This window comes from Schistocerca piceifrons, chromosome 3 (genome assembly GCF_021461385.2).
Source record: "Schistocerca piceifrons isolate TAMUIC-IGC-003096 chromosome 3, iqSchPice1.1, whole genome shotgun sequence".
Taxonomy (NCBI): domain Eukaryota; kingdom Metazoa; phylum Arthropoda; class Insecta; order Orthoptera; family Acrididae; genus Schistocerca; species Schistocerca piceifrons.
This window is the reverse complement of record NC_060140.1, coordinates 350378722-350522900: the sequence shown is the minus strand read 5'-3', so window position 1 is coordinate 350522900 and position 144179 is coordinate 350378722. Positions and strand designations below refer to the sequence as shown.

At 42.5% G+C, this 144179-nt stretch overlaps 1 protein-coding gene and 1 long non-coding RNA gene across 3 annotated transcripts; both read left to right on the top strand.

Moving 5' to 3' along the window:
- The first annotated feature begins 3949 nt into the window (after positions 1-3949).
- On the top strand, positions 3950-17328 carry LOC124790152. 2 transcript variants are annotated; one of them, XR_007016233.1, is made up of 3 exons: positions 3950-4035; positions 10792-11011; positions 17090-17328. It is a non-coding gene; the product is annotated as an uncharacterized LOC124790152 (long non-coding RNA). The 2 variants fall into 2 exon arrangements; XR_007016234.1 differs by having other exon boundaries at positions 4003-4118.
- A 29941-nt stretch (positions 17329-47269) lies between these two features.
- Positions 47270-141704, top strand: LOC124788655 (aminopeptidase N-like). Its single transcript, XM_047255932.1, has 13 exons — positions 47270-47465; positions 61555-61741; positions 70277-70472; positions 76786-76892; positions 86957-87106; positions 91990-92301; positions 104018-104201; positions 110170-110302; positions 118393-118411; positions 118454-118661; positions 119561-119750; positions 137204-137466; positions 141465-141704. The coding sequence occupies exons 1-13, from the start codon at positions 47270-47272 to the stop codon at positions 141702-141704; spliced, it is 2385 nt and encodes a 794-aa protein (XP_047111888.1).
- Positions 141705-144179: the final 2475 nt, after the last annotated feature.

The following is a 144179-nucleotide window of genomic DNA, read 5'->3' as shown; positions in this document are numbered from 1 at the left end:
CTATGATTTACTGAGGATATTGTTGTTGCTCAGGTGGCATACTATTCCAGAATACATCAGCTTTTCAATAATTTCGGAGAATGATACCAGAACTGAAGCTGGTTGTTAGTATTTGATATTTTTCCTAACACCCTTCTGATAAAAGGGTTTAAATATGGCATATTTCAATCTTACTGGAAAATGCATCGAGTTAGCAACATGTTACGTATTTCAAATAAGACAGAACTTATTATACAGGAATAAAATCTTTATAATTCTGTTGCAAACACCATAAAATCTAGATGAATTTTCATTTTTGAGAGAAATAACTTTTTTAAATTTCTGTAGGAGAAGCTGGTGATGCATACATGTGACTGAATTTTATGACAGCTAAATTTTCAAGATCCTACTGTGATTTTTCTCTTGAACTCTTTTTACCTATATTTATTATTGCTTTTAAGAAATGATTATTAAACATGTTTGCTACACATGACTCATCAAACATCATTTATAGTCCTTCAGTTTAATTCCACAGTGATATTATGTTCTGTAGCTGTTTTTCCTGTTCCTCGTTTCACTGAAATCCATATAGCCATACATACACTTTCGGAATTATTGATTTCTGACTTAAACTCTTCAGTGGACTATTTACAACAATCATTTGAATTATTTGTTTGAATGGTTTGATTAAGATATGAAGTGTTCCATACCAGTACTAATGAATCCAGATGTGTTAACACAAAAGTATATGGACATACTTAGGAAATACACACCACACAAGCACCTAGCCTAAAATGCTCATATGAAATATTACCTATTTCAACGAATATCATGAAACGAAGAAATATAGTAAAACTTACAATTATTATAATTTTAGAAATATTTCCACTGGAGACCACTGAACATGACTAAAAAAATTAATTGAAAGATATTTGGTTTAGAAACCAAAATTCAATTCTGTTGCAAAAGACAAGTAAATTGTTTGTCTTACATGCTAGATAAATTGGCTTGCTTTAGTGTGTAATGCACCTAATATAACACAGTGAAAGAGTTCATGCTTTTCAGAATGGTGTTAACACTACTTGAAGCCTATGCAGACACACATTTATTTCTATGGAAAGTATTAAATTCTAACTTGATTAAATGGCAATTGGATGCAAGCTAGAGCAAATACATGTGTGTGTGTGGAGGGGGGGGGAGGGGCGGCAGAGAAGTGATCAAGGCCAAAAATTATAATTCTTATACCTCAACATCAGAGCATGATTAAGAAAAATCCTGTTAAACACAGTTGGGGTATGGTGCACTTAACAGGGCACAGTGCATTTCATTGCCGGGAAGCATCCCTGACTGTATCATTATAGAGGACAATGATAAACAAATGTCAGATATAGTGAGCTGACAGTTTCCATACAAGATTGGTCAGCCTGGACAGAAATCGATAACACTGTGCAAGTATGGCATCTAACACGCTACCTAGAGAATACTGGGACACTCGTCGCAGATGATTTGTTGTAAGGTTACAAGTGATATGTCCACTGTGGAAGTTATTCTAAATGGTATGTACAGTGGAGCATGTGACTGAAATGTTGCCATGAGGCTCTGAAGAGCATTTCCAGTTTCTGCAGTGAGCTGTGAGAGGAGTTGAGGTGGGGTTAGCTGTGCCATCACATGCTTATGGCTTATGGCTGCCAATCACTGTGGTCAGGCTCTGACTGTGCTGCAAACTAAAGCTTCAAACATTCACTAAAAACACAAAAATCACTTCCAGACATGACACAAAAGATCTAATGACAGCATTGAAATAGCAATAAAGAGAAGAATTCACTAAAATTATTACCACATTTATAAATATTAACGAAGTTATTAACATTTATATGTAGAATTGTTTACAAAATCAATAGCAAATCTTGACACCACACTGCATAAATATACAACACACAGTTCGATATGTCTTAATGCCAAGTATAAAATAACCATATTTATCTTATTATTAACCAGATATATAAACTGTTATATATAAATTATTTCTTATCTCAGAAAAAAGAGTCAAAACAAAGAGTTCTCCACATATACACTATAGATTAGCATCCACATCAATGATTTATCACATTATCCCAATTTGTTTATGTTTATTTAACGACAATTTTGTAAGTTAATATTTGTAAGACGGCTGTTTGAGTAGCTTAATACTGCAGAGGAAATCTGAATAAAGATGTGTACTTAGGTTTGTGCCATTCTGTTTGTGATGTGTAAAATATAATTTGATCAGTTGGCAATGTTTAGCATGTAATACTATAATATGAGACTGTAAATTAGCTTTGTAACTTTTGTTTGAAACATGTAAAAGTTGTAAAACTCACAATCATAAGAATGGTGATCTAGTTGTACTGGTTGGTCATGTGACAGAATTTTTTACTAGGTGGGTAGAGTGTGTTTCTTGGTCTTGCGTATTCGTATTTGGTGGGTAATGTGGTTTGTTAAGGACTGTGCCGCCGGTGAACTACATGAATTTAAATTTTGGTTAGGACATAGAACTATTTCAATGTGCACTTATCAGGACTCTGCAAGATTTCAGTGGAGCAGTTTGGGGCTAAGAAAATATTTGAACAGTGCATGCTAGCCTACCTAGCAGTTTCCGAACTTTTGCCATGTTGGAGTGGTTAATTTGTATAGCCTTGAATGAACTTATTGAACTTTAGGCACATAACTGAATTTGGATAATTTTGTTCACTGCACAAAGTCTTTGGTTTACATTCGTTATTACCTGCCAATGCCCTGCTTGCTCAGCTAAGTCAATAAAATTATCTCTTATCGCTTTATTGTGTTGAATATCAACTTGTATAAGACCACCTTATGCAATATCGACGCTGCAATTCTCGCTGTTTATTCCGTGGTTGACACCTGAAGTTTCTGTAACTGCTAAAAGTTAAATTAACTCGTCATCACAATTTACCGAGTTCCAAAGTCAATGTTGTATCAGCAGATTCTGATCTGAAATGCAGTAGTAAATAAATGAGCAGATAACATTACCAAAATGACGTTAGCAGCCCCAGCAGTCTGAAAATATGTCAGTTAACTGTACGCCTTTCCGTGAGCAAAGGACAATTCATATCACAGATTCTTCTAGATCACGAACTACGCTTTCTGGCTTTGCAAGACACGATCATTAGATACGAAAACCAACTATGGTGAACAATCTGTGACTACTCTCCAGTAGCTAGCATCAACTGTTCTCATCATGGAATAGACAACCATGTCAGAATAAGACGTCAGAATGTCTATTGCCCTGTTAAAATCCCGTACCAAATGTGGTGGAAACATATCCGAATAACACATCCCTGACTGGACTTTGTATAGCAATTTTGTAACGCTCTCGCGCTGACTAGACAAACCCATTACGAAGCGCGCCTTTTTTCCTCTTCCAGCGATCCTGTTTGGTTGATCCCAGGTCGATGAATGTTAGTCATGAATTTATCGAAGTAGGCTTCCATAACTGGCATCATGCGTAAGTAAGTTACGTTTCCTTAGAATTCTTACGATAAATGCCAGTTTGCCTTCTGCCTTCCCCCCGATTAGATTTATGTGGTCGTTTCACCTTCAACGGAGAAATGGTAAATGTCGCTGATTACAATGATTTGTCACCAATCGTGTACATAAGCGATATCGGATCTTTCCACCTATTAACGTGCGTTACATAACACTTGTTTATGGTGAGGGTCAGCAGCTAGTCTTTGTAACAAACACTGATCGATTCCAAGTCTCTCTAAATTACGTACTTGACCAACCAGATCTGCGCGACATTTATATGCCCTGTGTCGGTTTCTGTGGCGGTTGAAACTGCTTACATCTCTGATACGAAAGCAGCAACCTTCAGAAGTGCTGGCTGCACCTTGACACATGACCTTCAGTGCCTGATAGCTGTATCGGACCGTGACCGAGTACCGCCTCAGCGATACAACATCTGCCAGTAGTTCGCGTCCAATGACCGGAAAAACAAAAAGACCATCACGTTACGTCGCGTGTGCCAAGTGCTCTCTTCGGCTACGATTTTGTACGGTACGGAGCTTCCTTCCTACTTTTGTAATGAGTTGATGCATTCAGTGAAAGCTAAAGATGGAATTAGAGAATGCTTACCACAGGTAATTTTATAGTGCGATGATGTATGTAAGTGCTACCTTAACAGAACGACGCTAAGATACAGGGTACTTCCGCTACTTGAGAGAGCCCCACGCAAAATTGTGATCGTAGGACAATAAAATTTTGTGGAAAAGTTTGTAAGGAGAGGCGAAAGAAGAATAACGGATAAACCATTGAAAGAATCACATTTGATTTCCACATAAGAGATAACATTTGTTAATTGCGTACCATGTTTACGTTCCAAGTTACAAAGTTGTTCAGTGTAACGACCATCTGCATCCATGACAGACTAGAACCGCACTATTGCTGCCCGAAACATTTCATGTACAACCTCCAACGTGTGTTAGTGTTGTCCTTCAGGTAACCCCACAGCCAGAAATCACACGGGTTCAAATTTGGTGATCGTGGTGACCACGCAGTTTAGAGCGATCAGCCAATGAATCGGTTTTCTACAAGTGTGTTAGGGAGTAACCGAGAGACCGCACGAGCAATGTGGGGTGGGTTCCTTCTTGCATCAACACAGTTGAGTGCAAATCTTCTGTCTCTTGTAGAGCAGGAATCACATATTGGTGAGGCAGATTACAGTAACGTGTGCCGTTCACGCTGCATGTCCTTGGTTCTTGAAGTCCGAGTTCCTCAAAGAGAAACGGCTCAATAACGAGCTCTTCCGTGATGCCACACCGCAGTGTCGCGTTTACTGTGCAGGAGAACTTCATGAACGTCGACTGGCGGTGACGATCCCCAAATGCGATATTCGTGATCCCCTGTGGGCGTAATGTGTGTCTCATCACTCCACAAAATACTCCAAGGCAACATGTCCCCAACTTCAACCATTACAGTAAATGTAAGAGCAAAGTCTACTCCAATGTCTGTGTCACGTGGCAAACGTTGGTGAGTAATGGAAGTTTGTAGGGATACTATTTCGCAGCTGTTCGCAACATTTTTCGAAAGATGAACAATGAAATGTTCAGCTGTCGTAACACAGCTGCGTTCAGTGTTCTCAGCCATGGTAACGGTAACTTTTTTCAACAGTTTATGGCTCAATTGGCCGTCGGTCTCTCGCAGCAGCGATTCCCAAATCGCCTGTTAATTGGCACTTCCGACTCAATCTCGGTGCGGAGAGAAGACTTCCCCATATTCTTTTAACACGTCGATAATCGCGAAGATCAATAGCATCACTGTTGTTATAAATACAAAATCAAACAGGGGTAATGCAGGAGTAGGTTTAATAATGAATAAAAGAATAGGAGTACGGATAAGCTACTACAAACAGCATAGTGAACGTATTATTGTGGCCAAGATAGACACGAAGCCCACGCCTACTACAGTAGTACAAGTTTATATGCCAACTAGCTCTGCAGATAACGAAGAAATTGATGAAATGTATGATGAGATAAAAGAAATTATTTAGGTGGTGAAGGGACGAAAATTTAATAGTCATGGGTGACTGGAATTCGAGAGTGGGAAAAGGGAGAGAAGGAAACATAGTAGGCGAATACGGATTGGGTCTAAGAAATGAAAGAGGAAGCCGCCTGGTAGAATTTTGTGCAGAGTATAACTTAATCATAGCTAACACTTGGTTCAAGAATCATGAAAGAAGGTTGTATACATGGATGAATCCTGGAGATACTAAAAGGTACCAGATAGATTACATAATGGTAAGACAGAGATTTAGGAAACAGGTTTTAAATTGTAAGACATTTCCAGGAGCAGATGCGGACTCTGACCACAATCTATTGGTTATAAACTGTAGATAAAAACTGCAAAAAGGTGGGAATTTAAGGGGATGGGACCTGGATAAACTGACTAAACCAGAGGTTGTACAGAGTTTCAGGGAGAGCATAAGGGAACAATTGACAGGAATGGGGAAAGGAAATACAGTAGAAGAAGAATGGGTAGCTTTGAGGGATGAAATAGTGAAGGCACCAGAGGATCAAAAAAGTACAAAGACGAGGGCTAATAGAAACCCTAGGGTAACAGAAGAAATATTGAATTTAATTGATGAAAGGAGAAAATATAAAAATGCAGTAAATGAAGCAGACAAAAAGGAATACAAACGTCTCAAAAATGAGATCGACAGGAAGTGCAAAATGGCTAAGAAGGGATGGCTAGAGGACAAATGTAAGGATGTAGAGCCTTATCTCATTTGGGGTAAGATAGATACTGCCTACAGGAAAATTAAAGAGACCTTTGGAGAGAAGAGAACCACTTGTATGAATATCAAGAGCTCAGATGGAAACCCAGTTCTAAGCAAAGAAGGGAAAGCAGAAAGGTGGAAGGAGTATATAGAGGGTCTATACAGGGGCGATGTACTTGAGGACAATATTATGGAAACGGAAGAGGATGTAGATGATGATGAAATGGGAGATACGATACTGCGTGAAGAGTTTGACAGAGCACTGAAAGACCTGAGTCAAAAAAGGCCCCGGGAGTAGACAACATTCCATCAGAACTACTGACGGCCTTGGGAGAGCCAGTCCTGACAAAACTCTACCATCTGGTGAGCAAGATGTATGAGACAGGCGAAATTCTCTCAGACTTCAAGAAGAATATAATAATTCCAATCCCAAAGAAAGCAGGTGTTGACAGATGTGAAAATTACCGAACTATCGTTTAATAAGTCACAGCTGCAAAATACTAACGCGAATTCTTTACAGACGAATGGAAAAATTGGTAGAAGCCGACCTCGGGGAAGATCAGTTTGGATTCCGTAGAAATGTTGGAACACGTGAGACAATACTGACCTTACGACTTATCTTAGAAGAAAGATTAAGGAAAGGCAAACCTACGTTTCTAGAGTTTGTAGACTTAGAGAAAGCTTTTGACAATGTTGACTGGAATACTCTCTTTCAAATTCTGAAGGTGGCAGGGGAAAAACACAGGGAGCGAAAGGCTATTTACAATTTGCACAGAAACCAGATGGCAGTTATAAGAGTCGAGGGGTATGAAAGGGAAGCAGCGGTTGGGAAGGGAGTGAGACAGGGTTGTAACCTATCCCCAATGTTATTCAATCTGTATATTGAGCAAGCAGTAAAGGAAACAAAAGAAAAAATTGGAGTAGGAATTAAAATCCATGGAGAAGAAATAAAAACTTTGAGGTTCGCCGATGACATTGTAATTCTGTCAGAGACAGCAAAGGACCTGGTAGAGCAGTTGAACGGAATGGACAGTGTCTTGAAAGTAGGGTATAAGATGAACATCAACAAAAGCAAAACGAGGATAATGGAATGTAGTCGAATTAAGTCGGGTGATTCTGAGGGAATTAGATTAGGAAATGAGACAGTTAAAGTAGTGAAGGAGTTTTGCTATTTGGGGAGCAAAATAACTGTTGATGGTCGAAGTACAGAGGATATAAAATGTACACTCCTGGAAATTGAAATAAGAACACCGTGAATTCATTGTCCCAGGAAGGGGAAACTTTATTGACACATTCCTGGGGTCAGATACATCACATGATCACACTGACAGAACCACAGGCACATAGACACAGGCAACAGAGCATGCACAATGTCGGCACTAGTACAGTGTATATCCACCTTTCGCAGCAATACAGGCTGCTATTCTCCCATGGAGACGATCGTAGAGATGCTGGATGTAATCCTGTGGAACGGCTTGCCATGCCATTTCCACCTGGCGCCTCAGTTGGACCAGCGTTCGTGCTGGACGTGCAGACCGCGTGAGACGACGCTTCATCCAGTCCCAAACATGCTCAATGGGGGACAGATCCAGAGATCTTGCTGGCCAGGGTAGTTGACTTACACCTTCTAGAGCACGTTGGGTGGCACGGGATACATGCGGACGTGCATTGTCCTGTTGGAACAGCAAGTTCCCTTGCCGGTCTAGGAATGGTAGAACGATGGGTTCGATGACGGTTTGGATGTACCGTGCACTATTCAGTGTCCCCTCGACGATCACCAGTGGTGTACGGCCAGTGTAGGAGATCGCTCCCCACACCATGATGCCAGGTGTTGGCCCTGTGTGCCTCGGTCGTATGCAGTCCTGATTGTGGCGCTCACCTGCACGGCGCCAAACACGCATACGACCGTCATTGGCACCAAGGCAGAAGCGACTCTCATCACTGAAGACGACACGTCTCCATTCGTCCCTCCATTCACGCCTGTCGCGACACCACTGGAGGCGGGCTGCACGATGTTGGGGCGTGAGCGGAAGATGGCCTAACGGTGTGCGGGACCATAGCCCAGCTTCATGGAGATGGTTGCGAATGGTCCTCGCCGATACCCCAGGAGCAACAGTGTCCATAATTTGCTGGGAAGTGGCGGTGCGGTCCCCTATGGCACTGCGTAGGATCCTATGGTCTTGGCGTGCATCCGTGCGTCGCTGCGGTCCGGTCCCAGGTCGACGGGCACGTGCACCTTCCGCCGACCACTGGCGACAACATCGATGTACTGTGGAGACCTCACGCCCCACGTGTTGAGCAATTCGGCGGTACGTCCACCCGGCCTCCCGCATGCCCACTATACGCCCTCGCTCAAAGTCCGTCAACTGCACATACGGTTCACGTCCACGCTGTCACGGCATGCTACCAGTGTTAAAGACTGCGATGGAGCTCCGTATGCCACGGCAAACTGGCTGACACTGACGGCGGCGGTGCACAAATGTTGCGCAGCTAGCGCCATTCGACGGCCAACACCGCGGTTCCTGGTGTATCCGCTGTGCCGTGCGTATGATCATTGCTTGTACAGCCCTCTCGCAGTGTCCGGAGCAAGTATGGTGGGTCTGACACACCGGTGTCAATGTGTTCTTTTTTCCATTTCCAGGAGTGTAGATTGGCAATGGCAAGGAAAGCGTTTCTGAAGAAGAGAAATTTGTTAACATCGAGTATAGATTTAAATGTCAGGAAGTCGTTTCTGAAAGTATTTGTATGGAGTGTAGCCATGTATGGAAGTGAAACGTGGACGATAAATAGTTTAGACAAGAAGAGAATAGAAGCTTTCGAAATGTGGTGCTACAAAAGAATGCTGAAGATTAGATGTGTGGATCACATAACTAATGAGGAGGTATTGAATAGAATTGAGGAGAAGAGGAGCTTGTGGCGTAACTTGAGTAGAAGAAGTGATCGGTTGGTAGGACATGTTCTGAGGCATCGAGGGATCACCAATTTAGTACTGGAGGGCAGCGTGGAGGGTAAAAATCACACAGGGAGACCAAGAGGTGAATACACTAAGCAGATTCAGAAGGATGTAGGCTGCAGTAGGTACTGGTAGATGAAGAACTTGCACAGGATAGAGTGGCATGGAGAGCTGCATCAAACCAGTCTCAGGACTGAAGACCACAACAAGAACAACAACTGGTGTTACTTTGATAAAATGGCTTTGCGAGAGGCCCTCCTCTCCGTGTTCAGTTCCACGTTGACTGTCTTCAACTGCAATGCACATTGGCTCTTTTGCTTCAGTGCTACGTCGCCGTACCAGTGCCAGCCTCTTACGGCAGTCATGACACTTAACACTACTGGCAACGAAAGTGCTGCGGTAGTTTTTCGTCCTGTTGGCTCAAGTATCGAAAGTTTAATTATAACTACCCCGTAGTTTTAGCATTTGCTTTCATCCATTTTCCAGTTAAAGTGCTACAAATACGACTTTAATATCGGAGATTTGGTAAAAAGATGTAGTGACAAGTGGTATAACTGTCTAGTTGCATACCTGTTTAATGTTCTCTAAAATATTAACTTCAAATCATGATAATGAATATTAAGCTGCTGCTGAGTGTCATGAGAAAGGCGACAAGTGGAGAATAATTTTTTACTAAAAATTTTGTAAGAAATTTGTTTCATGTGCTCTGCTAATTGCGCGAGAACCGCGAACATAGCATCGGTTCCGGGGAATGCTGTACCCGTGAGGCTGATGTGATTACTGTATATCGACTACCATTGTCTCGTTGCCTCTGGATCACGGGTCAAGGGTTCGATTCCCGGCCGGATTGGGGATTTTCTCTGCCCGGGGACTGGGTGTTTGTGTTGTCCTCATCACTTCATCGTTATCATCATCATCATCATTCGTGACAGTGGCTCGATTGAACTGTGTAGAGAACTGGACTATGAAAAAATTGGGACTTTGTACGGGCGCTGATGACAGTGCAGTTGAGCGCCCCACGAACTAACCATCATCATCATCACCAATGTCTCGCAAGAAATAAGAAAATTATGCGATTGACGCAGATAATCTTTGTATTACATGCACTCTGAACTGACCGGTATATAATTGCAGCAGGACTACTACAGTTATTATTAAGCTATTAGAAAGTGAAATTTAGCAAGATATATATTTTATTTCCCACAATCCGACCGCATTATCATTATGTAAACATACAAGCAGTAGCAGAAACTTCGGAACAGCTATAGGATATGAGTGGTGAATGATTCAATTTACAGAAAACTTCGTAAACAGCTGAAGTTGTTCTCAGAATTTGTGACATTTTCTAGATGGTGTGAAAAATAACTAGTGCAGCGTTTCAGATGAGACTGTCCGATGTGTTAGAAACTAGCGGCCGAAGAACAGTCCAAGCATCCATTCTTCCATTTCTTGTATGAAAGATTCCGCCTTCGCCTATATTGAACGAGACAGAGCCCCATTCCAAACCATTTTGTTTTATGTAAGACAATCCGATCATTGTAAGAAGTCTGATAGTGTTCAACAATGAAAGAAAACTATGTTACAGGTGTCGTATGGGAACCAAGTTCCAAATGAACGAGTTCCGCAGCTACCAAGAGCCCGTACTGCTAGCCCCGTCAACGACGGCTTCGAATGTTGGCCGTTGTCAGTTGCTCGAGGGTCGCCGACTCTTTAGAAGATTTTTTCTTCGCTTCAGAAAAGTGCAGGAGAGATATTTAAAAAGTACCGAGAGCATCCCAGTTATGACAACAAGTAGCTGACAACAGGTATGAGCCATTGTGAGAACTGACATTCGAGCGGCTGAGCAGATACCTATGTAAAAAGAAGCTGAGCTAACTTAAGAACCGGCACTTCCCAACTCACGCCGTCTCAGCTGTGGAAGAGATATTTTTTTAGTTAAGGGTACTGGCTACTTTTTCAGCTGCATATTGTGTGATAATTAGCACTTATTTCTTTCATACACTACTTCTTTTATATTTATTTGCGGTTTTTTTAGTTTATTACACTTAATAAGGAATACTTTCTAAAAAGTTGTAATTATTTGGAACAATTCAGAACATATAGTTTTGAATAAAAAAAACAACAGCAAAGAAACTGGCGTACAAGATTTTCTGAAACTCTTACTCAATTTCAGATAACCATGACACAAATGTTAAGGAAACCACATTTTCACCGGGTATGTATGACTTGATGTCTGAGATATTTAGGTCTCTGTTCTCGTTTTAAAATACGAGAGACGTACTACCGACCCTGCTGTAAGCAGTGTTCAATGGTTCAATGGCTCTGAGCACTATGGGACATCTGAGGTCATCAGTCCCCTATAATTTAGAACTACTTAAACCTAAGTAACCTAAGGACATCACACACATCCACGCCCGAGGCAGGATTCGAACCTACGACCGTAGCGGTCGCGCGGCTCCAGACTGTAACGCCTAGAACCACTCGGCCATTCCGGCCGGCTGTAAGCAGTGTCCCAGCAGTTATAATATGCAGAGTGTAATGATATCAAAAGGTGTTTTACTTTTAACTTTGTTGGTTTTGCTATTACATGTATTTGAAAATGGGCAAAGGCCGAAACTCGCAGGTAATGTAATGTAACACATGATAAAATAAAGGTCACCTTGTATAAAGAATTTGTGGTGGATATTTAAAATGGTTTTACCGTTCAGAAGACGCACACATGAAGAAACTAAGTTTGTACTTAATTCATTATCGTCATTAAAGTCTAAATCTCGGCACTGTGAAACATCCCCTGCTACTAGTTGTTGCAGCAACACTTTGAACTGAAACTTCCTGCAGATTAAAACTGTGTGCCGGACTGAGACTCGAACTCAGGATCCTTGCCTTTCGTGGGCAAGTGCTCTACCATCTCAGCTACCCAAGCACGACCCACGCCACGCCCTCATAGCTCCACCTCTTCCAGTACCTCGTCTCCTACCTTCCAAACTTTACAGAAGCTCTCCTGCGAACCTGCGACAGAGGTGGAACTCTCATTCAGAACACTCTGAACTGTTCATGAATACTGTCACGTCCATAACTTTCGCATCGTCCTGTGAGCCATTTATTTACTTTCTGCATCGTCTCTGCAATCCGTAGTTGATTAACCAGAATGTCTACAGCTGTCAGATCCACTGCTGCATTCAGGAAACGAATCACTTACCGCGGTTGCTTCTTTTCAGATTAAATTTAGTTGGGTTGGTAAGCACAAACCTGAGTCATCAAATGGGCGTTAATTTGGTAATGGACGTGCATGTGGGTATAAATTCTGAAGAAAGGCTAAGCAACTTCACATGGTTATACGAGGTAGGTCGTAGGTCGTAGCGGCTACATGTAATGGGTGACACAATTGAAGGATCACTTTTTCCCAACCCTGAAATTTCCTTCCATTTCTAAGCAGGTTTGAAACTTAGCTCAAAACTGCCTACGACCTTCCACTGTAGTGGTGCAAAAGCATGGCGCCCAGTGATGTCACTGTCGGGCTCTGCAACGCTTCAAACAGCAAAATGTCGATACGTGCGACAAAAGGCCCAGAGCTCAGAAGTTCATTTGAGGTTTAATGTGGCTTAATGGTGTAATATTGGTTCCATATTTCATCACAGTTCTGCACAGCACCATTGTGGACATGTCACCTGATTGGAAGATTGTCACACTCCCTCATAGCCACATTTCAACCTTCTTTTGAGGCCTCCACGAAGGAGGTCAGAACCGCGACGCCTAGTGTTGAGATCACACGGTTTCCTGATACGTGATCCAGAAAAACATTTCAGGCTACCGCCCCTCAATATCGACACGAAACAGCCACAGCGGGTGGGGGGTGGGGGGAGGGGTGGGGGGGGGGGGCACAAAAACCTTTAATGAAACCGCCTCTTCCTTCGAGACGTGAATTTCCAATAATTTTGCAGCCGAAAACGACAGTCCGCAGTGCGATGTGCAACAGCACGACGTTCTTGACAAGCTTCATCACTGCTGACATCCTCCCCTCCCTTCAGCCCCCCTCACCACGGACGATTCAAGTCTTCTCTAAGTTATCCTGACTTAGGTTTATTTATTCTGGTTTGGAAACACAGTGGAAACCTAGGAGTTTTCATTTGTTCCTTCTGATCTTGTTCTACACACTTCACGGAGAGTGTTGGAAATCTGTTCTGTGACATGGCACGGGTGGAGTTATAGGTTGGGGACCATTGTGCTCGAGGGTAACAAAGTAGATCTCCATCCGCTAGATTCCAGAGGTTACGGGTTCCGCACGCACTAGCACAATACGGCAACAGCACCTCAAACTCCAAATGCCACAGATAACTAAATACTTTGCAATGATTAATGTTGAACCGACATATGTGAACGTGAATATTAGATCTAACGCTAAAATACCCTAATGTTCAGAAAAAGCGGAACACCTTGAACGACTAAAGATAGGAATTCACAGGACATGTACATTTGTATGTTCTCCAGAAATGATTAGCATTTCGTCCACGCCGACCCTCGGGTTCAAGGTCAACGTTGATATCGCTGGTCAACACCACCTACCGGTAAAATGGGCCTGCTGCTCTCGTTGTCGCTATAAACAGAAGGCAATGGATCAGAGCGACTTAAGCAGACGTGCACGATGCCTCGAAGACGTATGTGCGAACCGTACCGTCAAATCAATGAGTTTGAAAGAAAATGGCTCTGAGCACTATGGGACTTAACTTCTGAGGTCATCAGTACCCTAGAACTTAGAACTACTTAAACCTAACCTAACCTAGAGACATCACACACATCTATGCCCGAGACAGGATTCGAACCTGCGACCGTAGCGGTCGCGCGATTCCAGACTTTAGCGCCTAGAACCGCTCGGCCACTTCGGCCGGCAGTTTGAAAGAGGGCGCGTTATTGGCATGAGAGAATGTGATGCATCCGTCCAGGAAATTGTTGCTCTTGTGGGACGAAGTGTTCCGGCAGTGCAACGAGTGTGTGGAGAATGTTCACGGAAGGCCATAGAACACGACGAGATGGATAAGGTCGCACTATCCAGACCACCCCCCGAGAAGATCGACACCTCATCCGAATGACTTTGCAGGACGGATCTACGTCCTCCTCCGCGCAACAATGAAACAGTGTAAAACGTCGTACACTATCTGGGGTGATGGTCCGTCGCCGTTTATTACGGCATGGGTTACGTGCGCGTTATCCACTTCTCTGCCTAAGTTTGGCGAATGTGCAGAAACATGCTAGACAGCAATGGTGTATGGAACGACATCACTAGGGACAGGAATGGCATCAGATAGTATTTTCGGACGAATCCAGATTCTATTTGTGTGAAAATGATGGCCGGATTTTGGTTCGCCCCAGAGAGGGGGAGTGGCGTCACACTGACAGCAATGACACAAGACATACAGTCCCAACTGAAGGCCATATGGTGTAGGCTGCCGTTGGGCACAACCACAAATCACAGTTAACGCGTGTTCAGGGCACTGTGATCAGTGTGACCTACGTGGACGACATCCTGTGACCAATAGCCATACCCTTTCTGCACAACATCTCAGACGCCATTTTTCAGCTAGACAATTGATGAGCATATGTTGCTGTACGAACACTTGCCTTCTTGGTGTCACATCATGCCAGCCCTTTTCCCTGGACCGACAGATCAATAGATTTGACGGCTGTCGAAAATGTGTGGGAAACGATGGGTGCAGCGCTGTGACTCAACACCAACAGGTGAACTTTGGAACTAGATGAATGTAGCATGGACGGCTGTGCCACAGGTCGCCATTCGCGCACTATACGCGTAGATATCATCGTGAATGGAACAAGTAATCAGGGCCCATGACGGACCCTATACCTACAAGACAACAGGACACATGCTGAACCAAGGTGATTCAGATGCTCGTCATTTTTGCAGAACTTACTAATGTACATGTTCTGTAAATATGGAAGTCCAAACTCTAGTCGTTCAAGATGTTCTGTTTTTTTTCTGAACAAGAGTATACTAAAACACATCTAAAGGAATGGCGAACGAATGTGAATTAAGAATGAGATAAGCGAAGAATACGAACATAAAAAGATGGCTTAACCAGCAATTTTACTTAGCATATGCCTATTGTCAGCTAAAGCGTTGTCACCCCTGACGTTTGAAAATATTATTAAATAGTAGATGGTTACGTACGTGTGATTAACGGAGACGTTCGATTGCACCATAAAAAGGTGTTAGCTAAGCTTCTAGAGAATAAACAACTCAATTACTGTCAGCAAAAGAAGAGTGCTGTTGAATATGAAGATCTTTAAATTTTGTCAGAGAGTGTCAGATCTAATGAACATTCAGCTTACCGAGGTAGAAAAGGCGTTATGGAACAAAGCACTTAAGCACAACCTCATTCCTAAATTTCAAAATAATTCGATCAAAGATTCAATAGTTACCGTAAAACTGGGTATCTCTGTGACACTTTAAACACTTTCTGTAGCACAACCTTATACAAATATGTACAGCAACATTTAACTCCCATATAAACCGAACGTTGTAACATTTGTCTTTTGACGACAATAAATTTTTTGTGTACAATAAGGTATTCGGAATAAGAAAATATTAACTGACACCAAGTTACCTTCCCGATCAGGACAAGATTGTGCCATGAAGTCTAAGATAGGGAAAGTAGAGTTAAAATCATCGTAAGAAAGATGTCCAGCGTTTCAGTGGCACACAATTAAAACTTTGTTAAAATTTGCCCAGTCTTATGATTTTTGTTTTATCCATACACAGAAAAACTTTTGTCACAAAGTTTGCCAGTTTTGTGAGGTTTATTTGTCTAATTTTCTTAAAATGCAAATACTTATGGGCCTGTCCTCACTGGGGAAAAAAAAAGAATGAAAACATACCGAAATTGCCATTCAATTAAACAAAACTTTTACACATACATTTACACGTCTGTTCAGTGGAACCGTTTGAGAAAAAAACAGCTCACAATTCTTTGTAGTGTGACGGTATGGAAAATGTGGGGATATGGCCCACTAGAGTGGCTAGCATCTCCGAATTCAGGCGCGAATGTGCGGTCGCGATCGGCCGGTGCGCTTGTATTGTCGGCCAATCAAGAGGGTGCGTCCGGTGCTGCGGCTCGAGAGACGGGTAAGCGGACGAGATCACACATCTGCACACGGATGGCGCTGGCTTTGACGTATGACCGACAGAAGAGGCTCAAAATGGCCGCCAGGTGCCACCAATGTAATGTGCAAAAACAAGACTAAAATTCATAAATATTAAACCATTTGAGGTACTGAAGAGCTAGTAGGCTCATTTTAATGATAAAAGTAAGACGACTGTGCCAGTAAAAGCTTACCATAGATATCTGAAATACTTTGTAAGTTACAGGTATTGCAAGTTCAGTATTTGGTATATTGTTCTAGCTACAAAAAATTTTTATTTCGGCAACGCATTATACATTTACAAGTGTGGTGTCAATGGACAGATCTCGTTGAGCTCTATCAGGCAGTCAAAGACATCTTAAAATATACATAGTTTTTAATTATGGCACGGAATAAGCCTTCTGTTCCACAAAATCTTGTTTTTAACTAAATAATAGTTATAATCGTAAAAGTACCGGCTGTTCTCAAAATTAGATGTAAGTAGGGAACATCCACATGGTAAACTGTATTTATTGATATTTATTTACTCTATAAAACCTAGAGAAAACAAAATCGTCTGTACAGAATCATTATTTATAAATAAACTACTGCAGACAGAAAAAAAACAAAGGTCATGTACAAAAAGATATGAAAATTTACTATCATTTAATGTTTAATACGTATATAAAATGCTAAAATTGTGGTATTTTGTATTTTAAGGTAATACAAGTATTTCTTGTTACTCACTCCAGTACGACGGTTTACAAGCGTAGCAGCCATTTTGAAGAAGACAGCCGTGGCAAGTAAAGCACATTGGACGGCAGTCTTTGCCCGTCGCGGCGTTACCGCAGTACTGGGGTCACCGGCAACTTTTGCCAAGCAGTCGAAGGCCGATGTTGCAAGAAGATACCGAAAACTGTACTTTCCTTGCTGAGCCAGTGAATTTTTGATAAAACAAAGAGTATATGTGTGTGAATAAAATATGATGTACTGTATTGTACGTTGTAAAAACGAAAGTTCAGGTCATGTTGTTGGTCTGGTTATGTAAAGATCGACGTATTGTACTATTAAAGTTATTGTAGATGAATGTTATAAATAATCAGATACCTGCAAATGATTTGTAAAAGATTGGAAGATTTATATTGTCTGAATATTTAAATTGTTAAAATGTGTTGCAATTAACGTGTTTGTCGTAATAGTCAAAAGAGTGAAATCTTTTTTCCAGCTGTGGCTTTTAAGTGACTGGATTGTGGGTGGAGGAAAAACAAATCTATTTAGAGATAAATTTCGGAAAGGTTGCCTAAATTAAATGTAATCTCTGGTTGCTTCAAACCAAATACGAAATGAGATAAACTAATACAAACTATTACCCGATAGTAGATACGAACGGACATAGTTCAAAGTACAGGGTGAGTCTATCTATCAACTAAAGTGCTGTTTAGAGTTGATTTTCCCTCTTATTCAAGAGCTGGGTAGTTTAACATGGAAGCAAAAGTTTTATTCAGAGAAGATAAAAGTTAAACGCTCGGCACCACTGATTACTAGCTGACAACCCGGCATTGTCGGGTATTCATTTTTCCAGTTTTCTATTAGAAATGAAAACAAAGAATGAATTATGTTTGTGGTGTAATATCTAAAACAAAATTCATTTACATGTATTGGTGAAAACACCTCTGAAGTAATGAAACAGTCGTTCAAAGAAATATGCGTAATGTACAAATGTATAAGTACAGTATCCAAATTAAGAAACATAGTTTGTGTACACTGGACGTGTCTGCTTTTCGCGTCTATAACGCGATATTGTAAGCGCCCCTCTGGCAACCCCTCTTCATAGCTCAACAAGCAGCTAATGTTTTCGCTTACAGCCGTTTGCGCTTCCCAGTTGAAAGCTGTCAAAAGTCCTACCTGGTGTCAGGGATTTCCTTAAGCTGACTCGCGTGCAGGAATGTCTTAGTAGTAAAGAATAAATGTATGCGATTGCAGTCTTTCTCGGCCTATTCCACTGATGAATTCTTCTCGGATTATCAGCCACCACTCGGCTGATAACCCGAGAAGAATTCATCAGTGGAATACGCCGAAAAGACGACGCCACCACTCGGCTGATAACCCGAGAAGAATTCATCACAAGAATAAATGCATTAAAACTTCATGCACGATGCGAAATTTTTTTCGCTTATCTTAGTGTTTATGACGTCATATCTCATGAACCATGTGTCGTACAATGATGTACTGCTGTAGACACATTCAGAGGATTATGTGGATACTGTATGCGAAATATGTTGCGAACAGAGTTACTAGTAAAGAGGTAATAAATTTAAGCGACATGTGTGATGCGGCAGTTTTTTCACAAATCTCATTGATCGAATCATATCTCCTGATATATGTGTCATACAATGATATGATTTTGTAGGTACATTCGGCAGCATATGTAGATACTGACTGAAAAGTGTTGCGAATGAAATTAGCAGCAAATAATTAATACATTTAAATGTCGTACACAATATAAGAATTTTTCACGCATCTCGTTGTTTACGATGTCATATCTCCTGAACTGTGTTACGTAGGTGGTTTTTACCCCCACAGCGATTGTTGCCTGACAATAAGGGATACGTGTAACAAGTTTGGTTGAAATAGACCTAGCGATTTAGGAAGAGATGTGGAACATTCACAGTTACATACAACGATTTTTATACAATATGTATCGAACTTTGGTCGAGAAACACGCAGCTACTTGCAGATCGATGTTGTAAAAAAAGTGAGTAGCATAAAAAGTTTACTCATTTATCGTATGTTGAATACACTTTGTTCAGTCATTCTTCGAGGCGCTTGTAAAATGTTAGAGCAGTGATTTTGAACACGCATTCTGAACGAATTGGTTTGTTCCACATCCCTGAGCTACACAGAGGCGAAGTTTGTCTGTAGTCGGCATAGCGAGCAGGGTTAAGAATCCCGCTAAAAGGTGGGGATAATCTAACGTTAATACATTGGATCATTAACGTCAACATAAAACGTACTTCTCCAATTTTCCGCCCGCAGTAAAAAACGACAAGAACTTACGCGAACCAGTTATCTTCGGACTTTGTGCTGCAAACAGCCTTAAACAATTTCGTGGTCGTCCGATCTGGATGTTAATAAATTACTTTTACTCACTGCCAGCGCTTTACGTCGATTGACTACAACAAACGTATAAGGTCGTATCACTGCACACACTGTAAACTACATTTAGCACTGAAGGGTCTCTATGTGAGCCTCATTTTTTTTTTAAAAAAGAGAAGCGTCATCTCATTATCTGTGGCAACTCAATTTACGGTGCAGTTAGTAAATTCCCTCCAGTATAAAAAGAGTGAGCGGCTGAGAGCGCTCATATCAGCCACAGTTTACATATTTTTCAAATCTTATACTAAACGTTTCTGCTAATCGCCTAATTCAGATGCACTTGTTCAAAGTCCACTAATGTTTGCTGTTTTTCTGAGTTCCACACACATGTGCGATATTCAACGGTACCTGTCCTTTTTATTCCTTTAAGAAATAATAAAACGAATAAATGTGTGTGTGTGTGTGTGTGTGTGTTTGCATGTGTGCTGTTAAGATTTCTACGTTTGTAACCGGGGTAGTTAGAATAGGTTGCTGTTATGATAGATGGCCAACTTTAGTACATGCTTGGTGGGTAACAAAGAGGTTTCTTGAAAGACAACAGTTTACGCCAGTGACTGTTAAACTTTTTATTTCCACTACTGCAATTTCGGCCTTAGGCCATTATCAAGTGCATATGTTTTGGCTTTAAGCCATGTCAACTTTATACACGCTGACCTAATAACCTCTTATTTGACCTGATACAGTTCCAAAATATTACTGAATTGGCCATGGAACATAAGAAAAAATTAGCATGAGCAAATATCAGAAAAAAAGGCTCTGGAGAGGAAAAGGAGACATGATGCGAGGGCAAGTCCAACTAGTTTTCAAATCGGTGACCTAGTGCTTCTGAAAACCAAAGAGAAATCAAAAAAGCTTACGGCTGAGAAGAAAACGTTTACTGATGAATATGTGGGCCCTTTTAGGATTGTAGCCAATCATTATGCCAATGCTTACAGACTAGAGTATGTAACGTAACACAATTAACTGGGTTTAAGGAACATTATTGATTTAAAAAGATACCTACTGAAGAATCAATTGAATAACAGTAACTAAGAAGCCACAGAGGGCGTTGCACTCTATGCAATGCTAAGTGTTTGACGAACACTAGGTGCTCGAGTTATTGACAAATACTATTTCCTTTTATTTTCAGATTATCAGTCTACCTCTTCTTCATTCAGAACTTTGACTATCGTCTTTCCTTCTTCCCTATGAGTAAATAGTGTGCTAAAGTGGTACACAGTATACAGAGAGCGAGTGTCCCAGTAGAAAGTAAGAAGTGACTAATCAGATGAGAGAGAATTGCCTATTAATGACAGAAAAGATTACTTTAAGGTCACTATGCTGTAATATGAAAGGTAATTCAAAAGTTTTCGTAACGTGTAAAAACGATGCCGTGTAAGAAATGTGTTTCAGGCAAGAGAGGGCCTGTTCAAGGAAGTAAAGTCTAAAATGTGATGTGTTTTGAAAGCCACAGAGGCGAGCTTAAGATGTCTGACTTTCCCGAAGTTTTATGTAACTGGTAGAAATGTTGTTGTGTCTTTCAACAGTAACTTTACATGTTCATTCCGCACATGAACATCGAGGGAACAGTTTTTGTTGCTTTCATTTCTCCTCTGTGTAAACTGTGTCAACTGCGTGTGTATGCTAGGTGCCTGTATGGTTAACTCATCCTTTGATTACTATGAATTTCGTTGCGGACTCAGAACCAGTGCTTAAGATTGATCAAGAGTGCAACTTAATAGATATCAGGCACCAGCACTCGTCACATTTTATTATGTTCACAAGTGTTTTAATTAATATTTCGAAGGCAATAAACGTTCATTTTACCTGTCATTATTTTCAGGCTTTCCATAAATGAATTTCGTCCCACGCCCCTTGCACCTCTGATCCAGGGTACATCCTATAACATTTCATTGTGCAATAATTAAACACTAGTCACTGTTTCTAATTAATTATGAATTATTTAAATTAGCCCTAAGTTAGACAGGTTGCCGGACCTTAACTACCAAACCAGAGCCAGAACGATTCAAGCTACAGTCTTTAAGTGAGCAAATTCCCGCGAAGTAAGTGAGCTAGCGGTAGTAGCAGCGATCAGTATTTCACTGTTTAATATTACAAATCTTTAAAACTAACGTAGAAACCTTTTAACACAATAGCCTCTAGTCAAGGTACTTAGCTCAAACTGTTAAATACTGGCTTATGAGTTTAATGGTACCAGAAAAAATAGTCATGACACATTTTATACAACACTGTGGACGACTTTGTTATATTTAGAAATGAAGTTATAATGGGAAATAAAAATTTGCCTGATTCACTAAACAATTCTCAAATGTCCTCAATTTCATTAATAAGGCGCTTTTTCTACAATTACAGTCGTTACTCTTGCCTCTACTGGTATGTGTGCTGTCAGACGCTTACCCCTGTAATCTACAGAAATGACTTCTTTTCGCTTTGCAATGACAGACGAAAATGTTCGTAAAATTGAACTCTTATACAGAAAATGGTTTGCATGTATCAACTCACCTTGAAAGTTATTGGCAGTAGCAGATATTTCCAAGAAGTCTGCAAACACATTTCTCCACACTATAGAAGAACACACTGCAGCAGAGCTATATATTGAATATTGACCTGAGTTACAATATTTAAAAATAAAACTTGGAGTTAGCTTTTGTCACAATGTAATATCTCAGTCGCAAAGTTACCTAGTTTTATGATACTACTAAGGTTGCGCTGACATGGCACAATTGTCATTTTACGAACAGAATGAGCTCACTAGTGAAGTCTCGAAACTAATATCTGAACAGATATTGCGCGAGAAAAAATCGTTGGTTATGAACAGGAAAGACTGCGATACGGTACGAGATATTAATAACCGTCTCAAAGTGAACGATGCCTACGCTATTATAGGTGACAAAGACAGTACATTGATCGTCATCCACAACGAAAGATAAGAAAAAGAAGTGCATCATTTTTTCTTAAAGGTTAACACTACTGAACTCGATAACGTTCCAACCAATAAATTTAATGCATTAATCAAGAAGAAACTTAAAAAATGCGGTTCCATTATCACAGAAAAGGAAACTAAAGATTGCGTAGTAATGAATCCCTATCCCCGGCATATATGTAATCTTAATAGAGTCGAAATCATGATTCATAAGTAGGAAACACCGATTCGTCCAATTACTAATTGGATAGGAAGCCATGCAAGTATGTTAAGCACGAAAAACAATCGTGTAATTACCAAACGGCTTGTATGAATGTATGAAACTAAATTCATGGTTTGAACCATCCAAACATTAAAAACATTAAAATTTCAATAATCAGGTAATTTGTTTCATATGACATTATGAGCCTCCATACGACCATTCCAGACACAGAGACGATAAACATTCTTAAGAACAACTTATTAAAATACACTATAACCAGCACGATCGAGACATATGAGTTGACTAAAATACTGCATCTGGTGATACTGTATAACTATATTTCATTTCACCGAGTGAGGTGACGCAGTGGTTGGCCCACTCGAGTTGCATTCGAGGACAATGATTCAAATCCGCGTCCGGTCATCCAGGTTTAGGTTTTCCGCGATTGCCCTGAATCACTGAAGGCAAATGTCTGGCTGATTTCTTCGAAAGAGGCATGGTCGATTTCCTCCACTACCCGAGCATGTGCTTCGTCTCTAATGACTGCGCTGTCAACGGCACGTTAAAGTCTAACCTTCTTTTTTTCTCTTTACGTTTCAAAGAGAGAGTACTCACAAAAGACGTTCTAGCAGTAGGAGGAGAAACTCAGTGAATGACACCGTTGATATTATAGTTGATGAAGACATGCGCTGGTCGTGATTCACAAAGAGGAATACGAAAAAAAGTGCATCAATTTTTATTAAAGATTAGGAGTACTGGAAATGATAGGGTTCAGGTTGATAAACCTGTAGGTTAGGTAAAAACTGTAGGGGAAGACCCAGATTGGAATAGGAGATCCAAGAAGTAATAGAGAACGTTGGCTCTACGTGCAACGTTGAGATGAAAGGTTGCTACAGGAGAGGAGTTCTTGGCGTATCGCATTAACCCAGTCGGAAGATTGATGAACAGTAAGACGTGCGTTTGGTAGTGGCGCTGCACATTCAAAGTGCGACTCTCCGAAATACTAGTAAGGTCTGTTGGAACTTTAAGCTTATTACCAAAAAACAGAAACAATGTTACAAAGAAGATGCGTGACTACATATCGACATGCAGAGTCTTACCATCTCCAAAAACCATACAGTTTACTTCATGACAAAAGACTGGATAAAAACCAGTTTATTCATATTCTAAATCACCACAGTTTTTTATAATTTATCTCGACGTCATGAAGTTTGAATCCGTGAACTCTGTACCAGAAAAACTCAACGAATATTTTCTGCACTTGTATATCAAACTCTTTAACTGTGTTCTTCGGAATAAGCACTTTATGCAGAGGCAAATCTAGGGAGAGGGGCGGAGAGTGAGATGCGGCCCCCCCTCGGGTCTTCTTCGTTTAACCTAGAGAATGATACAAAATTTTTATGATAAATTGGACTCAGACCCTCCCTCCTCCTCAAAGATCACAATCCTGGATTCGACTCCGACTCTATGACTTGTTTCGTGTCTCAGTTCACCATCTTCAGACACATTCGCAAATCAGGTACACCTGCAGCAACTCAAAGTGGCTTCCAGCTGGTGTAATAATAGTATAGCAATGGATTGTAAGGCGGGTATCTGCAAGAACTGGTCACAAGAAGGAGTTATCGTGGAAAGTCTGACTTGTTTTGTATACATGTTAGACATCGTCAGAACGTTGTTTAACTACGGAATGGTTTTAGCATCCAGTTAGAAATGTACGAGGATGTGCAGAAAAGTAATGCCTCCGAATTTCTAATGTAAAAACTCTTGAAACTTTTTTAATAAAATGAGCGCTATTAACATTCCTTATTCTTCTTCTTCATGTCTATGTATTTGCAGCCGGCCGAAGTGGCCGTGCGGTTCTAGGCGCTGCAGTCTGGAACCGCGAGACCGCTACGGTCGCAGGTTCGAATCCTGCCTCGGGCATGGATGTGTGTGGTGTCCTTAGGTTAGTTAGGTTTAACTAGTTCTAAGTTCCAGGGGACTAATGACCTCAGAAGTTGAGTCCCATAGTGCTCAGAGCCATTTGAACCATTTTTTTCTATGTATTTGCAGCTCCGAATTGTAGCGTGTAACTTGGCGATGAGTAACGTAACTATGTTGGTGCATGAGAAACAGGGAGCTATAATCGATTTTCGCTTTGGAAGAGTTCGCCCACACATAGAACACTCTCTCGTTCAGCATGGGAATGCTATACCACACACGAGCGTTGTGACATCTGCAACAATCTAGCGCCTTGGGTTCACTGTCACCCATCGTCCTCCATACAGACCCGACTTGGCTTCACTCGATTTTCATCTATTTCCAAAACTTAATGAACACCTTCAAGGACTTCACTTTGATGGTGATAAAGCGGTTAAAGCAGGGGTGAGGTTGCTGCTCCGTCAACAAACACTCTACAGTGGCGGTATCAATAAATTAATGACGTTAGTTTTATTTAAATTGCATTAATAGTGATTATTTATTATATTTTTAGCCAGTTTAATTCTATTTAATCAAATAAACGTTTTCTCCTTTTTTTCTCATACAAAAGTCGGAGCATTACTTTTCTCGAAGGCCTCGTATAAACTGGCGTAATAGACGCAACAGCTAATCTGCGCTTACGGCGACTATCAAGCTCTCGAGAGATAAGCATGAGCTTCTAAAGCAGCCTTCATTCAGGAAGATAACCCAAGATGAGCGTCACACAACACAAGCTTTTCCCGCATTTACCTTACACTCTCGCACCGACCAGCCTGATAATCATTACACGTGCATATTTGGTAGTTTCGGAAAGCAATTAAAAGATATGTATCTGCTTGTAAAGGAAGTCCCTTATCTGTTATTAATTTCTATTGAAACCATGTTTGCGCCAAAATATGGGTCCTTGAACCGAGAAAGTAAAAGTGAAGGTCGCAGTACATCGCAAGTTTAAAAATGTTGTCAGCTAAAACTCAAGAAAAACTGAGGAACGAAAGATCTGATGGTTCGTTTAAGCTATGATAACTCACTTGAGTCGTATCACACATGATAGGTTAGATCAGCTTACCCCAAGTCAGGTCATATTACGTCAGAGACGGAATCAGCCAGAGTATTAGGAATTTATTAGTTTCTGTTTATTATTAATGCCTAAAAAAGGATCTCTTTATAAGTCACAGGTAGAGTTAGTCGAAAAACGTAAAAGAGGTAACAGAAATAAATTACATAGCTATTCATTCTACCCCCATCCCCTCTCTCCCCTCAGGGGGCTAACAATTCTTTGGCAGGTTCATGCTTGGGTACCAAGGGGCCTCTGCCTTTGCAGCATCTTTTCCCTTGTGTGCTACATATCTATCATCTTGCTATTCTTTTCTACTCCCTTGGGGAACATGTCTGGGGTGCTATTGGGAATGTTCTGCATTGTTCGTCGTTGACGTAAGAACAGTCTCACCACTGTTTTTTGTTCGCTTTTCCTTTCTTTATTTCCCTTCTCCTCTCGTTCCTCCGTTTCGGTGTTTGAGATTCCTCTTTTCCTTCTTCCTCCCTGTGCGCTCCTGACGGCTGGCCCACGCGGCTGACGGGTAGCAGGTGACTGCATAACGCGTAATTTCCAGCCCCAGGTCGATAGGTAGGGTTAACACCTATCCCCTGGTACAGCTGTCTGAGCTGCTACCTTCCCAAATTGCCGATTGGTCCCTCTGCCATGTGTTCGGGAGGTGTGACCTGAGGTGTGAACAATCACCTAAGGTGGGTGCATCCCCCATGTAAATGGGGCCCCCAGCTAGAAGGAGCGCGTCATCGGAGCTGCTGCAATAATGGGGGATTTTCTCACAGTGAGCGAATCATCTTCACAATCTACGTCTACGAAACGTAAACGGAATGAGGCTAACGATCCAAAGACCCTTCCAGGTGTACCACAGTTCCTCGTTGTTTTACGTGCTGGATAAGGTTAGTCATTCGCAATGGTAAATCCGCTTATTATTCAGAAAGGAGTAGACGCTATTGTCGGCCCTGTAAAATCCTGCTCTCGTTTACGGAAAGGAACTTCGGTTTTGGAGAGTACTTCTCATTCTCAAGCACAACAACTACTCACCACCTCGCTTCTTCGCGGCTATCCTGTTCGTGTCGAGGCCCATAGAACTCTGAATTCTTCCCGTGGTGTTATTTACACTAGGCTGCTCGACAGTCTGACTGAGGCTGAAATTTAATCATACCTCTCTGATCAGGGTGTCATTGCCATCCATCAGATGATGAAAAAGGTAGAGTCGTCCTTAGTGCCCCCCACACTCTTTTTCATACCTTTGATAGAGTGGTGCTTCCATTCAAGATTAAAGCAGGCTATGAATTTATCACAGTCCAACTGTACATTCCTAACCTGATGCGCTGCTACCAGTGTCATAGCTTCAACCACACTAGAACGTCTTGTCGACACCCGGACAAATGTGTATCCTGTGGTAGGGAAGTGAATAGGGGTGATTGTCCACCTCCTTCTCCTTGCTGTATCGACTGCAATGGCGGCCATGCTGCCTCCTCTTGGGATTGTCCCATGTATCTTGATGAGCAGGCTGTCCAGGAGATCCAAGTAAAGGAAGAAGTGCTTTACCCAGTCGCTTGCAAGTTATTGGCTAGTCGAAAACACTGCTTTTTCCCGTCTGGCACTTACAGTTTTGTTCTTGCTACCTCTCGCTCCATGAAGGATATGGCCATACAGAAATGTCACCTCAAATCCAGCTCCGAGGTTGTGGAATCGCTCAGTGTCAATGTAGCATCGCCATCCCCTCGTTCAGCAGGGCAACAAGCCATCGAACTCTCGCCTCAAGGAACGAAGCGACCAGATACGCAACCGATAGGCCGGAAAGGACAGAAGTACTCCTGTGAAGACTTCCTACGTCCCTCGAGCCAACTAACATCTGAGTCTTCCTCTGCTAACGGGAAAGGCTCGAAGAAGTCCAACAAAGGCAAAAGGTCTTCTCATTTGCTGACTCAAAGATCCACTTCGAGAGTGTTTCCACATGATACCATAACCAAGCCGGCCGCCATGTCGCCGGTGTGCAGCACCAATTGTTTTTCTGCGTTGGACTCCACAGACCAACAGCATGAGCAACCCGATGCTTCCGTGGACTTCATGCATCATGCAGCAGGATCCTCCTGCTTCTACGGCCTGTAGCAGCGAGTCTTCGCGGGCTGTCACTCATCAGCCGCCAAGGTGACATCCCTTCGTCTCTTCCTCATCATGACTCTCCTCCACTGAAACATTCGGTTCTTTCGGTCCCACAAAGAGGATTTACACTGTTTTTAGTATCGCAGCATCGCCTTGCACTCTGCCTACAAGAAACAAAATTGCGTCCTAATGACCGCTTTGAGCTTTCACATTCCTTCCTAGTTCGTTTTGACCTTTCCCCTGAGGTCGGCATTCCATCTCGTGGGGGCGTCATGCTGCTCATGTGGGATTGATGTTCATAGTCAACCCATCTCCCTGACTACCCATCTTCAAGCAGTTGCAGTTCGCCTTTCTTTCCTCACCTGACCTTTCCCCCCCCCCCCCCCCCCCCCCCCCCCCGGTATCATGATACCCGTGGTCTAGGGGTAGCGTCTTTGATTGATAATCAGAACGTCTTCGGTCCCGGGTTCGATCCCCGCCACTGCCTAAATTTTGATAAATAATCACCATTGGTGGCCGAAGACTTCCGGCATAAGAAGTCAGCCTCATTCTGCCAACGGCCTTGTCAAAGAGGGCGGAGGAGCGGATAGAAGTTCAGGGCACTCTCTTGTCCTAGGGGTGGGAAATTGCCCCTAAAGGTGGAAGAATCAGCAATGATCAACGACATGAGGATTCAGAAGGCAATGGAAACCACTGCATTAAAGACACGTAACGTGTATCCACAGGACATGTGGCCTGTAGTTGAAGAAGTGTCATGACGATCTCTCCATTGGCAAAAGATTCCGGAATAGTTCCCCATTCGGATCTCCGGGAGGGGACTGCCAAGGGGGAGGTTACCATGAGAAAAAGATTGTAATCAACGAAAGGATAACGTTCTACGAGTCGGGGCGTGGAATGTCAGAAGCTTGAACGTGGTAGGGAAACTAGAAAATCTGAAAAGGGAAATGCAAAGGCTCAATCTAGATATAGTAGGAGTCAGTGAAGTGAAGTGGAAGGAAGACAAGGATCTCTGGTCAGATGAGTATCGGGTAAAATCAACAGCAGCAGAAAATGGTATAACAGGTGTAGGATTCGTTATGAATAGGAAGGTAGGGCAGAGGGTGTGTTACTGTGAACAGTTCAGTGACCGGGTTGTTCTAATCAGAATCGACAGCAGACCAACACCGACAACGATAGTTCAGGTATACATGCCGACGTCGCAAGCTGAAGATGAACAGATAGAGAAAGTGTATGAGGATATTGAAAGGGTAATGCAGTATGTAAAGGGGGACGAAAATCTAATAGTCATGGGCGACTGGAATGCAGTTGTAGGGGAAGGAGTAGAAGAAAAGGTTACAGGAGAATATGGGCTTGGGACAAGGAATGAAAGAGGAGAAAGACTAATTGAATTCTGTAACAAGTTTCCGCTAGTAATAGCGAATACCCTGTTCAAGAATCACAAGAGGAGGAGGTATACTTGGAAAAGGCCGGGAGATACGGGAAGATTTCAATTAGATTACATCATGGTCAGACAGAGATTCCGAAATCAGATACTGGATTGTAAGGCATACCCAGGAGCAGATATAGACTCAGATCACAATACAGTAGTGATGAAGAGTAGGCTGAAGTTCAAGACATTAGTCAGGAAGAATCAATACGCAAAGAAGTGGGATACGGAAGTACTAAGGAATGACGAGATACGTTTGAAGTTCTCCAACGCTATAGATACAGCAATAAGGAATAGCGCAGTAGGCAGTACAGTTGAAGAGGGATGGACATCTCTAAAAGGGGCCATCACAGAAGTTGGGAAGGAAAACATAGGTACAAAGAAGGTAGCTGCGAAGAAACCATGGGTAACAGAAGAAATACTTCAGTTGATTGATGAAAGGAGGAAGTACAAACATGTTCCGGGAAAATCAGGAATACAGAAATACAAGTCGCTGAGGAATGAAATAAATAAGACGAAATGGCTGCTGGAAAAATGTGAAGACATCGAAAAAGATATGATTGTCGGAAGGACAGACTCAGCATACAGGAAAGTCAAAACAACCTTTGGTGACATTAGAGGCAACGGTGGCAACATTAAGAGTGCAACGGGAATTCCACTGTTAAATGCAGAGGAGAGAGCAGATAGGTGGAAAGAATACATTGAAAGCCTCTATGAGGGTGAAGATTTGTCTGATGTGATAGAAGAAGAAACTGGAGTCGATTTAGAAGAGATAGGGGATGCAGCATTAGAATCGGAATTTAAAAGAGCTTTGGAGAACTTACGGTCAAATAAGGCAGAAGGGATAGATAACATTCCATCAGAATTTCTAAAATCAGTGGGGAAGTGGCAACAAAACGACTATTCACGTTGGTGTGTAGAACATATGAGTCTGGCGACATCCACACAATTCCGAAGACGGCAAGAGCTGACAAGTGCGAGAATTATCGCACAATCAGCTTAACAGCTCATGCATCGAATCTGCTTACAAGAATAATATACAGAAGAATGGTAAAGAAAATTGAGAATGCGCTAGGTGACGATCAGTTTGGCTTTAGAAAAAGTAAAGGGACGAGAGAGGCAATTCTGACGTTACGGCTAATAATGGAAGCAAGGCTAAAGAAAAATCAAGACACTTTCATAGGATTTGTCGACCTGGAAAAAGCGTTCGACAATATAAAATGGTGCAAGCTGTTCGAGATTCTGAAAAAGTAGGGGTAAGCTATAGGGAGAGACGGGTCATATACAATATGTACAACAACCAAGAGGGAATAATAAGAGTGGACGATCAACAACGAAGTGCTCGTGTTAAGAAGGGTGTAAGACTAGGCTGTAGCCTTTCGCCCCTACTCTTCAATCTGTACATCGAGGAAGCAATGATGGAAATAAAAGAAAGGTTCAGGAGTGGAATTAAAATACAAGGTGAAATGATATCAATGATACGATTCGCTGATGACATTGCTATCCTGAGTGAAAGTGAAGAGGAATTAAATGATCTGCTGAACGGAATGAACAGTATAATGAGTATACAGTATGGTTTGAGAGTAAATCGGAGAAAGACGAAGGTAATGAGAAGTAGTAGAAATGAGAACAGCGAGAAACTTAACATCAGGATTGATGGTCACGAAGTCAATGTAGTTAAGGAATTCTGCTACCTAGGCAGTAAAATAACCAATGACGGACGGGGCAAGGAGGACATCAAAAGCAGACTCGCTATGGCAAAAAAGGCATTTCTGGCCAAGAGAAGTCTACTAATATCAAATACCGGCCTTAATTTGAGGAAGAAATTTCTGAGGACATACGTCTGGAGTACAGCGTTGTATGGTAGTGAAACATGGACTGTGGGAAAACCGGAACAGAAGAGAATCGAAGCATTTGAGATGTGGTGCTATAGACGAATGTTGAAAATTAGGTGGACTGATAAGGTAAGGAATGAGGAGGTTCTATGCAGAATCGGAGAGGAAAGGAATATGTGGAAAACACTGATAAGGAGAAGGGACTGGATGATAGGACATCTGCTAAGACATGAGGGAATGACTTCCATGATATTAGAAGGAGCTGTAGAGGGCAAAAACTGTAGAGGAAGACAGAGACTGGAATACGTCAAGCAAATAATTGAGGACGTAGGTTGCAAGTGCTACTCTGAGGTGAAGAGGTTAGCACAGGAAAGGAATTCGTGGCGGGCCGCATCAAACCAGTCAGTAGACTGATGACCAAAAAAAAAGCCGTGAAGAGAAATGTATAGACACTTTGTCAAGTATCAGAGATATGTGAGAATAAGATTAACGTACCAAGACCAAAGGAACTTCAGATTGTCAATTGTAAATAGCATCCAGAATCAAGTTAAGTAAGGTTTATGATTGTTATTATTTTAATAAATGTGTGTGCAAATTAATCAAGTTCTGTTTAAAGTTGGTCACCGTCAATCTGCTACTCTAAGCGTGCAAGTGGCATTTCTATCGTCTGACCTAACGGCAGAAGATAAACACGCCACGATAAGACCAAGAGACATATTGCTGACACTCGCCTACTTCGCTAGAGCGACAATTCAAATAATCTGATGGTGTGTGTACCGAAGGTCTTACAGTACGCACACCACAGTGCCTCAATGGCCAACGAGTCCTCAATGGTACTTCCTGGGGAGCAGATCGAATCACCTTCCTCCATTTGTACCAGTCCCTTATTCGTTCTAAACTAGACTATGGATGTTTTGTTTATACGTCTGCACATCCATCCCTCTTACGCCATCGCAACACTATCCACCCTCGTGGGATCCGTTTGGCCATTGGCGCCTTTCACACTATCCTGGTTGAGAGTCTGTATGCTGAAGCTGCTTAACTACCACTATCCCGTCGCCGTTACTTTCTCCTCACCATGCCGTTTGTGTGCCATGTGTGGCCGCCCGTCCTATGCTTCCTCTTCAGTGATTCCTTTGATTGCCAGTATGGGGGACGTCCCTCTTCTATGTTATTTCCTGGAACTCGCTTTCAGCACTTGCTCCGGCGGCTTAACTTGACACAACCTGCAACTTTCCTGGGGGTGTGAACCCTTGACCACCTTGGCTTCGTGAAGTGGCCTGTGTTAACCTTTTCCTTCATTCACTTCCTAAGGACGCTACTCTAGCTTCGAGATATCGCCTTCAGTTTCACAACCTCTGCATGGAACTTCGCGAATCTGGCTTCGTGTACACTGATGGCTGTCGGACTGACAGTGGTGCCAGTATGCCTTCGTCATTGGCGCCAACGTTTTTCGATATCGGCTTCTGGCACACTGCTCAGTTCACTTGCTCACTCTTGTTGGAGCTACTGTGTTGTTTATGTGGGTTCCTGGCCATGTCGGTCTGCCAGGAAATGAGGCTGCTTATGCTGCTGCCAAGGCTGCAGTCCTCGTATCTTAGCCCATTAGTTCCTATAATCCCTCCAGTGATCTTTGTGTTGCCGTCCATCAGGAGATAGTGTCACTTTGGCATCGCCATTAGTCCTCCCTTCATGAGAATGAGCTCCGGATTATTAAACCTCTTCCATCGACTTGGACGACCTCCTCTCGGCTTCCTGCGTATTGGGCCATCGTCATTTGTAAAGTGGCGCTGCCCCACCACTTGGTACTCATTGCGCCAAAGTTTTAACTGTCCACCACTTCCTGACGGAATGCTCATTTTTCAACCGTTTATGTTACCGCTTGTGTTTGCTGTCTGAGTTATCGGCCGTTTTAGCAGATGACGCGCTGGCTGTCGACCGCGTTTTGCTTTTTATCTGTCGTAGCAGTATGGCGAAGGCCATTTAATTTTTAGTTCTGGGCCTCCGTTTCTGTATGGTGTCCTCTGTATCCCTTTTCCCACGTCCATGTTTTTGGCTGTCTTCTTTTACGTCAATTGAGATTGGCGTATAGTCGTTTTTAAATTTTTCTCTGTCTTCGTGCTCTATAGTTTGACATGGGCGCGTATGACACCAGTTGTTTTTGAGTCCTAAAACAAAACAAAACAAACAAACAAATACTCATTCTACACTTAATATAACGCCCCATTCGTAGACCAGAAGAGACTTATACCAATAGGGTAATATTAACATAGTACGAATCCTGTGCGGGAAAATAAAAAATGCGACAGTATTAAGGAAACTTTTAGTGGATAAAGCTGATGCGACTTCAGATATGATGACGTTTGGTTTGTGGGGCGCTCGACTGCGTTGTCATCAGCGTCCCGTACAAAGTCCCAATTTTTGACACAGTCCAATTTTTTACACAGCCTAATCTAGCCACTATAATGAATGATGATGATGATGATGCAATGATGAGGACAATAGAAACACCCAGTCTCCGGGCAGAGAAAAATCCCCAACCTGGCCGGGAATGGAATGTAACCTCCCCACAATAAAATAATATAAATAATATTCACATTTAGCGTAACTACCCAACAGTGAAAATATGTATAGCAATGACATTTAGTGTAACCTAGCTGTAACCTAGCAACAGTTTATTGTTCCGTAACCTACCAATAATAGCGTGACTAACTTCTCAATAAAAATGTGGCTCACTTATAACCTTTCAATAATTGACTGTGAATTTGATCTGGTAAATTTTGGACGTCAGCAGTACTGCGTCATGGCCCTGAAAGATCATTCTGAATAAATTGAAAATTCTTACCTCAATAAGGTCGCCAGATAACGCGTTTATATCTGCTCCTATAAGAAATTTTTCTGGCACAGCTCAGTGCAATGCTGGCCGATAGATTTGTCATGTATAAAATAATCGGGATGACCATGGATTGGAGAAATTAGTAAATTCTTTAAATTGAGATGAATGATTGTTAAAACTTAATTTTTATAAGAAAGATTATTATTATTAAGAGATTTAAAAAAAACATTTACATGGGACTTGATATAACAATACTACATATGCACGAGGCAGCTTTTACCTTATACTACATCGCTCAGGCTCCGCCATCGCTCCCCACGACCGACCCAGCCAACTCGACACACACGACTCTAGCTACTACTTACTCCTACTGCTACACAGTTCCTACTGCATGCAACACTAGTCTGAGATTCTCTTATAACTTACATATCGCAGGCAGCGCGTGAGCAATCCATCGAAATTACATCTGCTCGAGTGCGCTAGCAACAAATTCCTTAATCATGGACCTCTTACAGGAACCTGTGTCCCAGTGATCCAGAGGCAGCAACACTAGCCACTAGACCACGAGCTGTGGACGACTTCAGATGTATGAGTTACTAACAAACCCGACAATGCTTGGCAATTGGTAAATGTGCCTGGCAATTGATAATCTCCTTCACCCCCTCTCTCTACCCCTCTCCTCCTCCTCTGCCGTCCCTTTGTTCATCTCCTCCCCCTCCCCACCCCCCATCTCTGTCCGCCACCCCCCCCCCCCACACTCCCTGTATCATATTACACACTCTATCGATCTCCTCCTCCCTATTCTTTCTGTCCATATCCCACTCCTTCTTTATATCCATTTCCTTTACTCTTCTCGTATCCATTTCTTTCCCCTTCTCTGTTCATCTTTTCCTCCCCCTGTCTCTGACCTTGTTTATTGTTATTGCAAGCAGTGCATTTATTGGGAATAGAAGTCGAAAGGAATGGGTAAATCAGTTGAAATCATTAGTACAAAATGTAGCGCTGTAAATTGTTGACTTGGGAATGAAATTAAACAAATACTGAACACTCAGAAACTCACAATTTTATTATTCTCATATTGGACAGTAATGGAAGTTTCTAATTAATTGGTTTAAATAGCATATGTGGCAAATGTCTACATTCAAAATTCACACACTTCCGCAGTCGTTTTCTAAAATTCTCACGCACTCTTTCAAGCATGTCTGCTGGTATTCTTGCAATTCCAGCCTTAAAATTGTTCCGTAGGTCTTCCAGAGTGTTGGGACGGTTGCAATACACCTTTGACTTCAGGTAATCCTAAAGAAAACAATCGCATGGGATTAAGTCTCGTGACCTTGCGGGCCAGTAGAGATCCCCCATCCGAGAGATAAGCCTTCCAGGAAATGTTTGCATCAAAATATTGATGGTAATGCCCGCTGTGTGTGCAATGGCACTGTCTTGTTGAAACCAGGTATGCTTCAGTTGCATTGCCTCGAAAGTTGGCTGGAAAAACTCTTGTAGCATAGTTAAGTAACGATCCGAATTCACAGTTATAGCACAACGATTTTCCTGGAAAAAGCCTTCCCTTCGTAAGGCGCACCACACAGTGACGCGGTCTGAATGTAGGGCCTGTGGCGAATTTGTCTGCGGTTCGTGTCACTCCAGTACCGCATATTCTGTTTATTTACACACTCACTGAGGTGAAACTGTGCCTCATCAGTAAACAATCCATTTGCGTCACGGGGCATGGTTGCAAGCGTGTCTTCACTAGATGTTCTTCGTGTTACATAATCCTGTATTGATAAATGCTGGACGACGCACGTTTTATACGGATTTAAATTCAGTTCATTATGAAGAACCCGGTGGAGAGAACGTCTTGAAATGAGAAGAGCAAGTGCGTGTTTCCGAGCTGAGCGTTTCGTGAACTGCAGTACTACAACTCGTTCGACAGATGACACATCCCCTTTTGTTCTGATTGCATTTACCCGATTTAAAATTGTTTGCCGTCCAGGAACACGTCCGCGTGGGGGCACTGCAAATAGCAAACGGAAAGAGTGCTGTGTTGCAATGATCGATTGGGAATTCGAGATATAAACTGAACAACAACTGAACACACTGAACCACGCCTCCTCTCCCCTCTATTCGACCAACAGTGTCGCCACAACGTGAATTCTCAAAAGGCAATTTACTGCTCTCAACCCTGGTGCATGAGAGAGATCTTCCCAACTGCTGGAGCTTTAATGACAGTATTTCGAACGGTTTTAATATGCGAACAGGTAGGGTGATAATTTTAGCCATAAGCACAACATTCCTGTTTTCTGTTAAAAATGACTGCGGAAAGGAAAACAGCACAGCTTAACGTGTTCTTTCTCGCAGCCAGTTTAACAGGAAGTGTTTATTGTATAATTCTTATTCTATTTGCATCCAAACGCTCTCGACGCTCTTACATCAATCTCACTGAATAGACGATCACGTTGGGCTACAATGCGCGTATGTCGATCGATATTTCGACGCTTCATTGGTGACAGTTTTTACAAAGAAATAAACCACGAACTGAAATCAACTGAATGTTTGCTTCACACCACATTACCACTAAGTCACATCAGTACAATTTTCACAGCACACCAAATATGTGATCACCGCCGATAACACTTTTAGTTGTATTCAGTGCGAAATTCGTTGTTATTATGAAGACATACGACAGCAGAACTGTCAAACCGACTGTCACATTTCCGACTTTTCCGGTGCATTTTCCCATATTTTTCTTTCATGCAAGTTTGGTCCTTACAATTACGTGCACAGCCAAAAGTAACCAGCCAGATTGGTCGAACCGTTCACAAGTGATGATCTTTCATACATGCGGTAAGTGATTTTTATTTACACACATCAAAAAATGTTTTGCATCACCCCAGTTCCCAGAACTCCTGAAGATAGACGTTGACTCTGGTTATTGTATCACAGACACAGTCCCTTTGACTGTTCAGAGATGTCACTAAATCCGCCCAAAGATGTAAACAACCATGCATGAACAGCGCCTATTAGACGGAGGAGGTCCGACAGTCGATCAGTTTGTCAATTCACCAGGGAGGAGGTACACAGCTCCTGTTGTCTGTAGTTCAACCATGCCTAGAGGGTCAATACTGAGGTTCGATCGCGTCCGCATTGTTACTTTGTGCCAGGAAGGGTTCTCAAAAAGGGAAGTGTCCAGGCGTCTCGGAGTGAACCAAAGCGATGTTGTTCGGACATGGAGGAGATACATAGATACAGAAACTGTCGATGAAATGCCTCGCTCAGGCCGCCCAAGGGCTACTACCGCAGTGGATGACCACTACCTATGGATTATGGCTCAGAGGAACCATGACAGCAACGCCACAATGTTGAATAATGCTTTTCGTGCAGCCAAAGGACGTCGTGTTACGACTGAAACTGCGCGAAATAGGCTGCAAGATGCACGACTTCACTCCCGACGTCCGTGGCGAGGTCCATCTTTGCAACCACGACAGCATGCAGCCCAGTACAGATGGGCTCAACAACATACCGAATGGACCGCTCAGAAATGGCATCACGCTCTCTTCATCGATGAGTGTCGCATATGCCTTCAGCCAGACAATCGTCAGAGACGTGTTTGGAGGCAATCCCGTCAGGCTGAACGCCTTACACACATTGTACAGGGAGTGCAGCAAAGTGGAGGTTCCTTGATGTTTTGGGGGTGGCATTATGTGGGGCCGACGTACACCACTGGTGGCCCTGGAAGGCACCGTAACGGCTGTACGATACGTGAATGACATCCTCCGACCGATAGTGCAACCATATCGGCAGCATATTGGGCGAGGTATTCGTCTTCATGGACGACAATCCACGCCCACATCGTGCATATCTTGAGAATGACTTCCTTAAGAATAATGACATCGCTCGACTAGAGTGGCCAGCATTTTCTCCAGACATGAATCGTATCGTACATGCCTGGGATAGATTGAAAAGGGCTGTTTATGGACGACGTGACCCACCAAACACTCTGAGGGATCTACGCAGAATCGCCGTTTAGGAGTGGTACAATATGGATCAACAGTGCCTTGATGAACTTGTGGATAGTATGCCACGACGAATACAGGCATGTATCAATGCAAGAGGACGTGCTATTGGGTATTAGAGGTACCGGTGTGTACAGCAATCGGGACCTCCTATATGGTGGTTCAACATGCAATGTGTGGTTTCCATGAGGAATGAAAAGGGCGTAAATTGTGTTTATGTTTATCTCTATTCCAATTTTCTGTACAGGTTCAGGAACTCTCTGAACCGAGATGATGCAAAACTTTTTTTAATGTGTCTAGAAATACGGAACTGAGTTACATCACCCTAAATCTAATTCTATTATCGACTTCCGTCTTTTTCTGCAGTTTTTTGTATGATATCTTTCACAATGTTCATTGCATTATTCACACACGCAGTCTTCTTTCGGCTGATGGAATCTCTTGTTTTAGCAGAACTTGGTGTGAATCCAAAAAGATGTTAACAATCTATCGAAAGTGGTCATTTTCAGTATAGTCTACAATGACAAGAGGTTTAGACATTACTGCGGAAAAATTACGGTAATTTGAAAATAGAGTTAATTTGTAGGCCTACCCATTTTCAAATTGTTTTTACTATCTATTTGGTTTTTCGTCCCCTATGGCAACGGTACGGTGGGATTAAGGTCGTAGTGTACACTGCAACTGCAACTTTTTGTATTGACTACTTGATTCTGAGTATTACTTACGTCGACATGGCTGACGACCTGCAACTATTAATTACGTCAAAGCGTTGACCTCTTACCGCAGGGAGAATCCCCATAAATGTTTCAGCTCTTATGGGCCCCTTGCTTCTCATTGGCCTCCAGAAAGAAGCAGTGAGGGAAGATTAGGGTTTAACTTCCCTTTGACGAAGACAAGTTCACTGGATGAAAAAAATAGTCACCCCAGTGTGCATGCATAGATGAATCGTTCATTCTTTACAAATGGCGCAGCGATCGAGTCACAAGATCAACCGCGCGCGATCTGCCATTCATTTAGCATATCCTCATAAAGCAGTAGCTAACAGTGACATTGTACAGAGTGGCACAGAGGGGAAACCGTGTTGGGCGATGCCCGTGACCATACCGTACGTTGAGTTGATGGATTTGTCGGTGTTTTGCGACGTACTGTTCAACGTGTGGACAAGCAGTGGTGTAACACACACGACCACAAACATAATGTCATAATTGTGTTTGGAAGAAAAAAAAAACCCTGACTGAGTGCGACTTGAAACGCGTTTAACGGCTTGTGAATCGAAACCACTTCTAGACCTGACAGGAACAGCTGCAGGCAGTGAATGACGGTCCATGTCAACCTATTAGCGTGAGAACATGTGACAGGCAGTGCATGTAATGAACATTTGGAGTCAGTCGCCTCGCAAGAAGCCATTATTCACACTGGCACATAAACACGACAGCAGCAAAGTTCATCGGGCTGGAAGAATATGTGACTGGTTTTCTGAATACAACATATAGGCCTGCACTTACAAGTAAAATGAACAGAGTATCTCTTCGGGATTTCGAGGAAAATGTTTTCTAATCTTTCACTGATAAAATTTCACTTTTTATACATCAGTAATAATAAATCAGTTTATGTTGTGTTGGTTGTTCTTAATTTACTTTTAATAACTTATTGTCGCCCTGAGAATAAATTGACCAAATTTTTTAATTCGAAGCTGTTTACTTCAGAAAATAATGGTACCTGAAAAACCATAAAACATAGTTTTTAGATAAATCAATTTAAAGTTTAATATTGCAATTTTAGTATAGTTAATTATGTTAATTACTTAATATTAATGTTTTCTTGCATCACACTGAGCTTCATCCGAATCACACTGAACTTTTCTTCTCTTGGTCCCTCTTCTTTTTTGTCTTGCTTCTTTTGTGCATTATGTTATCAATTTGCTTTTGCAGATTCTCTCTTTATCTTTGTGTACCAATGATTTTTCAGTATTTCCACTAGATTTTATGCCTAATGCTTCAAAAACATCCAGTTTTCGTGTAACACTGTAACCGAAGCACAAATTTGCATCTAAACAGCAGATTTGGGGGTTATAGTATGAACAAACACTGTTTTTGGTAACTGGGTCCAAATGACAGAATTTACATATTCACTTAAACTTCGTGTTTTCCCATGGAGGCATTTCTTCAATAAAGTATCTTTACAAAGCTCTTTAAATATAAGTTTAATTTCACTCATTACTGCAATAGGTGAAGAATGTTTGTGGTCATATTTGCACTTCTCCTGTACTTGCACCGAGTGTCAGGATCATTTGAGCAAAGAAAATGCTGAGTATTTTCATTGTGGAAAGCTTACGTAAAAAGATAGCTCATATAGATTTCGTAATGTTTTCAAAATTCTCAACTTTTCTTCTTATGGCCAAGTCGTAATAATTGTGTCAAGAGACCTTTACCACCCATCGTCTTACCACCTTCCAGTACTATTTTTTACTTTTCTTTCAATGATCTTCTCAACCTGGACTCCATTCTTTTCTGCACATTTCGCATGCATTTTAATTTGGAACTCGTGACACTAGGACCATAGAGTTCGTCTGTACATAGCCGGTCATAACATTGCTGTTACCGTCCTCTAAATACTGTGTGTATCTAACACCTCTATTTGCCTCTGAACGATTAAAAACCCTGAGAACTGCTGCTACTTCCATCCAACTCTTGGACCAGCATAATTTTTCTAACAGTTGTGTTCATCCTCTTTCTCAGTTTTACTGTCACAAGTGATACAGTAATTCTTTAGAATCTCTACATCAATTTTCTGCCAGTATGAAATGATGTAGCCGTCACAACATCATATAGATGAAGTGTGGCCACGTTTCCGCCAGCTGCACAAATATCACTATTTTCACTGTCATCATTTTCCTTGAGTGCTTCTTCAGCTGCTTCCTTTACTAAGAGGTTACAGACTGGCGCAACAGCGATTTCAAAAATTTCATTATAAGCCATAAATTTTGCAGGTGGATTTGGAATGTCAAGCATTGCACAAAAGTGTTTGTCTCCGTCCCTTTACCAAATGATTTGAGACATAAACTAACCTTATGTTATTCTCATACACATTATTATTTGCCATTTGTGATGGCATTGTTGTAGCGACTACTTCACACTTGCACAGTTCAATGTCAGTTTTAATACAATCCCTTTGCGAAGACATTGATTCTCTCCCAAATATATGTCACCATGACACATTCTGCACACAGCATTTTTGGCAGTCAGAGAGCATGCTGAAGTTCACCACAATATTTTCAAACGAATGTTGATTCCACAAGCTGACTACGAGGAAACGCCTTGAATATACTGCAGTTTCTTTCTTAAGACACTGATTTTCTTTGCATCTGACGTTCTTGGTTCCTTTGACCCTCTAATCTCATTCCCTCTGAATTTTACTTTGGGCGAGAATTTCTTTATTTGCCACATTTTTTAGAAAAGCACATGAGAAACCAGAGAAAATATTATTCAACACTTACTTCGCTCGCAACAAACTTCACTAAGTACAAACAATGGCGCTCTAAAACAATAACAAACACGGTAGAAACGAAGGGAATCGCTAGTAGATACGGAGAAGGAAACCTTGACTCGATAAAACAATAGAAGCAGCAAGTGGCAAGGAATATCCAAATTGGTTCCATTTTTTTTTTTTTTGTATCCTACGAAAAACAAGATATAGCATTCAAATGCTAGACTTTCAGACCAACAGGAAAACGATCATAACTTACAAACGATCTGTAGTAGTTATATGTAACAAAAATTATTTTGCTCAGGGTATAGCAGGCCTTTTAAATATGGAGTCATTAAAAGGATCTTCGTTTTGAGCCCACCTTGTGGACTCATTGCCTAACGGAATCCAGGGGGTTATCAACTCTAGAGACAGAATTACACGGTATGAAAAGAGGTTTGTAATGATTTTTCTAGGGTTAACTAATTTTTTGTCCGGTGGGCTTAGCATTAGGGACGAAACTGTAACATCCCCACATTTGCCTTAAACGATTTAGAAAACTACTGTAAACCTGATGTGAATGGAAAAACGGATTTCTGACCACTGCGCCAACTCGCTCTGGTTGACTACCTGAGAGATGATTTTCAATTTTTTAATTTTTTTTTTATTTGTCCTTGTGGGATTAGGCCCTCCATCAGGCCATTCCTTATATATAACCAGGTATTCTACACACATATGTACGTAATGATACGTGTTTCATATAAAAAAGGCTACTTAATACGAGATAGAAAACTTAGAAATTACTATAATATAAATAGTGCAAAACAGTAGTAGCTATAGTAGTAAAAGGCAGATTTTACACTAGTATATGAAAAGTAAATCAACAGATGATGATGATGATCGTATGGCACTGATGGCCGAGAGCCCCACCTTGGGAGCTCGGGTCTTTTCTGTTGACGTCACAGTGGGAGTGTCGATGATGATGTAACGATGATGAGAACAACGTAACATGCTGTTCCCGAATGGAAAAAAAAAATGCCCAGGTCTGTCGGGAGTCGAACCCAGACCCGCTACATGGCAATCAGTCACTCTGACAGCTTTATTATTTTTTTCTTTGTCTCCTTTTGTTCGTTGCATTTGTTCGGGGCGGACGTCCCTGACACCCTTTGAAGTTCATTGTTGCTCCACTCACCCCGTTGTTTTATTACAGAGGGTAGCTAAACCTCTGACCGAATACCCTGAGCTACCGTGCCGGCAGCACGCAGGTAAATTTGGAGACGCTAAATCAACAAAGGCAAGTAGATAAAATCTGAGGGCACTGCCAGCAATGGACCTGAGGGACAGAATGGGAGAGGGAGAGAAAGAGAAATGTGATTGAATGAAGAGAAATGGGAAACAAAGTGGTGTTAACACAAGAAACGAAAGCGGAAAGAAGCCTCACTGGAAGTAGATAGAAGCATTTGCTTTACTGTTTGACAGAGAGAAACTGGCCATATACACAGTTTGACAAAAAAGGAGACGCACTTAAAAGACGTGGTCGGATGTCAATGTTACTTCGTATACGCACGCAAAATCGGCGGGTATGTAGACGATTAGAGTTGCAGTTCTCTGTGACATATAGAATAGGTAGAACATGTTCACAGGATTTGTCGACCTGGAAAAAGCGTTCGACGATATAAAATGATGTTCAACGGGGTAAAATCGTCGGTTACCAGCGGTTTGGATGCAGCAACAAACCTCAGAAGAAGTGACGATGGGTGACATGGTAACTAATGAGTAAGAAGCGATTCGGCGTTATTAACAGGTCACTTATTTCAGTCCGTATCATCATTCAGTCGAGGGCAGAGTAAACAGCCTGTTAAAGAAACGATGTTACTCTATATAATAACATACAGATTCCACTTAAACGTACAACTCTTTCAATATTTACTTAAAGAATGGAAGTGCACACTATACTTAATTTGAATATCATTAATTCTTCATCACAAAACCCATGATGAAATATGATTGCTGACAAGAGTTACTGCACTTGTTGCATGAGTGATAGTACACGCAACTTCTATTAAACCACAAAGAGGATTATTTGAATTCTAGATCACTGAAAGATGGTACAAAAATTTATGTCTCTTACAGCAGAAAGGGGACGTAAGATAATTTGGTTTCTTTGTGTATCACACATTCTGGCCACTACCATTGTCGAACGGCGTGATTTCTGTTATTGCATCTGGTAAATTAATTCACACAATAAACTTTATTAAATTTAACTGGAGCACAAAACCATGATTACTTGCTTCAATAGTATCAAGCAGGATCGGTTAGAACAGCTTACCTTTCTTTTTAGTCATGTCTTCTGTCTGGTTTGACACGGTCACTCACGAATTCGTCTCTTGTTTCCACCTCTTTATCTCGGAGTAGCATCTTGTTTCTTCAATTATTTGTCGGATATATTTCAGTCTCTAACTTCCTCTACAGTTCTTATCCTCCACATCTCCTTCTGCTACCGTGAAAGGCATTCCCTGATTTAACACATGTCCAATCATCCTGTCCTGTCTCCTTGTCAATGTTTTCCATATGTTCCTTTCTTCGCTGATTTTTCGGAGAACCTTCTCATCTCTTATCTTACCACTCCATCTAATTTTGAACATTCTTCTGTAGCACGACTTCTTCAACCCTCAGAATCTGTTATTTTCCGGTTTTCCCACTGTCCATAACTCAGTACCATACATTCGTGAACTCCAAACATACATTATCAGAAACTTCTTCCTCAAATGAAGGCCAGCGTTCAAAAATAGTAGACTTCTCTCGGCCAGGAATGCCCTTTCTGCCTATGCTAGTCTGCTTCGTCCCGTATTTGCTATTTTGCTTCCAACGTACTAGAATTCTTTCTCTTCATTTACTTTGGGTCCAGTTTGGAGCTTAAGCGTCTTATTAGTCTCATTGCTGCTATTCCTCAGTTTTTCTTCACTGTACTCCCAATCCATATTCTGCACTCATTAGACTGTTCGTTCCATTCAACATGCCCTATAATCCTCTTTAACTTTCACTCAAGATAGCAAATGTCATCAGCGACCATTACCATTGAATTTTAATGCCTTTATTGAACCTTACTTTTATTTCCGTCATTGTTTCTTAAATGTACAGTTTGAACAGAACGGCGGAAGAGACGAACCCTGTTTTACATCATTTTTAATCTGCGAATTTCGTTCTTGGTTTTCCATTCCATAACTGAGACAGCAGTGGGAATGTTACCATTCTGTGAGTCAAATACAAGCAACTTGTTTAGCTAGATAATCACCATGGATGAATGTTGGATGTATCACTGTAACAAGGCATAATACTGGTCTTTTCCTACAGCTTACTTCTATTTTTCTCAGAATTTCGAACTACTTGCATCATTTTACATTGTCGAACGCATTTTCTAGCTCGACAGTCTACATTAAAATCCCTGCGTCACAAAACCGGAGCACGCCACTAGATGAGCCAAAACAAAGTGGCACAGTATCGAGTGGTAATTCGTTTTCTGTATTTCAAGAAGAAAATGTTGCAACGACCCATGCTGAGTTGATGGAAGTGATTGCAATAATGTACCGTCGTACGACACAGTGGTACGTTGCACAGGCATTTCCAGTGCGGTCACAAGAGAGAAACAGGAATAAATGACTAACAACAAAGTGCAGACCACATCTCTATAACCAAAATGGATGAATGTTGGATGTATGACTGTAACAAAGGGGCAACTCTAGCAATGGAAACCTGGGGATTCACCACCGCCGAAAACGGCGAAGACCAACTACCATCAGGGAACGTGATACTAAAAGTTTTCTGGGTCCGCCATGATGTAGCGTCGCTACCCACGCTTTTAGCAAAAGTAATCTAAAATAATGAGAAAGCTACTGTGAAATACTGCATTAGCAGCAGGATGATAACCACAATGTAGCAACATGTGCATAAGGAGATTGCGAGATGAGGCTAGCTGCATTCAGTGGAAAACTTCACAGCACTGCGGTGATAACAATAGCAGAAAATTCAGCGTCACTACACCTGGGCATGTATCTTGTTACGGGCTATGTGATTAGGTGCGAGGTTTTAGAGAAACAAATGCGCGTTGTAGCGATATAAATATGACTGAATTTTGAGGCATAAGTATTCTTGTCCTCAGTGTCCAGCAGCATCACCACAACGCCAGGGCCACGTCGGACATTGAGGCTGGGCATGGCCAGCAGCAGCCATGGGTTAGAGTCCGCACTGCGGCTGTCATCACCAGCACTAAGTTCCTCATGGGATTAATGCCACAACACCGTCAACCTGGCATCTGCGCCAGCTATCGAAAGCGCTGAGTTGCCCCCCCCCCCCCCCCGCCCATCCCTACCCTCGCCCCCTCTCCCCACCATGACTTCGTGCCATAGTGCCATCAGCCATGTGACCTGTGTAAGAGGACAGCCAGCCGAATCCTGTGCACAGCAGTCTCTGCCCCGCCGCAGTGAATGCATGCAGAGCTGAGGGGCTGTTCCAGGCACCATCACCAACAGAGGAGTAGTACGTCACTGATGTTGCGACCAGGGCCTTTAGAGGCTACCCCCAGGCCTACTGTCAGCAATGCAGTGTGCCTATGCATCATCCTCTCAAAGGGACGACAGCCACAGCATATACGTCAGCACCAGCCAGGGTCAACAGAGTGGTTTGTCCTGCCTCGTCGAGCCACGATGAAGCGTGTACTGAGATTTAATAAACTCTTGTTTATTGTCAGCAATTTTTGCGCTGGTCCCTGTGGCCCATCACCAGCACCACTTTGCCCCTCCCCCCAGTGCACTGCATTCTAGCAAACAGTCACAGAAGCACACTACTAAAGTATCCTGACAAGTTTATAGGAAGCTGTAGAGACGCTAATATCACAGGTTGCTATCAATGAGATATTTTGGCCCTATGACAATGCCCAAGCTTATTCTGCACGCTAGTTTTTAGGATGATCATATTTTGCCTTAAACCCCTCTCCTACCACCCCTTATCATCCTGTCATCACATCCACTAGCTTTCTCTCCAATGGACAAACCATTGCATAACGGCAAAAACAACGACAAGGAGAGTGTAGAGGTGGAATATTTCCTGAACATCCAAACACAGGCTTTTAAAATATCATCTTCACCATGTCCTCCATCGTTGAGAGAAATATGTCGCACTGGAAGGTGAATATTCTGAGGAGGACTAACACCAAGTCTCATGGTTGCACTTGATGTTTTGAGAAAATGACCAAAACTTTACCTCGTAATAACTGTTGGTGTATAATACTGTTCTCGCCATGATGGCGGTGACAAGCAACTGGAGGCTCAGAGGAATCACCCTTACTCATGACTACAAAACCGCTGCCAACAACAGTTTCGTTTGATGGTGTCATTGGTGTACGCAGTAGGACTGGAATCAGGTGCTGTTGCCAGCTGCACAAGGGCCCTCCTATTCACTGGTCTGCGAAGCATTCCAATACTATTTTGGAGTGATGGATTGTCTTGCAGGTTGCATAGTTGTTTTCAGATGTATGTATCTTTTGGCAAATGGGATGTTTCTCACATAGATCTATTCGTACCCTACAGTTGATATGCACTAACGTGTGTTGCGGCCTCTTTTTTTGGTCTATACTATGAGCATCCAGTGGCAGTGTTTTTACACCATATTGACTGTCACCAGCAGATTCCAGCTCTCGCTGGCACCAACTCAACGCTCTCTGAACAGTGTGCACAGCTGTAACTCCCTGAGCTAGCCATGCCAAAGCAAAAAAAAGTTTAGCGAGTGTTCTATTCGAGGTCCCAGAGCCGCACAAAGAGTTGTCAGCCGCTACTCTCATCGGCCTGGCGCTAGCTTTCAGTCCAAGCTGCCAATCCGATTCCATACTTCGAGCTCTTGCTGTCATCTGCATACAGTGCATCCACACTGCAGCTCTACCCCGCTCCATGATGACCACACCCGCCCATATGCCGAGGGCAGCTGCTACCCACTGCTCGCTGCCAACCGCCAGCCACGTGCCCACGCGCCCCCGCTTGGCGGCCGACTGTCAGAGCCAGCGACTCGGAAAGTTAGACAGGCCCAGGCGGCACGGCACGCATGGCCCGGTGCTGCACTCAAGGACTTGTCCGTCGCTGCTGCCCACGACATCTGTGCTGGCCACAAGTAGTGTCTTTTTGCCGGTCGTACCACAGAGTGCCTTCCACTCTGTGGCGCCACCGCAGCTAACATCGGCGTGGCGCTGCTTCACCAGATAACGCTCTCTGGCGTGACTGGAGCGTCTGACATCGCTCTGCTGCTAACTTCTGGGTGAGGTGGGAACACGAGCATGCAGTGTATAAGCTTATTCGTGGCACACTAACCATCCTTCTTTACGGTCGTAGTTTGAAAAGAACAATGAAGGACAACGTGAATTGTACTGGAAACCTATTAACAATAGCATTTCAGCATGATACATACCCTTTGAAACATTTTAAATATTTTCTTCCATTACTGACATCTAGACAATATTCGTCAGCGCCACAGAAATTGATTTAAATGTGTGTTTGCTTTTGCCAATGGTATATTAGCACTGAAAAGTTTAAGCATAGTGAAGACACTAACAGATGAGATAAGAGAAGTCTGGTTGGTATTCTACCAACACAGGCCTGAAATACATCCAAATACGAAGGTAAGAAGGTGAGAAAGTGACCCATTGACAGTGCAGGATATAACATTACCAACACAGGCCTAAAGTACATCTAAATACGAGGGCAAGAAGGTGAGAAAGGTGACCCACTGACAGTGCAGGATATAACATTTTAAATGTCGAGTTCATTCAAGTGCCTAGTTACTGCAGTAATTTGGAATAACAGTGAGGATGAAAGTTCTGGTATTGAGGAAGTCTGCAAGGAATTATCTTTACGCTATGCAGAGAATGTACTTTAATAATCTGCTAGCGGGAAAAAGAAGAACAAGAATGTATAAAACAGTGATCCGGCTCATACTGTTTCTAGACAACATATAAGAAAATGGATGACATTCGAAAACACATTCAGGGGAGGAGTTGGGCCAAAATAGAAAGATCGACAGTACATGAAGAGGAAGGACAAAAGAATATACAGTAGTTATGGAGTGAAGTAGATCTGCTAGCAGTTAATAAGGGCAGGGGGGATACAGTGACTGGGGCACATATTTAGACAGCAAGAAGGAATCGGCAAACGTGCTCACAGAATAGTACCAAAGACCCAAACTTCGCTGGAAAGATGGAATGCAAACTGCCTTATGCTGGGAAAAGAGAAAGATATTTTACGAGACAGAGGAAAATGGAGGACAACTGAAGGACGATGTTATACACCATCTTCGCACTGATGGTTGATGAGACAGGCGTGGAAAATCTTTTTCAGATGTTTTTACTGTCAGTGTGAGGGGTTACCTTTTCCACATGCCCTTGCTACGATGGTGACAGCGAGGGAGCCCTCAGACACTCTCGAAGCAGGTTGTGCATGACACAGGAGAGCTGACGATCCCTCACCATCTCACCATCTCACCATCCACCCCCCCCCCCCTCCCTCCCCAAAACTATCACCATCACCGGCCCCCTCTAACGTAGGATTTAATGCTTTTGCTGCTGATTTTGATGATGATAATTCTACATATATGACCATCGACGGCATGGAAAAAATAAGATACGATTTCTGAAGTTCAGAAACGGCTCACAAACTAAAACTGAGAGACTGGAATGTGTGGGATATGTTCAAAAGCGAATGGTAGCCAGACTTCTCAGATTGAAGAAAGAAATGAAAGATAAGAAATTAGAAGATGGAAAGGCACTGACATTCTGACATATCACACTGCAAAGATCTTGTAGCAGAAGGCAGTTGAAAGCCGTACACCCACAAATATGATTTGCCACTTGCTATTTTAGATGTTATAAAACCAACTCTCAGGTACCCAACCAATCCTGAAATGCTGAAAAAATATGTACATGGGAAAAAAACAGAATAAAAGTGAGAGATGCAATCAACTTATATGGGCTCGTTGTCCTAAAAATTATTTGTCTCCTCAGTTGTTGTGAAGATAGCTGCCTGATGACTGTCTAATGTTCAAAATAGTGGAAATGTAGATAGGATTAAGCACCTGTAGAGACTAGGATTCCATCCAGCTGCATTCCCACTGGAGATACTCAGAAGCATCGATGAAGTGCGACTGGACAAAGCTCAGCCAGCAGAAAAAAAAAAAATTACAAAAGCTGGCTAGGCAAAGAGTACAGGGGAAGAGATCACTCCTGGAAGACGAGGAAGAGAATAAAGATTATGGATACGGAAAGCATTAGTCACTAGAGGCACAGCAAATACTGTCAAATATTGAAATAAAAACTTTAAATGCCAATTGATATAAACAGAGTTTTGTAGCTGTAATGTATCTTTTCTCAAGAACTGTAAGAGATAGCAACTTGAAACTTGGCATAGTTCTTAAGAATTACTTACTAGATAATCTTGTGCAGCACTTTACCATTATCTTTTATCTGAGAAAAGTCTCCTTCAAAATCTTATAAAAATAGAGCAGTCCCAGGAAACTGAAAACTGAAAAATTAATTTCAGAGAAACTTTAAACAAAAATCTGTTCCACGCGTTTTATTAGTCTCTTATGCAGATATGAACTGTGAAACTGCAGCTTTATCGCTTGATTAGTTTACAAGAAAAAATACATTACAGAAACAATGGTAATTAAAAATTCAGATCCTTATAAAATGTATGTTGATGCGCATTTCCAGACAAAAATTGCTCAGAACATCAAGCATTATGTTGTAGATAATAGTCTCAAGTCTTACTAGTTTAGCAGTTTTATGTTTGGTGATATGTATGTTTAAGTACAAGAATGCATTTTGCCCTGCGTCTGTCCTTAATGAAGTGATATCATAATAGCAGTGTGCCAATTTCAACTTTCCCTGTTATTTCCCTTTAACTTTATTCCTCCTACTTTTCAGAAACGTTTGTGAATCTTTGTCTAAAATATGTGCTTCCATGGGACTTAATATGGAAACTTCTGTTCCAGCGAACGAATAGTCTGTGTCTTCCATGGTACGACTTGTAAGGTTGTTACCTGGTCAGTGACATGATAGGAATAACGGTTGCGATCTCCTTGGGTTCCTTGCATAGAGACGTGGGTATACAGGGATGGGCAAAAATGTTGAAACACTGCGAGAAATGCATACTTGAACATAAATGAAGATTCTCGCTAAGCCTCAAGGTCGCGTTGTTGTGTTTCATCACTAACGGCATCTGTGCAATGTCCTCAATATGCTGCCGGTGTCAGTCTTCGTCAGAACACAGTTATGTATGATTGTTAATGCATTATATCCGAGCTAAGGAATTCTGACGTAGGCAAATTGTTGGTGCTCATATGGTGTGTGCTTTCTGAACCAAGACAGCTGTAGTGTTTGATGTTTCAAGGAGCACTGTGTCGAAGATTTATACCACATACAAGGAAAGCGAAAAACATCATCCACTAAGTCACAATGCGGACGACATTCTGTCGAGTGATCGTGACGAAAGCTCGTTGAAGAGGACTATTAGAAAAATAAGAGGACGGCAGCTGCAAAAGTCACTGCAGTACTAAATGTCTCCCTTGCGAATGCTACCAGCACGGAAACAACTCTGAGGGTCTCCATGAGCTGGGAATAGCACGGCGAGCCGGAACTGCAAAACCACTCATCCACTCATCAGTGATGCAAATTCCCGTAACTGGAAAACATGCTGCCGAAGCCATAGAACTTGGACCACGGAGCAATGGGAGAACGTCTTTTGGTCAGATGTGTCTTGTTTCCCACTGTTTCCCACTTCTGACCGACATTACGTCGCAAGAATGAAACATGGCGGCGGTACAGTGGTGATTTAAGTAGCCATGTTGTGATGACCTATCGGCCCCATGAGTACACTGCAAGGCTTCATTACTACCAAGGATTGTGTGACCATTTTAGTTGATCAGGTCCACCTCATTGTACAACATTTGTGCTCCAAGACGTCAGGCTCCTGTTCACACACCTCGCATTGTCCAGGATTGGTTTTGTGAACTCAAGGATGAAATGTCGCGTCTCCCCTGACCACCACAGCGACGATATCTCAATGTTATTGAGCTTCTAGGTCTACTTTTGAGGCAAAGGTGTATGATTGTTATCGACCTGCATAACCCCTACCTAAACGCCTACACTGTATTAGGCATGTTAATGTGTTATGTTTTTGGTGTTTCTACATTTTTATCCACACCGCGTAGTTCATGGGTAGTTGTTACATTGTGTAAGCGCTCAGAGTAGCCCAATTTCTGAGTTCTTTGCGAGAAACAGGTGTTTTCCATCACGATTAATATTCAGTCGCTATTGTTACTGTCTGATCAGGACGATGTTATCATTAGATCAGTCAGTAATGTTTTATTGTCAACAGTTGCTGATAAGGTATTTGACAGATCTTATTTCAACCGGAAGCAATCCAGATCGCTTCTTTTTTGTGGATTAATCTTGGTTGTCACACGTGACACTAGAGCTCCGTGGCCTTGTAAGTACTTCAGACGAAATTATCGGTTGCTTCTAGCGACTAATGTCTTGTTGTGTGTGACAGTGTACTGTTTTCTCACAAGTTCACTTCTTATCGATGTCAAGTGCAATCCCTTTGTGTATCACGGCACTTGCCCGTGATCATTGTAGGGCGTGTTTTGACTAGTGACTGATAGGTGTGTTCTCACAGGGGATAAAAAGTGGCCTGAAACGGACGAACGCTCATTCGTTCAGTGTCCAGACAATAGCAAAGGTGAGTTCCATCTTTAGAAGCTGAAGATTTCAGTAGTGTTGGGGTCTCCCTGAAGTGTATCTTAGAATTTTCTTCTCATCCAATCTGGCCGCTATCAGCAGTTACGTAGAGTTGTCTACACCGTTCACAGTGCCATAATCATGAGCTAATGAAACGTTTTCATTTATACGCTGCTAAGATATGGCACGAATTTTGCTTAAGTATTAGACAAACAAAGGAAATTTGGCTTGCTGAAGCGACGCCGTAAATTTGAGCGAACTCTTTTTATAATTTCGAATTTATTCTACATTAACAGTTCCATAATTTGTTTATTCATAGAAATGCTTTTAACACTGCGCCCTCCACTACTCTATATCAGAATACTACCAAATATATCTGTCACTTTCTGCAAATATTTTTTAAGTTTTTGAAATGTCTTAAGCGTTTACCTTGACTCGTCGCTTCTTCTTATTCAATATGTATTTTTTATCGTACAACACAGATTTTTACTGAGTCACGTTAGACTTACTTGCAGCGGATTTAACACAATTATGGGTTTCAGTCTTATTTATTTGTTCTGTTACTTTATTTTGCAGACGTTGCAGTCTCAGTAGTAGGTATTCTTCTCTATGTCAGTCTGCTTTAAGTTATCACTTGTTCGGTAACACTTATGAAGGTGATAGTTTTGCCACGAGCTAAACTGAATAATGTTGAAGTCGTAGTGCTCCTGAAGTAATAACAACGCGTGCCTCTGGAAACATACAAACATTAGGGCATAGTGAAATCCTGACTTATCTAAAACATAAAAACTTATCTGATACATCATGACCCAAGCCTCAAACAGTTAGACAAAATGTGATGCTACCTAAATCATTGTACAACTGCTTTCGAAACCATACGACAAGACTCCTCTTACTTGCCTTACGTACATATCTTTAAAAATGCGTAACACTGTGTTGTCTGTAATAATGTTATTTTTATTTTGCTACCTGTTTCGGTTCTGAACCATGAAGGTGTCAATGTACCATCATATTTTAATCTTGTAACAGTTTATATTTTTTCTTGGCAGTTATGGTTTTCTGTGATAACTTACGTTAAAACATGTATGACATGTGATACATCTGTGAGAATTTTTTGCTGTTGATGATGGTCTAGAACCTAAATCGATTGCAAAATAAAAAATAACATTATTGCAGAGAGCACAGTGCTATGCATTTTTTAAAGTTTGTGCATGCTTTTGACCGTCGCCTAAGCAACATGCTTAAGTATATAATTTGTGTACAATACTACATTTCGGATGAGATTTAATAACAAAAATTAATGTATTAGTCTTTCTACCACTACTCATTCTATTACTGAAACATACTTTAAAAATCAACAAAAAAAATTATTTTAGTTATTTTATGCTGAACATGATAATGGAATGGTATTGAACTAAACAACAGTAGTAAACAAAAATACCTTCCACGCTACGGTTTCTACTCGTTTACTAATTAAAAACATCTGAAGAGAATATAAAAACCTGCCTGCAAAAAATAATTTTTATTTTGGTTAAACCGTTGTTAGATGCTTTATATTGTTAGGCAAATGATCAGTTGTTAGCACAACCTGAACATCCTTCTCAGCTCACAGTAGATTTAGTGATATTAATTGAAGGTAAGTTTTGAGCAGACTTTGTTCTCACTAATTGTTTTGTGCGATAAATTCTTATTTATAGGTTGCACTCTACCATGAGACAGAAGTGGGTGGAAATATGAGCTAATTTTTATTCGTTTCCTGAGTAACAGTGACCCGAAAATCATGAGTTGGTGAATTTATCTGTTTGAGAAGCTCAATATTATGTTCCTTCCAGTTCATTCAGCAATATGTAGGCCGAAAACGGTTGAAACTTATTGCTTTATTTACAGAGTCAGTTTCTTGTGCCAAATTAATTGTTGATGTCAGTTCATTTGTAGTACATAACTGAATATACTATTTTACTTGAAAATTAAGGAAGAATTTGATTGCATATCGACAATATGATAATTTGTTAAACAACACTGACAATTTCTTTCAGTGCTCTTCCTATAACAGAGTTCTTCTTTGTGCTATCCGCAAAAAGTACTAAGTCAGCCTGATGTTCTTTGAACGGAGGGTCATTCACAGTCGAGGGTACTTCAGATAGTAAGTTATGCTTTATTATGGCAGGCCAAATAACTTTTATCGAATGCTGCACTATACTTCAGAAGGACACAGATACATAACACTATTTTTGAATATAGTCACCAGCTGTCTGTAAACAACGGCCGGAACGTTTGATCAATCGTTCAATTTCACAACGATAGAAAACCACTGTTTGGTCGCGTATCCGTTCTAGAACCGCTGTGGGAACACCCTAATATTTAGAAAAATCTCTTTCTGTCCCAGACGTTCTTTCAGCTTACAGAAAAGATGGAAATCGCGTGGCACAAGGTCTGGACTACCCGACCAGCAACACCCACGTCTAGGTCGATTGCACCAGTTCACTACAGCTGGACGCGACATTGCATTCCGCAGAATTTCACAGTGAGTCTATTTGGCATAATTGTACTGTCCTGCATATTTCAACTTCGAAGTACATTTTCAGTTGCCGCGCCATTTCGACCGCTCAATTTGATGCACTTGTTACCCGCACCGCAACAAAAGCATACCTGCAAGAAATGCGGAACACGTACTCCCTTCTCAGAATGCGTCACTCTCTTGGAACATTGGCTTTAGCGTAGGGCAACATTTGTAACATACAGTGATAAGACAAAACATTACGACCACTGCCCCACCGTTGGCTGCCGCCTGGTGGCGTTGCGGGCACATGGCGCGATAACGAAAGGACGTAAGCGGTTCAAATGGCTCTGAGCACTATGGGATTTAACTTCTAAGGTCATCAGTCCCCTAGAATTTAGAGCTACTTAAACCTAATTAACCTAAGGACATCACACACATCCATGCCCGAGGCAGGATTCGAACCTGCGACCGTAGCGGTCGCGCGGTTCCAGACTGTAGCGCCTAGAACCGCTCAGACACCCCGGCCGGCGACGTAAGCGGGGCAGACATGGACAGGAGATCACCCTAGCGAAGATATGGGCTGCAAATGGGGAAATGCATTGAGATAAGCGACTTTCAGAGAGGGTAGCCGGTGAACGAATATCTCGGAAACGGTGAAGCTGGTCGAATGTTCACGTGCTACTATCGTGAGCATCTACGGGCAGGGGCAGGACGGTGAAACTACCACTAGGCGCTAAATGGTCGGACGTCCACGACTCTTCACAGAACGTGTGTTTCGGAGGTTTCCCTGCTCTGTGGAGCAGGATAGATGGTGACCTGTGGAATCTCTGCCGAAAGAGCACAATGCTGGAGCACGCACAAATGTTTCGCAGCACACCGTTCATCGTACAGTGTTGAACATGGAGCTCCGCAGCAGACGACCCCTACATGTTTACATGTTGACCCGACGACATCGTCAGTTACGACTGCAGTGGGGTCGAAACCATAGGGAGCCGACCGTCGATCAATGGAAACATGTCGGTTGTTCGGGTGAATCACATTTTTACTACACTACGTCGATGGTTGTCTCCACAAACGCCCTCATCGAGGTGCACGGCACCTCGAAACTTGCAGCGGGATAAGGATTAAGGCTGGTGGGAGCGGTGTTATACTATAGGAGACATTTGCGTGGGAGCTGTGGTAGTAATCAAGACTCGCTGACATCTCCAAACCACCTGCATCCCTTCATTCTTGATGTCTTCCCAGACGGCGATGTCATCTTTCAGCGGTATAAATGTCGGCGTCTCGGAACCAGAGCCGAACTATCGTGGTTTGGCGTTGATGTCTCGGCGGCCAGACTCGGCTCGTGTAAATGCTGTGGGACCCATCTGGATCGCCATCGAGCGCCATCATCGCGTACTCAAATCAGCGGCCCGCTATTTACGCGAATTTCATGACTGTTTCCCTGTAGACCACCTGCTTTTATTTTTCCTAACAGATAAAAATCCTGAGGTGTTAACACTGATGAGCGTACAGTTAATTTTGCGATCTCATGATTTACAACTTTCTATTAATAATATTTGTAATTATCTGTATGGAATGGGCAGAACTCCAGTCATGTTGCCTTATGTTCCTTGGAATGTCTTCCAATATATTTTCAACACGACAGTAAGTCGTTCATGAGGCTTGTGACCACGTTGAAATATGTGAAATTCATAACCAGCGGTAGTAGGTCTCTAATAACAGTAAACAGTTATTTGATCTTCTTTATTACATTACGCGTTTCGAGCGTAGCCCATCATCAAATGATCCGTAAAAAAATATTTTATAAAACTATCATACGCACATAGTAATCCAGATCAAGACTTGATAGAGAAATAAATACACGTCACGCATTAGCACATAGATTCTACAAATGATATGTACCAAGTAACAAAGATGATGTAATAATTTTAAAAACGTTTAATGTGGCAGGTATAAAATCACAATTGTAAAGCACTAGTGCCAAGTGAACACGAGCAATGTCAATATGTCAGTGCGGATTTGAAGGAAATAGTACCTCCAAAAGTAAGACTAGTTTGTTTAGATTTACTCGTTTCATTTAATTGCGGAATGGCCTTATTAATTACGAAGAAAAAATCACACAAGGGTAATTGGCAAACAATAGATGAAAAAAATAACAAAAGTGGTAAACACACTGTTATATAAGCCACTACCGGATGAAGTTAAAACCAAATGGCCTAATATAAAATGTAAAAACTTTTACGTAAAAATACACAGCAAAGTGATAAAAAGCAATAAACCGATGAAACATCATGATTCTGATGAACATAAACGAACACAGTCGTATGTTGCCTCTGCATATGCACGGAGATGCGTTACAGCTAAACAGCTGAAGCATAATGCACGTTCAGAATAACAGTAACAATAACGACTGATGTAGGTGCATACCAGAAGGAATACTAGTAACAACAAAAGCAATAAATTACCAAACAGGATAGATAAACTGAGCAGACATTTTTATTAAAACTTAAACAATGCTATTAAAATATGATTTGCAACAGAACGGAAAGATTAATAAAGCTGAAATAAAAATTTCTTTCGTGGGATTGTGCAGCGGCAGCGGCATTAGTCAGCATGCCATCTGTTGTGAGCAGTTCTTAATCTTAATTTCTGGAGGCAATATTTCCTTTAAATGTGTGACGTTGTTCTTGTTAACTTGATAGTAGTAGCTAATAACTGCGATTTTGTACCTGCAGTATAATGTGTGATATATATTTCTGTATGACGTTTGATCTGGAATACCATTTGCTTATGATTGTTGTATAAAATATTTTTTGATAGCTCATTTGATGACACGCTATGCCCGAAAGGCCTGATGTAATAAAGAACTTCAGTTAACATCTGTTGATATTTTTAGCGACCTACCAGCATTGGTTATAGTTTTCATGTCCTCCAATAGTTGCAGCAGCATGTCAGGTACGTACTGTAGGTACTTGCGGCTATTGAGAATTCCATCACTAAAACAGGGGCCAATGACGTGATTTTTGCACAGTGCACACTACACTTTGACAGATCGGCGACGTTTCTTTATCAAAGTCTCTCAGCCAGAGTGGATTTTCTGCTAAACAGTGCTTATTATTTCGATGGATTTCCCCATGTTTTCTAATCGATGCTTCACCCGTTAGCAAAATCTTACATAGAAACAACTGATCATTTTGCTTTTTCCGCAGACAATATTCCGAGAACTATAACAGATTTTGAAAGTCTTTGCCACGGAGATGCTGATCGAGTGAAAAGTGGAGTTCAGTGCGGTACTCGCAAACGTTTCTTCGACTGATCTCACCAGCGCGTTGAAGCTGGCTCGTAAGGACATGTGAATTGTGTGTTACTGCTGCTAAAACTTTACTTACGTATCTGTCATAAGTTGCTGTTCATACGTCCAGTTTTTTGAATTTTTGTTTACAATGTTGCAAAGACAGATCCTAAGGGCTTCGCTAGACCAGGATATCTTTCGGCATACAACCGCACCACCTGTCTGAACAGTTAAAATCACCATCTTTGCATGCAACGCAATTTGCCCACGACTGAAGCAGAACTTTGGAAATGATAATCGCTATTCTGTTTACATGTAAGGCCACAACTGATTTGATAGCCCAATCCAGTACTGGTTCCCCGAGGATCAGTTTTTTTGTACAAGTTGTGTCTTATAGCAGCTATTGTGATTTCGTCAGCACTATGAAAATTATCAGTACCCTCTTAATACTTTCAGTGCTTTTAATAGAGAGAACAATATCGATTTCCTTATGGATTTTAATGATCCCTTAACGAAGAGGTGAGGGAAATTTCTTAAGAAAATATATTTGAAAATCTTAACCTCGTCAATTAATAAGTGCGAAGTTGTTTTATTGTAACCACTTCCAAGTTCCCCATTGTGGAAAAAGTATGAAGTGACAGCTGGTTGAACGTTATTACCGTTTTCGAGGCTTGGAACGGCTAGAAAATTTTCTAATTACCCTTAACCCTGTGCATGTGATTAGAAAATATTTTATCACGCTGTATCGAGAGTCTTTACCAGTAAAAGTAAGAGCGAGTGTAGCTACGTTGTGTATACAGGGTTCTTGCCAATCCGTTCTATTCTGTTAATTCAGTAAATATATCAGCACTCATGTATCTCTTTCCACATCACAAAAAAATACTTCTCCTCAGTTTAATTAAAGAAATTGTAACTTCCTGGTAAGTCCAGTACTTGCTCTTGTGCTTTATTTCACACAGGTTTACTTCGTTTACATGAACCATTCTAAAACTGCAACATGACAACCCAATCGTGAGTCAAATGAAGTAGAGCTTTTACGTGGACCTGAAAACCGATTGTGGTACATGAAATCCTGCAGCGAGAGCTGCATTCCAGTGTCTACTGTATGTTGGAGTACATGACCAAACAAACTCGTAATCGGTAAACTGGTATCCGAAATCCGAATTTAAGAGCTCCGAAACGACGCATAAAAATACATAAGTCGTGTTCCATGGATTCCGTGGAGAACAGTCTCTGTAACACGGAGGAAGTCAAGGGTATAAATTTTTAGATGCTGTACAATGAACATGTTCAACTTCATTTGATATCACAGAATAAAATTGCTAATGTTAATTAATATATAATCTAACACTATTTTAGGAGTTCTTGTGAATATACTCTTTAACGGAATAAGAGGAGTTGCTGATTCTTGTCTCCTAACTAATTCCTCTAATCTTCATTGCCTCGTTGCTTACGACTTCCTTTGTAAAAAGCTATTTCTTTGCTGTATTTTCTTTCTTCGAATTTTTAGTTATGCTACTCCTTTTTGTTTTTCGTTTTTAACTGTCGTGATATTGGTCTTATTTACATCAGACCATAACTGATAGTCTTCTAAAGTAATTGACAACTTATTCACCATTTTCTGCAGATTATTTTCGACGTCAGCAAGGCTGCACCGGCAACACTTTCCCTTCCACTGCGTACTCGTCATGAAAGAGCAGATGAAAAGGCAATATTTGATCAATAAAAATGTTGAAATAATCATCCTGGTCCATATTCACAGTATACTGAACGAGTGGGATGAAGTCCTAGTACAAAAAAAGCATCACAGAATCATCTCCAACTAGAACTACAGTCCCGACACAGTGCAGGTTAAACCCCACAATAGGACGCTGTTGCGCTGCACGCCTTATGTTATTTGAGAAACGGCAAAATCTTAACTCGTCCAACTACGTTACACACCTCCATTCAGGTACTTTCCAGTTTCAGTGTTGTTTGGCCCACTGTGCAGCTGTGAGGGATGGCCTTTTAGGTTACCGGACTCCAGATGTCCATTGTTTGTAATTCATTTCGCAATGTTCGCTCGCAAACTGTTTGAGACGGACCTGCACTCATTGACAGCAACAATTCCTGTCGGTTGTGAAACAGGTAGTCATTTACAAGGCGCGGCACTGGAATCTGGCCCCTATTGATCCTTTTCGCAACCACTGTTCTTAATCTGTGTTGCATGATTGCTAATGATAAACCGTTCTTTGTAGCTACATGGAACAGTCCTCGCTGATGCACCAACCTATCGGGCAACTACATTCGCTATGTTGTCATGAGCACGTCCAAACACGATATTTCCTTTCTGCCATTGTGCTATGTCTCAACGTCGACCCATGTCACTGTTCTGATTCTATACACCCGATTTGTACATACACTATCTGATCAAAATATCCGGGCACCACTGTGTAACGCGGAACTGACCACTAGATGTCACGAGAAGCGGACCAGCCAGTATAAAAGTAGGCGTAAAGTGTAGTAGTATCAGCAAAGAAGCAATAACAGTAGAATGGTCGGTTATGACAGCTCAGTTACTTCGAAAGTGGGGTATGCATTTGATATCGCTTGAGTAACAAATCCATCAGGGACATTCAAACCTATCTAATGCTGCTCTAGTCGACTGTTGATGAGGTGACTGTGAAACGCAAACGAGAAGAAACCACCGCAGGTAAACAAAGACCAGGCAGACCTCATATACTGACGGACAGTGACACTGTAGCACTGCGGAGGCTGGGTGAACAAAATCACATGATATCAGCAGATGGAATCACTCGCGAGGTCCAAAGTGCTACCACCAGTCTGGTGCGTAAAGAAGTAAAAGGAAGAACTAGAATGGTCGAGCAGCTACTTAGAAGCCACACATTTCGGCAGTCAGTTGCTAAACAGTGGGTGACTGGAAACGAGTGATTCGGAGTGAGGAGTCGCGCTCTATTGTCTAACAATCCGATAGTAGGGTTTAGGTTGGCGAATGCTAGGAGAACGTTACCTGCCATCTTGTGTGGTGCCAATGGTTAAGTGCTGAGGAGGAGACATTGTGGACGGGGGTGTTTCCCGTTGTTACTGTGTGGTCCTCTTATTCTGCTTGTTTGTACCAGATTGACAGTGCATTCTGTCGTAAAGCAGCATCCGTGAGCCAATGATTTGTGGACACTAACATTCTTGAAATGGACCAGCCTGCTCAGAGTCCCAGTCTGAATCCAATGGAACACCTTTTGAATGAGTTAGGATATCGAATTGGCTCCAGACCCCAGTGTCAACATCATTACTTTCTGTTGTTTTGGATCTTGAGGAATAACGGGCTGCCATTACGTCACAGACATTCAGACATCTCACTGGAAGTGTGCCCAGAAGTGTTCAAGACCTCATACAGGTTTATGGTAGACACATCTCATATTAATGTTCGCTAATAAGTGCCCAGATTTTTGTTATATGTGCGCACCAGCCCACAGCAGTGACTTAAGTTACCTTTGGAAACTCACATGACCGTCTCGTATCAGTTCTACACCATTTAGAGCATTCCTAGGAGATCAGAGTGCTCTTTTAAGGGTTAGGGTAACATTTCGTCCATAAAGCTTATGGTGATAAAGAACATTCGTGCCTTACCACTCTCCTCATTTTTGCTTTTTACTTATGCTTTCATTAGTTTACACAGGTATTGGTTGGTTTCCGAGTTTCTACATTACATCTCACCTTGGTGTCCAGATGAAAACAGTAGCGACAGCAGCTGCCGTGGCGCTGCTGATGGCGCTGGCGTCGTCGCCAACGGACGCGCAGAGGCTGCCGGGAGAGAGTTTGCCTCGCTCCTACAAGGTCACGTTCGCGCCTAACCTCAACGAGGGGTAAGTTCTTGGCACTGTCGGTTTTCTTTTAAACTTCCTGACATGCTGGTTTTGGAAAGGAGTGAGCTTCCTGGATAAATTCCACTTTATTATTGGAGGTGCACATGCGTTTCTCTGCAGCTAATTCACATAAATATCCCATGTTTTCATTAGCTGGAAGTATTTAATTCATAGAACAGTCTTTCCTTAATTAGTCTGAGATACACTCTAAGATGAGGAAACCTACGTATCAGAAAGGAGTCATCCAAACAGGACAATAATCCGTAGATGTCGTGTACATTTAAGAACAAACAATGATTACAATTTTAGAAAAAATTGGATGATTTACTGAAGAGAAAAAGCTTCAGAAATTAAGCGATTCAATAATGAGTTGGTCCTTCTCCAGCCCTTGACAAAGAATTTATTCGTCTTGGCACTGATTGATAGATTTGTTGTCCTTCTGAGGGACACTGTGCCAACTTCTGTCCAATTGGCGAGTTAGATCGTCAAAATCTCGAGCTGGTTGGAGGGCCCTGCATATGATGCTCTAAAACTTCTGAATAGCGGAGAGATCTGGCGATCTTGCTGGCCAACACAGAGCAGTAGAAACTCTCGCCCTATCTGAGTGGGCATTATCTTACTGAACTGTAAGCCCAGGATAACTTGACATGAAGGGAAACAAAATGGGGTGTAGAATATCGTCGACACAGCACTGTGCTGTAAGGGTGATGCAAATGACAACCAAATGAGGCCTAACATGAAAAAAATGGCACCCCAAACCATCACTCCCGGTTTTTGGGCAGTATGGTGACGACTGACAGTCTGATTGGTAAGGCTGGTATCCCATCTCTGTACGGGGCATCTCCAGACACATCTTCGACCTGGAGTCTCACTGATTGGAGTTGAATTGTCTACAGTGTTGAGTCCCACTTCGAAATGAACCCAGATGACCAATGGTGATGTGTCTGGGGATCCCCTGGATGTGTGTGAGTCTGTATGTCTGGGATCTCCTCCCATACCCCTGGATCGATTGCAACAAATTTGGCAAAGAAATAGAAAGCCTTGTGAGGATCATCACTACGGAGTTTATAATCTCTTAGCTTCAATAGGACCAGAAATGAAAACATATGTGTTTTTTTCCAGTGCCTAGCACCTAGGCTGTCCTGTAGGAAAGGTAGATTGAGCAGAAATAGTTTCAGCCCACCTTATCAACTTTCTTTGCAGGGCAGCCTACATGTGAGGGGCAGGATACTGTTTTTCCCATCCCCACATATAGGCTGCCCTGAATGGCAGGCATCCTGTGTTGGTGTAGTATTGGCCTGTCTTATCGATCTGCTTTACATGATGATGAGGACAAGAAATGGTTTTTGAGCCCTAAATAATAATAATAATGTCGCGTGATGAGGGCCTCCCGTTGGGTAGACCACTCGCCTGGTGCAAGTCTTCGGATTTGACGTCACTTCGGCGACTTGCGCGTCGATGGGGATGAAATGATGATGATTAGGACAACACAACACCCAGTCCCTGAGCGGAGAAAATCTCCAACCCAGCTGGGAATCGAACCCAGGCCCTTAGGATTGACAGTCTGTCGCGCTGACCACTCAACTACTGGGGGCGGACTTTGAGCCCTAAAATGTAGACTGCCCTGTATGAGAGATGTGTTGTGCTGGAATAGTATCAGCCTAGATGGAGGGATGGATAGGGAGGTATGGAGGCTGGAGGAGATGGATAGAGAGAAGGGGAAAGGAGATGAGGAGGGAGACATGGGCAGGAGATGGACAGAGAGTGGAGGCGGAGAAGATGGTCATCACGGAGAAGGAGCAGAGGAGATGGACATAGAAAAGGTGGGGCAGGAGTGGGCAGAGAAAGGAGGAGGTGGAGATGTATAGAGAGAGGGGGTGGAGGCTCAATACCATTTCTTCCAAATCCACCAGAAACAAACGCAAAATAATTTTATTTAAAAAAGCGGATAAAGTGTCACTAGAAGCCTTCCTAAGAGACAATCTCCATTCCTTCCGAACTGACTATGCAAATGTAGACGAGATGTGTCTCAAATTCAAAGATATAGTAGCAACAGCAATTGAGAGATTCGTACCTCATAAATTGGTAAGCGATGCAACTGATCCCCCGTGGTACACGAAACAGGTCCGAACTCTGTTGCAGAGGCAACGGAAAAAGCATGCGAAATTCAGAAGAACGCGAAATCCCGAAGATTGGCTAAAATTTACAGACGCGCGAAATTTGGCACGGACGAGATACCTTTAATAGGTTCCACAACGAAACATTGTCTCGAAATTTGGTAGAAAATCCGAAGAAATTCTGGTCGTATGTAAAGTACACAAGCGGCAAGACGCAGTCAATACCTTCGCTGCGCAGTGCCGATGGTACTGTTACCGACGACTGTGCCGCTAAAGCGGAGTTATTGAACGCAGTTTTCCGAAATTCCTTCACCAGGGAAGATGATTGGAATATTCCAGAATTTGAAACACGAACAGCTGCTAGCATGAGTTTCTTAGAAGTAGATACCTTAGGGGTTGCGAAGCAACTCAAATCGGTAGATACGGGCAAGTCTTCAGGTCCAGATTGTATACCGATTAGGTTCCTTTCAGATTACGCTGATACAACAGCTCCCTACTTAGCACTCATGTACAACCGCTCGCTCACCGATAGATCTGTACCTACAGATTGGAAAATTGCGCAGGTCGCACCAGTGTTTAAGAAGGGTAGTAGGAGTAATCCATCTAACTACAGACCTATATCATTGACGTCGGTTTGCAGTAGGGTTTTGGAGCATATACTGTATTCAAACATTTCTAATCACCTCGAAGGGAACGATCTATTGATACGTAATCAGCATGGTTTCAGAAAACATCGTTCTTGTGCAACGCAGCTAGCTCTTTATTCGCACGAAGTAATGGCCGCTATCGACAGGGGATCTCAAGTTGATTCCGTATTTCTAGATTTCCGGAAAGCTTTTGACACCGTTCCTCACAAGCGGCTTCTAATCAAGCTGCGTGCCTTTGGGGTATCGTCTCAGTTGTGCGACTGGATTCGTGATTTCCTGTCAGGAAGGTCGCAGTTCGTAGTAATAGACGGCAAATCATCGAGTAAAACTGAAGTGATATCAGGTGTTCCCCAGGGAAGCGTCCTGGGACATCTGCTGTTCCTGATCTATATAAATGACCTGTGTGACAATCTGAGCAGTTCTCTTAGGTTGTTCACAGATGATGCTGTAATTTACCGTCTCGTAAGGTCATCCGAAGACCAGTATCAGGTGCAAAGCGATTTAGAGAAGATTGCTGTATGGTGTGGCAGGTGGCAGTTGACGCTAAATAACGAAAAGTGTGAAGTGATCCACATGAGTTCCAAAAGAAATCCGTTGGAATTCGATTACTCGATAAATAGTATAATTCTCAAGGCTGTCAATTCAACTAAGTACCTGGGTGTTAAAATTACGAACAACATCAGTTGGAAAGACCACATAGATAATATTGTGGGGAAGGCGAGCCAAAGGTTGCGTTTCATTGGCAGGACACTTAGAAGATGCAACAAGTCCACTAAAGAGACAGCTTACACTACACTCGTTCGTCCTCTGTTAGAATATTGCTGCGCGGTGTGGGATGCTTACCAGGTGGGATTGACGGAGGACATCGAAAGGGTGCAAAAAAGGGCAGCTCGTTTTGTATTATCACGTAGTAGGGGAGAGAGTGTGGCAGATATGATGCGCGAATTGGGATGGAAGTCATTACAGCAAAGACGTTTTTCGTCGCGGCGAGATCTATTTACGAAATTTCAGTCCCCAACTTTCTCTTCCGAATGCGAAAATATTTTGTTGAGCCCAACCTACATAGGTAGGAATTATCATCAAAATAAAATAAGAGAAATCAGAGCTCGAACAGAAAGGTTTAGGTGTTCGTTTTTCCCGAGCGCTGTTCGAGAGTGGAATAGTAGAGAGATAGTATGATTGTGGTTCGACGAACCCTCTGCCAAGCACTTAAATGTGAATTGCAGAGTAGTCATGTAGATGTAGATGTAGAAAGGGGGAGGAGGAGAGAGGGAGGAGGAGGAGGAGATACAGAGACAGAGGGGAGGAGATAGACGTGGATGGACAGTCATATGGAAGAAGAGGTGGCAATATAGAGGGGAGGGGGAGGAGTTCTTCCTGCATTATGGTCATCAATGATACTCTTTCATGCTCCTATAACATGTTTTCTACTACCATCCACTCACATTCCATTATTTCACATTTTGGTCAGTTGTTTCTTGCCATCCAGTAAATGACTTCATTGGTCCACCCTTCTCCACTGTATTTTCATTACTTTAATTCCAGTCACTTATCTGATTGATTTTTATCTGATTGATTTCTTGGTTTCATATGATTCTTGATAATTTCCAAAATTTTTCTCACCATTTCTGCTGAGCAATCCACGATATTTGAATAGTTTCTGCATTGCAAGTCGATGTCTCATTGACATAAGTCAAAACTTTTAATGATCGAAAACCGCAAATGTTATGTCCACACACATTGAAATCTTCCTTGAAAACTCTATTTAGTTAACGAAAAGTAGAGCAAAACAATTTTAGATTCTAGAATGAAATTTTCACTCTACAGCGGAGTGTGCGCTGATGTGAAACTTCCTGGCAGATTAAAACTGAGTGCCGGACCGAGACTCGAACTCGGGACCTTTGCCTTTCGGGAGCAAGTGCTCTACCAACTGAGCTACCCAAGCGCGACTGACGCCCGGTCCTCACAGCTTTACTTCTGCCAGTACCTCGTCTCCTACCTTCCAAACTATACAGAAGCTCTCCTGCGAACCTTGCAGAACTAGCACTCCTGAAAGAAAGGATACTGCGGAGACATGGCTTAGCCACAGCCTGGGGGATGTTTCTAGAATGAAATTTTCACTATACAGCGGAGCGTGCGCTGATATGAAACGGGTGCTTGGGTAGCTCATTTGGTAGAGCACTTGCCCGCGAAAGGCAAAGGTCCCGAGTTCGAGACTCGGTCCGGCACACACTTTTAATCTACCAGGAAGTTTCAATTTTAGATTCCTTTTATTTATTTGCCTGTCCCTCCAGAGATATTCAACTATTTTAGATACAAAAACTCATCAACGTGCTTTATGACTTTCTTATTAATTTGTGTTTTTATAGATGCATTACTTATCAGTTACTTTAGTTCTATTATGATCGATTCTCTGGATTACTTTCAAATTTCATTGTCAAAGTTCATCTGGTGTAAAGCAGAACGTCTGGATACTGATTCGGGAGATTTAATATCTGTATGATTAACTTGTGTTCGGTGTCTGTTGTTGACAAAATGTTGTCTTAAAAATGCGTATGGAACTGCATTAAAAAGACGCAAGAGAGTGTTAAAAGAATCATCTCTGCTATTCAGTATGATACATGACTGTTGAAAGTAGCATAACTGTGGTGTCACCGCCAGACACCACACTTGCTAGGTGGTAGCCTTTAAATCGGCCGCGGTCCGTTAGTATACGTCGGACCCGCGTGTCGCTACTATCAGTGATTGCAGACCGAGCGCCGCCACACGGCAGGTCTAGAGAGACTTCCTAGCACTCGCCCCAGTTGTACAACCGACTTTGCTAGCGATGGTTCACTGACAAAATACGCTCTCATTTGCCGAGACGATAGTTAGCAAAGCGTTCAGCTACGTCATTTGCTACGACCTAGCAAGGCGCCATTATCAGTTGCTATTGATCTTGTGATGCATGTACCCCAGACCGACGTTCACCATTAATGGATTAAAGTTAAGTATTCCACCAGGTACGTCCGTTTTTCTAAATTCTAATTTCCTTGTCCTGTTCCAGACCTCACGCCAGCCTGCGTGAGCTAAAACGCGTGCCTTTCGGCTTCCTCTATTATTTAGGTGTTGGCTCTCCTGCCAACCCACAACAATAACTGATGAAACACACATCAGCGCTGTACAAACAAGAGTACTGAGTGCCATAAGCAGAGACACTGAATGAGATCACTTCTGTTGGAATTACATGATATAAAATTCACAAAAAATTGTAAATATATAGTTTGAGTGGAACATGCCTAAATGCACGTAAATAAGGACCCTATATTCATCTTATTTATTCAGCATTAGTGACAATTTAGGAAAAGTGAGTGTATCATGGTTGTTCATAAAGTAGTGACTAGAAAAAAAACAGTAAGTTTTGTTTCCTTCATGTAATGTTGAATGATTATTTGAATTCGTACAGATAAATTTCTTACATTATATGATTTTGTGGCATTTTATGACTTTACCCAGTCAACACATTTTGAGATGTATGAACATATGTGTTCCGTCTTGGATGATGTATAGTATGAAGTATTCACTCTTCCCCCAGAAGAGTTATTAAGTTTCTTTAGATCCATGTAAAACGCAGGTCAGTTTTCATATGAAATATTATTAATTATTTTGTTGCTTTTTATTTTTATGTGCCGCTTCTATTATGGACTAGTTGTTGTCCAAGTTTATCAATATGTTATGTGAATGTCGGTCTCCTTTAAAAAGTTGACTGCCTTCTTAACAACATTCCCCAGGTGTGGCATGCTGGTATATTTTATATTTCCGTTACTATTTTCAAATTAGAATGTGTCCTAGGTTATGATATAATGTAGTTACGGAAAATATTATTTGGCTCTGCGACGGAGGAAACCTTGTAAAATGATAGAAAAGCTTAATGTTGTAACCAAAAGAGCTAAAAATGGAGCAACATGGTCGGAATAATACACTTCTTGTTATTTTATACACAATTACAGAATATGTGGATATACATTCATAAATGTTTTCGGATATAGACTGAGGTGACTAAAGTCATGAGATAGCATGTGGACACATCAGGTGACGGTAGTATCGCATACACAAGGTATAAAAGGGCTGTGCAATGGAGGAGCTGTCATATGTGCTCAGGTGATTCACATGAAAAGGTTTTCTACGTAATTGTGGCCGCAAGACGAGAATTAAATGATAGTTGCAGCTAGATGAATGGGACATTCTATTTCGGATATTGTTAGGAATTTAGTTTTCTGAAATCCACAGTGTGAAGAGTGCGCCGAGAATACCACATTTCAGGCATTACCTCCCACCACAGACAACACAGTGGCCGACGGCCTTCACTTAACGAGTGAGAGCAGGATCGTTTGCATAGAGTTTTCGGTGCTAACATACTAGCAACACGGCCTGAAATAACCACAAAAAATCATTGTGGGACGTACGAGGACTGTATACATTAGGACACTACGGCGAAATTTTGTGTTAATGGGCTATCGTAGCAGACGACCGACGTGTGTTCCTTTGCTAGCAGCACTTCGCTTTCAACACCTCTCGTGAGTTACTGACCATATCGGTTACACCCTAGACGACTAGAAAATCGTGGGCTGCCCAGGTGAATACTGACTGCAGTAGGTAATAATTAATGGTCGGGTTCGAGTGCGGCACGGATCCCACGAATTCATGAACCCATGTTGTCAACAAGGCCCTGTGCAAGCTTGTGGTGGCTCAAAGATGGTGTGGGCTGCCTTTACATGGCACTGGCTGGGTCTTCTGGTCAAACTGATCCGATCACTGACTGGAAACGATAATATTGAGCAACTTGCATGCCATTTGCAGACATTCATTGGCTTCATGTTCCCAGGCAACGATGGAATTTTTATGGATGACAGTGCTCCATGTCACCGGGCCACAATTGTCGGCGACTGGTTTGAGGAACTTTCTGGACAGTTCAAGCGAATTATTTGGCCACCCAGATCGGCCGACATGAATCCCATAGAACATTTATGGGTCATAATCGAGAGGTCACTTCATGCACAAAATCCTGCACCGGTAACACTTTGGCAATTATGAACAGTTGTACAGGCAGCATGGCCCAATATTTCTGCAGGGGACTTACAGCGACTTGTTGAATACAAACCGCTTCGAGTTGGTACAATGCGCCATGCGAAGGGAGGTCCGACACGATATTAGGAGGTATCCAATGATTTTTGACACCTCATTATACTTTGACCATCTTCCGATCAAATGCGTCACAGGAGGCACTTGGCCAACAACGCATTTACACCATACGTTTTCCTCAACTGAAAAAAAAACTGTTTAATTGCCAGCTGACGCCTACAACATATATAATCTGAAGATAATGACCAAACCACGGTATAACTATAGGCGTATTCCGCGACTGTGTCTAAAATGACAAATGTATGTAATTCATCAAAAACTTTTCTCCACAGGCAGAATGTCATTTTATTTTCAAAATTGTCTGAATCGCCATCATATATGAATGAAACTCAAGTTATTTGTGATGGAAGGTGGAGCTTACATATACTTTACATTAACTTACTACGCAGTGCAGTATTTTTTTCCTGCCTGAATCTATGTTGCTTTTAGAGCAACTACGTTACATGTCCCCGAAACCACTGAGGACGTCACTATGCTCTCAAAAAGAAAAGTTTATATTTTAAAGAATGGAGCTCTTTGTCTGTGCCAATTCACATTAGACGCCCGATTCTTGTTTTTTTTTTTTTTTTTTTTTTTTTTTTTTTTTCTAGGGAACAACCGTTCAGATTTTACGGCTCTACCTTCATAGAGGTGGAAGTTGTGCGCGACACGCCCACACTCACGATGCACGCAGACGTCGACATAGTGACTGTGTCCGTCATGTTGACCAATGGTACCCTCATCGGCGCCAGTCACGAACCGCTGCAGGACGGCAGCAACTTCCTCGTCATCACCCTCCAAGAGCAGGTGAGTGTCTCCATAGGATTTACAAAAACAAACAGCTCTCTTACCTGTGCAGTTCAGCGAAAATTCAGTCCAGTATAGAAAATATTTGTTACTATGTAATTTCAGTTACTTTTACAGAACTTTAAAAATTTAGTTATTTCTCGTCTTCCATATGTACCCCTGAAGCGTGTTTGATTGGCGGTTTAGTTTGCGAAATAACGACGTAATCCAGGCTTCTATCGAACACCTGCGTTGAATTTTTTGCCTCTGGTATGATAAACAAACCAGCTGAAACATTCGGTGGGAAATTATTTTTAAGTATAGTACAAGTACGTACAGTACAAGGACGAAATTCAAACAACACTCCAAAACACAGACGATGACAAAGTAAGATGAAGTCGTGCGGCATGAATCGCTGGGAGACCCAATATGGCAATTTCAGCCACGTAACTGGAAATTTTTTCGCTATCCTTCGCGCACACAGGCAACTTTCCTTTGTGAAGTATGAGACCTGTGTGCGTACGAGCATCTGTTAGGTATAGGTCACTATAATGTATGTGTGTATGTGTGTGTGTGTGTGTGTGTGTGTGTGTGTGTGTGTGTAGTGTCATGTTCATGCTGGAGATATGTTCATGCTTTAGATGATGAGAGAAGAGAAAGGCTGAAACGCTGTGCCAGCACACAGCCCTCTCCTCTCGAAGAGAACCATGGGGGACCGCCGAACTTGTCGTCCCCGTTCGACGGACGGATCACCATCAAGGTCATATGCCCTCACTTCATGAGACAATGCGGAGAAGTTTGGCATCTAAACCAGGTTACTGGCCCAAAGCCTGATGATAGGGAACTTAACGCCACCACCTCTACTTCCCCCTGCTGGTGAAATACTGGCAGTAAAAATTTCCTCCACCACCAGTATTCGAACCGGTTTACCTGTGGCTCGAGTGCCAATGCGGAGTTTGTTTTTTTTTTTGTTTTTTTTTTTTTGTTATCTCATTTTCGTTCGTTGCATCTGCTTGGGGCGGACGTCGCAAGACACCCGTTTCAGTTCGTCGTTGATCCATTAACTTAGTTTTTTTTACTAAACCGGCACGCTGGGGTGTACAAGAAAATAGACTTCTCAATGGACGAAATATTCTTTCTTTTGCTTACGCCTTTTTCCCGCAGGTACGCAGGGTCGGCATGGTTAATCGGAATTGGCAATGTTAGATTAAAGGTGGCCGGATGCCCTTCCTGCCGCCACCCCGGACCTCCCGGAACGGAATTAGTGTACCCCAAATGACTGCGACTAGTGTAGTCCATGGAATAATGCGAAAGTGTCCATAGGTCTGCATGCCATGTAACTGAGGCGGGATGTGGGGACCAGCCCGGTATTCACCTAGGGGGATGTCGAAAACCGCCTAAAAACCACATCCAGGCTGGCCGGCACATCGACTGTCGCCGTTAATCTGCCGGGCGGATCTCAATGGACGAAATATGCACTGCAATAAAAAACTTAAAAACGGAAAATCTCCAGGGCATGACGGCACAGTTAATGAATTAATAAGATAGGTGGGCAAGAACAATATCAACAACTTAGTACTTTATTTTACAGTATTATGAAGGAAAGTAGTATACCGAGCTAATGGAAAGAAAGCATTGCAATTGCAGTATATAAAAAGGGAGATAAACAATTACCCTGCTGGATACCATCTAAGAACTGGTAACATGAGTAATCAGAGACACATAACAGAATGACATAAAAGTAAACGAAGAACAGCAAGGTTTCAGGAAAAACAGAGGCACAATAGATGATATTTACGTGCCAAGACACATTGTCGGGAAATCCAGAGTTTGACAACTCTTATACAAGTCTCGCAAAATGGCCACAACGAGAAAATTCGAGAATTTATTCCCGCTTTCCACTCTTGAATGGATCAGGGAAGGGGGGATCAGTTAATGGTATCAGAAGTACCCTAGGCGAACACGATCAGGTGGCAAGCGGGTATTGATGGAGATGTAGAATGATCCAGCCTATCAGTGTCAAAAGCCTTTGTTTAGATTAGAAAAAAAGATATAACTCACGTCTTAATCGACAAGACAGTGCGAGAGAGCATGGTCAAAATCATAGAAGATAGGTGCATGATGTACTACAATGAGAATTAAAACATGCGAATGATTGGCAGGTGAAAAATAATAATAGATGAAGGAAGCATGGAAGGAAAGTCATTAAGCCCACCCCAGTTTAATAATAGTTTTTATCATTGATGACGTAATAGAGAAAGCAGAATATTAAATGTATATATTATAGCCGTCCAGAGTAGCCGAGCGGTTCTAGGCGCTACAGTCTGGAACCGCGCGACCGCTACGGTCGCAGGTTCGAATCCTGCCTCGGGCATGGTTGTGTGTGATGTCCTTAGGTTAGATAGGTTTAAGTAGTTCTAAGTTCTAGGGGAGTGATGACCTCATAAGTTAAGTCCAATAGTGCTCAGATCCGTTTGAACCATTTTTTTTTGTATATATTATATACACTGAAGAGCCAAAGAACCTGGTATCCCTGCCCAGTATCGTGTAGGGCCCCCGCGAACACAAAGAAAAGCCGCAGCATGACGTGACATGAACAGAAGTAGTGCTGGAGGGAATTGATACCTTGAATAGTGCAGGGCTGTCCATAAATTCGTAAGAGTACGAGAGAGTGCAGATCTCTTCTGAACAGCACGTCTCAAGGCATCCCAGATATGCTCAATAATGTTCATGTCTGGGGAGTTTGGTGGCCAGCGGAACTGTTTAAATTCAAAGGAGCGTTCTTAGAGCCACTTTGCAGCAATTCTGGAAGTGTGGTGTGTCTCATTGTCCTTCTGTAATTTCCCAAGTCCGTCGGAACGCACAATGGACATGAGTATATGCAGATGATCAGACAGGGTGCTTACGTACGTGTCACCTGTCACAGTCTTATCTAGACGTATCAGGGGTCCGATATCACTCCAACTGCACGCGTCTCGCATAATTACAGAACCTCTACCAGCTTGAACAGTCCCCTGCTGACATGCAGGTCCATGGATTCATGAGGTTGACTCTATAGCCGTACAAGTCGACCCGTTCGATATAATTTGAAACGACACTCGTCCGTCCAGGCAACATGTTCCCAATCATCATTAGTCCAACGTCGGTGTTGACCGGCCCAGGCGAGGCGTGAACCTTTCTGTTATGTAGTCGTCAAGGGAACACGAGTGGGTCTTCGGCTCCGAAAGCCCATATCGATGAAGTTTCATTGAGTGTTTCGCACACTGATACTTGATGGCCCAACATTGAAATCTGCAGCAGTTTACCGAAGGGTTGCACTTCTGTCTCGTTAAACGATGTCGGCCGGAGTGGCCGTGCGGTTCTAGGCGCTACAGTCTGCAACCGAGCGATCGCTACGGTCGCAGGTTCGAATCCTGCCTCGGGCATTGATGTGTGTGATGTCCTTAGGTTAGTTAGGCTTAATTATTTCTATGTTCTAGGCGACTGATGACCTCAGAAATTAAGTCGCATAGTGCTCAGAGCCATTTCGTTAAGCGATTCTCTTCAGTCGTCGTCGTTCCCGGTCTTACATGATCTTTTTTCCGACAGCAGAGATGTCGGAGATTTGATGTTTTACCAGATTCTTTATATTCATGGTACACTCGCGAAATGGTCGTCCGGGAAAATCCTCACTTCATTGCTGCCTCGGAGATGTTGTGTCCCTTCATTCGTGCGCCGACTATAACACCACGTTCAAAGTCACTTAAATCTTGATAACCTACCATTGTAGCAGCAGTATCCGATCTAACAACTGTGCCAGACAATTTTCTTATACAGGCGTTGCCGACCGCAGCACCGTATTTTGCCCGGTTACGTACCCCTGTATTTGAATACCCATGCCTATATCAGTTTATTTGGCGCTTCAGTATATTATTTTAATGATGCTGTACTGATAGCAGATAATATGGATAATTTTCACTGGTTAATTCACCAATTCAGTAAAAGAGCTAAGCAGTATAACATGGAAATCTCATCTAAATATCAAAGAGTATGGTAACATCAAAATCATCTGTAGATTTAAATTAGAAGCACATGAAGTGTCAACTGAATAAGTGATGAGCTTTAATTATGTAGGGAGTTATCACCAGCCATAAAAACGTAACCACGAAAACGATTAAGCATGTGACAGAGGCCGTAAGGGTAGCCGGATGCCTGCAAAATACTGTATGGAGAAACAAATTTGTGCGCAAATGAGGGCAAAATAAAAATATATAAAAGCAATGAGGTGTCCTACTATGACCTATGCAGAAGAAACTACAGCGGAAACGACAAGATAAAAGTTTACAGCAGGGGAAGTGAAGGTACTAAAATACATCCAAGGAGTAACCATGTGAGACCATAGAACAAATATATCGATAAGGGATCTGTTTAAATGATGAAGACAAGATTAGAGGATTGGAAGGTTGATGTGGGAAGGATGGACCCCGAGAAACCAGTTAAAATTTGTAAGCGTGGACGACCGAAGTGGAAACGTCTACCCAAATGATCACTCAAAATATGGGATAACAGTTGGTCCAATACATCAGGGGAAACCCTAATCAGCAGAAGGAGATCCTGCTCCGCATTTAATACGCCTTATGGGTTAACGACGAGGGCTGGTAAGATAGGCAGTCTGGTTGTAGTTTATAGGAGGTTGCCGACAGCCACCTATATGAATACCAGGCTAGTATCGACGTCCTGCCTCAGTTACACGCTACGCAAACAATTGGTAAACGTCCTCACACTTTAATTTCAGATTCACTGTAGATGTAAACAGATGGGATGCACAAATTCGGTGCATGGGGTGGGGAGGGGGAGTGGGGGGGGGGGGCGGTCACGGCATTAGGAATGGCATCTGAATACCAACTGCCATTAAAACAGGCAGTAACACGTGGCTTATGACAAATGCAGGCCCCACTGAAAAACGGAAGCAGATGAGGAAGTGGGAAGAAGACAAATAAAGGAGATTGTGTCATACATGACATTACCAGACAACAACCGAACGAAGTGACGCAGTGGTTAGACACTGGACTCGCATTCGGGAGGACGACGGTTCAATCCCGCGTCCGGCCATCCTGATTTAGGTTTTCCGTGATTTCCCTAAATCGCTCCAGGCAAATGCCGGGATGGTTCCTTTCAAAGGGCACGGCCGACTTCCTTCCCTGTCCTTCCCTAATCCGATGAGACCGATGACCTCGCTGTCTGGCCTCCTTCCCCAAAACAACCAACCAACCAGACAACAGGAACAATACTAGGCGTGACGATGAGCAAAAGACTATTCATATATGATGAACACCATGAGAGCTCACTGCACACGACAACATCCACTCCGTTGTCAGCATCTTGACCTTCGAAACTTCTGAATGGCGTCTGGTGATCAGTCTGCTGTGAGTTATTAAATTACAACAAAAAAATGCGAACTAGAGAAAGATGTGTAAAAAGTGTAAACGTTACATAAAAACTTGAGAAAGAAAAGCTGACCACAGAGAAGCTGCAATATGACTTTATTTAGTATGTGAGTAGTTTCGGTAGTATTATCGTATAATGGTCGACGCAATCAAATTATACTGCTTGATAGTACGAGCCATTGTAATCTTATTCTACGATGGCAGTGTTTTACCCAGCGAAACAGTGTGATTTGATTGTATCGACCAGAAGAACATAATATTATCGAAACAAGTCGTTGAATAAGTGAAGTCTTCCATATTTACGTACTTCGAAGCTCAGAAGAACCAACTACTGAAAATATATGAAACAAATCACATTCATAATTGAGACTTATAATCTGGCAAGTAAGTTAATTTCAATGTCGAAGCACAAGAATAATAATTTACATCACCCTAATGATACAGCTAAGTGTACTTGATAAACTTTAAAATATATTTCAACTCAGTAATTTTTATTCCAAAAACGAATCTGTTTCTTAGCTGTAGACGCTCTCTGTTCTAGACGACACACAAACGGAATATAGCGTGACGCCAATATTTTGAAGTTCAAATTTCCTAATAATCGTTACCAAACGAAGCGACACAGTCATTAAAACGCTATGGTCGTAATCGTGGTACAAATCACTAGGTATCATTTATTTTTAGGTTTCCTGTGATTTCCTTATATAACCTCGGGAAAATGCTCTGATCTCTTGAAATATGCCACAAGTGCTCTATTCGTTGTTTTCCTCAAGCTGTGCTTTAACCTCTAACGACTGCCGTGTCGACCAGATTCTACGCTTCAACCTGCCTTACTTTCTGGAGATTACTAAGCTACGTGTTTGGACAGAGGGTGGAGATACCAACAAAATTTGTGGCTCTTGTCGCAGGTTTTTGCCGGTGACCGATTGACTGTGGTCCTCGAATTCGTTGGTGATGTTCGTGAGCGGTACAACGGCTTCTACCGCAGCTCGTACGAGCAAGATGGAGAGACCAGGTGAGTAGCAATTCGACAAAAATTCTTTGAATGTTACACACTGCCGAAAAAACCTAGACGATGGAGTTCAAAGTGTACAGTACTTACAAATAAAACATACTGTCAGCAGATGTTTTATGGGAATAGTTATAGCGCGTCATTCAATAGCACAAAAGCATTAAAAAATTCTGCTGATTGTTACTGAACATGTGATGCTACTACCAGCCTAGTAGCAATTCGTTACCATGCATCCGGCCACTACGGCCGGCGGGCCTGTCTCATGAAGAGCCACATGAACTTGGTTAGCTTGAGCGAAGTTCCTTCAGACTGGTGCGGTGTGCGGCGTACTCCCCAGCAGTGAAACACAGAGTAAGAGCGGGTGTGTGGAGAACGCTGCGCTGCGCTCCCCATGTGGTGTTACTTTGCAGGTAATGTTCCTGATGCATATCTTCTATCAAGCGTTTGTACATTGTAGTCGAAATAGTAAAGCACGATCAAACTTTGGTTTACTAGGCTTTGGGTTGGACACAGTGATTTAGATTTCGTCTTTTCCAGGCGATGTTCAGCTCTTCTTGCCTCCTTATTGCGCGCGTGGAAACCACAAACTTCCGTTTTATGCGGGTGGGTTTCAAGTGGTTGTCGTCATAGTAGATGATAAGGTCTTCGAGAGCACATTTTGATTTGGATTCTTCTTCTTCAAATGTCGTTCCCTGAGCAGCGACAGCTGTGTCATCTGTATAGATTTTTGTTCATTTACTCATTGATGTAAATTGTCTGATAGACAGCAAAGTTAAATTTGAAAACAAACTGCAAAAGTTTCTCTTTGAAAATTCCTTCTTTCCCGCAGTAGAATTTCTATTTTCGTAATGTGTAAAAGGTGGTGGGTGGGAAATACCAACTCATATCTGTATTTGAAAACCTTGTAAATCAGCATGTAGCCATATTTACGCATGAATGAGTAATGTGAATATAAAAAGATTTACTCCACATCATTACAATTAATCGTACAAACGATCAGACTAACTATTAATCAATGCTTTGGACCAGAAAGATGGCGCACATTTGGCGAATATCCCCCAGAGTAGTGCCGGAAGATTTTGTACAATGGCGGCGTATTGAACAGGAAAGGAGAGCGAGGTCTTCGAGTTCAAACTCGCTCATAAAGACAATATAAGGCCCTCATCTAGAAATCAACCTTAACCTTAATAGGAAAGTAAACACAGAAACGTTTTACTGTCGTTCGTGCATTAAGAAAGGTAAAATAGGGGGTTGGGGATGGGCTATTGTGTTCAGGTACCAACTGGATTGACAACGTAGGCTGGGGAGGTGGAGGCGGGTGCAAAGGTCTCTCTGAAGGCGCCGATGAAAACATTCCAACGTTCTTCGTGATCGCACATGAGGCACTTCTACACAGGCAGTGTGGTAACAACGGTTTCCATGAAAGATGAGCATTTCCTGGAAAAGATATGCAAGTTAATTGTGATGTAAAACACGAAATAGTAGCCGTTCTGTATAGTTTCCGTGGCGATTCACGAAAATTCCGTACGCACTTCTTGACATTCGGATAACATCTGCGTCGCGTCCCAAATCTTCACCAACGATTATAACTGTTGTCCGGGAAAGCGTAATTCCAGTAAGCAGATAAATTCTCTGTGTCCAGTAAATCTCGTGCAAATTGTTCTTACGGTTTCTCGCACTCTCAACGTACTTTTGTGCGATTTTATGATCACAGCTTGTTCATATGAAATTCGTTGATAATACACACAATTCTTAGCATGTTTCCTATGTTCACAAATTCATATCTACATGCGCATACATACACAAAATTCCACCGTATAGTGCATGGCGGAGGGTACCACGTACCACCACTAGTCATTTCCTTTCCTGTTCCACTCGCAAACAGAGCGAAGGGAAAGCAACTGGTTCTATGCCTCCGTACGCGCGCTAATTCTCTTAGCTTCATTGCCTTTACTCGCAGAGTACGTTTGCCACAGTAGAATACTCCTGCAATCAGCTTCAGATGCTGGTTCTCTAAATTTTCTCAATAGTGTCTCGTGAGAAGAACGTTGTCTTCCCTAAAAAGATTCCCATTTGGGTCCTGGAAGTTTCTTCGTACACTCTCGTGTTGAGCGAACATAGCGGTAAAACATCAAGGAGTCCTCTTCTGAATTGCTTCGATGTCTTCCTTTAATCAGATCTGTTGCGGTTCCCAAACACCAAGCATTATTGAAGAAAACTTTTTCCACGTCATTTTGTATCCTCTTATAGACACTTAGCGACGATCCTTCGCGTACTCCACAGCCGCAGATCGCTGCTCAACCTGTCCGTCAGAGGGCAACGTAATCGTTTCGAGTACTTGAAAAGTCTTCTAACCGCTAAGACATATACATTCCGTATCCTCGTATCTTCGTTAATAGTCGTCAGTGGGGTACCGTATCAACTTTTTCCGGAAATCCAAGAATATGGAATCTGCCTGCTGCCCTTCATCTATGGTTCACAGGATATCACGTGAGAAAAGGGCAAGCTGAGTTTCGCACGAGCGATGGTTTCTAAATCTGTGAAAGAAGGGCAACCAACATTCAAGACTTCCTTGAAACCTCTTTCGAATTGATTACAATCTGCGGTTCGTTTGTTGGAACAGTGAAATACAAGTGTGTCATTAGTTGGGCAAGATCGGTTGCCAATTAACACGTACACGCTAATTGCCGAGGTGGAAACACACAGAGAGAAACCGAATTAGAGAAAATAACATTTTTACAGTTTCAATTGGATTGATACAGTATCCAGTTATTAAAGTGTAGTTAATCAGGAGTTTTCTACGATTACAAATGAAGTGCAAGATGCAGAAAGGGCACATGTAATAAAATTCGAAATTTTCGTTTCTTTGCCTCAACAGATAGCTGCAGTGTAACTCCATGCACTATGTAGAAGAATCAGACATATAACTACTGGAACATGCTTTCTCTGGTTGTTAATTACCTTGAAAGATGCCGAATGGACATATTTACAACAGCTGTTCCATTTCTGCACAATGGGGAATTGGCTATTTTTTTTATGGAAAGCTTGATTGCATGCATGTCACTTCTGATTTTGTACCACTGTTCCTATTGTATGTTCACCATGAAGTAATTTGCAAGAGAACTCCTAGTGAAGTTTGCAGCGTTTTGTTGGACAACATTCACCAAAATAGTAAAGAGCAAAATGTGCAGCATCTAATATTGTTCAGTGACACATACACTGCGCAAAATGTAAAACATACACTGGTTCTGCCGGCCACTGTGGCCGAGCGGTTCTAGTCGCTTCATTCCGGAACCGCGGGGCTGCTACGGTCGCAGGTTCGAATCCTGCCTCGGACATGGATGTGAGTGATGTCCTTAGGTTAGTTAGGTTTAAGTAGTTCTAAGTCCAGGGAACTGATGACCTCAGATGTCAAATCCCATAGTGCTTAAAGCAATTTGAAGCATACACTGGTTCGTTTTCTGCTTAATACGGCTGGTAATAATACGTTAAAAGCTATAACCATTTTCCTCTACGAGGATATTACATTCTGCTCTAAGACAGAGACTCTGAGGCTATTAAACGGCTCATCATAAAGTGTGACAGAATGTGTACAGTAGAAGAATACTCTGAGATTATGAAAAAGGGCTGTGCGTCTTGACTTTTATATATCAAAGTGGTGAATTTAGATGATATTCTATCTTTCAAGAAATGATGGACGACGCTTCATAAAAAGGTATGTCTGTCAGATGAGACAGCAGGAAGAAGTATTCCTGAGATAAATAAAAGTACTTCTCAGTTGTCATAATTGAAGCATACTGCATATGAATGCTGCTGAGTATATTGGTGGGCTAGTCAAGTACACATTCTGTCTTAAATGCAGCAACGCTCGTACTTCATGAGAAGCACACATCACCGGTATTGTTTCAATAAAGAAAGTGTAAGATCTGCAAAAACTTGCACAACACATTCTTGCAGAACACAGTGAGTTTTATGACTTTTCAAATGGCCCATAACAAACATAGGAGAAGACGACAATAAATGAGAAGAAAAAATGGCCTTGATAACTCTTTCAATACTTTTGTCTGAAGATTCATACGTATTAGGTTTTCTCGCTTTCTAAGCCTATCGTATGAAGCCACATTATAAAAGCTTTCTCTGGCAGTTGTTATTCATTTCATTACAATTTTTGAAATTGTTATGATCGTAAAAGTGATACTTAGCAAAAAGGCCACGTGTACAACGTACTGATGCACAATAATTGCCTTATATGTTACACGTCTGAGTAGTTCTCCTTTCATTATTGTGACAAAACATACTTGAAAAGCTACTGAAAAGTTTTAAGTGCAGAATTTGTGTTTCAAACATTCTGTGAAATTTTTTGGTGTCTCCTTTCACATTTAATTGAGATATCTTTAGCGTTTGCTTCTACAAATATGGTAACTCAAAATGGTTTGTCTTTGCTTGTGGCAGTTTGTGAAGTGTGGAATGGGCATAACTTTTTTTTCGCGTAAACGTGAGTCACTAGCCATGTGGATTCCACAGCAGAAAGTGTTCTGTATGCTTCCTCTCACGAAGCTGAAGTCAGTTACTGTGGTACAACGCGGTTTTTGCGTGAGTATGGACTGCGATCGTTCGGGAAACTGGGAGTTTTCGTTCGATATCGGGCGCCACGCAGTTTCAGAGGTTACTGTTGAATTAATCCGTAGCCCTAGTAAGTCAATCTGACAAGAACGCAGGCAGTTACAGTTACCTAGTTCGACAGTACACTACGTGGTGTGCACGAAAGGCTGCATCTACGGGCGTACAAACTGCAGCTTTGTCACAAAATCGATCCCTGCGTCAGGCCGCGACAGAAGCATTCACAGAGACCATTAAGACAGACAGGCATACCTCGACTTCGTTTATTTCTCATCTTCGTCTGTTCAACACTTCTGGCACAGTAAACATGCACAATTGACACACACGGGGAACTTAACCACCCCATTAAGTGTTTGAGTGCGAACTTGAATGTGAAGTATGGATTTTGAAGAGCAGGATTATAGGCCCATTCCTCTTCATGGAACGTACTGTTAACGCAACAACGTACGTAGACATGTTGGAGCTGTAAAATGTGCAACAAATTCCTCCTGATGTGACGAATTTCTTGGATCATGAGTTCCCAGATCTCTGGACTTGGAAAGGTAACTCATTGATTGCTTACCCCATTAGAAGTCCAGACAATACACCACTTGATTTTTTATGAGGGTTTATGAACAATCTAGAGTACTAGACATCAGTTCGTGATCTACCAGATATGGGCTATCGCATTCGCGCAGCTATTGCAGATGTTACGCTTGATACGCTTCAAAACGCTTGAAGAGAAGTGGAATACAGATTAGATGTCCATCGCGCCACTAAAGGTGCGCATATAGAGGTGTATTAGGTACGAGGAAAAAATGAGTTATCACGCTTGTAGAAACATACCGTCAATGAAAGTCTCAATCATTTCTCAAGTTATTACATATTATATTATCATATGTTTGACTTGGACACCCTGTATTTAAACAATAGCGCGTCCCTCTCCACTCCGTCATTGAAATCGCAAGCAGGATACTTCCACAAAAGTTTGGTATTCACTCCCTAGTTATTACAATCACCCTTGCATCAGAAAGCCTCGCTGTATTCTCCACCCAGTGGCAGTGTTATTCGGATGACGAAGTACAATGCCCCGCCGCTACGTCGGCTGGGCGGCTGGTCATTTCCCAGGCCTGTTCTCGCTCAGTTATATCCGTGCCGCCTCCAGTCCTGTCGCCATACGCGTGTACACACTAGATCTCCGCCAAGTCAGATATCTCGTCGAAGTCTCTGCGTCCAGTACAGTTTTCAGTCCATGGAAAATCCTTTGCCTACTAATCCCGGCTGTAAAATGACAAGTTGCCTTGGTATTGTTAATAATAGTCTTCTAGAATTGGTATACGTGTTCTCATTTTCTGCAAAGTTTTGTAGCACCATCGTGGGGCCACGCCGTAGTAATCCTCTTGCTTAGGTCCTCTCGACCGTGTGTTTTCTGCAGTGGTAGTTCTGCCGTTAATGTATTACCGAGGCAACTTCTTACAGCATTTCACCGTTACAGGCTTTTTAAGCAGCTAAACGATGCCGGTGGAAACATCGGCAACTCGTGCAGCCCACCTTATCTGCGAATTCCTACAGACTTTCTCGCAACAGGAACTAAAAGCAGAAAATACCCATTCTGATTATTTCCATTTTTCAACTAACATTCCCGCACACTAAAATGAGACATTAAACATTATTAACTTAAAAACACAAACATGGTCAAAAGTAATATTAGAGGGAGTTACTTTTCTTTTTCACGAGTAGTGTATCACTTTCCGCACTCACATTCTTCAGACCTTTCTTCTTCCTATCTTCTGAAGAACTAAAACCTTTCTCCTCTATTTAAGTTGTATTATTTAAAAAAAACAGTAATCTACCTAAAACAAAAGTGGAACCCTTGTCCCACGCGGACAGGTGTTCCACAGACGGCGCCATCCAACCGCGACTCAAGACCCGTCCTTTCAGCTTTACGTCCGCCAGGTTAGAAAGGCATCGAGTCTTCTGCGTAAGCTTGGCGGATCCTCCAATAAATCCAGGCAGAAACCTGGTATTTCAGGTAACCAAATCGCTAACCATACAGTTGAAAGATCTAGATCATCCAGTGACAAACAACATACTTCCAAAATAAAACAAGAACTCGCGCCTGTAAAAGCTCAGTGCCCGAACGAATCCAATTTATCTTTACCATTTACAATAGCTGAATTGTATGAGGCCTTGAAACAAACTAAACATTGTAATGCACCTGGTCTGGATGATATACACCCGGAATTTATGATAAACATGGGTAATGGCTAAAAAAAAAAAAAATGGCTGGTCCGCTTCTTCTCCAACATCCTACATAGTAGATCATTCCCTAACGAGCTAAAGAGAACCAAAATAGCGGCACTTTTGAAATCAAATAAACCAGCTGACCACCCTCAAAGTTTCAGACCAGTTTCCCTCTTGAGCTGTACTTACAAACTCTCGGAGAAGCTCATCTATAATAGAATTAGCGGCTTCATTCTGGAGCGTATCCCAGCTGAGCAAGCTGGTTTTGGGCCACAGAGAAGTTGCTGCGACTAGGTACTGGCTCTAACAACTTTCATAGAGGTTGGTTTCCTAAAAAACTTGAAGACATCTGTCGCGTTCGTAGACCTAACCGTGGCATATGACACCGTATGGACAGAAGGGATGAGCCGCAATCCGCGGAAATGAGGCCTTGCTTAAGGAATACCGCAAACTACAGGATAACCTAGAATTACCCATCCAGGAAGTCATACCAAGTTTACGACGAAGTAGACTCCCTTCAAGAAACCCACCATTATGACAAGTAGAACAGCTAGGTGCCAGTGAACCGGGGTGAGAGACCTGTGGGACCAGAGCTATCAACTTACTGAAAATCGTGAAGAGCGTGAGTGGCTCTGAAAGTATGACTGTGATACTGCTGGCACAGAACTCGACAGGAAACTGTGGGTCAAACTGAACAGAGCTCGCACTGGGCATGGACGATGCGCAGACTCTCATTGAAGATGGGATGCTACAGAGCTTTTGTGACTGTGGAGCTCCGAACCAGACAATCAAGCATTAGAGATGAATTCCCCTTGAGTCCCTACCAGGGGAGTTAGAGAGACATCATGAAAGCTGATGATACGGCCCTTATATGGATTAGGAACCTAGATATTGACATTCAGTTTGTTTTATATGTAGTTTTGTAATTTGATATTCCTGTTATACAGGGTGTTACGAAAAGGTACGGCCAAACTTTCAGGAAACATTCCTCATCCACAAATAAAGAAAAGATGTTACGTGGACATGTGTCCGGAAACGCTTAATTTCCATGTTAGAGCTCATTTTAGTTTCGTCAGTATGTACTGTACTTCCTCGATTCACCGCCAGTTGGCCCAATTGAAGGAAGGTAATGTTGACTTCGGTGTTTGTGTTGACATGCGACTCATTGCTCCACAGTACTAGCATCAAGCACATCAGTAAGTAGCATCAACAGGTTAGTGTTCATCACGAATGTGGTTTTGCAGTCAGTGCAATGTTTACAAATGCGGACTTGGCACATGCCCATTTGCCGCATGGATTATCACGGGGCAATAGCCGTGGCGCGGTACGTTTGTATCGAACACATTTCCAGAACGAAGGTGTCCCGACAGGAAGACGTTCGAACCAATTGATCGGTGTCTTAGGGAGCACGGAACATTCCAGCCTATGACTCGCGACTGGGGAAGACCTACAACGACGAGGACATCTGCAATGGACGAGGCAATTCTTTGTGCAGTTGACGATAACCCTAATGTCAGCGTCAGAGAAGTTGCTGCTGTACAAGGTAAAGTTCACCACGTCACTGTATGGAGAGTGATACGGGAGAACCAGTTGTTTCCGTACCATGTACAGCGTGTGCAGGAACTATCAGCAGGTAATTGGCCTCCACGGGTACACTTCTGCGAATGGTTCATCCAACAATGTGTCAATCCTCATTTCAGTGCAAATGTTCTCTTTACGGATGAAGCTTCATTCCAACGTGATCAAATTGTAAATTTTCACAATCAACATGTGTGGGCCGACGAGAATCCACACGCAATTGTGCAATCACGTCATCAACACAGATTTACTGTGAACGTTTGGGCAGGCATTGTTGGTGATGTCTTGATTGGGCCCCATGTTCTTCCACCTACGCTCAATGGAGCACGTTATCATTATTTCATACGGGATACTCTACCTGTGCTGCTAGAATATGTGCCTTTACAAGTACGACACAACATGTGGTTCATGCACGATGGAGCTCCTGTACATTTCAGTCGAAGTGTTCGTACGCTTCTCAACAACAGATTCGGTGACCGATGGATTGGTAGAGGCGGACCAATTCCATGGCCTCCACGCTCTCCTGACCTCAACCCTCTTGACTTTCATTTATGGGGGCATTTGAAAGCTCTTGTCTACGCAACCCCGGTACCAAATGTAGAGACTCTTGGTGCTCGTATTGTGGACGGCTGTGATACAATACGCCATTCTCCAGGGCTGCATCAGCGCATCATGGATTCCATGCGACGGAGGGTGGATCCATGTATCCTCACTAACGGAGGACATTTTAAACAATTCCTGTAACAAAGTGTTTGAAGTCACGCTGGTACGTTCTGTTTCTGTGTGTTTCCATTCCATGATTAATGTGATTTGAAGAGAAGTAATAAAATGAGCTCTAACATGGAAAGTAAGCGTTTCCGGACACATGTCCACATAACAAATTTTCTTTCTTTGTGTGTGAGGAATGATTCCTGAAAGTTTGGCCGTATCTTTTTGTAACACCCTGTATACAGTCTCTCCTAGGAACGAAGGAAACTGCGGAGGCATGGCTTAGCCACTGCCTGGTGTTTCGGACCCTGCACTGATATGAATCTTCGTAGCAATTTAAAAGTGTTTGCCAGCCCGTGAGTCCAACCTGGGAAACTTGCCTCTCCAATATCCTTTCTTCCAGCCGCGCTAGTCCCTCAAGGTATGAAGGAGAATGTCTGTGAAATTTGGAATCTAGGAGATGAAGTATAGGTATGCAGGAAAACTTCTGTGAAGTTTGGAAGGTAGGAGATGAGATACTGGCGGAAATAAAGCTGTGAGGACTGGTCCTGAGTCGTGGTTAGATAGTTTAATAGATGGATTAATTGGCGGCAAAGGACAAGGGTCCCATGTTCGAGTCCCGGTCAACCAGTAAGTTTCAAATCAGCGTACACAGCTGCAGAGAGAAATTTCATTCTGGAAGTACTAAGCAGGTATGGATCTGAGATATACAGTACATATTTACCAGGTAGCTGTAATTCTGCTGCATTTAGATCTCCTACACTATTTCCTAAGGTTTCAAATAATCATCACGATTTTCCACTTGAATGCTTCAGTACTTCATCGCTACGGGAGAGAAATTGCAACTCATCGGCTTAGACAGCCTCGTCAACAGTTAGTTGTTTTCAAATATCAAGTTTGTAATATAATTACTTGCAGTGGACCAAATCCTGTTGCAGGTGGCTGGGAGTGACGCAGTTCGAGCGGAGGGGGGCGCGAAAGGCCATGCCATGTTACGACGAGCCGGCCATCAAGGCAACCTGGGAGTTTACCTTCCGCCCACAGCAAGGTTACAACGTGCTTTTCAACACTCCACTGATCAGCGCCACGTGAGTATATGTACAAATTGGCTTTCTTTCCGAGTTTTAAACGCAGTAAAAATGTCTTGCAACAGTGAGAAATGAAAGCTGTGGCAATTATATACAGAGGTGACAAAAGTCATGTGATACCGATACGTACGTATACAAATGGCGATAGTATCGCGTACACAAGGTGTAAAAGGGCAGTGCATTGGATGAGCTGTATTTTGAGCTCAGGTGATTCACATGAAAAGGTTTCCAACGTGATTATTGTCGCACGACAAGAATTAACAGACTTTGAACGCGGAATGATAGTTGGAACTAGACGCATGGGCCTTTACATTTCGGAAATAGTTAGGGAATTCAATATGCCGAGATCTACAGTGTCAAGAGTGTGCCAAGAATACCTCATTTCTAGCATTGGCTCTCACCGTGGATAATGCAGTGGTCGACGGCCTAAACTAAACGACTGTGGGGGGCGGCGTTTGTGGAGAGTTGTCAGTGCTAACAGACAAGTAGCACTGTGTGAAATAATCGCAGAAATCAATGTGGGACGTACGACGAATATATACGTTAGAACAGTGCGGCGAAATTTGGCGTTAATTTACGATGTGTGGCAATAGACGTTCGACGCCACTGTCTTTGCTAACAGCACATCGCCTGCAGCGCGTCTCCTTGACTCATGACCATATCGGTTGGACTCTGCACTACTGAAAAACCTTGATCTGTTCAGATAATTCCAGATTTCAGTTGGTTGGAGCTGGTGGTACGGTGCGAGTGTGGCGCAGACTCCACAAAGCCACGGATCCAGGCTGTCGACAAAGCACTATGCAAGCTGCTGGTTGCTCCGTAATAGTGCGGGCTTTGTTTACATGGAACGCATTGGGTCCTCCGGTCCAGCTAAACCTGAAAGTGGTCATGTTTGACTACTTGGAGACCACTTGCAGCTATTCATTGACTTCATGTTCCCAAACAACGCTGGAAGTTTCATGGATGACATTGCGCCATGTTACCGGGCCACAATTGTTCGCGAGTGATTTGAATAACATTCTGGACAATGAAAGGATATGATTTGGCCACCCACCTCGCCGAAATAGATCCCATCGAACATTTATCGGACACAATGGAGAGGTCAGTTCGAGCACAAAATCCTGCAGTGGCAACACTTTGTCAATTATGGATGGCTACAGAAGCAACATGGCTCAATATTTCTGTAGGGGACTTCCAAGATTTGCTGAGTCGATGACAAGTCGAGCTGCTGCGCTCCGCCAGGCAACACGAGGTTTCGACACGACGAGGTACACCATGACTTTTGTCACCTTAGTGTAATCTTAGTTAGCTCTCAACCCGTAACCTCAGATTCTTTAGAGATTCGAACTCCCATTTACAAAACAGCTTCAAACGAGTGCTGTTATATCTGCACGACAGCGCAGATTTCGACCGTATGCGCTGTGTGTCTTGATAGAAAACAAACTTGTTTCGCTTACGAAACACGCTGTTCACAACAGTAACGCCAATATTACTGTGGTGATGATGTTTGGTTTGTGGGGTGCAACTGTGCGGTCATCAGCGCCCATACACATTCCCAATCTAAACACAGTCCAATCTCGCCACTTTCATGAATGATGACGGAATGATGAGGACAACACAAATACCCAGTCCCGGGGCCAATAATACTCTTCACCCTCAAGCTTCCATACGGTATTCTGTCAAGGGTTTGTTTTTCCGGCGTGTTTATTGTAGGTTAACAGTGAGGTTTGCTGACGGAGAGTTGACCGACATGCCCCTCGCGTGTGGGTTCACAGAACGTAAGGGAAGAGCGGCACAGCGACTTTATGACGAACTCTTCATGCAGTGATGGCAACAACATCACAATAGGGATGGAAAAATCAAGCTTATTAAAACCTTACCGGTATATTAGTTCTGAATAACCGGTGTTTTTCGGTATTCGTTTGGACTCGGTTACAACAGGTACTTTTATCTTTTTTACTATGTAACGTTCTTTATATAACTGTAATGTTCCTTAATAAATTTATGGGTTTGTTTGCCAATGAGTATGAAATACGTAATGTTTGTGTTACGCAAATTTACTGTGTGTTGAGCAAATGGTGTGCTTAATCAGTTTTACTGTAATCCAAAAAAATTAAACAATTTAATCCGGCAAACCAATACGCAATGCTAATAACGAAATCAGTCCCTCTGAAATTTGCCGAGTCTCGTGAGCACCGAGTACTATGGCTCTGTACAATAAACTGACAAAATTCCTTGTGCAAACAAACAATGAAATAAAGTTTCTTTAACCCTAGAGTCGCAACAGATGTAATTTATATAAGACTTGACGTCCTCCCCCTTCACCTCTCGTAACGATTTTTGATGAATGCTTTCAACATCTCGACGTAATACCAATAGCTTCAACCAAGTATGTTTCCTTTTTTTCGCCAATTTTCTTCCAAATGCACGCACAATGTACACTACTGACCATTAAAATTGCTACACCAAGAAGAAATGCAGATGATTAACGGGAATTCATTGGACAAATATATTATACTAGAACTGACATGTGATTACATTTTCAAGCAATTTGGGTGCATAGATCATGAGAAATCAGTACCCAGAACAACAACCTCTGGCCGTAATAACGGCCTTGACACGCCTGGGCATTGAGTCAAACTGAGCTTTGATGGCGTGTACAGGTACAGCTGCCCATGCAGCTTCAGCGCGATACCACAGTTTATCAAGAGTAGTGACTGGCGTATTGTGACGAGCCAGTTGCTCGGCCACCATTGACCAGACGTTTTCAATTGGTGAGAGACGTGGAGGATGTCCTGGCCAGGGCAGCAGTCGAACATTTTCTGTATCCAGAAAGGCCGGTACAGGACCTGCAACATGCGGTCGTACATTATCCGGCTGAAATGTAGGGTTTCGCAGGGATCGAATGAAGGGTAGAGCCACGGGTCGTAACACATCTGAAATGTAACGTCCACTGTTCAAAGTGCCGTCAATGCGAACAAGAGGTGACCGAGACGTGTAGCCAATGGCGCCCCACACCATCACGCCGGGTGATACGCCAGTATGTCGATGACGAATACACGCCTCCAATGTTCACCGCGAAGTCGCCAAACACGGATGCGACCATCATGATGCTGTAAACAGAATCTGGATTCATCGGAAAAAAATGACGTTTTGCCATTCGTGCACCCAGGTTAGTCGAGTACACCACCGCAGTCACTCCTGTCTGTGATGCAGCGTCAAGGGTAACCGCAGCCATGGTCTCCGAGCTGATAGTCCATGCTGCTGCAAACGTCGTAGAACTGTTCGTGCAGATGGTTGTTGCCTTGCAAACGTCCCCATCTGTTGACTCAGGGATCGAGACGTGGCTCCACGATCCGTAACAGCCATGAGGATAAGATGCCTGTCATCTCGACTGCTAGTGATACGACGCCATTGGGATCCAGCACGGCGTTGCGTATTACCCTCCTGAAACCACCGATTCCATATTCTGCTAACGGTCATTGGATGTCGACCAATGCGAGCAGCAATGTCGCGATAAGATAAATCGCAATAGCGATAGGCTACAATCCGACCTTTATCAAAATCGGAAACGTGATGGTACGCATTTCTCCTCCTTACACGAGGCATCACAACAACGTTTCACCAGGCAACGCCGGTCAACTACTGTTAGTGTATGAGAAATCGGTTGGAAACATTCGTCATGTCAGCACGTTGTAGGTGTCGCCACCGGCGCCAACCTTGTGTGAATGCTCTGAAAAGCTAATCATTTCCATATCACAGCATCTTCTTCCAGTCGGTTAAATTTCGCGTCTGTAGGACGTCATCTTCGTGGTGTAGCAATTTTAATGGCCAGTAGCGTAATTGTGGCATAAGCAACTGCATCGCATAATAACAAACTACTGTTGTCCGACATTTTGAATTTTGCGCGAAAAATATGACTGCAATGTAATATCCCTTTTTAGTGCCACGTCAAAGATCTTTGTCAAAGAAACTTAAAAAATATTCGATCATATTTCTTTGTCAAAGAAATATAACTACGTAATACCGGCCTAAAAGTATTCCATGAGGCATGTCATTGTAATTTATTACTTCTTTACTACTCACTGTATTCGCGACACATTTTGCAGACAGAATGCACATACACCACTGAATGTAGTTCAACATTGTATCATTGTACGTCACAGTTTAGGAGGCATGACGTCCAACGAGATGCGTGAACACTGCTACAACGTGCATGACTTTTAAATTTATTACTTTGTTGCTACTAACTCCATTCGCTGCACATTGGGCAGACAGTATTCACATACGCCGCTGAATCTACCTACAAAATTATGTCATTGTACGACTCATTGTTCAGATGCTGCGTGCCATGCACAGCTGTAACCGGGGAACGCCGGGTTTCTCTGCTAGTAGCAATGAAAGACCGAAAATCGATTATTTCATAAATCAGTTATTTTGAGCTGGTTTAACACTCGGCTTAAACTGGAGACGGAAAAATTCGGTGTTACCGAAAACGGTCTGTTTCAGCGATAACCACCATCCGTACAGTTTAGTGTACGTATTTCGTCTGAGAACTGTTGCGTAACTCCGTGTTTTGTATTATTTTGCTTGTTGCGTAGTACATGCTTTTTCGCTGTTGTGAAGATATTACCACTAAAACTTAGGTAACTGAGGTAATAACCTGAATTAATAGCAATTACTTTGTTACGCTGAGACGAGATACAGGTGGGCACAGGTAGACAAACACACTATTTACGGTATTTTACAAAATGTTCGTCTCACTTCTGCTTTCACCCATCTGTTAATAATGACGCCAGGACAATCTTACGTAGCAAACTTGGAGTAATTTTTGTCAGTTGGTGCACATATTTAGTGATTAACGCAAACTCTTCCTCTTGTAGTGACGACGAAGATGGAAGGCGCACCCTGACCTTCGAGCAGACGCCGGTGATGAGCGCCTTCCTGCTAGCTTGGGTCGTGTCCGACTTCGTAGGCGTGCAGTCGCCGCTGGAGTCCAACACGACTGTCTGGACGAGCAGGGACACGGCGGCACAGGCAGAGTACGCCAGTGTGATTGGGCCACGCACCGTCCGCTCCATGGAGCAGCTGGTGCGTGTTCCGTACAACCACGGCAACCTCACCAAGATGGACCACGTCGCTGTGCCGGACACATTCGTTGCCGCCATGGAGAACTGGGGGCTGATCACTTACAAGTGAGTGGCTGCGAACTTACGATAATCATCTGCCTAGGCCGCCTCCGATTAAACTAACACAGGAAATTTTATCAGAATTTGCCACTGTACTCAAAGCGTATATTTCGGTGGTTTTATCCAAAGGGCTAGGGCGGTCAACTGACAAAGATACGCTGTCGAGTTTCGTTACTAACATATGAGGGTGAGTCAAATGGAAACCTTAAATATTTTTTAAAATATTATTGTACCGAAGTGGTACAAAGCTGTACCACTTTTCAACATAATCTCCCCCATGCTTAATGCAAGTCCTCCAGTGCTTAAAAAGTGCATAAATTCCTTTAGAAAAAAATTCTTTTGGTAGTCCGCGCAACCACTCATGCACCGCGTGGCGTGCCTCTACATCAGAACCGAACTTCTTTCCTCCCATTGCGTCTTTGAGTGATCCAAACATATGGAAATCACTTGGGGCAAGGTCTGGTGAGTATGGTGGATGAGGAAGACACTCAAAATGCAGATCTGTGATTGTTGCAACTGTTGTACGGGCAGTGTGGGGCCTTGCATTGTCATGTTGCAAAAGGACACTTGCTGACAACAATCCACGTCGCTTTGATTTGATTGCAGGCCTCAGATGATGTTATAGGAGATCTGTGTATGATGCACTGGTGACAGTGGTTCCTCTAGGCATATAATGCTCCAAAATGACTACTTTTTCGTCCCAAAAGAGAGTCAGCATAACCCTCCCTGCTGATGGTTCTGTTCGAAACTTCGTTGGTTTTGGTGATGAGGAGTGGCGCCATTCCTTGCTCTCTCTCTTCGTTTCCGGTTGGTGGAAGTGAACCCAGGTTTCGTCCCCAGTAACGATTCTTGCAAGGAAGCCATCACCTTCTCGTTCAAAGCGCCGAAGAAGTTCTTCACAAGCATCAACACGTCGTTCTCTCATTTCAGGAGTCAGCTGCCGTGGCACCCATCTTGCAGACACTTTGTGAAACTTAAGCACATCACGCACAATGTGGTGTGCTGACCCATGATCAATCTACAAACATGCTACAATGTTATTCAGTGTCACTCGATGGTTTTCCTTCACTATGGCTTCAACTGTTGCAATGTTCTGTGGAGTCACAACTCGTTGTGCCTGACCTGGACGAGGACCATCTTCCACTGCGAACTTACTACTCCATTCGTAGACTTGCTGCTGTGACAAACATCGATCTCGGTACCGAACCTTCATTCGTCGATGAATTTCAATAGGTTTCACACCTTCACTACGCAAAAACCGAATAACAGAACGCTGTTCTTCCCTGGTGCAAGTCGCAATTGGGGCGGCCATGTTTATACTGATACTGCATCTGCACTATGCTGCCACCTACAGGCCATTCTGCACACTGTTTGTAGCACTCTTACCAATTTACAGGATAACGACGCGAAATTTCTATTTGTTATAACAAATTTAAGGTTTTCATTTGACTCACCCTCGTACACTGAGGTGACGAAGGTCACGAATAGGTCACGAATGGTGATATGCACAGACACAGGTGGCGGTAATATCTCGTACACAAGGTATAAAATGGCAGTACATTGGCACAGCTGTCATTTGTACTTAGATGATTAATATGAAAAGGTTTCAGAAGCGATTATGGCCGCAAGGCTTTGAACGCAGAATCATAGTTGGAGCTTGGCATACAGGACATTCCGCTTCGGTAATCCTTCCGAGATCCACAGTAACAAGAGTGTGCCGAGAATACCAAATGTTAGGCATTTCCTCTCACCACAGACAACGCAGTGGCCGACGACCTTCACTTAACAACCGAGAGCAGCGGCGTTTGCGTAGAGTTGTCAGTGCTAACGCACAACCAGCACTGCGTCAAGAAACCGCAAAAATAAATGTGGGACGTACGACGAACGTAGCCGTTAGAACAGTGCGGCGAAATTTGGCGTTAGTTGGCTACAGGCAGCAGACGACCGACGCATGTGCCTTTGCTAACAGCACGACATTGCCTGCAGCGCCTCTCCTGGGTTCGTGACCATATCGGTTGGACCCTAGAACACTGGGAAACCGTGGCCTGTTCAGATGAGTTCCGATTTCAATTGGTAATAACTGATGGTATGATTCGACTGTGGCGCAAAGTCATGGAGCCGAGTTGTCAACAAGGCACTGTGCAAACTGGTGGTGGGTACAATAATGGTGTGGACTTACATGGAATGGACTGGGTCCTCTGACCCAACTGAACCTTCATTGATTCTAAATGGTTCTTAAGTAGTCTTGGAGACCATTTGCAGCTACTCGTGGACTTCATGTTCCCAAACGACGAAGGAATTTTTATGGATGAAAAATTGGCCAATGAAAAATTGGAAACGTGATGGTACGCATTTCTCCTCCTTAAACGAAGCATACCAACAACGTTTCACCAGGCAACGCCGGCAACTACTGTTTGTGTATGAGAAATCGGTTGGAAACTTTCCTCATGTCAGCACGTTGTAGGTGTCGCCACCGGCGCCAACCTTGTGTGAATGCTCTGAAAAGCTAATCATTTGCATATCACAGCATCTTCTTCCTGTCGGTTAAATTTCGCGTCTGTAGCACGTCATCTTCGTGGTGTAGCAATTTTAATGGCCATGTATGACAAGACATATTTTCCCAGGGAAGACAATGACTGTATTATGGCCGAATCTGATCTCTGAGGATCGCTTCGTACACAACGTTCGTGCCGCACACCGGTAGCACGTGGAGGTCTGCAGTCTGTACGACGATTATTTATGATGGTGTTGCGACACCATTCGCGTCATATATTCACCACAGAGACTCACAAACGATCCATAAATCTCAAGATTTCCGGAAACTGGAGTTCACCATTTTTTGCAGCTGGATTAAAGTACTCTCTTTGTTCGCGACAGCGGTGAATGAACTTTTAAAGTAGCCCGTCAGCGCGCTTACTTCACTCGTGCATCACAAAAAAATGTTCAAATGAGTGTGAAATCTCATGGGACTTAACTACTATGGTCATCAGTCCCTAATCTTACACACTACTTAACCTAAATTATCCCAAGGACAAACACACACACCCATGCCCGAGCGAGGACTCGAACCTCAGTCGGACCAGCCGCACAGTCCATGACTGCAGCGCCTTAGACCACTCGGCTAATTCCGCGCGGCGTGCATCACAAAAGGGCGTAAAACACGAGATACGCTCTACAAACGATACATCCAAGAGTTGGTTATAAAGTCACTCGACAGTGCATGATTAGTGTTTCCCATTATGTTCATTTCCTATGCAGAAAACAACTAAATATTTGAATAAATAATGGTAGTGCTTCATTGTATTTAAAACAGTCTCATTTGAATAAGGACATCAACTCAAATGCTCAAACTATACAACTTGTCTGTTTGTTTGATCATTTATTTCGCTTGATCTTTATTTAATTCTACTTTCCACTACCATTCCATTCTCCTGTTTCATTAATTGTAACTGGTGGGATTGACATATGTTTTAGGCGACCAATTCATATCTAGAGGGTTGAACTACAAAATTTTCTGTTCTTACTGTATGCTCGATCATTTGGTTTCATCTGGACTGAAAATAAGGAAAACATATACGTGATATACAGTGTCGTACAAGTGGTACACAGTATGACTCTCTCCCACAGTTTGAATTTCCATCATCAACACAAAAGCAGTGCGATGACATTGAAGAAAGACATACTAAGATATTAAGTTCCTAAAACTGGAATATTACCTGAAAATATCTAATACATGTGCTTTCTTTGTACAAGATTTTCTCCCTCTCTTTCGTATTCACGGTTCAATAGCAGCTAAGGCGGACTCGTAGTCCGACTGTCTCACCTGTTCAAACAGGCTTAGTATACCATCCTTAAAATTAAATAAAACAGTTGACAGTCATCATTATCAATAAATACACCTCTGTTATGATTTACAGCATTAGCTCTCATGAGATAAGTCATGGAATATCTCTTAATAACGTGTCAGACCTCCTTTTGTCCGTCGAAGTGCCACAACTCAACGTGGCATGGACTCTCCAGGTCGCTGGATGCCCCATGCAGAAATATTGAGCCTTGCTGCCTCTCTATCCGCCCATAATTGCGAAAGTGCTGACGGTGAAGAATTTTGTGAACGAACTGACCTAACGATTATGTCCCATGAATGTTAGATGGGATTCAAGTTGGGTGATCTGAATGGCTAAGTAATTCGCTCGGATTGTCCAGAACGTTCTACAAACCAATCGCGACAACTGCGGCATGGTAACGCGGTGCATTATCATCCATAAAAATTCAGTAGTTGTTTATATTGAAGAGAATATATATAGAAGAGAATGTTGATGAAGATGAAATAGGAGATATGATACAGCGTGAAGAGTTTGACAGAGCAGTGAAAGACCTGAGTCGAAACAAGGCGCCGGGAGTAGACAGCATTGCACTAGAACTACTGACGGCCTTGCGAGAGCCAGGCCTAACAAAACTCTACCATCTAGTGAGCAAGATGTATGAGACAGGCGAAATACCCTCGGATTTCAAGAAGAATATAATAATTCCAATCCCAAAGAAAGCAGGTGTTGACAGATGTGAATATTACCGAACTATCAGTTTAATAAGCCACAGCTGCAAAATACTAACGCGAATTCTTAACAGACGAATGGAAAAACTGGTAGAAGCCGACCTCGGGGAAGATCAGTTTGGATTCCGTAGAAATGTTGGAACCCGTGAGACAATACTGACCCTACGACTTATCTTAGAAGAAAGATTAAGGAAAGGCAAACCTACGTTTCTAGCATTTGTAAACTTAGAGAAAGCTTTTGACAATGTTGATTGGAATACTCTCGTTCAAATTCCGAGGGTGGCAGGGGTAAAATACAGGGAGCGAAAGGCTATTTACAATTTGTACAGAAAGCAGATGGCAGCTATAAGAGTCGAGGGGCACGAAAGGGAAGCAGTGGTTGGGAAGAGAGTGAGACAATATTGTAGCCTCTCCCCGATGTTATTCAATCTGTATATTGAGCAAGCAGTGAAGGAAACAAAAGAAAAATTCGGAGTAGATATTAAAATCCATGGTGAAGAAATAAAAACTTTTAGGTTCGCCGATGACATTGTAATTCTGTCAGAGACAGCAAAGGACTTGGAAGAGCAGCTGAACGGAATGGACAGTGTGTAGAAAGGACCGTATAAGATGAACATCAACAAAAGCAAAACGAGAATAATGGAATGTAGTCAAATTAAATCGGGCGATTCTGCGGGAATTAGATTAGGAGATGAGACGCTGAAAGTAGTAAATGAGTTTTGCTATTTGGGGAGCAAAATAACTATCGATGGTCGAAGTAGAGAGGATATAAAATGTAGACTGGCAATGGCAAGGAAAGCGTTTCTGAAGAAGAGGAATTTGGTTACATCAAGTAGAGATTTAAGTGTCAGGAAGTCGTTTCTGAAAGTATTTGTATGGAGTGTAGCCATGTATGGAAGTGAAACGTGGGCAATAAATAGTTTAGACAAAAAGAGAATAGAAGCTTTCGAAATGTGGTGCTACAGAAGAATGCTGAAGATTAGATGGGTAGATCACATAATGAGGAGGTATTGAATAGAATTGGAGAGAAGAGAAATTGGTGGCACACAACTTGACTAGAGAAAGGGCATATTCTGAGGCATCAAGAGATCACCAATTTAGTATTGAAGGGCAGCGTGGAGGGTAAAAATCGTAGAGGGAGACCAAGAGATGATTACACTAAACAGATTCAGAAGGATGTAGGTTGCAGTAGGTACTGGGAGATGAAGATGCTTGCACAGGATAGAGTTGCATGGAGAGCTGCATCAAACCAGTATCTGGACTGAAGACCACAACAACATGTGTCTGCACGACATTTACCTCTTACCACCTGAAATTGGCACTCATTTGACAAGGCCACGGTTTCCCAGTCGTCTAGGGTCGAACCGATACGGTCAGAAGCCCAGGAGAGGCGCTGCAGGCGATATCGTGCTGTTAGCAACGGCATTCGCGTCGGTCATCTGCTGCCACAACCCATTAAAGGCAAATTTAGCCGCTCTGTCCAAACAGACGCGTTTATCGTACGACCCATTTGAGTTCCGCGCTGCCTGTCTGTTAGCACTGACAATAATACGCAAACGACCTGCTCTTGGTAGTTAAGTGAAGGCCATCGGCCAATGCGTTGTCCTTAGTGAGAGGTAATGTCTGCAATTTGTCATTCTCGGCACACTCTTGACACTGTGGATCTCGGAGCATTAAATTGCCTAACGGTTTCCGAAACGGAATGTCCCATGCGTCTAGCTCCAACTACTATTCCGCGTTCAAAGCCTGTTCATTCATGTCGTGCGGCCATTATTACGTTGGAATCCTTTTCACAGGTATCGCCTCACTACAAATGACAGCTCCGCCAATGCATTGACCTTTTATGCCATGTGTATGCGATACTACCGCCATCTGTATATGTACATATTGCTGTCGCATAACTTTTGTCACTTCAGTGGAAATCATTTAGAAATGCAACTAAAAGGAAGTACGGGGGTGCAAAAGAAAATTGGCTACAGGAAATATGTGAAGAAATCTAAATGAAAACTGTCGTTGCACGGACAGATTCAGCACACAGAAAGGACAAAATAACTTTTGGAGAACGTAAAAGGTAAGGCGTCAACATTAAGAGAGCAAGAGGAATACCATTCTTAAACCGAGAGGAGAGAACTGATTTGTCAAAGCAGTGTACTAAGGACGCCTACAGAGACGAAGAACTGTCTGATAATGTATATGAAATGGCTATCGAGATTAAGAGAACAAGGATTCCAGAGTTAGAGTGAGAGATGTGTGAGAATTATGATCAGACAATACAGAAAGTGCAAATAACATTCCTTCAGAATTTCTCAAATAATTCGTGAAGGTGCAACCAAAAATTTTCCAAGTTAGTGTGTTGAAACTGTGATACGGATGACATAGCATCGGACTTATGGAAGAATACCATCCACACATTTTCAAAGACAACTAGGGCAGATCAACGCGAGAACTATCGTACAGTCAGCTTGACATCTATTGCACCCGGTTTGCTGGCCATAATGATACACAGAGGATTAAAGAAACTGAAAATGTGTTAGACGATGATCAGTTTGGGTTTATAAATAGTAAATCCACCACATAGACAGTTCTGACGTTCCGCTTGATAATGAGGACAAGACACATTCCCAGAATTAGCTGACGGAAAAAGCAATCGAGAACGTCAAATGCTGCAAGATGAATTTACAGAGAAATAGGTATAAATTGTAGGTAAAGACAGATAATATACAACGATAAAACATGTACGAGAACCAAGAGGGATCAATGATAATGGAAGGCCAAAAGAGTAGCGCTCGGTTTGAAAAAGAGAATAAGGCGAGGATGCAGTCTCTCTGTTCTGCTCTTCAACCTGTTTAACGAAGAAGCAATGAAGAAAATAAAAGAAAGGAGCAGTGATGAGCTTAGCAAATGTCATTGCTGTCCTCTATGATAATGGGTAAAATTACGGAGTCTGTTTAATGGAATGAACTGAACACAGAATATGGACTAAAAGTGTATTAAAGAAAGACGAATGTATTGAGGAACAGCAGAAATTACGTTTCTCACAAACTTAACATCTGAAGTGCGGATCACGCAATAGACCCAGTAAAAGAATTCTGCAACCTTGGAAGCGAAATAACACTTGGCAGATGAGGAGAAGGGCACAAGAAATAGACTAGCACTATCAAACAGAGCATTCCTCCTTAAAAGAAGGCTGCTAGTATCAAAAATCGCAATTGGCTAGAGACAGAAATGTAAATTAAATGGACTAATAAGACAAGAAATGAGGTACGCCACAGAGTCGGTGAGGAAAGGAACATGTGGCAAGTGATGATTAGAAGTTATAGAATAAAGTGACGATTATTAATGCTGAAGATCTGATTTCAGGCAGATAAGACAAGAAATGAGGCACGCCACAGAATCGGTGAGGAAAGGCACATGTGGCAAGTGCTGATTAGACGTTATAGGATAACGTGACGTTTATTAATGCTGAAGATCTGATTTCAGGCAGATACGGTCAGTGACACCCATAACCGTGGGTTTGATTACCACAGGTTTGGTTCTGTTGGAGGTGCCTTCGCCTTTCTCCGCCCTTTGAAGGGACTTGCCCAGCCTGTTGGACGTGGACTACCAACCACCGTGCAACGCGATATTTTTCACATTGTGAAAGTTTAAACAACTGATAAGTCATAGACAAAAACCCTACGACGAGCAGTGACTGAACCACCTAGCCATCCAGAAGTCGACCTTGATTGTACGCGAGTGCAGGCTTTCTCGGGGAATTTCATACATGAAGTCTTCACGGGTTGTCAGCCGAGTAGCATCGTCGTCTTCATGCGAAGATGATGGAGACGCATTCCATCGAAAAGTTGTTACGAGACGACGATGCTACTCGGCTGACAACCCGTGAAGACTTCATATATTCAACCTTGATTGTTTTCCAAAATCCCTTACATACAATTTTCCTGTCATCACCTGAAATAGAAGCAAATAAAATAAAGTCGCAAACTTCATTCTCGTCTACATCTACATGATTACTCTGAAATTCACTACTAAGTGTCCGACAGAGAGTTCATCGAACCACTTTCCAGCCATTTCTCTACCGTAGACTCTCGAACAGCGCGCGGGAAGGACGAACACATAAATCTTTCCGTGCTTGCTCTGATATCTCTTATATTATTATTATGATCTTTCCTCCGTATGTAAATGGCGTCAACAAAATATTTTCACTCTCTGAGGACAAAGTTGGTGAATCAAATTTCATGATAAGAATCTGCCTTTGCTTTAATAACGGCCACCCCAATTCGTGCACCATGTCCGCGCCACTATCTCCCCTATTTTGCGACAGTACAAAACGAGCTGCCCTTCTTTGAATTTTCTCGATGTCCTCCGTCCATCCTATCTGATGGTGGTCCCACACCGCACATCAATACTCCAGAAGAGGGAGGACAAGCGTAGTGCAAGCAGTCTCTTTAGTAGACCTGTTGCATTTTCTAAGTGTTCTATCAATAAAACGCAGTCTTTGGTTTGCTTTCGCCACTACATTATCTATGCGATGGTTCCAATTTAAGTTACTCATAGTTGTAATCCCCAAGTATTTAGTTGAATTTACATCCTTTAGATTTGTGTGATATGTCCTGTAACCGAAATTTAGGAATTCGTTGTAGTACTCGTGTGGATGACTTCACGCTTTTCATTATTTAGAGTCAATTGCCTCTTTTCGCACCATACAGATATTTTGTCTAAATCGTTTTGCAATTTGTTTTGATCACCTGATGACTTTATAAGACGGTAAATTACAGCATCATCTGCAAACAACCTACGAGGGCTGCTCACATTGTCTCCTACGCCGTTTATCTATACCAGGAACAGCAACAGCAGAGGACCTACGACACTTCCTCGGGGAACGCCAGATATTACTTCTGTTTTACTCGATGACTTACTACGAACTGTAACCTTTCTAACAGGAAATCACGATTCCAGCCACACAACTGAGACTATACTCAGAAGGCACGCAATTTGATTGGAAGTCGCTTGTGAAGAACGGTGTGAAAAGCCTTTTGGAAATCTAAAAACATGGAATCAATTTGACATCCCTTGTCGATAGCGTTCATTACTCCGTGAGAATAAAGAGCTATTTAAGTTTCACAAGAACGATGTTTTCTGAACCCGTGTAGGCTATTTGTTAATAAATCGTTCATTTCGAGGTAACCCATAATATTCGAACACAGTATATGTTATAAAATCCCATCGCAAATCGACTTTAGCAGTATTCGACCGTAATTCAGCAGATTAATCCTATTTCCTTTCTTCGGTATTGGTGTGAGTTGTGCAGTATAAGTTTTGTTACCTTGTAAATTAATTTTAACGTTTCTTGGTGGTATATTAGTCCTATTTATTTATATTAAAAGAATTGCATCAAACGAAATATTTTTGCTGACGCATAAATTAATTTCAGTTGTACTTTTAAATTTTACCGCTGTAGTGAGCCAGCTATCAAAGTTTCATCTTATAAATAAATTTTGTTATTTGAGAATGGTGTAGAGACAGTGACGCAAAAACAGATTTGACGCCAGTTGCCATTACTCTGTACTCAACGGTCACACTCAGTCTGATGGTAATAGCTGCCGCCCGCAAACTTTCCAGTTAAGTTACTTTCGCTATCATAAGAAAAACAGGGGTTTAGAATTGACGTGGGCTAAACAACCGGAGATCTTGCGTTGTCCTCTTTGTACTAGCGGATTATTAGTTTATTTAATTTTCATAGCGAATTAAATTTTTTTGTCTAGCTCGTACATTTCATGAAAATATAATTGAAACCTACGTGTTGAAGTCAAGGGCAACAAGTCATCTGCATGATACGAATTTTTGAACTGAATGACTCGTTATTTACTGACGATGGTGGTAATATGATTATGAAAAAATTTTGTGAAACAACGTTTTCATCTTTACAGATTATTCATTTACTTGCGCAGGTTAATTGACAAACGGTTCTGTCATTCTTATTTAGCTCTAGTCGGAACCAGTGATCTATCTTCAAAGAGACAAGCTTCAGGGCAGGTAACTTTAACTCTACTGCGAACTACATATTTCGTGAAGCTATTGTCCGAATGCTTTTAACTATGAGCGACCGACGAGATACCACCGCAATCCAACTGCTCAAGCCTCGAAGTTAGAATAAAAATTAAAAATTTTTAAATTCTCTTTTGCCATCATCGAGCATTTGACATGCTATTCATGTTGTGATAGTTGGGCGTTGGGGTTGTTTTTGGGGGAGGAGACCAGACAGCAAGGTCATCGGTCTCATCAGGTTAGGTAGGGAAGGACGGGGAAGGAAGTCAGCCGTGCCCTTTCAAAGGAACCAGCCCGGCATTTGCCTGGAGCGATTTAGGGTTGGTTGGTTGGTTGTTTTGGGGAAGCAGACCAGACAGCGAGGTCATCGGTCTCATCGGATTAGGGAAGGATGGGGAAGGAAGTCGGCCATGCCCTTTCAGAGGAACCATCCCAGCATGTACCTGGAGTGATTTAGGGAAGTCACGGAAAACCTAAATCTGGATGCCCGGATGCGGGATTCAACCGTCTTCCTGCCGAATGCGAGTCCAGTGAGCTAACATTATGCGCCACCTCGCTCGGTGTGATAGTAAAAAGTAATAATACGCAATAAAACATATCATAATATTGTAACACAACAACAGAGATAAATAAAAAGAGACTGATATATATACAAATATAACAAAGAGTAAAAGTTAGAATGTGAGGTTTTTCTTTTGCATAATCATAGTAAGTAAATTTTGCATAACATTCCTGAAGAATTTTTGTAAGCTATATATACAGCTATGATGCATCTTTGTCAACCATTTTTTACATGAATTATAATAATGAAATGACTGCCTATATATGCAGCTCTCCTGATTTTCTTTTGTATAGAGTGAACAGTGATGGGACTGTCGTTACACTCACTTTCTTGAAAAGTGTTGTACAGGACATACGGTTTTACAAAGGCCTGCTATACATTCTACTGCCTTCTTTGCCACTTAAACGCTCTTTTTGCTTGAGAGGTGTTGCACCAGAGCAGTACGCAGTACTATGTAATGTGGCTATGAAAAAATGCCTAGTACCTAAGCATCATGTTTTCAAGTACACATACTTTACGTTTGCCTCAGCAGTGTCTTGACTACCATTAAATTATTTGTACAGTCAGCAGTTCCTGCTGGCCCTGGACAACTACACCTCGGAGGCGACTAAGGAACGGGTGCTGACCTCCATCCAGCACGAGGTGGCTCATCAGTGGTTCGGTGACCTGGTCAGCCCCAACTGGTGGTCCGTGCTTTGGCTTAGTGAAGGTTTAGCCACGTTCTTCGAAAGCTTTGCTTCTGCACTCGTAAGTTGGCAACAAAAATGGTTCATGTTACAGTTTCTTCTCAGCAAAAAACTAAAGGTGTGCCTTTATGTCGGTGATACGTACATTAAGACAAGTAGCCTATTACGAGCTTTGCGTGTCTTAGACCTTACTGAATAAATACGCATTATCTAATCAAAAGCATCCGGACACCTACCAGTGGAAATATGGAATATATTCACCCTTCGCCTTTATGACGACATGGACTGTGCGTGGGACTCTTTTAATGATTTGTCTAAATGTCTGTGGGAGAATGGATGGCCATTCTTCCTCAAGAGTGGAAGTGGAGAAAGTGATGATGGACGCTGGGACCCAGAACGGAGCCGATGCACATCTCAGAGGTTTTAGATTGGATCCAGGTTGGGGCTCTGAAGACGTCAGTCCATTTCAGGAATCCCACTGCCCCACAAACCATTGTCTCACTGATGCTGTTTTATGACTGGGCACGGTGACATACTGAGAGAAACGATCGTTTCCGGACTGTTCCTCTACTGTGCGCAGTACGCATTGCTGTAAAATGTATTCATATTTTTTCGCATTTAGCGTTTTCCTAAGCGCAATAAAGGGACCGCATTCTAAACACGAAAAACACCACCCATTCCGGACTTAGCTGTTGGTACTACACATGTTGCCAGTAACGTTCACAAGACATTCGCTAATCCCAAGTCCTCCAATTGGATTTCCACAGAGTGTAGGTGATTCATCACTCAAAATAACTCGTTTCCATTAATCCACTGTTCATTGGCGAGTCTCTTCATGCAACCTCAAGCGCGGCATAGCGTTAACTACACAAATGCGTGGCTTATAAGGAGCTGTTCGACCAGTTCACCCCATTCTTTTAAACTCCCTACACGCAGTCATTGTGCTAGATGGATTGCTGGTAGTACTTTGGAATACACGATTGAGCTGATTCCATGTGATTTTTTACAAACACCATCCTCGAAGTTCGAAGATTCCTGTCCACCAATATAAGACGTCTGCCTGGTCTCACTTTAACTGTGTCGTTTCTTCTCGTTTCCAATTCGCAAGCACACCACCGGCAGTAGACATGGACAGCTTTCGATGGGTTTAAAAGTCCTTGGTGAATTTGTTATTAAGGTGACATCCAATGGCTAGTTGCGCCACTGAGTTCTCTCTAGCGACACATTCTGCTACTCCCGCCTCCTTTTTATGCGACGGACCAACTGCTCGTGAGATCCAATGGTCAGTTCCACTGAATACAGTGGTGTCCGGATACTTTTGATCAGATATTGTTAACATCTGCAGCCATTTTCCTCAGTTGCTAATAATAGCTTCAATTATGTTTTATCATAAATATGATATTGATAGGCGATGATAATGCAGTTAATATCAGCAACTGTTTTTTCTCAGCTGCTAATAATAACTTCAATTATCATAGTTATAAGAAATGTGACAGCCCTTCCCGTGACTTTTTCTCACTCATATGTAACTAGGTTGTACATCTTAGACGAACCAGAATGAAAAAATACACTATGTGATCAAAAGTATCCGGACACCTGACTGAAAATGACTTACAAGTCTGTGGCGCCCTCCATCGGTAATGCTGGAATTCAATATGGTGTTGGCTCATCCTTAGCCTTGATGACAGCTTCCACTCTCGCAGGCATACGTTCAATCAGGTGCCTCTTTAACTGTCGGCGGTCTCTGTCAGTCATCGGACGAGGTCGGTAAGTACGGTTTTGGCTGTACGTGTCCCTTCACGTTTCGACTTAACTTGCTATTGTGCTGTAAGTGTCACGCTTCCACTTCACTATCACACCGGATATAGAGGATCTAGGGATGTTTAGGAGTGTGGAAATCTCGCGTACAAACGTGTGACACAAGTGACGCCCAATCACCTGACCATGTTCGATGTCTAATGACTACTGAGGTCTCGGATATGGAGTACCTGACAGTAGGTAGTCGCACAAAGCACCTAATATGAAAAACGTATGTTTTTGGGCGTGTCCAGATACTTTTGATCACATAGTATAATAAATTAATGAATGGATCACGAGAATCTGTGTTAGTGAGGAAGAAAGATTGCAGGGTTTGAAAGGTGAACCGATTTGCTACACTGCTAATGCTGACACGTAGATTTAGAAATGAGGTCAGTCTGTTGTCAATTTCTTGTTACAGTATCGTTAGTGCAATACGCTCTGTTACGGCGGGAAGATAGAGTTCATTGTGAGTGAAAAGAATATTTCGTTTATACTGGAAATGCCACAAACCTATGTTGTATAAAAGATGACGGAACGATAACTCTGAGCAATCGATAGAGCAACAGCCCTTTATACAGCTGGCATGTGGTGCTAAATACGCAGATCAGCAAGAAATCTACAAGGTGACGCCACGACATTGAGATGATGGATTTACTTCGGACTTTGTGCACCTTTAGTAGGCCATTAAAACAACATAATGTGCAAGAAGTAAGTTGCACCTCTCTGGCAATACCGAGAAAATCGCAAGAGAGGTTTTACGCGTCTATTGTGTAACTGATGCGAAGATGCAGGCTGTAAGACGCCATTATGGTCAAGTGGTTAGCGTTCGCGCTAAGGAAGAAGGGTTATGGATGAGGCGATGATTCGAATACTGATACCACTCATTAGTAATCACTGGTCACATTATACAATTTATACGACGTTTGAGAGGTAATATAATGAAAAAAATCCCACAAACATTTTCATGAAGCTTTAATGAATTTCATATGTTATTTCTCTGTTTACTATTTTAATTAATTTTTCAAGGACGGGGGTAGACTTGGAAAGCCCAAGTCAAACCTCGATAAAAAATGATGCGAATGACCTTATTCAGTAATATAATAAGTCACACTATGCTAGACCACAAGAGTAATGTACAATTACTCGTGGGATGTGCTCTTGATATTATACTTTGCATGACGATATTTCTCATACAGACGTGGACAACGCAAATTGAAACGGTGTTAGTACATCGAATGAAATCAGTTATCCTACATTACAGGGACTGTTCAGATTTTCTATGGTAAAACACACGTTGTTGACATTTTGAAAAATTTCTTTCTTCCGAGAGCACAGATTAAAAAATAAGTTTGAGCTAGAGTCGAGGCATCGCCTCAGACACGTTTGTCTTAGGAAGCTCGAACAATAAATATCTGACCACCATAAAAGCTAACGTGCGGTACCTACTAACAGATATACAGGGTGGTCCATTGATAGTGACCGGGCCAAATATCTCACGAAATAAGCATCAAACGAAAAAACTACAAAGAACGAAACTTGTCTAGCTTAACGGGGGAAACCAGATGGCGCTATGGTTCGCCCGCTAGATGGCGCTGCCATAGGTCAAACGGATATCAACTGCGTTTTTTAAAATAAGAACCCCCATTTTTATTACATATTCGTGTAGTACGTAAAGAAATATGAATGCTTTAGTTGGACCACTTTTTTCGCTTTGTGACAGATGGCACTGTAATAGTCACTAACGTATAAGTACGTGGTATCACGTAACATTGCTTCGTGATACATTATCCGTGTTAAAATGGACCGTTTACCAATTGCGGAAAATGTCGTCATGTTGATGAAGCGCTATTATGATCAAAATGCCCAACGGGCGTGTGCTATGTATGTATACTGCTCGGTATTCTGGACGACATCATCCAAGTGTCTGGACCGTTCGCCGAATAGTTACGCTATTTAAGGAAACAGGAAGTGTTCAGCCACATGTGAAACGTCAACCACGACCTGCAACAAATGATGATGCCCAAGTAGGTGTTTTAGCTGTTGTCGCGGCTAATCCGCACATCAGTAGCAGACAAATTGGGCGAGAATCGGGAATCTCAAAAACGTCGGTGTTGAGAATGCTACATCAACATGGGTTGCACCCGCACCATATTTCTATGCACCAGGAATTGCATGGCGACGACTTTGAATGTCGTGTACAGAAATTACGAGACGATGACAGATTTTTTGCACGCGTTCTATTTAGCGACGAAACGTCATTCACCAACAGCGGTAACGTAAACCGGCATAATATGCACTATTGGGCAACGGAAAATCTACGATGGCTGCGACAAGTGGAACATCAGCGACCTTCGCGGGTTAATTTATGGTGCGGCATTATGGGAGGAAGGATATTGGCCCCCATTTTAGCTATGGCAATCTAAATCGTACAATGTATGCTGATTTCCTACGTAATGTTCTACCGATGTTACTACAAGATGTTTCACTGCATGACAGAATGGCGATGTACTTCCAATATGATGGATGTCCGGCACATAGCTCGCGTGCGGCTGAAGCGGTACTGAATAGCATATTTCATGACAGGTGGATTGGTCGTCGAAGCACCGTCCCCGGATTTCTTTCTGTGGGGAAAGTTGAAGAATATATATGCTATCGTGATCCACCGACAACGCCTGACAACATGCGTCTGCGCATTGTCAGTGCATGTGCTAACATTACGGAAGGAGAACTACTCGCTGTTGAGACGAATGTCGTTACACGTATTGCCAAATGCATTGAGGTTGACGGACATCCTTTTGAGCATTTATTGCATTAATGTGGTGTTTACAGGTAATCACGCTGTAACAGCATGCGTTCTCAGAAATGATAAGTTCAGAAAGGTACATGAATCACATTGGAACAACCGAAATAAAATGTTCAAACGTACCTACGTTCTGTATTTTATTTTAAAAAACCTACCTGTTACCAACTGTTCTTCTAAAATCGTGAGCCATATGTTTGTGACTATTACAGCGCCATCTGTCACAAAGCGAAAATAGTGGTCCAACTAAAACATTCATATTTCTTTACGTACTACACGAATATGTAATAAAAATGGGGGATCCTATTTAAAAAAAAAAAAAAAAAACGCAGTTGAGATCCGTTTGACCTATGGCAGCGCCATCTAGCGGGCCAGCCATAGCGCATCTGGTTTCCCCCTTCAAGCTAGACAAGTTTCGTTCTCTGTAGGTTTTTCGTTTGACACACATTTCGTGAGAAATTTGGCCCGGTCACGATCAACGGACCTTTCTGTATACATCAAATTTCATTAAGTAATATATACTCTGAGAATCTGTGCTTAGTATACTTAATTCCTTGAACATGTTTTTGCAGAACGTTTTTGAATCCACATGAAAATTAATTCGAAAAACTAAATTGACTAGAAAAGTTGCCCTAAAATGTGACACATGACATGGAACGAAAATAAGCAAAGTGTGCTAGCTTTTTAAACTTTTCATAACTTACCTCCATGACGTCTACATTACAAGTACTGAGCTATTTATACGATTTAGCAGCTCTCTTAAATGCTACTCCCAGCGGAATTGATGATCAGTCTGTAATCTCTGTAATTTAACTCTGTCAACCCACATCCTTTTATTTGATGCATATACCAGGTTCAGCACCGAATGTAATGAAATTTTTAAAGCTTAATGGTGCTGAATTTCCTATTATCATTTGACAACGTCCATTACATTTTCGTTAGTAGCTCTTTTAAAAACTACGTTTTACTTGCTATTTATCTCAATAGTTATCTGCAAACAAAAAATACATGCACAAGAAGGGGCAATGGGTCTAAAATACAACCTAGGGAGATACCATGAAAGACTTTTGGTAGTTTAATATATTGGATGTACGCAGCGACACGTTGTGTTCCCTGTTAAAAAGCTACATTATCTGTTTTACTGCTGTGTCTGAGCCATAACGTTCTAATTTACTTATTATGACGTGATTGAGCTGAAAAATGCTCATGCCATATAAACTTCGCAAATTGTAAGCGATCTTGTCCTTGTACAAGTTAAGTCCGAGGGATCGAATGTAATTTTCATTTCATATTGTCACAGGTGTATCAAGGAAGCAATACAAAAGGAAAGAGTCGATTAACAGAATACAAATACTTTAACAGCGTAGATACTATCCATTTTACTGTGCCTTTGGTTGTCTCACTGATAGGCTCTCTCATTTATTATCAGTTGGAGCCCACGTGGCGAATCGATGAAGCGTTCGTGGTTTCAACCTTGCTTAGGCAAGCGATTGCCTACGATGAAGATCCTTCTGCAGCACCCATCACCAGCGAGGATGCTGGCATCAACATCTATTATAAAGGTATTCGCCTTTACTTAGGTATTTTTTACCAGTTAGCATCTGTGTTATTACAATTACTCTTTATTTATTGTTTGTTGGTAATGATGTTATTCCTTTCAGTAAGTGCGCGTAATTTTGAAAGAGCGTCCGTGGCGCAATACGCACACTTCAGATTTTTGCGACATATTGATTCTTCAACGCGACGTATAATTTCACCACTTTTGGTGAATGGACAATTGATCACAGTCCCAGATCAAGTCTGTAACATTTACTTTAGCTCGTCAGTTTTTGTTAAGGGACACGAGGTTCACAATGACTAATGAGACCAGGTAGGAAAATCACATGTATGATTTGCAATATCATGTCCTGTGGCCCTCCAATAACAATCAGATATATTCCAGGTTTCGAGCACTGGAGTGGAAACATACAACGTTATCAGTCACCTGTTAACATCCAGGTTACTCTTCCCAAATTCCTCGGTTATTTCAGAAAAGAGGAAGATCCTGGGATATGAGTTCAAAGATGTGAAGCTTAAGAAGTCAAAATAAAACCAAACACTTCAGAATGCTTGGAAACAATACGATTTATTGCCCCTCAAATAAGGCAAGAGGTCCGTTTTTTGGGTTAGTACTTCCCCCATCTATCGACACCTTCATCTTGCACAGAACTGTTGATTAATAATAACTGCAGATTGGTTTAAATCACTTTGAGAGTCACATCTGCTGATCAGTTACTACGAAAAAGCTGCCGCTGCAAAACTATTTTCGCCTGGTCTAAACGCTGAATTTAGAACTTCTGATAAAACTTAGAGTCGAAGTTCCATTGGATCTGCCTTCTTTCCTCGATGTAGGTCTGCGACAATTTCAGAGCACTCTCAAAATTTGTTCTTTTAGGCTTTTTAGCCATTCCGCGCTGTAGCTACGGAATGCTTGGCTTCTTCCTCGACCAGGGGCGTTCTCCTTGATTCAGGCCGCGCTTCAGCTAATAACAACACCATACATTGAAGGATTTCCTGGTGAGTCTTCCGGACTGTATGACCATTATCCAAGAACCTTTTCCGTACCTGATGTTTCATCCAGGGCTGCGCTGGACGTCTACAAAGGAACTCCTGGAGATAGTGACTCTTGTCGACCGATGAGTCGGACGTGGAGAGTGGCTTAAATACTATGTAAATGGGCGTAGTCTAGTTTACACGTTATCAGCAAAAATAATCCTTGTCAGACATAAAACTTAACTATAGATTCTCGCCTGTCAAGGATAAATCTTATCTGTCGATTTTGCAGCGTCGCTGTGAATATACCACTAAGTTTCGTGGCTTCTTCTTTTCAGTTAAAATTATCCCCATGCTTATACATTTCGATGCCTTTCTATACAGCCGTGGATGATAGTTTGTCATTGTAGATAATTTTATTTATCAGAAAACTTCATTTAATAGTTAGAGCAGCAGTTCTCTGTGACAGGTAGAATGGCCACCAGACTGCGTTAGTGTTGTTTGTATTCATCGTTGTTACCGTGCCTGGTGGAGAATTTAAGGCGTATGAACAGTGTCAGTTGATGAGTGATCACTCTGTAGGACACGGATGATTTGTTGAAGAGCGTTCTCTTCTACAGCTGCGTTTTCTCTTTCCCTAGTCGCCCTGCCACAAACTCGTGTAAGGCAGCGTTATCAGCACAGTTTTGAAGGGACCTCATTGTGTGTGTCTATTTGGCCGGCTGGCCGAGTCGTACAGTATCCAGATTTGCAGGACATTCGGATGTGAATGTGTGAGAACATGAAAGTAGGCATACTCGCGCGCAAGGCTCCGATCGACCACATTTGACCACTACAAGGGAGGATCGCGTTATTGCGCACCAGGCACATCGTAAGCCCATCATATCTGTACCTCCAATAAGAGAAAAAGTAGTGGACTCCCTCCAACATTCTGTGCCGTCCCACACCAACGGTCGAAGACTAGTTGAAGTCGTATTAGGGAATTAGTGACATGTGTAGGCTGCAGTTAATAGCACAATACAAACGGCTGTATTTGGAACGGTACCATGACCGGGAGGCACGGACTGTTGGTGAATGGCACTACATTATGTTCAGCGATGAATCCCAGTTCTGCACTACCCCTCTTGACCACTGTCTGCGAGTAGGGCGGCGATTTTGAAAGAAGTCACATTCGTCCAATGTTTTGGAGAGGCACAGCGGTATTTCTCCTGGCATCATGGGATAGGGAGCCATCGGATGTGACTTCAGGTCATGTCTGGTAGTGTTTGAGAGAACTCTGACAGCAGGATTCGTTACGGATGTCTTCCATCCTCATGTGTTACATCTCATATGGCAGTATCGCGATGCCATTCGTTAACAGGACAATGCTTGTCAAACACACGGTCTCTATGAACTGTCTTCGTGACGCTGAGGTACTCCCATAGACAGTTAAATCGACAGATCCGTCTCCTATAGAACATGAGGGACCAGCTCGGACGTAAACTCCGTACCAGTGCCAGTGTCTGGGATATAAAGGACCAGTTACAGCCGTTATAGACCAGCTTGCCTTAGGAGTGGATACAACGGCTTTACACCGTTCCCAGTCAAATCACTGCATGCATCCACGGCAGAAGGCTGCGATGCCATACTCATAAGGGGATTCGTACTGCCAATTGTTTGAAAATTTGACCTGGTATTGTAACCACTGAAATAACATCACATACCCTCTCAACTGGTGAAGCATAATTCCCGTCTTCCTTTCCGGGTGCTTAGCTTTTTCTGTCGGGCAGTGTACTGTCAACTTTGAAAGCAGCTGCACCAGCGCATGAGCGTATTTTAGTGGTTGTGTCTCCGGCTGCAGGTCTGTAGACGAGTGATGTGACGTCATTGAGGACACCTGCTGCACTGCTTTAGTGTATATTCGTAGTTCTGAGGATAAACACATTAATATTACCTAATTACAACATTCATATTACAGACCTGGAAATAAATAATTGTGTCTGTAAGGTATATGGTCCGTCGATGTCAGTAAAAATTTAATTGCAGATTAGTTTATGGATTCATATTTCTTATGATGGTGCTAAACAACTTTTATTTCGTTTGTTCCTTTTTCTTTATTTTAAAACTCTATTTAAAATAGTAATGCAAGTTCCGAATGAACAAAAATCTATCAATGTGTGTTTCTGACAGGTGGTTCGATCGTCAGAATGATGCAGCATTTTATCGGCACTGATGCGTTCTACGACGGCCTCCATAATTATCTTTTACAGAAGTAAGTACTTAAAGTAATAGAACATTAGAATTTTCTTGTAAATTGAGAGCAAAATGTCACGCGGAGTGGCCTCGTGGTTTGAGGCGTCCTGTCACGGACTGCGCGGTCACTCCCGCCGGAGGTTCGAGTCCTCCCTCGGGCATGGGTGTCTGTGTTGTTCTTGGCATAAGTTAGTTTAAGTTAGGTTAAATAGTGTGTAAGTCTAGGGACCGATGACCTAAGCAGTTTGGTTCCTTAGGAATTCACACACATTTGAACACATTTTTGAGAACAAAATTTTCTTTATGTGACGGTTTTGTAAGAAGGAGACATACGCAGGCATTTAAATATTCGAAAAAGCACGGAACAGTAGACTGCAATATTGATCTGCTGGACGGATACGGGCAGGAAATAACTGCAAAGCTAAACTGAACTTCCTTACACAGGAACACTTAAAACAGAAAATCTCTCGTAAATTGACACAACTCTGTTTTGAACATAGTCGCTGTCAAAAAGTGGCGCAGAACACTCACGCAGCTAAAAGAAAAGTACAGCCCAATTACACGGAACAAGTTCATGAAAATAGTGGTTCATGTAAACATATAATTCTTTAAAACCTTCTCGTTCCAAACACTTAACATCTGCGGGTCTTAGACCGGAGACATAAGATCATTGTCTCTACAAGTTGATTTATCGAAGAAACAAAATAAATTTACAGGAATTTTACTTTTACCATTTTTCTGGGCTAAGGTTACATAGAATAAAATGGAAACAAAAATGAAAAATGAACAACAGATATTTGAATGTCCAATGTGCAAACTGATATCATTTACAGTATTGTCATTTCGAAATTTTCTTTGTGGAAGACTATCTTCGCTACTGAATGAAGGACTTTTAAATAATTGTTTTTCGTGCCTTATATTTTTTAAGCATTCTCAATAGCATGCAATACATGATTTGGGTTATACGATAAATGCGTGGAGCGTTATACTGAAGCAGATTTTGACTTGTTTTGTATGGTGTTTTTAAGTTGTACGCACCTTTTGGTGGATGTTTCTCTTTTTTTAAATATTGATCACCCTACGATATGTGCCGGACTTGTCGGTCAACTGATAGTGCTACTCACTAGTTTCACATTCTGTAGTTTCCAATGTCACATACGTATACGTAAGTCCCTATTTTATGACTCTTTGGATATATATATATATATATATATATATATATATATATATATATATATATATATATATATATATATATATGATATACTGGGAAAGGGCGGGGCGAGAAGGAATGATCGACTGGAGGATGTCGAGGGGGGCGGTCGTACAGTTAGTTCCTTTTGGTTCTCGTGTGTCCTAGCGCGTCTGTCTCTGTGTACTTCCTACCTTTTTTCGTTGCTGGCTTATTCATTTGGGTGTATCTGTGTCTGTGCTGAGAGGGAAAAGACTTAGTATGGATCTTGATATCTTTTATTGCCGCTTCTGCAGTTAACTTTACTAACGACGGCTTGAAACAGGCAGCTCGAGCATGTTTCTATTCTAGTTTTTTAGTACAACCTATCGATCTGTATGCTGTGGCACACACATAGACAGTGCCAGTTGCCTAAAACTTGTACCTTCTTTATTTCGTGAACTGTCCAAGCTACCGCAAACAGGTTGCCGGCTCATGGTATTACGCCCAATGCCATGAAATTTTGTTGCTTGTGTATTAGACTCAACTCTTGTATCAGCCGAGATGCAGAAACAAATACAGTTTATAAATTAATCGATACAATTTTAACTGCGTTTGACGCTTATAAAAAGAGGGGTACAGTGGTATAATGATTCTTAATATTGGCTCTAAGACGTTTCGCAGAAATATATGAGGAAAAAACCTAAAATGAAAGGCAGTGCGTTCGGCATCGACTGTTGTGTAAGCACTGCCAAGTGCGGCTCCCGCGCCAGGCTCTGTCATTGTTTCGAGCCTTTCGACTCTTCACTTGCTGCCACAAAAGCTGTTTACTAATACATGAGTATGGAAATATATTTATAATACTTTCCCGAGGCTTGTTCTGATACGCTAGAAGTTAGCGCGTAGGTCCAGTCACGACATTCGAAGTTGTATCTTTGTCGTATCAAGTTGAGTCATGAGGGCTTAACGTTTAATCTTATTGGCGTAGGTCTGTCGCCTTACTGCACATACCGACAAACCCTGGCCTGAGGCCCCTTTTGGCGGAGTTTAGGTCGCAACAGCCGATTCCGGCGGCCTAGTAATTTTGACTCATTTTTCCGGTACCACTGTGAAAAGCTTTAATGTCAACTTCAATAACAGTTATACCACTGTAACCGTTCTTTTAAAACCTTTAGAATGGGCGCCTTACTGTCTGGTATGAGCAGTCAACAAAATTAGGTCATCTCAGCGTACTATTGTGTGCCGAAATCCTAGATTCGGTATTTTCGATGGTTCCGAAATAAAAGGGACGCACGTTTCAGGTTGTTCACACGAAGTGCTAGACGTACGCAATCTGGTCAAAGGAATCCGGGCACCAATTGGTGGGCAGTAATACGGGATGTTTCCACCCTCCACCGCTGTGACGGCTTCAGTTCTGCTGGGGACACATTCTATTAGGTGCCTGAATGTCTGTGGAGAAATTGCAACCCATTCCTCCACAGGAGCCGAAACCAGGGAAGGTAGTGATGTTGGAGGATGGGGCCTAGAGCGACGTCGACACTTTTCATCCTAAGGCTGTTCTATTCGCTTCAGGTCCGGACTCTGGGCAGACCAGTCCATTTCAGGAATGTTACTGTCCACAAACCTTTATGGCAGAGTGCATTGTCATGTTGATATAACAACTATCCAGAATGAGATTTTCACTCTGCAGCGGAGTGTGCGCTGATATTAAACTTCATGTGTGCCACACTGAGACTCGAACTCAGGAGATTTTGCCAAGTGCTCTACCGTCTGAGCTACCCAAGCACGACCCACGACTCACGAACCGTCGTTATAGCTTTATTTCTGATAGTACTCCCTCTCCTACCTTCCAAACTTCACAGGTCTCCTGCGAACCTTGCAGAACCAGCACTCCTGGAACAAAGGATATTGCGGGCGCATGGCTTAGCCACAGCCTGGAGGGTGCTTCCAGAATGAGATTTTCACTCTGCAGCGGAGTGTGCGCTGACATGAAACTTCCTGGCAGATTGAAACTGTGGTAGGGCACTTGCCCGCGAAAGGCGAAGGTCGCTAGTTCGAGTCACGATGCGGCAAACAGTTTTAATCAGCCAGGAAGTTTCATATCAGCGCACACTCCGCCGTAGAGTGAAAATCTCATTCTGGAAACATCCCCCAGGCTGTGGCTAAGCCATGTCTCCGCAATATCCTTTCTTCCAGGAGTGCTAGTTTTGCAAGTTTCACAGGAGAGACCTTCTGTGAAGTTTGGAAGGCAGGAGAAGAGGTACTGGCAGAAATACAGCTGAGAGGACGGGTCGTGAGTCGTGCTTCGGTAGCTCAGTCGCCGGCACGGTGGCTCAGCGTGTTCGGTCAGAGGACTGCTCGCCCTCTGTAATAAAAAAACTGAGTAAAGGAATCAACGATCAACTTGAACGGATGTCTTGTGACGTCTGCCCAGACCAAACTCAACGAACAATGCCGAACAAAATGAAAAAAAAGACGGTAGGGTACTTGCCCGCGAAAGGCAAAGGTCCGGAGTTCGAATCTCGGTCCGGCACACAATTTTTATTCTGGCAGGATGCTTTGTATCATAATTATCTTTTGCGAACAGTTCCTCTGTTGCACACACTACACAGTGATGCGAAATTTGTTCATTTTCTTCCGTATTTAGCGTTTTCCTAAGCACAATACGAGGACCACATCCTGGCCAACATACTGTTGGCACTACACATAGTGGTAGGTAACGTTCTCCAACTACGCGCCCATCCGAAACCATTCCATCGGATTGCCAGAGGGTACAGCGTGATTAATCATTGCAAATCACTCGTTTCTAGTTATAAGCTGGCCAGTGGCGTCGCTCTTTACACCATCTCAAGCATCGCTTAGCACTGACTACAGAAGTGTGTGCCTCATGAGGAGCTGCTCGAGCACTGTACCCCATTCTTTTTATCTCTCTAAGCACAGTCATTGTGCTAGCTGGACGGCTGGTAGCACTTTGCAATGAAGAGTGATCCTTTCGCCGATTTCTTGCCATTTTTTTACAACCATCCTCCGCAATATTCGACGGTCCCTATCCACCAGTACATGAGATCTGTCTGGTGCTGCCGGCTGGGGTGGCAGAGCGGTTCTAGGCGCTACAGTCTGTAACCGCGCTGCTGCTACGGTCGCAGGTTCGAATCCTGCCTCTGGCATGGATGTGTGTGATGTCCTTGGGTTAGTTAAGTTTACGTAGTTCTAAGTCTAGGGGACTGATGACCTTAGAAGTTAAGTCCCATAGTGCTCAGAGCCATTCGAACCATTTTTTGTCTGGTGCTGGTTTCTTCTTGTTTCCACTTACAGGCACATCAGCAACCTTCAGAGGGTTTAAATGTCCCTGATTATACTGTTACTCAGGTAACATCCCGTGGCTAGTCCACGTTCGAAGCCACTGGGCTCTCCTAACCGACCCATTCTGCTGTTACTGCGCCATCATAGTATCCCATTCAACGAAACATCGTCGATATGGGCTTTCAGAGCCGAAGGCTCACTCATGTATCCTTGATGACTGCACGACAAAAAGCTTTACACCTCGTCTGGGCCCGTCAACACCGACATTGGACCTAAACTGTGGTGACATCTAGCGAACAATTCCGCATTACATACGAGTGTCCCCATACGTTTGATGAAATAGCGTATATTACGCTCCCAAAATAAGTGGTGCTCAATACATCTGGTTACTATTTGAAGCTCTTTCTTTTCCAGACACAAATACGGACCTTACGTGAGCGAAAAATCAATGTTCTTAACTTATAATTGTCACGAGGTGCATAAACGACACTACTGCTCACAGCCAGTTCAGCAACGCCACGGATGACATCCTATTTGCGGCGATGGACGCGGTGGCGTCCTCGTCGGACCTGCCTTCCGACGCGACTGTGTCATCAGTGATGCTGCCGTGGGCGCGGCAGGCCGGCTTCCCCCTCATCACCGTCACCAGGAACTACTCGGACGGCTCCGCTGTCGTCACGCAGGTGGGCATTACTTGCAAGTTGTATACGTTTCCATAGTGGCGTAGTAAGAGTGACGTTTCCTTGGGCGTACCATATCCACGTGCCACAGCTTTTCATTTCAGCAAACTACATTCGTCACACGAAACTTAGTTATCAGCGGAAGGAACAGTCAGAAGGCAATAACGTTTGGCAAGCAGGTCACACAAAAAGACTACAGTTAGACTGATTTAGGACTAATTTTTACTGAGTTTCACAGACAAACACAATAAACATCACTGGTGTACAGTAGCAGTACTGTCGAAATCAATCTTCTAGACTAATCGACAAATAAGACATCTGGATGCAGCAATCATAATTTATTTGCTTCTTTAAAAGTTTCGAGGATTTTGCTCCTCCAAGTATGCTATCCTGTCTTTCCTAATAAATAAAAATAAATTTTTAATAATAACAAGTTTTTAAATCGGACGAAAAAGAATAAAGTAATTTCTGCTAGCCCCATACAGATTCCCACCCAATACAGACAGTCCCGAAAATTCGTACTTGTGAATTCTTAGTAGCTGTGACAACACTTGTAAGATTTATAATGGAAAAATTCCCAAGTTTGCCACAGCTATAAAAAATTCACAAGTAAAATTTTTCAAGATTGTCTGTATGGGATTGGGAATCTGTATAAGGCAGGGAGAAATTGTTTTACCGTTTTCAGTCCGATTTTTAAAAAATCTTACTTCAAAAATTTATTTTTATTTAAATAATTATTTGGTATCTAATCGCACTACGTCTGTGGTATTTTATTTATTTATTTTCTTTAACTGTGCCGGTCCAAAAGTTCATGAAGCCGTCCACGTTTCTACTGTGGGTTTTTAGGATTGGCTTTGCGTAGTTCTAGCAGCGTAACTGACGGTACCTCGTGGCATCCACAGAACCGTTGGCTGGTGCCTGCTGGTCCCAGCGACGAGACGACGTGGACGGTGCCCGTGACGTACACGTCCAAGTCGGAGGCCGCCTTCTCCACCAGCACGAGGCTGTGGCTGACCGACACGACGGCGCGGCTGGACAACGTCGCCGACGCCGCAGCAGACGACTGGGTCATCTTCAACCTCAACGTCGTTGGTAAGTGACCAGCGGCGTTCCAGTTACAAACAAAATTGGAGACCACCACCGCACACTACGTACAACGTAAACTGTGAAAATGAAACAAAAGATCACTACGTTAGCCTCGAAACTAGTCCTGCGAGTAAACTGTACTATTTCTGAGCTGGAATACGCGCAAAATCTGAAATGTTAACGTTTAATTAAGCACCAATGGGCTTCATGGATTTCGGAAGCAGTTTAGTGCAAATCTGAGCGAGAGTGTACTACGGCTGTGAGGAATGAAACCTCCGTTGCGCTGCCAATAGTTAAAGAAAATTTTCTAGAACAATCTTGAAAGTACACCTTTGTATTACTGTCCTATATAAATCAAATTGAAACATTAGATATATTTCTTAACATGCTAGCGAACTCCCTCTGCTTAAAAACCGAGCGAGGTGGCGCATTCGGGAGGACGAGGGTTCAATCCCGTCTCTGGCCATCTTGATTTAGGTTTTCCGTGATTTCCCTAAATCGCTTCAGGCAAATTCCGGGATGGTTCCTTTGAAAGGGCACGGCCGATTTCCTTCCCCATCCTTCCCTCACCCGAGCTTGCGCTCCGTCTCTAATGACCTCGTTGTCGACGGGACGTTAAACACTAATCTCCTCCTCCTCCTCTGCTTAAAAATTCAGCCGCCTGAGTTTCCGGCCAGCTCGATGAAGTATCCAGAAGCTCTCTCCGGAATCAATGTTGGGAGCCAAGCCTCTAATTCGTGTGTAGAACTAGTTAATTGCTTTGAACCTAACTCTGGGCTGCAGGGAAAATATTCAGAATAGTCCAATTTGAACTACTGCAACAGTTCTTGCGTAAGCCAGGCAAACTGTTTTCTGCGTGGGACCTGTACACAGGAGACTGTGTCGTCTGTTTTGAATGTCTAGTCTCAGTTTTGTTACTCTCACACTACCACGCGTAACATATTCTACATCTATATAAACATTCCGTAAACAACCGCGTAGTGCGTGATGGAGGGTACCTTGTACCGCTAATAGTCCTTTCCCGTTCCGCTCGCAGATAGAGGGAGCGGAGAACAACTGTCTATATGCCTCCATACGATCTCTAATTTCTCTTATCTGATCGACGTGATCCTTACGTTAAACGTACGCTGGCAGCATTAGGGTCATTCTACAGTCAGCTTCAAATGCAGCTCCCTTAATTTTCTCAATAGTTTTCCACGAAAAGAGCGTCGTCTTTCCTTCGGGGATTCCCATTTGAGTTCACGAAGCATGTCTGTACCACTTGCACGTTGATCCAGCCTACCGGTGACAAATCCAGCAGCCCACCGCTGTGTGGCTTTGATGTCTTCTTTTAAGCCGACGTAGTGAAGATTCCAAACACTCGAGCAGTACTCAAGAATGAGTCGCACTAGTGTTGTATACGCCGTCTCCTTTACAGATGAAACACACTTCCCTAAAATTCTCCCAGTAAACCAAAGTCAACGATTCGCCTTCCCTACCACCGTCCCTTTACGTGCTCGGTCCATTTCATATCGCTTTGCAGTGTTACGCCTAGACATTTACTCGTCGCGACTGTGTCAAGCGGCACACTGCTAATGCCGTATTGGAACGTACGATCTCATGAAAGAAACACACACCGCAAAGACTCTGGAAAGTTGTTCTACAGCTAGGATATCGTAAAATGTCGGTTTTCACAAATTTTTTCTACAGTTTTATCTATCTCTTTGTTGATGACTGCAGAAGGATGGCAAGTTCTATCATCGACACGAACGTTTGTCCTTTTACTCACAAACAAAAAACTCCATTCCCACAACGCCATCAGGCAACATTCGATCTGGAGGTTCGCCTTATGTTTTGACTCATAGGTAAATTTTGTCAGTAACATCACATAATGCGCAATTATGTAAACTTGAATGACGCATATTTTCAGTTCATGTTATGAAATGCAGAGAGACTTGCAGGTGAGCAGCGTCTGGGGCAAACTTTTGCAGCTGACTTAAACATAAATAAAAGTAATGCAATGCACATAAGTAGACGAAAAGGTGCGATATACACTGAAGCCCCAAAGAAACTGGTGCACTTGCCTACTATCGTGTAGGGCCCCCGCAAGCACGCACAAGTGCCGCAACTCGACGTGGCATGGACTCGACTAATGTCTGCTGTAGTGCTGGAGGGAACTGACACCATGCATCCTGTAGAGTTGTCCATAAAACCGTAAGAATATTGGGGGTGGAGATCTCTTCTGAACACCACGTTGCAAGGCATTCCGATATGCTCAAGAATGTTCACATTTGGAGAGTTTTCTGACCAGCGGAAGTGTTTAGAGTCAGAACGGTCTTCCTGGAGCCAATCTTTAGCAATTATGGACGTGTGGGGTGTCGCATTGTCATGCTGGAATTGCGCAAGTCCGTCGGAATGGAAAATGGCCATGAATGGACGCAGGTGATCAGACAGGATGCTTGCGCACGTGTCACATTTCAGAGTCGTATCTAGACGTATCAGGGGTCCCGTATCACTCCAGCTGCACACGCCCCACACCATTATAGGACCTGCACCAGCTTGAACAGTCTCCTGCTGACATGCAGGGTCCATGGATTCATGAGGTTGTCTCCATACCCGGTCAAGTCCATCCGCTCGATACAATTTGAACCGAGAATCGTCCGACCAGGCAACATGTTTCTAGTCATCAATAGTCCAATGTCGGTGTCGACGGGCCCAGGCGAGGCGTAAAGCTTTTTGTCGTGCAGTCATCAAGGGTACACGAGTGGGCCTTCGGCTCCGAAAGCTCATATCGACGATGTTTCGTTGAATGATTCGCACGCTGATACTTGTTGATGGCCTAGCATTGAAATTTGCAGCAGTTTGAGGAAGGGTTGCACTTCTATTACGTTTAAGATTCTCTTCAGTTGTCGTTGGCCCTGTGCTTGCTGGATCTTTTTCCGGCCGCAGCGGTCGGAGATTCGATGTTTTACCGGATTCCTGATATTCACCGTACACTCGTGAAATGGTCGTACGGGAAAACATCCATTTTTTCGCTACGTCGGAGGTGCTGTGTCCCATCGTTCGAGCGCCGACAATAACACCACGTTCAAACTTGCTTTAACCTTGATAATCTACATTTGTAGCAGCAGAAACCGATATAACAACTGCTCCAGAGACATGTTGCGTTATATATGCGTTGCCGAACGCAGCGCCGTATTCTGCCTGTTTACATATCTCTGTATTTGAATACGCATGCCTATACCAGTTTCTTTTTGGCTTCAGTGTAACTTGACTGTGCGATCGTTGATCTGTCACTGGAAACAGTCACGGTTTTCAGTTTCCAGGTTCAGAATTGTTCGAAGAATCCCAAGGAAGTGTAATTTACGCACCAAAGAGGTCGCTTACAAAAGCGTTGTCCGTCCAATTCTTGATCGACCTGAGACCGCTACCAAGTTATATCAACACAGAAAATATTCAAAGAAAAGCTGCATGATTCCTCATGAATTTGAGTAGGCAATGTCACAGTGCTACAGAAATTATGACCAACCTGCAATAGGATACGTTGCAACAAGTTTGTTATCCATCGCTGACACCATTGAAAAATATCCGGAGCCACGTTACAAAGCGATTCAAGAAGCGTGTACATCTCCCGTAATGACCACGATGCCGTAATTAGATAAATTAGGGCTCATGCAGAAAAATGTTTCTCCCTCTTCTTTCTGTCTCATCGTCCTGAACAATAGAAATAACTTCTTTCGAGTAGACACTGATACAGCCGTCAATCACTTAGGTAGTTACTGCTTCCATAGGTCATATTAGCGCTAAATGTTATGGTGTGGACTGTGTGAGCAGAACTCTTTCAAAAGTGAATAAATGCTCTATGAGGGTGTGATTAATATTCCCAGTTACTTGTGTGGACATGAGAGAAGCCCACACATAATTCTAACAGTTTTCTTTCATAAATGAATAATTTTTGTGTAAATGAGGTGTTAGTTCAGAAAATTATGTCGCAAGACATCAGTGAACGAAACTATGCAAAATACAGGGTGAGTCAAAAAGGGCTTTAAAGCTTTGCAATGCTGTATAAATTTGTTGAGATAACTTACAGCATCTGTAGATGTAACATTTTGTAGCGAACAACCTCAAGTTTGATTTACGTAGTGCAGGAGCGCCAGCATAGTGCACTGTTAAAATATCTGCTTTCACTGGTGCGGAGCGTGTTTGCTGTGTTTTGGTTTCATGAAGCGAACTTTGTAACAACTGTTCTGCGTAAATTTCGCGCCGAATACGGCAGAAGAACTTTGTTGTGACAGGTTGTTTAATGCAACGTGATAAATCACCAGGTCGTCCGCATATGGATGATTATGTCGAACAGGTTAGGGAGAGCCTTGCCCACAGTCCACAAAAATCAATGCGACGTACATCTTGCGAGGATAGCATTCCCCAAAAGACCGTTTGGCGAGTACTCCGTAGACTTAGGTTCACAATGGTTCAAATGGTTCAAATGGCTCTGAGCACTATGGGACTTAACATCTGTGGTCATCAGTCCCCTAGAACTTAGAACTACTTAAACCTAACTAACCTAAGGACATCACACACATCCATGCCCGAGGCAGGATTCGAACCTGCGACCGTAGCGGTCACGCGGTTCCAGACTGAAGCGCCTAGAACCGCACGGCAACACCGGCCGGCGATTCACAATGACACAGCACATTAGCGATGCGGATAAGGTTGCTCTTTGGGAATTCTGTGCCGAAATTTTGCATCAGATAGAGGACGACGAGACATCCTGAACATAGTAATATTCAGTGATGAATCAGTGGGACGGTGAATGCCTACAACTGCAGAATATGAGCCAGCGATATCCACATGCAATCCTGGAACACGTTCGTGACAGCCCCAAAGTTAATTTGTTTTGTGTCCTTAGAAAATTGAAAGCGTATGGCCCTTTCTTCTTCATGGAGAAAACTGTAGCTGCTACTGTGTATCTGCAGATGCTTGAAAACTTTCTGATTCACAGATCGATGAAAATGACCAACATGGGATGGTTTATTACTTAGCAACATGATGAACCTCCTCATTTCTACATCTACATCTATATCCACACAGATACCCCGCAAGCCACCATACAGTGCGTGGCAGAGGGTACCCTATATCAAATTCATCTCAATTTTCTCGAAAAGAACTTCACCTTCCCTACAGGGATTCCCATTTGAGTTCCCGACGCATCACCGTAACGCATACGTGTTGTTCGGACCAACCGGTAACAAAGGTAGCAGCCCGCCTCTGAATGGCTTCGACGCCTTCCTTCCGTCCGACCTGGTATGAATCCCAGACACTCGAGCAGTACTCAAGACTAGGTCGCACCAGCGCCCTATACGCGGTCTCCTTTATAGGTGAACCACTCTTTCCTAAAATTCTCCCAATAAACCGAAGTTGATCATTCGCCCTACCACAGTTTCACATGCTCGTTCCACCTCAATCGCTTTGCAACATTATGCCCAGATATTTAAATGACTTGACTGTGTCAAGCAAGACACTAGTAACACTGTATCCGAACATTACAGCTTTGATCTTCCTACTCATCCACATTAACTTACATTTTCCCACATTCAGCGCTAGCTGCCATTCATCACACGAGCTGGAAATTTTGTCTAAGTCGTATGTTCCTACAGTCACTCAACTTCGACACCTTACCACACCCCACGGCAAACAACCGAAGGTTGCTGCGCACCCTGTCAGCTTTTCCCAGGAAAGTTCGAGGCTTCGTCGGTAATTGCGCCCCAGGTCGGTGGATTGGCTGAGAAGGGGCAATAGCATGGTCATCTGGCAACCCAGTCTTGACACCAATGGATGACTGTCTCTAGGGTTTCATTAAAGATGGTGTGCATGTTCCACCCCTACCAAACAATTTAGTCAACGTGACAAATCGAATCTACGATGCTGTTGTACAAGATACGTCCGATTTGCTCATACGAAAGTGGGACGTAATTAATTACCGGGAGGATATTTACCGCATCACAAATGGTAGTGACATCGAATCAAAATGACACTTGACAGATTTATGTGAGCCTTGAAGATTTTTGCTACAAAATGAGATGTTTGCCGATTCTGTATCATTCCAAATTTGTAAAGCCCGTTTTGACTCACACTGTATGTTAACTTATGAGCCATGTGGGGTAGCCGTTTGGTATAGGGCGCCTTGCCGCGGTTCGCGTGGCACCCCCCGTCGGAGGTTCGAAGGTTCGAGTCCTCGCTTGGGCATGGGTGTGTGTGTTGTCCTTAGTGTAAGTTTAAGTTAGATTAAGTAGTGTACAAGCCTAGGAACCGATAACCTCAACAGTTTGGTCCCACAGTACTTACCACAAATTTCCAATTTAACTTATGACTTCAGTATCCTCAAAGATGCCAATTACTCTTATGGCAAAATGCCATGTAGGTATTTCCTGTAGCAGCGGTTTTTGAATGTGAGGCGAGGTATATCTGGGGGCATTTACCCCCTGAAGAGTAAGGTGAAATTTCGGAGAGGTAAAAGCAAAAAGGGTTCGATTTCGTTTCGGTCAGGAGGCTCTATTACTTTTAATAGGGGATTACTATAATCACTATTTCTTGCGCCTGTAATACTGATTACATAAATTATCAATAATTACATTTTTATTAAATACTGGCATTAATTCTAGATTATTAAATCCCCGTAAAATTTACAATGGCAGTTGGATAGAAAACAGGACATTTTGTACTTAATTTGGTATGGAATATTCCATTGATGATCCAATAATTGTAATTAACTAACGCATGACCTATAAATTCTTTTGAATAAATTTGGAGTAGTACAATTTACGGTGGTTTAGTAGCAATGTGACATTTTTCCGTCCTTTAGTGCTCTAGGGTTAACAGGTGTAGATATTACAGCTTGTGAAACCCACTCCACACACACGCTTTTTACTTTTTACTACACATCTGTGTCAGTAAAACTGCGATATAGACATTTGAATATCTCATGAAAATACGTTCTCTGAGTTGTAGGTAGTTCCCACAAGGGCCCATAAATTGCTCCATCACCCATTTCGCAACAAACAAACGAAATGAAAGACAACACAACAATATCCGTGTAACAGCTACTATGCTGCTGCAGGACTTACACAGCATTGTTATTAGGTAGGTGTATAAGTTTGTAGCGTTTTACTTTTACATGTTGATGTTCCGGTTTCTGCGGGTTTGTCTATCGATCGTCATTTTTGTTTGTAGTTCATTGTTGCTGTTTGAGTATACATACTGTCATTTTTTTCATTTGGAGATAGTGAGCGGAGCTGTGGACGCTTGAAAATTAAGTACCAAATGGAGAAATCTGAACACTTTCGACACAGCCTTCTGTTTAATTTGAATAGATGGGTGGAAGCAGCTGAGGCTGCCAGAAGCATTTGCGCGATGTTTGCGGATGATGACACCTGACACAGCACGGCAAGAAAATGGTTTTCTTGTTTCAAGGAGGATCGTTTTGACATTAGTGGCTCTCCATGTTCAGGAAGACCTTCGTTTAATGAAGACCGTTTGAACGCATTAATCCACAATGATCCATGTCAGTGTATTCAAGAACTGGCAGATGTGATGAACTGTGATGTGAAATGCAATGGGGAAGGCTCAAAAAATCAGGGCTGGCCATATGTGCATCTCTGCTTGGTCGTCACCAATTGGCTCGTTAGCAACAACGAGCATTCCGATCCTGTATCGTTACTGGTGAAGTGAAATAGTGTGTTTATTCTAACACAAGGAAAATAAAGGAATGTTTGAGCCCAAAAAAAGCAGCTACTCCACTAAAAAGACCTGTGAGCATCGATAAGAGATAAAGTTGTGCATTTAGTGGAACAGCGAGGATGTGTTGTAGAACGAATTACTTCTCCGAGGTGTAACCATCACTGATGACGTTTATTGTCAACACGTGGGAGGTCTTGCACACGCAGTCGAAGAACGACTACCAGGAAGACTGGATGAAGTGGTGCTACTCCACGACAACGCCCTCCCCCAACCTGCTTGAGTGACAAAAGACTACACAGGGGTTGAGTTGGGAAGTCATTCCACAAGCACCTTATTCGTCTGATCTTTCACCCTCCGATTTTCACCTCTTCCGCTGTCTATCCAACAATCTTTAAAGAACTTCCATTTCGGATGAAAATGCGCTCGCCGAGCGGAATTAGCCGAGCGATCTAAGGCGCTGCAGTCATGGACTGTGTGGCTGATCCCGGCGGAGGTTCGAGTCCTCCCTCGGGAATGGGTGTGTGTGTGTTTGTCCTTAGGATAATTTAGGTTAAGTAGTGAGTAAGTTTAGGGACTGATGACCTTAGCAGTTAAGACCCATAAGATCTCACGCACATTTGAACATTTGAAAATGCGCTCCGAACATGGCTCGAGTTCTTCGCCCCAAAACCACTTCATTTCTACAGTCGGTGAATCGAAAAGCTACCCCAGCGTTGGCAGACCGTTGTAAATAGTGGATGAAAATAAATTTTTTATGAGTGAAGTTTCTGTTACGCGTGTCTGTTGTGTTTGTTCAACTATAAACTCTGCGAACTTGCGGACCAACCCATTATTATTATTATTATTATTATTATTATTATTACTATTATTATTATTATTGTTGTTAGTGTCAGTTTTCGTACACAAAGCACTGGCAGCCTGAAGTCTTCCAATTTCTGTTATTTTGGAAGTAAGGAGTACAGCGGTCAAGCGATTTCCAAACTAAGTATGCTGTAAACAATTTAACCTGGTTGATCTTAAGTCGGTGAGGGGTGTGGGTGAAGCTAGTGTCGCTAGGGAGAGGAGAGGTGCAGACGAAACATATTTCATACCAAGTGTGGATGATTGGGTTTCTTTTCTGCCTACACGGCAGCAGTCACGAAATCATGAGACTTGCTTCATCATTTTATAAAAAAAATCATTGTAAATAGGTAGTATTAGTTCGTGGTTCAATAAAATATAAGCATACTTAGGCGCCAATGTTGATGATTGTGAGGGGCGGGCGACGGTAATAGGTAACACCAATCAAGTTTCTCGTTCCAGGACATATTCACCAATACTGGCTCAATTTTTGCCATAATCTATGACTTCAAATTTGGATGGCACTTGTCATTCTGCGTTCCAGTTCTATCTGGTTCTATTCTGAGGGTTTCAAAAGAGAGCTTTGCACGCACTCATCAAAGCTACCTACATCAACAGACATATTTAAGAGACAACACTCAAACTGTTAGAAGGAAAGGAGCTGTCGTGGTAGAAATATTTTTTTTCTTTCCTCTATTACATCTCGAACCTGTCTCTCCGCGTCTGTGAGCCCGCAATGCCATATGACTTTCCCGTTTCTTTAAACCTCAACCAGTGAAATAAAGTGTACGTAAGTGGGCTGTAACTACAATTCGGTGCCGTTTTGTAAGTCAGAATATGGAGTTGCTCTTGGCTAGCCCGGAGAGCGGAAGGATAACTTGTGACAAAAAGAAAAATAAATAAATAAATAAATAAAAATAAATAAATAAAAATAAATAATTTTGAAACTCCGCTCAAAAATCATTTTGAAACCGCGGATGAAGGGATGAAGCTACCATTTGGACATTATTGGACGTTACGAATAATCGGTGCTTAAGGTTGAAAACTGTGGTTGAAGAACTCTATTTTTCGCGTTACTCATTTTTAAGGGCTACAAGTAAATAAAGGCATCTTATGTAGAGACAGTCAGCAGATCAGGTATCTTCAATTTCTACTGCGTACTAAGAATGAAACGTTGTTAAGTTTTAATTTATTACTGTTATCATGTTTTCCTTAATAGAAATGGCAGACACATCTTTAATCTTTTAAAGCAAATGAAGCATTGTACTTCACTGCTACATTATTCCAGAAAAATACACTCCTGGAAATTGAAATAAGAACACCGTGAATTCATTGTCCCAGGAAGGGGAAACTTTATTGACACATTCCTGGGGTCAGATACATCACATGATCACACTGACAGAACCACAGGCACATAGACACAGGCAACAGAGCATGCACAATGTCGGCACTAGTACAGTGTATATCCACCTTTCGCAGCAATGCAGGCTGCTATTCTCCCATGGAGACGATCGTAGAGATGCTGGATGTAGTCCTGTGGAACGGCTTGCCATGCCATTTCCACCTGGCGCCTCAGTTGGACCAGCGTTCGTGCTGGACGTGCAGACCGCGTGAGACGACGCTTCATCCAGTCCCAAACATGCTCAATGGGGGACAGATCCGGAGATCTTGCTGGCCAGGGTAGTTGACTTACACCTTCTAGAGCACGTTGGGTGGCACGGGATACATGCGGACGTGCATTGTCCTGTTGGAACAGCAAGTTCCCTTGCCGGTCTAGGAATGGTAGAACGATGGGTTCGATGACGGTTTGGATGTACCGTGCACTATTCAGTGTCCCCTCGACGATCACCAGTGGTGTACGGCCAGTGTAGGAGATCGCTCCCCACACCATGATGCCGGGTGTTGGCCCTGTGTGCCTCGGTCGTATGCAGTCCTGATTGTGGCGCTCACCTGCACGGCGCCAAACGCGCATACGACCATCATTGGCACCAAGGCAGAAGCGACTCTCATCGCTGAAGACGACACGTCTCCATTCGTCCCTCCATTCACGCCTGTCGCGACACCACTGGAGGCGGGCTGCACGATGTTGGGGCGTGAGCGGAAGACGGCCTAACGGTGTGCGGGACCGTAGCCCAGCTTCATGGAGACGGTTGCGAATGGTCCTCGCCGATACCCCAGGAGCAACAGTGTCCCTAATTTGCTGGGAAGTGGCGGTGCGGTCCCCTACGGCACTGCGTAGGATCCTACGGTCTTGGCGTGCATCCGTGCGTCGCTGCGGTCCGGTCCCAGGTCGACGGGCACGTGCACCTTCCGCCGACCACTGGCGACAACATCGATGTACTGTGGAGACCTCACGCCCCACGTGTTGAGCAATTCGGCGGTACGTCCACCCGGCCTCCCGCATGCCCACTATACGCCCTCGCTCAAAGTCCGTCAACTGCACATACGGTTCACGTCCACGCTGTCGCGGCATGCTACCAGTGTTAAAGACTGCGATGGAGCTCCGTATGCCACGGCAAACTGGCTGACACAGACGGCGGCGGTGCACAAATGCTGCGCAGCTAGCGCCATTCGACGGCCAACACCGCGGTTCCTGGTGTGTCCGCTGTGCCGTGCGTGTGATCATTGCTTGTACAGCCCTCTCGCAGTGTCCGGAGCAAGTATGGTGGGTCTGACACACCGGTGTCAATGTGTTCTTTTTTCCATATCCAGGAGTGTATTTCCAGCCTAGGGTTGGTGCCATTCTGCAGTGTAACTGATGTCCGCTGACGACGATTAGAACCTACCGTACATAGCAGTTGTACTTTAAACCATGACACACGGCAACAGGTATATTTTTGTCTCAATAACGCTGTACCAATTTTTATGCCACTTCTTTGTTGTTCGTTTCTGTCGGCTATGTTATTAAAATAGCACTGATCACTCTTCCCATATTCTACAATATCGCAATATTTCAAACCAATGCCAATCTTTCGAATAAAAATTACTTCTTTTCTAAAAAAAAGATTTATTTCAAAAAGAAAAATTTTAGCTCTATGGCTTATGGATATTTCGCTGTTTTTACTCGGGTATTAGTAAAAAATTTGAAAACACCTGTTATAACAGAGACCAAACAAATACCAGTTATTCAAAATTAAAATACCGGTATCGGTTTTAGCCGGTCGGTTTTTCTCATCCCTAGTTCAGGCACAGCACTTTTCTCGGAAAGCATTATTGCTAGTGCGCTGCTGACAATGGAAGATTGGTGCTACCATCTATTGAGAGCTTTCACAAATTTCACGCACCAGATGAGCCCCTGAGATGAGTGAACGTCTCAGCGCGGAGAACATACTTGTGATTTTGTGCAATGTGAGTAAATTTTGTTACTCAAATATCGAAGCTTCTAGGGAGCATTTCATTTAAAAATAAGAATAGATTACTATATGTACGTTTACAAGAGATACTTCTACTTTACAAGGTACATTTGCGTAATTTGAGAGCCTAAAAATTACTTCTGTAGTTTCGAAACCAACACAAACATGGCGATATGACATGTTTACGCTGTTCTTTGGGACACATTCACGCATTATTTTTCATTGCCACCTTATCTGAAAACAGGTCAAAGAAACATAACAACAACAGCAGTTGGAGCCGCATTCTAAGAAAATTGCGCACAGGAGGATAAAAGGTAGAAACTGCTAAAGAAGCTATTTGAGCTAATGAATCCGAAGTAGAAGGAATTAATTCTGTAATAGCAAGACTGGTTGGATGATTTGGGGGCGGGGACCAAACTGCGAGGTCGTCGGTCTCTTCGGATTAGGGAAGGAATTTGGCCGTGCCTTTTCAAAGGAACTATCCCGAATTTTGCCTGAAGCGGTTTAGGGAAATCACGGAAAACCTAAATCAGGTTGGTCAGATGCAGGTTTGAACCGCCGTCCTCCCGAATGCGAGTCCAGTGTGCTAACCACTGCTCTACCTCGTAAGAGCGAGGACTGATAAGGAGAAATAATTGCTAAAAGCATGAATGAGGAAAAGTGTGGACGAGCCTAGTTCTGATATCATTAGTGTTCTGCCCAAAGGCAAGTTTTCACGTGGTAACTCTCCATGCACCTACTGTCTTTTGCCATCCTCTTCAGCTTCGCGTAATTTCCACTTCCCTTTTCGTTGTCTATCGTCTTGTAACTCCTCCTTCCTTTCATCTCGCGTGTGAACGAATGCCTCACTCAGGTCTTCTTCCTTGCTCTTATAACTTGCAGCAGTCCAGTGAAAAGGATGAAAATAGTCTTTGTATTTCCTGCTTGATACAATACAACCAGACAAAAAGAAATCAAGAATGGGCTGAGTGCTGTAGAGATAAGAGATTGGCTCATGACGATTGTCACATGAAACACGTAATTTTTTTGTGTGCTTAAGTCGCAAGTTGGAGAGTGATAATGAATAGGCCGTTAAGGGGAGTTAGAACGGAATTTTTTTTCACATTTAGCTATTTTTATCTCATTTGCAATTTTTCGAATAAAATGATATACATATATCACTTATAAACTAACATGGGAAGTATTTTATTTTATTTTATTAAATATAATCTACAACGGTTGAAAATGTAAAAAAAAAATTACGTGCACTACTTTTAGGTCTAATAAAATCGGTGATTTTTTTTATATAGAAGGCTGTGTATTGCTGTGCTATAAAGGTTAAATTACGTATTTGTATTGATAGCACTGTCAAAATCAGTTTCGTATCGACGCCAAAACGAAGTTTCTTTAAGAATCATGGGTTTCATGGTAATAGTTTTTCGAACAGAGGGAAACATTGTGTTCAACATGTGGTGTGTGAAGTTACAGACAATGAAATACAGTCAAACACGTCAGTATCTAGAGGAACACCCATTAGTGCTTCGAAATTAAAATAAAATGTTGTGACACATAGTTTTCTCAGAGCGAAATTGATGTAAATGGTAGGTTTGGTTATATTCTGATAGATTTACACATCCTAACAAGAGTATTAGGTGAATGTGTGTGTTGCAATATATGTGGAGGGCCAGTTACTTCACATGAAGACAGTGAGGTATCAAATGGACTTGCCAGGATACTTATTAATTGTGCCAGTTGTAAATATACTCATTCATTTTGGAATTCTGATAAGTGTAAAGGTAATTATTTTGAAGTAAATGTTAGGTGGTTTTATGGATTGAGAGCTATTGACAAAGGACACGCAGCAGCAGAAACAATGTGTGCCGTGATGAACATGCCACGCCCACCTTGCAAAATCGTCTAGTGTGCAGGATTTATTGTAGCTGCCGTGGAATCTGTTGCATGTGAGTCAATGAAGGGTGCTGGTATGATTGATATACCAGTAGCTTTTGATGGCACTTTGCAAAAGCATGGCTACACTTATAAGAATTCTGTTGCTACGGTGACCAGTGTGGATACTGGAAATGTAATAGATTTCCAGGTTTTAACCAAACATTGTTATAAGTTTTTATCAGGGAATGAAGAATGGCATATCTGTGACAGAAATCTAGAAGGAACAAGTGGTGGTATGGACGCCTCTGCAGCTATTGAAATTTTTAGTCGATTTGTGAACGAAAGGGGAGTATGTTACACTAAGTTCTTAGGTGATGCAGTCGCAAAAGTATATAACAGTGTAGTAGCCGCTCAGCCGTATGGTGAGAAGATTATCACAAAATTGGAATGTGTTGGTCATGTCCAAAAGAGGATGGGTACCATGTTGAGGAAGTTGAAACAAAGTTTGAGAGACTGAAACAAAATGATTGATGAACTACAGCAGTTTTATGAAATGGTCATTAGAAATAAAATTGAGGATTTGTTGAAAATGAAGGAAGCAGTAGGGGTTACTTTCTTCCACAGACAGTCAACTGATGAAAAACCAATACACCACCTTTTCCCTCCTGGACCTGATGCATGGTGCAATTAATGCAGTCCCCAGTACTCACACAGTGCATACGGCCATAAACATTCCGTCCCAGCAGCAGTCACGGATATCATAAAACCTATTTACAGAGACCTGGCAAATCTGCATGGTCAGACTCAATATCCCAATGAGTCTTTCAATAATTTTACATGGACTCGATTATCAAAAAATGTTTTTCTTGGAATGAAGACACTGAAGTGGGGGGTCAGTGATGCTGTTATTGGTTTTAATGATGGCAATATTGGTAGCGTGAAAGTGCTACAGCATATGGGAATTAATCCTGGAGCAAACTGCATCAGAGAACTTTAACGGATGGACAAGGTTCGCATTGATAAAGGAGAGTATGCAACACAGTTGGCCGCTAAGGATTCCAGGAAGAAGAAAAGAAGAAAAAACTTGGAAAAAGATCAAGAGGATGGTATACAGTACGGTGCGGGGTGCTTCTGAGTGACTAAAATAAAAAAAAATTAAGCATATATTAAGTGAGTTACCGTCTTTTGAAATTTTAGAAGCCGTTCCTGCAAATTTACATTTTCTGTTGCCTTTTGCCCTAAATCTCAGAAACCACTTCGTAGAGTATTCAAATTTTCAGGGAGTAGTAACATACATATCCCGAGTCTGCTGAACTAAAAGAAAAAACTTAATGTTACGTATAACATAGAGGAGTTTTGCTATTTGGGGAGCAAAATAACTGATGATGGTCGAAGTAGAGAGGATATAAAAAGTATACTGGCAATGGCAAGGAAAGCGTTTCTGAAGAAGAGAAATTTGTTAACATCGAGTATAGATTTAAGTGTCAGGAAGTCGTTTCCGAAAGTATTTGTATGGAGTGTAGCCATGTATGGAAGTGAAACATGGACGAAAAAAAGTTTAGACAAGAAGAGAATAGAAGCTTTCGAAATGTGGTGCTACAGAAGAATGCTGAAGATTAGATGGGTAGATCACATAACTAATGAGGAGGTACTGAATAGAATTGGGGAGAAGAGGAGTTTGTGGCACAACTTGACCAGCGAAGGGATCGGTTGGTAGGACATGTTCTGAGGCATCAAGGGATCACCAGTTTAGTACTGGAGGGCAGCATGGAGGGTAAAAATCGTAGAGGCCGAGAGATGAATACACTAAGCAGATTCAGAAGGATGTAGGTTGCAGTAGGTACTGGGAGATGAAGAAGCGTGGACAGGGTAGAGCTGCATCAAACCAGTCTCAGGACTGAAGACCACAACAACAACAACATGTATAATTAAAATTATATAGGACAACGTACAAAAAAGTACAAACAATTTTAATCGTGTAGTTGAAAAACTGTATTTCCGAAATCAGTGGTTGAAATGCAATTGTTGTAGTTCAGTAGGCTCAGAACATACAGTTTAATGTCCTGGAAAGTTTCATGTCTATGGCTGCAGTGGATCGTGAAATACAGGGAAGCCAAGTCACTAAATTTAACATTGTCTGGAAAGGGCGTTCCAACTCCCCTTAATTATCATTCAGACTTTTAAGTAGGCCGTATTATTCTAACAGGTGGAAATCTGCAAAAAAAATTGTTTACTGGCAATAAAATTGTTGTGTTTCGCCATAGTACGAGGTGACAGAAGTCATGTGATAGTGTCGGCCCTCCTTTTGCATGACGTAGTGCAGCAACTAGAAGTGGTATGTAATCAACAAGCAGCTGGAAGTCCCCTCCAGAAGTACTGAGCCACGATGCCTCCAAAGCCGTCCGTAATTGCAAAGGTGTTGCCGGAACAGTGTTTTGTGCACGAATTGACTTTTCGATTATGTCCACAAATGTTCGATGGAATTCATGTCGGGCAATCTGGGTAGCCAAATAATTCGCTCAATTTGTCGAGAATGTTCTTCAAAACAATGCCGGCAGGGGTGGCCGAGCAGTTCTAGGCGCTACAATCTGGAACCTCGCGACCGCTAGGATAGCAGGTTCGAATCCTGCCTCGGGTATGGCTGTATGTGATGTCCTTAGGTTAGTTAGGTTTAAGTAGTTCTAAGTTCTAGGGGACTGATGACCTCAGATGTTAAGTCCCATAGTGCTCAGAGCCATTTGAACCATTTTGAACCAATGATGAACAACTGTGGCTTGGTGACATGGCGCATTTTCATCCATAAAAATTGCATCGTTGTTTGGCAACATAAAGTCCACAAATGGCTCCAGATAGCGGAAAATAACCATTTCCGGCCAATGCTCGGTTCACTTGGACCACAGGAACCAGTCCATTTCATATAAACAGAGCCCATACCATTATGGAGCCAGCACCAGCTTGCACAGTGATTTGTTGAAAACCTGGATCCATGGCTTCGTGGAGTCTGCGACACACTTGTATCCTACCATGAGCTCTTAGCAAAGGAAATCGGGACTCGTATGACCTGTCGTATCGGGTCCAACCAATTTGCTCACGAGATCAGGAGAGGCACTGCAGGTGATGTGCTGTTAGCGAAGCCACACCCGTCTGTTTACTGACACCATCGTTCGGTACAGCCAGATTTCGCCGCACTGCCCTGACGGATAAGTTCGTCGTACGTTCTACATTGATTTCTGCGGCTATTTAACGAAGTGTTATTTGTCTGTTGGCACTGACGACTCTGCTCAAACATGATGCTCTCGGTGGTTAAGCGAAGGTCATCGGCCAGTGCATTGTCCATAGTGAAAGGTAACCGCAGATATTTTGTATTCTTAGCACACTCTTGTCACTGTGGATCTCGGAATTCTGAATTCCCTAACGATTTCCGAAATGGTATGTCTCCTGTGTCCAGCTCCAGCCACCATTCCGCGTTTAAGTCTGTTAATTCCGGTCATGCGGCCATAATCACGTCGTAAACCTTTTGGCGTGAGTCACCTGAGTGCAAATGACGTGTCCTCCAATGAACGCGATACTACTGCCATCTGTATATGTGCATATCGCTATGCCATGACTTTTGTCACCTCAGTGTATAGTGGTTGCTAAAGCCGATCATGGGAGGTAACACACGCGCAATGTTGTACGCAGGGTTTTACCGAGTGCAGTACGACACAGACAACTGGGCTCTGCTGGTGCAGCAGCTCCTGAGCGACCACGAGGTGATCCCGCCCGTCAACCGCGCTCTGCTGCTGGACGATGCGAGGGCGCTGGTGGAGGCCGACCTGCTGCCCCTCGACACGCTTCTCAACCTGACGTCCTACCTAGCGCAGGAGATGGACTACATACCCTGGCTCGAAGCCGAAACCGTGCTCAGCGAACTGTCGTCGATTATAGATTCTGGCGAATTCGACGTAAGTATGCTTTAAACGTACTGTATTTCTCGTGTGTCTTACATAGCTATAGTGCTCGGCATCGCCCAGGATGTTTAATACCTGCAACAAAATGATCGGCCCTGTGCCATGTTGGCACTCATAGCGAATACAAGCCACATGGGACACTGCAATCGCTTTGAATCGAAGACCAGATTTAAATCACTGGGTGTCAATGGAATGTGACGGATGAATACATCTTCACCTGTATGGAAAGATGATTAGTTACGTCATGTGTTATTACAATTTGCGATCTCATCTTTTTATATTTTGGGAGAAAAGTTCACGTTACAGTTCTGGAAATCTCGGGTTCTGCTCGATGTTTTGATCGGCTCCCGATCTAGTGACTTTTGTTGGTACTGCTTCCACGACCTGTCGTAGCGTTAGCCTAGTACTGTGGATTTTAACAGTAAAAATAATTGTGAAACACGGACTAAAATATCTTCTAGGGTATATATCATCTGTAACAACAGCAATCAATCAATTAATAAAAGTTTGCGATCACGTTTCTGTCAAATTCTTCGGCTTTCGCTCGCCACGCGACCTAGTGAACTCCGATGGTACTATCTTGAAGACGGGTATTGCCCCTGTAATTCATTCTGGCTACAGGAATTATATGCAGTAAACCACGATATATTTCGTTTGGTAGGAATTTAATTTTTCATTAATTTCCTTCATTCTTTTACCTGAATGTAGGAATTTGAAATAAATCGGCCAAGAACTTCGAAGTAAATCAGTCAACCAGTCAACTACTTTTCGAGGTGTTTGATAACAACGTTTGTAATATATATATATATATATATATATATATATATATATATATACATACATACATACATACATATATATATATATTTGTCGCAGAAGGAGCTGACCAGACTGTCGTCGTGTTTTTTAATTGTCTGTCTATTGTTTTACCTGTCTGGTTCGTATGTATTTTTATTAGCATCATCTTCCCTTTGTTCTATGTTTTAAGTTCCACGATTTTTTTTTCGCGATGTTACTCCGCCTGTTTGTATTATTTATTCTCTTCATCTTTTCAACAAAGTCTGTAGGTTGAAGAGCGGCATACTAAGCTGCTGCCAGCTCGCCCCCTTCGGGAGGAATGATCTGAGTAGCACAGTCAGCGTGATGTAGTGGTTATGATACTAGACTGTGGCATGGAGGGGCGTGAGTTCAAAACCTACCTGAACACATTGTACTGGAATGTTCTGTAACTTTACATATACCATATGTGTTCTGGCCGGAGGCAGTTCACTCCTCGCTCTTGTATGTGCAAGTGCTGAATAAACTTTATTTAAGTATAGTTAGTGTTCGTCATTCATCTAATTACACCTTATCCGCCAGGTTAGCTGTGAGCGCTAATGCGCTGCTTCCTGGAGTCGGGTAGGCGTGCGGGCCCCGGATCGAATCCAACCGGCGCTCAGTGGGCCAGAATCTTGAAAACGTGGCCAAAAAGGAAAAAAAAATTGAAAGATGGGGATTTTGGACTGTCAGGTTGGCAGCAGCAATGCTGGGACAACTGAATGCCGGCTGTGCGGACGACCAGATGTTCATTTGTTCTGTAATATCTCAGGTCAAATGCGGCAGTTCATTGTTAGTGTGTGCGCAGCTGGCCAGGCTACAAAAACAGTCGTGTTGTTGAAGGAAGTTATTTATGTTTTGTGCAAGTGAAACCAATACTTTCAATATGGAATGTATTCCAGGAGGTATGTACTAGTGAAAAAACACTTATATCACTATTAAATCATCAATTATGCACGTTTACATTTCAATTAACGTACTACAGGGAAATGAATGACAAAATCGTAAAATGCGCTTAAAAATAGAGATAAGTTACGAATTCCACGACATTCCGCTTTCTTTTGCGCTGTGTACGCAAGTATATATTATTACCTTTGTAAATTAAACTTCAAATCCTGCAACTAGTTGCGACTCTGGCTTTGAGCCACGTTTTAAGCGACACTTGCAAAATTTCATTGTTCAGACATCTTCAAAAATGACAATAGAATCAATTAATTATGAGTTTTATTTGCACAATTTAAATTACAATCGACACGTAGAAGCATTGTAAAGAATAAAATAATTAGAAAAATGACGAAAAGTGTAACACAGATTTTTTTTTTAATTTCAGTTTCATGTGATCCAGCATATTCCAGAATCGGATTTTCGAGGAAAGATATTTTTCTAATAACAAAGGAGTATTTGTCAAATGATTTGGAAGGGGTCATAGAACATTTGGAAAGGTCGTTGACAGAAAAAAGTGGACATACAATTAAAATCCCCTATGATATGAGGCCTACCATTTCGATTTTGTTAACAAAGTTAAGAAGCAAGTATAAGGAAGCAACTCGGCGACAAGGATATTTTTTCAAGAAGAACGAAACCTGGTTAAATACAATAGTGTGACTAAATCAACAGGCCGACCTGCCACAAAATTTGAAACATTATCTGATAGGTCTAAAAGAAGGAGAACTGAGGAGATTCGTACGAAGTTCAGTCCTGTCGAATTATCGTTCGCCGCGCAAATCAGTCTTCGATCTTCGGGGCACCCAGATGCTGCGAAGATTGTGAAAGACGTCACACTCTCAAGTCCATCCAAGGTGAAAAAATACAAGGCAGGCTTGCGATTTTCACATCATCGCCATCCTCATATGATGCAAATGAAGGTCTAGCACTCCTTTTCGACTTGAAATTGTCAAAAGAATCTTACCAGCATTTGAGAAATGGGGCTAAAGGAAAAGGCTTAAACACACTATATCCACCGTATTCAGCTGTTTTGGTAGCAAAAAAAAGCTTGCTGCCCTCCAGACGTAACCCTCACTTTTACTGAATCAAAAGCTGAGGTACGGTTGCAAGCTTTGTTAGACCACACTGTTCAACGTGTTCTACTGCTGAAACGAGACGATATTTTACACATGAGTGATTCGGAAATGTCTAATATGGCCCTTATTTGTAAGTGGGGCTTTGACGGAACCTCCGGGCAAAGCATGTATAAAATGAAGTTTTCAGATTCGAGTATTTCAGATGCAACTTTATTTTTCACTTCGCTTGTTCCACTGAAACTTGCTGGTGTAAATGAAGAAACTAAAGAAGAAAAGATCTTATGGATTAATCCGAAGCCGTCTTCAACCCTCTTTTGCAGACCACTGAAGTTAGAATTTACAAAGGAAACAGAGCAAACGTCTTAAAATGAGAAAGCGTATTACGACAAACAGATCGAACAACTCCAATCATTCGAAACAGTTATTCATGGGAAAGACATTTTCATTAAATACAATTTAAGCATGACCATGGTAGATGGTAAAGTGTGCAATGCTATCACCAACACGAAATCTGCGCAACGGTGCTATCTCTGCAAGGCTACGTCTGCCCAATTTAATAACATTGACCATATTTTGAAAAAACAAGTTACCGCCGATTATCTGCAGTACGGTCTATCAACTCTTCACGCCTGGATTCGATGTTTTGAATGTTGTATTCATTTGGCATACCAAATGAAAACAAAAAAGTGACAGGCACGTGAAGCAGAAGATAAAGAGGAAAAAGCAATACTGAAAGCCAACATTCAAAAAGCTTTCAAAGAGCAGCTTGGAATTGTAATTGACATGCCGAAACAAGGGTTTGGCAGTATGAATGACGGAAACACCGCTCGACGTTTTTTTGAAAACACTCCAACACTAGCGCTGATAACTGGAGTTTCCGAAGAACTAATCCACCGTTTCCATATAATTTTGCAGACGATTTCGAGCGGACGTCAGATCGACGTTGAAAAGTTTCGAGCATACGCCTTAGCAACTGCCAGGAACTACGTGAAAGAATACCCCTGGTACAACATGCCAACAGCAGTCCATAGATTGTTGATTCACGGTCCAGACATTATTTCTTCGGCCATTTTACCCATCGGTCAACTATCGGAGGATGCTCAGGAATCAACCAATAAGTTGATAAAGCAATATCGACTGAGTTTTTCTCGAAAGTTTTCAAGAGTTAAGACTATGCAAGACGTGTTCAGGAGATTGTTGGCAACGACAGACCCCTACGTTTCTTCCTTACGCAAATCTTCGCCGAAGAAACTGAAGAGTTTGTCGCCAGAAGCCGTTGCCCTCTTAGTTCCTGTGGCGGAAGACTATGAAGATTCAGATGCAGATGCAGGTAATGAGGAAACAGTGTTTGAGGATGATGACGATTCAGTTGAAGCAGAAGATGAAAAAGAATAAGAAAATGAAAACTTGTAAATTAAGTTATAAAAAATTTACAAAATAAATAATTGTAATTAAAATGAAATATTTTTTTGTAATATTTTACACCATCTTGTAACCTATATTTGGTCCTTTCTTCGAGTTTTCCACTTTTTTGGTTTATTTTTTAAGCATTAACTACAATAACCCCTAAATAATGACTTTTATATGAATAAAAATATATAATTAAAAATAAATAAAAAGACATAGATTTTGACCGCCATCTTGGATCCACCATTTTTAAATTTTTTGAACTCTGTCATCATCAGTAACCTCGATAATTCCCTAAAAATTACTTTTATACGTAAAAAATGATAGTAGTGTACATAGAGCCTGCCATCTTGGGTCCGCCATTTTGTTTTTTTTCACTTTTTGACATCATATTCTTAATCAGAAACTCCGTAAACCCTTACGTACTAAGTTTGGTACAAATTGAACAACTACTTATATTTTGACCAGCTTTTTGGGATTCTGACCCACTGTGCGGCGGCTTAACGATTGAGGCCGGTGTGCCTGACAGCCTGGATGTGGTTTTTAGGCGGTTTTCCACATCCCACTAGGTGAATACAAGGCTGGTCCCTATGTCCCGCCTCAGTTATACGGCTCGCAGATATCTGAACACATTCGCACTATTCCACAGATTCCACTAGACACAGACAGTTGGGGTACACTAATTTCGTCCCGGGGGGTACGGGCTGGCGGCAGGAAGGGCATCCGGCCACCCCTTAAATTAACCTTGCCAAATCCGATTAACCATGCCAACCCTGCGTCACTGCGGGAAAAAGTCACAAGCAAAAGCAAGAAAGTTTATGCACACTTTGCCACTTGTTTCTTTGCTATCAAATCAATTAATTTTGTATCTTTGGCTTTTATTTAATACTCTGGCATTGTCTGATCATGTATTTACTCCAATTCTATTAGTCTATCTCCTCCTTCCTTCTCTCTCCGTCTGTCTCCTTTGCCTTCTCTATGTCCATCCCCTTTTCCCCCTCTCTCTATCTACCTCATCCACTCCCAAGTCTTTGTCCATCTCTTCCGCCCCTCTCTCTATTCATCTGCTATTCCATCCTCTCTCTATCCATCTGTATTTGCTCCTCCCCACTTTTTCTGTCCATCTGTTCCTCCCCCCTCTACCCATCTGATCCTTTCCCATCTGTCCATCTCCTCCTCCATCAAATATGTGTCCATCTCCTCCTTCCTCTTTCCATCTCCTCCTCCCCTGTTCTCTCTCCACATTATCAACCCCACCCCAGTACAGTGGCGGATCCATGTGGGAGGCGCGCGCCGCCCCTTTGCGGGGCCGCCCACGTTGCCGCCCTCCCGCTCCCGCCAGTCAGCCCGCACTCTATTCGTTCGTATCTTTCGTCGGTCGACTCGACTGAACCGAGTAGTTGTATTTTCCTATGTATCACGCGCGTCATCATCATATTTTATACGTTTATCTTTGGCACATAGAGAGCTAACACATACCTGCGAAAGAAGTCGCAGCCATTCTAGTGATCTCATTACGTTATTCTGTCTGGTATTTGTTCGAGAAAAGTCGCAAATATTCTACTATTTTCTTGTGCAGAGAACCTTAGATACATAGCGTTATAAATACGAACTATTCGACGAATAGGAAGTTAGTTTACGTTCAGAAGCAGAAATATTAAGACTGAAGAATGTAGAGGTAAATTGTCCTATTTGTAGCAAGTGCAAGTGTGGAGATTAGACAAGAGTGAGAGTGATCAGTTGACTGTGAAGTATTAATAATAGTAATTTATAGTAATTTCTGTATAAAAATATTGTTATTATTAGGGTAAAAGTAAAGGTAGCTCAAGATACGTTTAGCGCCCCCACCTTGAGGTTTTTCTGTATTCACCACTGCCCCAGTAGGAGGTTGTTGGTTCTTACTTCCACAGTATTTCATTCCAGATAGTAAATAATATGTGTATCATGTTTGTCTGAAATCTATTTAGGAGTTCAGGAGTTTTTTATCCGTCGCTTTGCCCGCATATACACATGTCACACATATTTAACATACGAGGGCTGTTCAATAAAGAATTATCATAATTTTTTTTGACAACGTATCTTTACTCATCCTCAGAATTTTTATGATCCTTCTCAAAGTGGTCTCCCGCGAATGCGATGCACTTGTCCCAGCGTTCCTGCCAGTCTTCATACACAAGCTGGAAAACATTTTTTGTGAGGGCCTTCAAAATCGTCTCCGCAGCCTTCACCACTGCTTCTGATGATTGATAATGCCTCCCAAGAAGGCGTTTCTTCATATTAGGGAATAGAAAAAAGTCACATGGGGCTAAATCCGGACCTTATGGAGGGTGAGGAATGCACTTCACGTTGATTTTTGCAAGAGATTCAGCAAAAAATTGTCAATATGCGGCCACGCATGATTGTGGTGCAGCATTCAGCCTGCTTCACGGAAATGTGGCCTCTTGTACCTGATATGGACTTGCA

Excerpts from the sequence above, each read along its gene's own strand:
- LOC124788655 (XM_047255932.1), top strand. The coding sequence starts at position 47,270 with ATGCCGAGGGCAGCTGCTACCCACTGCTCGCTGCCAACCGCCAGCCAC. Across the intron at positions 61,742-70,276 it reads GCGCCTAACCTCAACGAGGG|GGAACAACCGTTCAGATTTT; the intron begins GTAAGTTCTTGG and ends TTTTTTTTCTAG. Across the intron at positions 70,473-76,785 it reads TCATCACCCTCCAAGAGCAG|GTTTTTGCCGGTGACCGATT; the intron begins GTGAGTGTCTCC and ends CTCTTGTCGCAG.